This window comes from Lissotriton helveticus, chromosome 12 (assembly GCF_964261635.1).
Source record: "Lissotriton helveticus chromosome 12, aLisHel1.1, whole genome shotgun sequence".
NCBI lineage: Eukaryota > Metazoa > Chordata > Amphibia > Caudata > Salamandridae > Lissotriton > Lissotriton helveticus.
The window spans coordinates 53,216,335-53,360,513 of record NC_136073.1 but is presented as its reverse complement, the minus strand read 5'-3'; the positions used below and the strand labels follow the sequence as shown (position 1 = coordinate 53,360,513).

The 144,179-nt window shown below is 45.6% G+C and overlaps 1 protein-coding gene across 1 annotated transcript; it reads right to left on the bottom strand.

Moving 5' to 3' along the window:
* Positions 1-38,192: 38,192 nt before the first annotated feature.
* On the bottom strand, positions 38,193-99,130 carry LOC144799599 (cellular tumor antigen p53-like). The gene is given in 12 exon segments (XM_078670996.1): positions 38,193-38,577; positions 38,870-38,970; positions 57,283-57,368; positions 60,735-60,871; positions 60,981-61,090; positions 61,361-61,473; positions 61,635-61,821; positions 80,789-81,028; positions 87,881-87,923; positions 94,170-94,301; positions 99,038-99,087; positions 99,089-99,130. Coding segments are annotated over 12 exon segments (1,317 nt in total). The 5' UTR covers positions 99,116-99,130; the 3' UTR covers positions 38,193-38,486.
* Positions 99,131-144,179: the final 45,049 nt, after the last annotated feature.

The following is a 144,179-nucleotide window of genomic DNA, read 5'->3' as shown; positions in this document are numbered from 1 at the left end:
TCGAAGAGCAGCATAAGGTTCCAACCTCTGATCTACTCTGTCAACACCACCCATGTGCCTATTATAGTCTAAAATGCACACAGGTTTACGCACTTCAGCAGTCTCACCCCGAACTGGCAGAGCTTCAGTGCTTTCGTCATGGATAGTAGTCAGCATGTAAACATCTCTCCTGTCTGAAAACTTCACAGCTAGAAGCTTCCCACATCGCAATGCAGTAGACTGTCCCCGCACAAGCCTTTTGCAAACAAGTTCTATTGGAAAACCTTTCCGGTTTCTGCGCATCGTGCCACATGCAACAGTGCCCACTTTGGCCAACTCCTTGAACAAACGCACACTAGTGTAGAAGTTATCTACATATAAATGGTGGCCTTTGTTAAATAATCGTCTACCTAGTTCCCACACAATTTTCTCAGTCACTCCAAAAGTGGACGGACAAGCAGAAGTGTTAATGCTGGAATCCTTACCGGTGGACACCCTGAAATTATAAACATATCCAGTCTCACTGTCACACAGCATATACAGTTTGATGCCATAGCGTGCCCTCTTACTAGGAATGTATTGCCTAAAAACCAAGCGGCCCTTGAACAATACCAAAGACTCGTCCACAGCTATTTCTCTTCCAGGTGCAAACATCTCAGGAAAACGATCAACAAAGTGATCAAGGACAGGCCGAATCTTAAAAAGACGGTCACAATCAGGGTGATCGCGTGGCAACGCTAAATCATTATCAACAAAATGCATCATGCGAAGAAGAAGCATATATCGATCACGAGTCATAACTGCTGGAAATATAGATGTTGCCATCAAGGGACTAGTGGACCAATAAGAAGACATTGATGGCTTCCTTAGCAAGCCCATCAAAAAAGTTAATCCCAAAAACTTCTTCATCTCTTCAACATATGTGGGAGACCAATGGGTAGCTCTGGAATGGGGCTTAAGGCTGGCACTGTGGTCCCTCAAATACTGCTCTGCATACAAATTAGTTTGCTCCACAATCTCCTGCAAAAACTCATCGTCAAAAAACAACTGAAAATATTGAATTGGCAAAAAATTGTCAGTATCCACTCTACACCCTGGAACACCAGTGAAGTCTGGCAATTCCGGCTGCACCATGCCAGGGGCAACCCAGACGTCATCACTAACATGAGGAGAAGAAGCCACCCTAGCCTGCAGGCCAGATGCCTCTTGCTGCACTACATCAACGGGAACACTAGCATCCCCAGATGCCTCTTGCCTCACTACACCAACAGGAATACTAGCATCCCCAGATACATTTTGCATCTCTTCACCAACAGGAGAACTCACATCCCCAGCTGCCTCTTGCATCTCAACATCAACAGAAGAACTCGCATCCCCAGATGCCACTTGCTGCTCAACAACAACAGAAAGACTAGCAGCACCAGATGCCTCATGCTGCTCTACAACAGGAAGACTAGCAGCACCAGATAACCTTTGGCGCACCACAGCAATGTGAAACCTTTTGGGCGCAGCCTTTACCACACTTGCCTGTTCCTGACGTGAAAAAAAGGGAAACCTAGAGGACCTAGGCTGCCGCTCACATGGCTCTTGCCTCTCTACCGGCACATCAATGTCCCTCTCTACCACAGGCACTTCATCAGCACTAGAAGAAGAATCATCATCCGATGATACCATGCGAAGAGAAAACTCACTGCCTGAATCTTCTGCACCTAATTCATGCTCCGAATCGGAGTCAGTGTCTGGACCATGGTCAGAGGAAGACTCAAAAAGCAAACTAACAACCTGCTTAGCAGTAATCCTGCGAGCAGCCATTATCCTTACAAATCAAGAAGACTACACACACAAGTGAACAACAACCTACACTGTGCAAAGGAAGAAGTAAACAAGGTAGAGTCTTCACACAAAAATCAATACACTCAAAAACAATTCAAATCTAACCAAATATAAGAAGACTCACCAGCACCTACTCTGCTGAAACACAGCAAAAAGAAAGGAAATCCCACTGGAAAGAAAAAAAAAAGTATAGATTAGACAAAGTACACATCAAGCAGCAATACAAAATAAAAAGTTAAAAAATCAAGAAACACAAAGCCACACACACAGCAATAACTTCACTGTTCATAACAACACATTTATCTAGGAAAAATAGTACAAAAAACATTTACTTACCAAGCACATGCAACTACACAAGCTGCAAAACCAGCATGAACCGAACCACAACCTACACCAATACAAACAGCAAAAGCCTGGATCAAAAACAAAGAAGAAAAAAAATAATTTAATACTACATTTCACAAACAACATAACAAATGAATAAAAAATACACAAATTTACCCCCAAAATCACATCCACACAGATGGGCCATCAAAAAGGGCAAAACGGACAAAAGTACGGGTTGATTTGCCCACCGGGGGGGGAGGCCAGAAAATCTAAATTTAAAATCCGACCCACCTGAAAGCGACCCTTGCACAATGGGTCACTTCCTACAATCTAAAATAAAATCCCTGGTGCTAGTGGGGGCATTTCCACCGCACAATCGCAATGCTGTGCGCGACCGTGAGCCAGAAATGCCCTGCAAAGAGACATCAGAAGAGAGGAAAATCACTTACCTCTCCCCTGATGCCTCTTTGCAAACCCCCCCAAATATCTCAAAACCAACCTAACACCTCCAGGCGCAGGAAGCAAATGGCTTCCCGACCGCCTGGGAATCCCTGAAGATGTTGGCGCGTGCTGTGCGCGCTGACATCATCAGGGATTCTCATGGGGAGGGGGACAACAGAATTACTGTGGTTCACTGCGATGCTGGACAGAGGCACTTGCATCCTTGATTTTCACAAGCGCAATCCTAAAACAGTTCCTATAACCAGGAGCTTCTTTCTCCCCATCTGCTGCTCTCAACAGTCTCTGACCATTTATACACATAAGAGGCATGTGAACTCACACAGAAGATCCCCGTTTGGCAACGCCCACCAACTAGCGGAGTGCACCATCTTTCCTAAATTTACCCACTATGATGGACAGCTCACTCAAGGGACCTGTGCACACATTGGTGCGATGGCATAGTAACACACACGGACACTGGAGACAAAGCAAGCGCTCGAGTTGCAGCACAAATTCAGGAAAACATTCATCAGCCCAAAAACATTTGTGACCTTCCCACTATGATTCACAGCTCACACAAGGGATCCCTGCGCACATCTGTGCAATTGCATAGTAACGCACACATGGACACTGGAGACAAAGATGGGGCTCGAGTTGCAGCACAAACTCAGGAAAGCAATCATCAGCCCAAAAACATTTGTGAACTTCCCACTATGATGAACAAATGGTCTCTGCTTCCAGATACCTAAGAGCCTTGCTAGTTTATTCAGATAACAACCAACACACACTGGGGTCGATTGTGAAAATATGGTATTGTGTACAAAAAAGGGGAGAAATGCTCCTCTTTTAGGTGTCCCCTCACTCACCAGGGTTGCCCCACGGTGACATGCTTCATCATTGGGGCCATCCCAGTCCTCTACGGGCTGGGGCGTGCTGCGACTTGCGAAAGTTACGTAGGAGCACTTTATTAGACTATGTGTGGTGCATGTGTATTTGAGGAGTGGACTATGTGATGTGTGAAATACCTGCCCAGTAGGTTTACAATAAACTTTATTCTTGCCTCTAGGTGGTAATAAACGGGGTGCAAAGATAGGCTGCCCTAAACGTAATGTGTCCAGATGTACCTATCAACTCCTATCGTCGACATGTTTCGTGCATACCCCAAACACTATGATGGACAGCTCACACAAGGGACCCCTGCGCACATCTGTGCAATTGCATAGTAACGCACACATGGACACTGGAGACAAAGATGGCGCTCGAGTTGCGGCACAAACTCAGGAAAACAATCATCAACACAAAAAAATTTGTGAGCTTCCCACTATGATGGACAGCCCACTCAAGGGACCCCTGCGCACATTTGTGCAGTTGCATAGTAACGCACCCATGGTCAATGGAGACAAAGATGGCGCTAGAGTTGCAGCACAAATTCAGGTAACAATCAACAGCCCAAAAACATTTGTGAGCTTCCCACTATGATGGACAGCTCACTCAAGGGACCCCTTCGCACATGGCATAGTAACACACACATGGTCACTGGAGACAAAGCATGTGTTTGAAAAGCAGCACACAAAAAAAAACATTCATCAGGCCAAAAACACTAGTGAGCTTTGCCTAGGCAGCACAGGTGTGTTTTTTAGCCACTTCAGAAACACACATCAGTATAAGTAATGAAGGACAGAGGCACTTGCATCCTTCATTACAATGAGCACTATTATTTTACTTTATAAATGACCCCCATCGGCATTTTTGTAGAAAAAACGGCCTTTCAACAACATTGCAGCAAAGAGAAGACTTCATAGATGATGTTCCCCCAACAAGGGGAGCGACCCTTCCCCAAGGGGCCGCTCCCCGAACTACGAAATTGATCATCCATGAAAAAAAAAAAAAAAATCCCTAACATTCCTGCTGCACGATCGCACGATCGTGCAGCAGGAAACCTCTAAATGCCACCGAGGGAAAGGAAAAGCCTTTCCTTTCCCTCCTTAGAACCAATACTGAAATCTCCCCCGCCCCAGCCGCAAAACTAACCTGTTTACCATCCGACGCGCAGGAAGCAAATGGCTTCCCTGCGCGTCGGTAAACAAATGGAGCCTCCGGTGACGTCAGCGCGCCTCGCGCGCTGACGTCATTGATGACGCGGGCGGGGAGGGCGGGGGGAGGCAGGGGAAGGTCTTCCCCTGCCATCCCCGCAGAAACTAAAAAAATCGGGCTGACTCGGGGGGAGCGCTGGCGCTTCCCCCGAGGGTGGGGCTCATGACGAGCTGGGCTCGTCATGAGCGTGCGAGGAGGCTACGCCATGACGAGCCCAGCTCGTCATCAGCCCCGAAGGGGTTAAGGGAATCAGGGAACTTCCCCATAACCGCCGGTACGATGACGAGAGTCGTAATACGGAAGATAATGGACTGCCACTGCTAAATCTCCATCTATGATATACTACCACTATCCAGGCATCCCGACAAAGGAGATTACCTACTAAACATTGAAGAAACATAGTAATTAGGAGAAACACATAATGGGCCAGCAGCAACACACAGCTCTGAACTTTCATCCATACCACTATCTTGGACCAAAAGTACTTTTGTACTCATTACTCAAAGGTAACTTCTTTTTCCAGGTTGGATCGGAAAGGAAGAACTACCGAAAATAGCAATCCCGTATCCAACTAACCGTTCCAGGTGAGTGTTGTCCACAGTAGCGCAGAAGATAGCAGGCAAATCAGGACACAGGGAGCATTAACAATGATCCACGGTCTGTGACTGACAAAAAGTTTTGCCAGACAGTCAGGAAGGCTTCACCCTTCCATTTCTTGACAAAAATATTAAATGGTAAGTGGTTACAATGGGGCAAGATTTAACGAAATGCAAAAGTCTACAGGTGACAACTTCAACAATTATCTAGGGAAGACAAGGGGAGCATCCAGTGGGACGTCAATGGGCTAGGACTCCTTACTCAATGATCAGGCCCAAAACAAACACCCCCACCCACAACTGAAATACCAACACAGACTGCCGGCCCGAACAAAGCAGACATTTAAAATCACATGCTGAAAACTCCAATATTTAATTAAGACAAAAAAAGGCTGTGCACATTCAGTTACTACCATCTAAGAATAAATATATGTTCAAGAACAAGCCTTGTCAAACCGACCAAACACCAAGAAACTATGTATAATAATAGAACAAACCAGAGGAACTCTTCTATGGAACACCTCGATGAGAGATTTCCCATCCCCGTATTCGAAAGAAATACGATTTGATGCCCTTTTAAGACTCCACCATCATTCCCGCACATCATTTGTTATGCCCTGTAGCCCAATGAACATTGCTACGCATAGCTAGAATAAGGAATAAGGGGAAACCGGTCACAAAGCATGCATGGCGCATTCCAACATTCTAGAAGAGGAAAGTAGGAGATTTTAACAAAATAATAAAGAGATTGTATTTCCCCCACTCACTTCTCTTGAAACAAACGAAATTTGAGACAGGAAACAGTGACTATTATGCCATTTTTGGCTTCAAACATCGGGAGTCTCCCGTGTGGGTCGGGTCTTTGGCATGCACTTTTGTTTATAGATATGAGATAGAGCTAACGTAACGAAGAAGAATGAAAACGGGATACACATTTCCTTGACAGTGTCTTTGGGAGGTTGCCGGTTATTTCCCCTTGTGCTTAACATTCCCTTCAAGACAATAGTGCTCGTGTTCCTGTTGATACTATGAGGCACACTTAACAAAAGCCACGTGTAAACGGATAATGATGGGATCCTTCCGCTCCCCGCCCAGCGTGTGGCACAATAATTAATTCCCTGATATCTCAGGATAACAAAAATCTTTTCACCCTCAGTTTTAGACACTGGCGTCTTTCGCCCACAAAGCACAATGGCAATGCCTGCCGAGCCCTCCTTTGCAAACTACAGCTCCCAGAGCTCCGCTCGCTTCAGTAAAATCACACAACCCGCTTCTATGCCCCCCAAGGCTCACCTGCTTTCGGTGCCCACTCGAATACTCAGCCCCAGTTTCCCCTTTCAAATGAGAACCGGCCTTGACAGCAAGGCACCTGCCGGGAAACCGAGTCCTGGTCGTTTGGGGTCATTTGATCGACGAAGAAGCAACGCGAGCCCAAATACTACAACTCCCGACAGACTCTACGCCTCCGGCAAGCCCCGTGGGGCACCTGTGTCGAGCTTCCCGCACACGCTACGTTTAGTCACACCCTGACTGAGGCTTTCGCATAGGCTGATGGGATATGGTGTTTAATTTTATCATTTTATTCCAGGCAGTATAGGAGACAGAAAGCTTACAAACTACGACTCCATTATGGCTTCTAGAGGAGATACGTAAGGGGCACGCTCTGTACAGGCTTAGGACTAGCGGTTGCTAAGAAACGGTAACGCCTTGGTTGAACAAGAAGGCACGGACAACAACGGGACGGCGAGAGGGAGGGTGTGAGGGGCGGGACTCATCAAACACAGACAGTGGGCGGACGGGAGGGAGGAGGCACGGACAGTGGGCGGGCGGGAGGGAGAACTTTTAGAACACACGGACAACGGGACGGCGAGAGGGAGGGTGTGGGGGCGGGACTCATCAAACACAGACAGTGGGCAGACGGGGTGGACGGGAGGGAGGAGGCACGGACAGTGGGCGGGCGGGAGGGAGAACTTGTAGAACACACGGACAACGGGACGGCGAGAGGGAGGGTTTGGGGGGCGGGACTTAAAAAAAGAGTCAGAAACGCCCACGATTCGCGTTCTGACGTGGAAAGAGTGATGGACAACCTTGTCTTCCAATGGCTAGCCTCCATTTATGGAGCTAGCCAATGGAAGACAGAGGCGGAACCAAAGCCCCATATGTAGGATCATGAGATTTCGCCCTGGGCGGAGCAACTGCTATGCAGTTGCAACGGCCAGGGCGAAACGTAATGAAGACCTTGAAGCTGGCTCCAGGCGCAATAATCTCCGCATCTTAAGGGTACCAGAATCCACTGCAATCGACAAGATGGAGGACTACATGAAGCGCATGCAGTGGTCGCTATTCAGAGGCGCGCTGTCGGTGGTCTTCAATGTGGAGAGATCCCATCGCTCACTTGGCCCCCGCCCACCTGCAGGAGGGCCGGCAAGACAAATCATTACAAGACTGCTCAACTTTAAGGACCACAACACTGTGGCTGAGGAGCAAGTGACACACTGTCCAATATCAGGGAAACAATCTCTCCTTTTATCCCTACTTCACATTTATAGTGCAAGCGGCCCGGCGCAAGTTACTTCCTTTAGTACACCTGCTCCAGAAAGCGGACTTTCCTACGCGCTACTGTATCCGGCCAAGCTACGCATTCAGCACAACAGCAAACCTCATCTCTTTACTGACAGCAAGGTAGCACTAAAGTTCTCCTGCCATCTAAACAACACGAAGGCCAGCCTCCGTGCAAGAGCAGCCTCCCAAAATGATGAACACCTGAGCGATAATGACTATAGAGACCCCTGTGCACTGCTGCACGTTGATGCAGCTCCCACATAGAAGCTCCAGTCCAGTCTATGGCCCTCTGAGTTTCCCTGCTGCCAACTATCGAGAAGTTCCTTGCTAATACAACCTTCCAATGCGACAAATTGATGCTCTTCAGTTGCTACACATGTCTAGCGCTCCAGCACCGCCCCCCCCCCCCCCCATTGGGGGAGCTCTTCTGCAGTGTGTCCTCTACCCAGTTAACTAACTGGGCAGTTCGCTGGCTCTTTGTTGCCTCACTGGATGTTTCCCCTTGAATTTTGCAAATTAATGGGATTGTTTTCAGGAATGGTTGGGAACGTGTCTCTAAACGATTTTTGAGGGTTGAGGCGAGTGGCACAGTTGGGTTGTTTGCATTTCTCGGTCTTTTCCTTCCTTGACCCACAGAAGGCACAGCTACATACCTTTATTCTGCATCGACGCAATCCAGACTGCTTCACACCTTCCCTCACATGCCCAGCGCTCTCTCTTTCGATAAGGGCTAACTCACGTCGTATAACCTGGAGTATACACGGTCTATATGACCGGCGAAGGCCAGACTGGTACAAGCTGTTCTTTACCTTACAAAAGCTTTATTCGAGGATTAGACTCATAAAAGCACAAACATACATTTAAAATACATCATTAAAAATATTTCCTCATTAAATACAGTATTTTTTTAAAAGAAAATCATGCAGACAGACAACTAATCGAAGCAAAGAAGCAATATAGGACTTTGGTACATAATTGCACAGATGCCAGATAGAATACCCCAATCGGTGTACTCTAGAGAAGGGCCCTCCGTCTAATAGACCATGCCCACCCCAGGTACTTAGCTGTTGCTAGGACTACAGGCATATGGGTGGAAGTGCAAATGATTCGTAAGGCCTCGACACCCCTGGATGTCCCTACATTTTTACAAACAGGGACTAACCAAACTTTTCTCGGGGTGGCATAAGCTTTACAAGAGAATAAGAAGTGGCCTATACTTTCATTTGATGCACCACAAGCTGGACAGTGTAAGGTGGAGGAACTCCTCCACCTACCTGTCAGTGATCTCAATGGAAGAGCACCTGATCTTAACTGGAAAAAAAAGCTCCCTGTCCACAGGGTTAGTTATGCTGTCCCAATAGGGTTCCAAAACTGGATACAGTTTAGCTACCACAAAGCGCCCCGTCATGGAGTCGGATTTAGTTTTGTTCTAAACTCTTTCAGCAACCCGATCCCAATATAGATCTTTAATCGCTTTTTTGCTTGGAAAGAGTTCCCCGGTTGGATTGTCTCATAAATTTGAGAGACCAAGATCGCCTAAAGCAGACCTGAGACTTTTTAGCCAAACTATCTTGTGAAAGGTATCAGCATTTGTTATGGCCAAGAACCCCTCTGCATAGTGCCGGATCTCCGGGGTAGTCCAGAGGCGTCTCCAATAGAGAATCGGGCGCAACCTCGCTAGGTCACTAACTGCTCTTCTCCCCAGGTCAAGAGCAAGGGGAATCAGTGGGGTACTCTGCGGGAGTCCTGTAATTCCCCTTAGAAACCTGTTCTCAGAGATCTGCAAGGGGAGGAGCTTCCCAAAACCCCACAGCTCTGCCCCATAGAGGGCAGACCCAAGAGCCTTGGCATCATATACTGCCAAAGTGGGTTTTATTGGTTTAGACTTGGATTTTTTGTGTTCCACCCGAAGTGCCCCCGAAATCTGTTGGTGCCTCAAGACCGCCATTTCTATGTGCTGGGTCCATCTCGAGTCGTTTGTTATCTGTATCCCAAGATAGGTAAATACAGTAACCACCTCTAGCAGGCAGTTGTTCAAGATTATTTTTGGCCTGGGTCTACGTTTTGGTGCAAAGGCCATCAGCTAGGTCTTACCCACATTGACTTCCAGGCCGTGCTCCCCGCAAAAAGAGTCGAAAATATTCAAGGCTCGCTGCAGTCCGCCGGGAGTTTTGCATAGAATTAGCGTATCGTCGGCGAACATCAGGATCGGAACCCTGAGGCCCGCCAACGAAGGCGCATCTACACTGGCGTCTAACATTCGAGCCACTATCCCATTTATGAATAATGAGAAAAGCCGGGGAGCCATTGCGCACCCCTTGCGCACTCCGCAATGAACCGGGAAGTCAACAGAGGATTCACCATTCATGCCCCATTGGATTTTAGCGAAGTTGCTCTCATGCAACCTCATTATCAGGGTAAGTAGCTCTACCGGAAGACCCATTTCGCTCAGAACTGCCCAGAGCTTTCTCCTAGGGACCAGGTCGAAGGCAGCCCGCAGGTCGACAAAAGCAACATACAGGCTACCCTCGCCAAGCACCACCGTCCCCCACTGTAGCAGAACAAAACAAAACACCAGGTCAACTGTACAAGTGGCCCGCCGAAAACCGGCCTGGTAAGGGGACAAAGCGTTGTTCTCGTCGACCCAATCCATCAATTTATTGACCACCATCCTACCTACCACTTTTTGAACAGTGGCAATCAAGCTTATCGGCCTGTAGTTAACTGGAAGAGACCGGTCCCCTTTTTTATATATGGGTATAATGATCGCTCCCCTCCATAATTCCGGGACGGCCAATCCCTTCGCAATGGCATTTCCCAAAAGGAATATATATCTGGCCCACCTCGCCTTATCATTAATGAAAACATCAGCTGGTACGCCATCTAAACCCGGGGCCCTTCCCCCGGGGACAGTGCATAGAGCATCTTCAGTTTCTTTGAGGGTGAATAAATTCCCAGTAGAATATACAGCTGAGATTGCTTCCACATCCTTGTACTGTGCAGTCTCAGCATATTGGGGTTTAAAATAATCTACCTAGGCACCCTCTGGAACATTGTTACCGGGTTTGTCGGAGATTCCGCCTCTACCCCACTTAACAATATTCCAGAATAACCTAGAATCCTTAGCCCCCGAGGCCTCCTTAAATTCGGCCCAATGTTGTTCGTCCCATAATTTTTTAGCTAAGGATAGGCTGGCCTTATAGTGCTTTCTAGCGCCACTAATCACTACCCTATCCCTACTCTGAATTGCTCTACCCAAACTTATCCTAGCTTCCCTACACTGATGATTATACCACTTGGCTAGTCTAGGTGGTTGTTTGCTATTTATCTCACGGGGCCTCAGGAAGTGCGGTTTTGGAAGGGAAAAGAGTCTATCATGAATATCAGGTATTTCCCTGGACCCTGGGATTACTGGGGTTGCATCCTCCATAGCGGTGATTGCAGTATCCGCCTCAGAGATTATAAATGCCATGGATTCCACATTAGCCAGTACACTTGGCCAGTTCAATCTACACATGTCGTTAGTCATATCAGGCAGCGGACCTTCGTCAATTGAAGATTCCCTATTGTGCCCGGCCACCAGTTATGGGCCACGCAGAGAGGATTATGATCACTCTCCAATCTACCCTTTATTTCCATGTCGCAAACTAACTGCCACAAGTTCAGGCTACAAAGGACATAGTCTATCCGGCTTTGGCTACGACCATTGTCGAATGTACAGTTGCCTCCCCAGTCACTCTTCGTTCTCCCATTTAGGGCTCTCAGTCCCTGTTCCAGGCAGATGGCATTCAGTCGTATTATGTCGTTTGTCCACCGCCTAACCGGGGCCAGATCTAAAGTTGGGACGCCCCATTGCGTATCTTCCTCTCGCCCCAAAGGATCGTCAGAGATTTCTAGGGGTTCAAAAGTCCTGTTTAGAACTCCAGCAACTATAACTTTGTTGCCCAAGGACTGCTTTTCCAAAAGAGAGGACAGAGCCTCTAGGATAGGTGACTTCCCTCTATTACTGCCCCTAACATAGACATTATAAATGTCTAGTCCTTCCCAATGATCTGATACCATTCTTATCATTTGGATATCTTTGCAACCCGATTCCACCACTTTGATTGTTACGGGTAAGCCTTGACGTATCCAAATTGTTAGACCCCCCATAGGTCGACCCTTGTCGCCTTTACTAGCCAGAGTTGAGAAGTTTAAGTAGCCAGGAAGGAATATAGGATCGCAAGCCCATGTCTCTTGGAATAGGCATACACCAAAACCGTTGATGAAGTCTATCCAATTTTGGGATGCCAGCTTGCTTCTTAATCCCGCAATATTCCATGAGACCATCTTGCCTGAACTAGAACCATCTATGGGAGCTGATCCTACAGGCGGCGCCCCAGAATAACTAGTTAAGATTCCTACGTTCCCCTCCTCATCTAGGTTTTTGTCCTCATTATTATACACAACCTTCTGGATGCCAGCAATGCTAATTTCATTTAAATCCTCATTTTCCAGTACCCCAGGAGTTGTTACAGACTCCCCACACATTGCCTCTAAATTCATACTTTCCCAGTTAGTACTAGTTTCATTTAAATCCTCATTTTCTAGTACCCCAGGAGTTGATACAGACTCCCCACACATTGCCTCAAAATTCATACTTTCCCGATTAGTCATAGTATAATCTAAGTTGGGTTCTTCATAGCCCAATCCCTGGATATTGTTGCCATGTTGTCAATTAGCCCACCCCGGATCTGCCATCACTTCAAAACGGTTAAAGGTTGCTACATTATAATAACTCCCCTGCTGGTATGGTACAGTGAAAGGATCAAATCCCAGAGAGGGGAAGTTATGACAGCAACCTACTTCTGGGGTTATACCAAAATAAATACCTGGTGGTCTCGGGTAGAAAAAGGCTAGGTCGACTACACCAATTCCAGCACTGCTTATGCCCGAGTTCTGCCTCGTAATTAGATGTGCTACCCAGGGATCTTTAAAGTTAACAACTATACAATCCCCTTACAAGCACTTAGGGGTACAACCTATCCAACCTGTACTTCTTACACCAATAATAAGCCCATCCACTTCCCTGGGCAGTGGTCTGTTAGTCCTTAACCAGTGCATTGCCTTGTTTTTCAGCATCTGGAAGGATTCTCTCTGCCCAGCCAACAATGGTGGTACGTTGGTGAGGATAGCGACAAAGGGATAGGAGTCTGGAGGCAGATTCATGGGTGGTATCCTACGGGGCGCTCTAGTAGGAATTATGTCAGCCAGACTAGGGGCGGAAGCAGCAGGGCAAGTCGTTGGGATTTGAAGTGAGGCGTAGGGATTTTTGGGTCCAGGGTTTCCATTTTTAGATCTATCGTTAGTGCCCGTGACCACAGTATCTGAGCGCTTTTTTGGTTGGGAAGTATTATCCCGTGAGTGATCTGGTGGGTGGGAAATAATCTTCGGGATTTGCCCTGAAAGACAGTGGAAGAGGTGTGGCGCCGCGGCCAGGGCGACTGACTCCGGAATCTGGGGATCACGGTTCGATCCCCGGCGGCAGATTAGCCCAGCACCATGTGACTCTGGGCAATAGCTTGCTTAATCTTCCCGACGGCCCCCAGCGCCTAGAGACCCTTACGGGTGATTGTGCGCTTTACAAATGTGGATTTATTTATTTAAAGACGGGGCCCCGAATTTGTAGTGATAACAACAGGGGGAGGAGGCTCAGTAGCAGGTACACTGCTTGCCGGCCCGCTAATTTTAGTAGGATTATTACTGTCCCCCGTCCTAGGGTGGTTTTTAATTAGGGATTTAGTTGAGAAGAAGTTATCTAGGGTAGCCTGCTCAAAGCAATCTAATTGTTCAGCTAACCTTTTGACTCGTTCTTCGATGGGGGTCAGTAAAGACTTCATCAACTTCTCCAACTGTAGAAGCAGAGGTAAATCTAAGGATGAAATCTCAGCCGACCCGGACACCGGAGGATCACTAAGGTTAGATACAGAATTATCCGGGGTGACTCCGTCCTTAACAACCTGAACGCCACCGGCTTACAAGGAGTTCCCAAACCTATTGCAAGTTTCCTAATTTTCTTAGGATGTTTAGGAAAACAGCTCTTCCTCAGGGTGATGTGTCTTTTTCTTTTAGTGCGAAGTTTATTAAAAACCGCTTGGGGTGACACACCCAATTGGGCAGTATTTTCCTCACCAATAGAAGAATCAATTGAAATAGTAGGTGAAGTGGGAGGCAAGGTGGTCAAGACAGCAACCGATGGAATGTTGGTGGTCTGGAGGTCTGACCCTAGCTTGCCTTCCACCCCAGTCAAACTAGGTGTCTGGGAAGAAGCATGGGGCTTTTCTACTATCACTGGCAGGGTTATAGATGGTTAAGAGGGAACCAATGCCGGCAAAAGTGTCCGTTTCTCCAAAGGAAGTTTAAGGAGTTCAATAGATTGCCTACGCTCGGCACGTTTCTCAGCTAAAGCAATCTCTTTGTCAATATCTCGAGTTGCCCGGCTAAAATACTTATCTAGGGGACCAAAGATTGGTGGCCCTACCTTGGGCTGAAGGGGACTCTGTACAGGGCTAATTGGGGGGGAAGACATACTTAGCAGTCATTGATGCTTAAAAGGTGAATGAAAACGATGTAAACCAGGGCAGGACTTCTCGAGGCACAGGAGTAGACTAAAACAACGGACCGTAGATTATACAAAACTAGAAGATAAAATGACACGCTTATTAGAATGATGTCCGTGTGGCAAGGAACGATGACAGAGAGTGGGCCCAGCCCAGCCTCCTGCAGCCCCTGACGGCCACAGACGGCCCGCCCTTGTCCCGGGCTTCTCCCGGCGCGCTCCCGCGTCGTGGGTAGTAGTCTGGTTCTTGTAGGGTGGGGACCATACAGGGGGCGGGGCTAGCAGGGAGAGCGGGCCAGGTGGTTCCTATCGGCCAAGCAGGGACACCTGGGAGATGGAGTCCCCGCACACACGCTCGCAGCCTCGCCCTGCCCCTGATCTCCCCTGTGGCAGCAGTTGTTTCCTCCTCTACGAAGCGGGACCCGCGAAGCGGGTTCCGCGAGCAGTAGCCCAAGAACACAGCAACCAGCCCAGCAGGATAGTCCAGGTATGCAGCAAGCTTCCAGGGCACAAACGCGGTAATTAGAACTTCACTTATCCCTCACAACTTCCATCCACTTTCAGGCGGGGCGAATTGCTGAAACATGCACGTCCCTGTTTTCCAGCTATGCTCAGGGAACCGCTATTCTTATTCGCATGTGGTTACCCAGGCACATGCAACAGAATGTGCGGTAAGGAGGGGCACTTCGCAATCGTAGCTGGCACTCTGCATACACTCCCAGTCATACTTATTTCCATATATGGCCATAATACTGATGAACCAGAATTCTTTGCAGAGATTTGGGCCCGGCACCATCATCTGGGGGTGGCAAATTAAATGACGTCCTAGATCATCCTACAGATTCCTCTAGCACCTCCACAAGACCCCACCCCAACACAGCGCCTCAACTCCACATGCTCATGTGCGACAACTGCCTTGCTGACATATGGCGACTGAAGCTTGCAGACTGCTAAGAAGGCACCAGCATTGTATCATTACATGGAACGTGGTCCAGAATAGACTACTGGCTGCTCACCCAGGATGCCCTCACCTGGGTCATGGCTGTGGCGCATCCGACTGCACTCTCTCCAATCATGCCCCGGTTCTACTAGAGCTGACCCACCGATGGCCACCTCTCTACCTGACATGTCACGTAATGCTCTCGGTGACTCTATCTTTCAAGACAAAGGCCGAACAGTGATCATTGACTACTTAGCTCATAATGAAGGCTCAGTGGAATCTCAGTCGACTCTGTGGGAGGGGTTTAAAGTTGTAATTCGCGATGTCTGTGTAGTGATACAATTGGGCATCTCAAAGCGATACGAAAGTAACTCGCTTCCCAAGACGGGAAATCCGAGTCCTTGAGCTTGACTTCTACACGAAACAATACCTACAGGTACTTGCAGATATCAGGGCGAAATTCTCGGCTCATGATGAGGAGGCTCAAAGAGGAACCGGCTACCTCCATTGTGCAGAGATTGGGCAGCGCTATGGCGAAGGTGATCGACCTGGTGAGATATTGGCAACTTTGCTCCGTAAACCCTGGGCCTCTGCCTATGTAGAGGAGCTTGACCAACAGATTGGTCACATAAACCCCGAAACCCTACTGCAGAATGGCATCGTTCTACTCTCAGCGTTACAGCACCACAATCATGCCTGAGGCAGAGGCTCTTGCCACATATCTACACACGATACAACTATGGCTCAACCCTTCCCACCGATTATACTTAGACGCCCCTTTCACAATAGATTATCCAAATGATACAAAGCCTCCCTGGGGACAAGGCACAGGGCCTTGAGGCCCAGTACCTACACTATTGGCTCTCCCACTCGGTTCCAACCCCATACAGCGGTGGTCGCTGACCACGCAGCTCTCCTCCCATTATCCACTGTGCTATATAAACCCTACAATCCCCCACGAGCTGTGATGAACACGGTGGCCTGCGTTTGCTGGACGTAGGATGAACTGAGCCCAACAGTCTTGTATATATGACTCCACTGTGCCACTTGCACGGAACCCCATGTACCACCAATGCAGAAAGAGGGTGCTATGTGGTGAGCCCACCAGCGCAGCCTCTTCACATTTGGTGACCTTTACCCTGCAGATCAATATTTAAACAACTTGGGCCTCCTGGCCCTCAGCGCTAGATGTCCTCCCTTATCATTAACTTTGTGAAACATGTTGAGAACTGAACAACACATTTCCAGCTCCACCCACCCCCCCCCCCCCCCCCCCTCCACTGCAAGCCCTAGAACACCTCCTGAGACCCATCCCTCCCCCACAAATTAGTCACCTATTTATATGCTATCGTCTGAACGGTATGGAACTCGGGCCACAATCCTCCTGTTTCAGAAGCACAGTGGCTGTATTGCAGCAACCAGACTGTGGCCTTTTCTTCCAACTATGACTTAATCACTTCAAATTCCTGACTAGGCTCTACCGAACCCTAGTACAACAGCACCGCATGGATCTCATTGTGGAGGTGCGCTGCTTAAGATGCTGGGCCCCACAAGCCACAATCTTGTACCTTGCTTGAGATTGCCCGCAGGCCAGTAGTTATTGGGCTGAAGTGTTTGATGCCATTGCCCAGATAACTGATCTCTGGTATTTAGGGCATTGGGCCTGAAGAGGGTCCCCTGTGGACACCTCACCAAGGCCATGCACACTGCCACTGCAGCATGCAGGCATTGGTGCAGAGAAATAGTAAAAGTCAACATAGCACACTGCCGGAGAGCCACGCCAATTAGCACTGCCTAAGATATAGATAAGTCACCCCTCTAGCAGGCCTTACCAGCCCTAAGGCAGGGTGCACTATATCCCAGGTAGGGGCATATCTGCATGAGCAGAGAGCAGAGGTCTACAATATTGGGGTATATTCCTTAATGTTGTAAGTGCCGAGAAAGCCTTAGAGAGTACATGGGCTGGAAACTCGACAACTCTAATTCCACAGCCCCATGATGACTTCACTGAACACCAGAGTGTTTGGTACCAAAACTACTCCTCACAACAAACCCACACTGATGCCAGTGTGAGATTTATTGAGCCATGTATCCAGAGGGCACCTCAGAGGTGCCCCATGAAAACCCACCGGCCCTTGTGGAGTCTCTGATTGGCTTTAAGTAGCCTGCCACCACAAGACATGTTTCTGGACCCATAGGTCGAGAGCCTCTGCTCTCTGAGGCCAGAAACAAAGCCCATCCTGGGCGGAGATGTCAGACCTCCTCCCCCAGGATGAGCAGAGTGCTCGAGAGGAAAGCTTCAAAGGCCTTGCCGTCTTTGTAATGTGACCCCAGCCTCTGCTGCTAGAAGCAGTTGGCAGCCCTTGATTCAAACCTCCACTTTTGGGCGGAGAACCGGCAGGAAAACCTAGTGGGAAAAAGTGTGCCCCTCTTCGCCAACTCCACCCCTGAGGTGCCGTAGGCGAGGTGAAGCACATTTTTCAGTGCCCACCATCTTGAAGATTGAAAAACGTACGTAACTTTTAGATTACATCTTGGTCTTAAAATAAATCTTAAAATTGGTGTGGATCTCCTTTTTGAGTCACATGTCATTTATTAATCACTATGTGCATAACAAATGTCTTACATTCCTCTGTTTGGGCCTAAGGCTGCTCGACCACACTACCACAAAAAGTTCTTTGGGTTTACATTGAGCCCTATACACTTCTGGTGGAATCTCTGGACTCTAGGCACGTTATAAACACTTTGTGGTATTTCATATAAAAGACCAACTTCCTACAGACAGCTCACCTCGATGCTTTTGCTCCTGGCTAAAAAAAGGGTTGCCATCTATTGGGCAATGCAACCCACTCCAAAGCTTGTGTACTGGTTGCGCGATGCAGTGTACTTTCAGGAACAGCTATATCAATACTGTGGCTTATGCCACTGCGACAGTGCCCTAAAGACATTTGGGGCTTGATGGAATTATACCTGCAGTGTAGCGAGCGTGGGATAACTTTGGACAAGTGGGAGGGGGGAGGCAACAGCCAGACACCGGGCCGTCCCCCCTAGTCTGAGCGAATGGCTTCCGTCCCATCGTTCGCCCTCCATGCCACCTGTAGTTGGGACGACCTCTGTGAATTCTCTGCTGACTTGACCTGGATGTTACTCCTTTTCAGCCGATATCTTGCCAACGCCAATTGATGACATAATATGTATTGTTGTCTACTACATGTACCTTGTCTCCCCAACCCCCTCCTTTCCGCCCCCTTGTTTTGGTTAGGATGGCTTACTTTGTTCTGGTTCATTGCATGAATGCCAATAAATATAATGTAACATAAAAGATTTTTGGGGGATCAAGTCTAATGACTGGTGAACATTCGAAGGTGAAGATTTTCCAGATCCAGTCTGATGCCTTGGGAACATTCGAAAGTTAGGAATCAGCAGTTCGAATTCTCTCTCAGAATAAACATTACATAAATCTTGCCCCACAAAAATGTCGACATGCACCTAATACGTCCTTCATTCGCTGCTCTAAAAATAGAAGGAAGAGTTTCGCCCTGGATTTAGGAATTAAATACAGGACAACATTTCTATAGGGAAAAGGTCTTTACTGCATCAGATAGATCTGCCTTTTAAGGCCTTACGTAGAACCGTGACTAGGTTTAGCCCAACAGGTTAAGAATTAAAAACTCTTAGCATGCAAAAGCAGCATAAAGATAGTTGAATAAACTGGCCTTGACTAAGATGCTTGACGGAATATGGCTCTGCTCAAGTAGATGTTCTAAGGATTCAAAACCAGCCAGGGTTCCTATACTGTGTTGTGTAAATTACTGTCACTTAGGCTCGACTATCCAGGCTGCTAAATAGATAGTTCAGGTAGTCATTCTAATAGTCATTATATCCCTAGAAACACATTCATCCAGCCAGCTCTCCAAACAGTTAAATAAAAACATATAAAAAAAATACAGTCAAGCTGGGGGAAAAATCTGGTCTTCGCTGGTGGGTCTTCACTTTCATATCTCATGGTCTGTAGTCAGAGGGCAGAGAGAATATCTTGCATCTGTGATGCACGTACTGGATAACTAGGTATCAGCGATGCTTAGATTAAAGGTGAGAGGGGGACACAAACTGGAAAATGATAATGATACAAACTGACAAAAGGCATGCCATCCTACCCAAAAGATGAACACCCATACCAGATATAAATTCATACACTCAAGGATACTACATGGAAGTTTTGAGACCACTAATGTGCTAAATTAGCAAAGTGAACATCCCTCATCCCCCTGCCTGGTCTGAAGCTGTGAGGGAGCCGGGTACACGCACATGGACTTGCCATGTCCAGGAAACCAAGAAAACTGGATTCCAGCATATGATATTTGAGAGATGCTGGAGTAGTTGAGGTGATCTTAAAGGTAGTCTACTGGTCACACCCCAGAATAAAAAATGGGATACATTTCTTTAAATTTACAGTTGTAGCTCCCTGCTTACATAAACACGAATGAACAGGTAGGTATTGGCCGAGTAGCGGCCCCCTGATTAGGCTGAACAGGTAGGAAGCCAGAAAGTGAGCCATGGTTGTGCTGCTCTGGCGTCCCAAAGGGTAGCAGCAAATGGACAGTAATGGGGATTAAAAAAAACATTTTTTACACTATCGGACACTTGCAGCATAGCCAATCTACGTTGACTCATTCCAGACAGTAAATATGGATCGTACCTGGGTATCAAGGGTCCTACGTAACTTCCATTGGGTGGAAGGTAGGATTTGTGAAGTTCTTAATCAAGGGCTCCCTCATGCAGGTTCATTAGCAAACAGACACGCATGCAAAACGGGGTTATACGTACAATATCACAAGCATAGTTACTCATCACTTAGTTGATCACAGATCAGTGGTCCTACAACGCATAGAGTGACCATCATCATAGACCAATCAAGTAGCTTTTAGTATGGATTATTTTGAGACTCTAGGAAAAGGCTGGTAGGGCTTGATAGTCACTTAGTTAATGACTCGCTTCACAGTCTCGGCGGTTGCGATTACAGTCCTCCTAGAATCATTTACTGCCTTCAACATAGTCAGTCATGCACTCATAACCTCAAAGTACGCATGCGTGTGGATGGCGTTTTCTTTAACCGGTTTGAGTTTCCTTTAATTGATCGATCGCAACAGACCCACACTGGTGACTGTTACTTTAACTCTGTCAAAGTGCCTAAGGGAGTACCCCAAGGATTCATCGAGGCCCCAGCCCTCTTTATTCTGTACCTTGAACCTCAATGTCAATCCTAGGAAACGCAAGCATCTTATACCATCATTATGCTGAAGACGGACTTTGCTACTTAAAGTTTTTCTGCACCATGGCCTTTATACACCTCTCGGAAACCCTTCCATTGATAACAATATCCCATCACTTAAAACACAACCCAATAAAAACTACACTTCTCCTTAACCCACCTACACACACTACTATACCCCCCTCCAATCTTGGATCGACTCCTGCCAACCATTGTTAAGAGTCATCCAAAAGACTAAGTACCTGATTCAGTTTGACAGACAAGTTACAAACGTGATGGATGCTGCACCCTCTGTATTATAAGTGTCACAAGATATACAATGCAATTGTAATAAGGCAGATGAAATATCCATCATATCTGTGACATAGTAACTCATGACCAAACTCTAAATTAGGCTGTAGACCCCCCAAACACAATGGTTACGACTGCACGCTTCCAACTGTGTTTGCTGTGGCTCATCAGTTAGTTCACTCCTGAACGAGGATCTCATGAATATAGCTCAAGCCCTTGTTCTTCCAGGAACGGACTATGGCAACTGTCTTCTAACTAGTCTCCTACTTTACTGGGCAAGAAGCCGACATCGTCGGGAGGGCAAAGATTTCTTGCAAGAATAGGCTCTTTTTGAACCCTCAGGTTTTAAAACAAAAAAAAGAAAAATAACAGTCTCATGGATCAATTCTTTTCAGTCAGAGCTACTAGAATTTGTTTGAACTTATTCACTTCTGGGTTACACGCTACTAATTAATTTGCCAATTTCAAAATCTGAAATCTTTTCTCTTTCAGACACTTCAATTTTGGCTCCATCTAAAAGCTCGTTTATTTTTTATTTACCTTCTTGTACACTACATTTTTGTATCTTTGTTTTCCTGTGTCTGGTTTTTAACCCAACCGCTTTTAACTCTTGGCAGTTTATTTTAGCATCGTTTATTCCATTTTTAGTCTCCTGGAATCTTAAATGTATTGAATATACTGATTTCCTCACTTCAATTTCTATGGCCCCTGTCTCGTACGACTCTGGCTTGCCCTAGAATTCTTTTTTCCTTACCTCTTTCTGTAGTGTTCTTTACCTCTCCTCGATTACCACTACTACTTGATTTAACTGCTTGAAAGTAGGTAGAGATTTGCCAGGTCCTAATTCAATTCTCTCAACTGTACATTTTCATCTTTTTTTAAATATCCATTGCAATTCACAATAATGTTGTTTTTAACACACCTGTTATTTGGTTGGTTGTTTAGCTACATTTCTCTTTTAGATTATGCCTTTGGTTATGGGACAGGGTTCCTCTATTCATTTAGGAGGAAAGCAGGACACCGGAGACAAAATGATCCATGGATGGAGTTTAAGTAGGAAAACCTCAAACTGTTTTGCTTGCAGACATATGGATTGAGCATAAGTCCGCGCCGGGAGTGTGCTTGGGTGCAGGAAGCTCCAGCTGCATAAACCGCCAATACCTATAAGACTAGAAAAAATTCCGAAATCCAAAGGCTGATTGACAGAGGAGCTAATGTAAGCGGGTATCAAGTTCTGGCTGGGCCACCTCCCAATACCAGAGACTATTAAGATGTATCTATGGTTCTGGGAACCACAAAGGTACAAAGCTCAGCTCACCAGGAGCACAGGAGTACCCTGCACTAGCACTGGGCATACTGGACTACAAGCCTTAATGATTTCCTGTTTGGGCATCCACACAAAGGAGGGAGAGCCAGTCAAGCCCAGATAGGACATGGCCCACATCTTCAATGACCCCGTTCGATTGAAATGATGGGTATTCCAGATGGTTCATGGAACCGCCTACAGTTTCAGGTCTATAACTAACAATATAGCAAAACGAATAATATACAATACATCTTTTGTTCCTCTCTTGAGCTGCCCCGCAAGAACTTCTGCCAGGAGTTCAAGAGGCAATACAGGAGAGAAAGAGGAGAAAAGGAAAGTTCTGTCCACAGCTCACCATCAAAAGTATCCAGAGTATTGCATAATAGACTCAGCTAAATATGCACAGATTTTTGACCCATAACAGGGTTATGAATCCAGATAAGTCCCAGTAGGGAGTCCGATACATTTAATTTCCCTGCACAAGTACTCCCTTAGGTCAGTTGTCGCGCTTTCTGAATCTGCTAAATCCCTGAAACAAATGGGGCGCTTCTCAGCAGCGGCGGCTGCCTGGGAGCGTTGGGGCCTCACCCGCCACCTCTGTGGCCCTTTTACTTCAGGTATTCTGGTATAAGGTTAAACATTGTACATGCACCTCATGCCTGATTGCATCACTCAGAGACAGGTAGTCACTTGGTAGCTTCACTGCACATCTGAGTGTGCACACTGTGTGGTAGCTTAAGTAATGTTAATGTAAATACAGCCAATGTGTTGCCTCGGATCCCAAGTGACTGTTGTTCCCCATTCCCCTCCCCTTTCTGGCAGCACCGTAGAATTCGCCTCGGGCACTTCACTCTTCAGCTCAGACTGTAGGAGGATAAATGTCAGTCAAGAACAACTTCCCTGCACTTTCCCATTCTCAGGGAGGGGGGGAGATTAGGAATCGTAGTTAACCATGCCCCACCCAACCCGAGACCGAAAGGGAAGAATTAATAAGAGTGCAAACTACTGCTACTCCTTGTTCTCTGGTGGCAGGTCGTATCCATTTTCAGTTTTTCATTTAAGTATACCTGTTTTTCTCACACTACCGTTGCTTCTTGCTTTGTAAATTCTCTGTGGTAAAACAATCTGCTTTTGTTCTCCTACTTCAAGTGGTGCTTGGAAAGGCAGCCAGCTGAGATTGCTTTTGAAAAGTGGACGCTGTTTGTGTCCACTATAAAAATGGTTTGCCTATGGAGCATTGTATACAGAGTTTTCACATTGTTTTATGTCCTTGGGACACAGATTCCAGCACTGGTTTCCTTTATTAATAATAATAAAAAATCATCGCGAGCCTAAGTACACGTAGACTACAAATCCCAGCATGCACCATCTTGTTAAATCAGCCTACACTGTGTCCTGCTTGCATGAGTTAGGTTATAACCCTGAAATTGGGCAGCACACGTTTCCCAGGCTCATGTGTGGAAGCTCGTCCACTTCATTTTTTGTGGTTGCATTCTGGGAAATTTAATCCTGTTTTTATCAGGGGATAGAGTGGGCTGCTAGTCCCAGAGTGTAATGCAGCGAAGACCTGGACCTGATGGCCTATTCACACACGAAATGTGGAAAGTCCAAATGGTGCCCTGTTGAAATTCAATTTTGCAACAATGGTTCTGTTGCAGACTGGTTTGTTTTGCAATGACTTGGGGTTACATGGTTTAAGTCCATGTATAGACTTTAGCCCACCATTTTCTGCAATCACCAGCTGCCACTGCCTTATAGGAGGGAAGCGCCTGGGCTTTAGGCAGATTTATACAATAGGCTGGTTAGGAAAAAATCACAACAGGTTCAATAAGATCCAGGATTGCACTTTGTAAGCAGTTCACTAGCTGATTCAGAAAGCACCATCTTCCTATCACAGGAGAGGTCCAGAACGTTGTCCTGGCCTCCTGGGCACCGTACGATTAAACCAGGGCTGGAGTCTCACCCCGCCGAGAGGCTCATATTCCATGGATTGATATCAACACACCCATAGTCGTGCCCAGCAACACAATGGTGGTCTGTTTTCCTTTGTTCAGAGGAGACATGCAGTCTGTATGCCCTGGGCCTCCATATGTTGCTGCTGCAGCTACATGCCATAGAATGTGTGTAAGCCTAGCAGAGGTGCAGTGAAGAATCCTGGCACTCCAGCTCCCCGGTCCTTGGCCTGGCTTTGAAAGTGGCAAAGCGTGAGAATACCAGACTTTTACCTTAATTAAAGTTTGCAGCATCCACAAGGATGGAAGGTATGGAATGGATTGCCGCTGTCATGCACAGTCACCCTGTGCTTAGAGTCACTAGTACCGCTCGGTTAGGGGTGCCTTTCTGCAACCCTATGTAGATCATCAGCTCTGCCAAGATTTTGAGGTAGAACTTGGCCTCATCTCTTCTACAGCTTCTTCCTCCTTGGGGTCAGTGTCCATGTTTTGACAAAAGAACTGGAATGGGAGAATAGGAGGGGCGTGGTAGTAGATGGTGGTCCATGTACTTTGTTATGTTACAGGAGTTTGTTGAGCGCACATCTACCCTGAGGTGTCTTGGCACTGGCTACCAGGGAGCAGGAAAGGAGCCTCATTGTTAAAGAGACATGTTTTTAGCTTCTTTCTAAAGGAGAGCAGAGTGGGCATTGCTCTGATGTGAGGGGCAGATTGTTGCAGAGTTTTGTGGTTCCAACATAGCTTTGTGGATTCAGGGAGTCATCGTAAGATTCATCCACTAGCGAGCGCAACCATCTGCTGGGGATGGATCTCTGAAAAGAGTGCTTCAGGAACTCATGGCCATTCTATGCATTGCTTTATAGGCTATGCATAAGGCCTTACATTTAATAAGGCTTCTTAATGGAAGCCAATGCAATTGCCGAATTTCCTTGGCCACCGATTTGAATTTAGAAGCCCCAGAAAGGAGCCTTGCAGCAGCATTCTGTACCATCTGTACCTTGAGTTTTTTGTCCTGCATATTACCATAAAGACTTTTAGACCTGTCTGCTTCTGAGAGTCCCCTCACCACTGATTTCTTTTGTTCCCCTGTACCTCCCAAAATTTGTCGCTTTTCATTTGTCTACCAGGACTTTTTATGTGTTGTTTCATGGGGTTAGATGTTCCTTGACGCCCAGTTGCTCACAAGGTTTGTGGCACCTATTTACAAGGCGCCTGGCCCAAACCTGTGGCATTACAAGCTGGGGTTGTCAACCTGTGTAAATGAACTTAAAATGGTGGACACCCTTTTTCCTAATGTGAAGTGACTCCCATTGGAGCCCTCATGAACCCTGGCCTTTTGAGGTTTTGGCGTCCTTTGTTTGGCGCGCATTTCTGACAGGAATTCCTTTATTTTCCTCAGGTACACAAAATGGCTGCTCTAGAACCCCAGTACGGTGGCTGTGAGCGTCCTAAATACCCCTCAAGAGTGCCATGTCATTGTCACAGCCAGAGAAGGTTCTAGAACCTTCTGGCTCGTGCCAGTACCCCAGGGCACTGGCTATATAAGGCCAGTCCCTGGCGGCCATTTTAGATTAGACAGATGGAGATGAGATTGGATTAGAAGAGATTCCAGACTTGACACCAGATGGACACCTGCCCTGTTGACCCCTGAGGTGGCTGGTAGCGCAGGCAGTAGAGCAGCAAAGGGTTGCTGGCGTTGTGTCTGACTGGCGTTCCAGTCAGCTACGTGAGAAGTGACCTAGCGCCTACAGCGCCTGCCCAGCGAGTACCTCATTGCCCCCAAAGACTGTGGCCAGATTCGTGTGCCTCTCCGCCCCCCGGTGGTGAACTGTGATCGATTTATCAAGTCGCGAGGCGAGAGCAAGTTCGCCGTGACCGCGATCGTCAGCTGTGCCCCCTTCGCGACAGGTGCCTCTAGAGGGGAGCTCGGACGTCTCCGAGCCCCACCAGCGTAGAGCGCTTCCTGCGCAGATTGAAGGTGAGGTGGTGCGTCGGGGCGGGTAAAGGCCGGCCTTCGTTGGGCGGGACTAGCGTCTTCGCCACCCCCCAGTGACCCGGGAGCTGTAGCTGTGGGCGGGAACCACCCTGAATGCGGAAGTCGGAGGGAGGTCCGTGGAGCCCCTGAGAGCCCCGTCGCTAACGAGAAGAGTGCTGTGCCCGACTGAATCGTATCTTGATTGCAGCCGATGTGAGGTGGGCCCGTTTCCTCATAGTGAATGCAGCGTTGTGAAGGAACTGTGAACCGGCATTTACTTGACTGTGCGCGAAGGTTGTGTGACCTCTCCGGCAGCCCGTTCGTCAGTCTAATGACTTTGAACTGGTGCCGCCTGTGCTCAAGTGGTGCTAAAGCCCGTAGGCGCGCATAGACTTCACCGGCAAAGCAGAGATCCTATCCCGGTGACCGCCGAGTGCAAATGATGTATTTACTGGGTTTCCTTGCATACGCCTTGAGTGATTATTAAAGAGTCCCAAACCTTATTTTGTGCTCAGAGAAGCCGTATACCTGGTCATTGAAAACAGCATAAACTGTAAGAGTTATCTTTCCCATTTGAAACATATTGCAGATGTAATGATTCTAAAGTATTTAATTGGTGGCAGCGATACCAGAAGAAACATGTGGTTGTTTATTTAAATGAACCAATATTTATTCTGATATTTATTCTGATATTAACGGTGATATTATTTGTGATATTTATTGTGATACTCATTCCTGAAGTTATTCTATTTATTAATACTATTTATTACCAGAACTGTATGACCAAAAGAAATGTATATGTGCTTTCCCAGTCAACCCTATTTACAACAAAGAACTTTTATATAAAGGAATCGTATTTTTCTACAGCAGTGGTGTGGTGTCCTTCTTTTTGGTGTGGATGTACAAGGAGTTATTATTGGGTCAGAGCCGGCTTAACACTACAGCCTTCACTTGCCTTGTCACTTGAGCCAAGCTACCGCCTTTGTGCGGGGCTTGCCCATCGCAGGTCCAACAAAGACCATTGCAGTATTACAATTTTGAAAGGACTAACGCTGTGGTCACTGTCTTTCTAGACTGCACTGGGATACAAGGCAATAGTTCCTTAAACATTCTGAGCAGGTAGAGGCAGGAGGAGTTCAGAGAGTTGACCTATGGTCCAAAATGTAGCTTTTCCTCTATTAAACACACTTACATTGTTTGAAGTTGAAGTTGAGAGACTTATAAAGCGCTCGATCACCGTGCGGTTTCTAGGCACTAAGGACACAGACCCGGATGAGTGGAAGTGGTCAGCTAGGGCGAGAAGGCTTGTGAAAAAAGAAGGGTCTTGAGGGCTTTGCGAAAGTCAAGATAAGTAGGAATGGACCTAATGGTGAGTGGGAGAGTGTTCCAGAAGGTCGGAGCCAAGATGGAAAACTTCAAGCCCCCTGATTTCTTCTTTCTGGAACGGGGAACGGAAAGTAGAAATTGGGTGGAGGAGCGCAGGTCTCTGTTGGGGACATACGCTTTGATTTTGTAATTAATAAAAGCTGGTGCAGTACCTGCCAGGGCCTGGAAGGTCATGCAACCCATTTTGAAGAAGGCACGCTCACGGATGGGAAGCCAGTGCAGGGTTTTTAACAGAGGGGTAACGTGATGAGATTTGGGGAGTTTGTAGATGAGTCGAGCTGCATGGTTTTGAATGAGTTGAAGGCGTCGAAGGTCATAAGCAGGGGCGCCGGTGTACAAGATGTTGGCATAGTCAAGTCGCGACATGACCATGGCCAGGATAATAAGTTTAAGAGCTGGAACGGAAAAAAAACTAGAGATCTTGCGTATTGTACATAGTGTCAGGAAGCATGATGAGACCACGGTGCTGATCTGGGAATGCATTGTGAGATCGCTGTTGACTTTAATCCCTACAGTTTTAACAGAAGGGGAGGGCGAAGGGGGGGTACCAAGGGAGGGTGGCCAAAAGAGAGGGGTCCAGGGACTGGATCTACCACTCGTAAGTACCAATTCAGTCTTATCGGGGTTTAACTTGAGGTGATTGCAGTTCGTCCAGTCGCTGATGAAAGTCATTGTAGTTTGAAAATTGTGAATAGAAGCCGGGGAGGGGGAGAGGTTAAAGATCAGCTGGAGATCATCGGCATAATTAAATACCGTGACCTCCATCTGCTGCAAAGCAGATATAAAGAGGGAGAATGTAGATATTAAAAAGAAGGGGGGAAAGGAAGGAACCCTGTGGTACCCCGCTGTTGACATTGCGTGCAGGCGCAGAGAAGTCGGCCAATTGAACAGCCTGAGTACGATTCCCCAGAAAGGAGGAGATCCAGGCCAGGGCGGGTCCCCTGATGCCGGCGCCTCTGACACGGTCGAGAAGAATGGAATGGTCGACCGTGTCAAAGGCAGCGGACAAATCAAGGAGAACCAGCACCATTGGGCAGGTTCACATCCGCACCCCCTCTAAGCTCGTCCAGAACGGAAAGAACAACCGATTCGGTGGAATGAGACGGACGAAAGCCAGCCTGGTGGGGGGCTAAGAAGCGGCTTTCCTCAATAAAGGTACAGAGGGCTTTGGTGACATAACATTCTAGGATCTTTCCCAGGAAAGGAAGAAGGGAAATAGGGCGGTAGTTGGAGAGGGAAGTAGGGTCAGCACCTGGCTTCTTGAGAATAGGAATTATTGTGGCTGATTTATGCAAATCAGGGACAATACCCTGCATAAGGGAATCATTAAGGAAAGTTAAGGGGGGCAGGGGACAGGCGGAGAAAATCTCTCAATATGTGGGCAGGACAGATATCAGAAGGAGATCCTGATTTAACTTTAGCAAGCAAGGTAAGGAAGGTTTCCTTAGAAATCAGAGGGAGTTGATCTAAAAAAGAAAGGTTAAGAGGGGGTTGGGGACATTGAAAGGAAGGGGAGCGCAAGGGAATGTTAGACTTAATGGTTGCAATTTTCTCAATGAAGTAGTCATTGAGAGAATCGCAAAGGGATTGGGAAGGAACCAGCTTGAGTGTAACTATCTGAAGAAGCAAGTTCATGGACAATGGTGAAAATTTCCTTAGGTTTATTTTCGGCAAGGAGAATCTTGGAAGAGAAGTGTTCAGATTTAGCATGAAGGATGGCTCTTTTATATTCCTGGAGAAGGGTAGTGTACTGTAGTTTTAGTACGGGACAGTATCCGCGTCTCCAAGCGCACTCCGCCTGCCGTAGTGTGAGTTTTTTTGTTTTTAAGCTCAGTGTTAAACCATCTATTGGCATAGTGTGCGCGTCGGGTTCTGACGCGTCTGAGAGGGGCCACTCGATCGCACACAGTAGAGAGCCAGTTGTTGATGGCGAAGGCTTGGGAGGAGGGGGAGAGGCCCAAAAGGTTGGGAGGTGAGGCTGCGAGGGAGGAGCAGAGTGTGGCTAAATCCACGCGGTTCCAGTTACGCGCCCAGGTGTTTCTAGGGAGGGGGGGGGGTTTCCTAACAAGGTCTTGATCGAAAGAGAAGGAAACAAAGGGAGTGATCAGACCAGGGGCAAAGAGTAACCAAAAGGGGGGAAATAAGAGTGTTGATTGACCAAACCGGATCTAGGATATGGCCATGAATGTGAGTAGGGGTGTGAGAGTGTGCGATAAAGTTTAAATTAAGGAGCAGCTCTGTAAATTTTTTAGACGTAGAGTCCTCATGGGGGTCGGTAGGCCAAAAATTAAAATCGCCTAGTACCAAGACGGAAGAGTTGTTAACTACTAAGGTGGCCAGCAAATCCTGTACTGCGGAAATAAAATGCGGCATTTGCTGCGGTGGACGATAGAAGAGTACGCAGGTGAGGGGAACCGAAAAGGAGAGATCGGAATCGGACAACCAAGAAGTCGACCGCCATAATAGGAGGAAATGATAATGGGTTAAAGTGAAAATTGGAGCGAACAATCATGGCTACCCCGCCTCTGACCTTCCCCACGGGCCGGTCGGCACGTATAGCATAGTAGGAGGGGGGAAGAGCCGCTAGAACATCCGGCAAGGAGTCGGGGCAAAACCAGGTTTCTGTAAGGAACAAGAGGTCCGGTTTGAACGTGTCTAAAAAAGTAAAAAGCTCAAGATGGTGTTTGAATGCTGACCGGGTATTGAGAAGAAAGGCTGAGATTGAGGAGGTAGGGCAGGGGAGAGGAAGGAGCCCCGGCGTGATGGGAGTAGGGATGTTTGCCTTGGTGGCTGGGATAGGGGGTGAACTCAATTCTTCTGGCCACCAATTAGGAGACCAGACAGAAGGGAGATTACCGAAAATAATTATTTGAATTATGTTTAAGGCAGCGTCTGTTTATCCAGGAACTAATTGCTAACATGAAAAATGGCCGAAACCTCAGTACTATTTTTGAAGGCTGACAGGACAATTTGGGGATCATTAGCAAACAAGGTTAGCGCAAGGCCAAAAGATTTGACCAGAAAAGCCAGCTCTGTAACAAATGTTGGCATGGAAAGGAAAACTACAAAGAATCAAACCTAGCTGGACGCATGACTTCCAATGCCAGCACCATGTACCTTATCAAAACCTGACAACCACGCTTTTGAGCTCCCATGGCACAACTGTGACCAAAGAGCCAATCCAGCGAGTTCTCTATAGCCCAGCATCATATGTGGCGCAGGTCTAGGTGGGCAAGGTTAGGATACCAGGCAAGTACAAGTGAACATATTTCATATCAATAGCAGTGCACTGTAAGCAAAACTCTGAAGTAAACTGCTTCATATATGAAATGTGGCTATTAATTGAGTGAGGTAAGTACCCACCTCAAGTAAATCACAATCTTGATGAACCACTAAAGTCACTGAATAAACCAAAGCTCAACTCCCAGGAAGCTGTGGCACAGAGCAAGTTGGCTTAACTTGGAGACAATGTCTGAAGTATTTATGCAGTACAAAAACAGTAAGTTGAACAGCAAAACAAAATATCCACAACAAATTAGTAAAATAGAGTAAAATTTATTAAACAAAATGACACTAAAATGACAAAAATCCAATCAGTTGAACTGGATATATGAACCTTAAAAGTCTTAAGCAGAAATAGCACCAAGAAGCACAGAGCGCCAATGATGGTTAATAGTTGGGACCGAGGCATAATTTGACACCGACCACACCGGGAGAGCCGATTGAATACACAAACCAAGTTCTTCCTGGTCAAAGATTTTACCTTCTGAATTTAGTCTTTCAAGTCCCAATCCACCACAGAAATACATTTCTAAAGCCCCTCGCTGCCCCCCAACCCACCCTCCGAGACCTCAGGGTGGCACTTGAGACTCGAAGGCAGAGGCCAACAGGAGAGTCTAGTCCAGCTCCAGTTGCCACTGGTCGGCTGAGCAGTTGCAGGAAAAAGCCTTTTCTAGCTTGTTGTGTCCTTGCAGGTTTAACATTATGTCAACCTTATGATCCTTCGAGTTAATTTCTTTGTCCTGCGTACAAAAGAGATCAGGCCAAGTCCTCCAGGTCTCTTCTCAGGATGCAATGTATGTAAGGAAGAGGGGGTATCCCCGACTAGAGTTCCTAATGCGGGATAAATACAATATTTGGAAGAAAGAAATTAGGAACTAGTGTTTGAAACCCATGGACATAAAAGGACTAATGACAGGCACAGACTATAGTGAGACAAAGAACATGATACAAAATTATTTTATTATTCTTATTTCATTATGATAAAAAGCACATTTGTCATTTGGGAATACATAGTTATTATGTGCATGCCTTCATTGAATATGTGACTTATTGTCTACATATGTAGGCTACTGTTGTCAGATCCTATACAGTTTTGATAATGATATGACTGGAATAGGGATCTATACAAGATTAATTTTGAAGATATTTATACATTAAAACATGGCTGAAAATGTCAACTACGCGCGTTTCGGCTGGAGGCCTTCATCAGGGAGCCATGTAGATATCCAGGTTGACCTGTACATATTTAAAAGATAAAAACAATAGTGGTGCTTGTCAATGTCCGTGAGAAGTCCTAGATATATACATTTCGAAAAAATACAATACACATTTAGTGGTGATACATTTATACAGTTTTATGGCATAGAGATAATAAATGCCTTAGAGAGGGGAAACAACAGCAAGAACCTGGCCTAATATTTACAATTTATATACAATAGGTATTATAACCAATATTGGATTAATGCATTCGCTTGATAAAGTCAGACACAGTTATACTATTTATCTAACACAATGGGTTTGACATATTTAACAGAGAAGGAGGTGGGGAGAAGAACTTGACAGCGAGGGCTTTCAAAGTTGACATAATTTGAAGGGGGTAGGGATGAAGACTGAGAGGGGAAGGGCCCGTGGGATGTGTCAGAAAATGAACCAGTGGAACAGGGCAAACAAGACAAAGATAACAGGGGAATGGATAAAATTAGGGGAATGGATAAAATGAAATTGATACCTGAACATGTGAAGGATGTTGGTTCACATGAGTGGAGTAAGTGGGTACAGATAGAGGATGGTCTATCTTGGCGGTTTTAGCTATGGGTCAATGGTAAATTGAATTAGTGGACGAGAATGCAGACATAAGCAGTGGCAATGAGAACTATAAACAGATCGCCAAAAGAGATCCAGTACCTGTGCTGTGTATCGCTGGCCTGTATTCTGCACTTCAGATTACACATATGGCAGTGATCTCTGGTATTTAAACTATGAAGTAGAAAATGACCACTTTAGGGATTTAAATAACTTCTGCTATTAAAAGTCAGAGCTTATAGACAGGAGACTGATAAGGAAATAATTAAGATACCTGTGTGGATGCTCTTGGTAGACCAGAGACTGCACGCTGTGGGTTTTAGTTGGATGATGAATAGATAACCTATGTATCAGATTATACATGTATGTTAGATGTAACAAGTAGGTTTAAAACAGGGAGAAACAGACTCGAAAGTATGAAATCACCTAAGTACCTGATGATTTGGTTTCGTATTTATATGAAGAGGGGTCTGTTGGCGGCTCTGGTTGCAGCAGCAATCTATATGTTTGGGCAGAGCATGAGGAAATTAGGCTATTTCCTAAGGGTTATTATGATCAGAGCATCATTCATTTACACGTGATCAATAGTCTATTTCTTCTTTGTTACCTGCGAGGTGCGCCAACGGTGTATATTTGGGGGGGTCTAGGGGCTGCAGAACGAACCGCCGTCGGTTGCCGTCCCGTGTGTTGATAAAACGTCGTTGCGTTAACAATTGCAATTGCAATTGCAACGTTACTGCAGAGGGGCGCATAAATGGGAAAATATTCAATAAAGACTGTCCTTATTATGATAGAGAGGGGAAAAGGGACAACGATAAATAATCGTACCTATAGCAGACATTTAGAGAGTGATTTCCTTTACTTTACCACATTCGAACTCATGCAATTGAAAGCTATAGGTACGATTATTTATCGATCTCCTATTACCCTTGCATATATCTTTCACCACTCCAATATGGCCGCGAGTTCATCGCTAGGAATAAGGACTTTCAGAACCATAGTCCTTTCTCTACCTTTACATATCCCCCAACAACCGCATGAATTGACCACTCACAGTGACCGGCCCTGCTTAAATGCAATTGGCGCCATTGCCTCTATCCCTTCCGTGTAAGCCTGCAGACGAACGCCGATCAGACTCCACTATCGAATCACGCCGATACCAAACTATCAGGTAAGAGCCATGATACACACACGCAAGTTCCACGAACGGGTGTCTTGCCTGGTCTTGCCTGACACAGCCATTTACCAACCCCTGGCTCCGTTGTCCCTTTTCCCCTCTCCAGCCACACCTCGCATCCATGCATTGCGGTTAAGAGGACGGCAACCATCGGCCCAGTCCGTGAAGCCGACAGACCCCAGTTACAATTCTGCGCTGAGACGCAATGAAGGTAAACATGTATAATAAAACGAACGAATGTAGAGCAGGGAACAATATCATAATAAGGACAGTCTTTATTGAATATTTTCCCATTTATGCGCCCCTCTGCAGTAACGTTGCAATTGCAATTGTTAACGCAACGACGTTTTATCAACACACGGGACGGCAACCGACGGCGGTTCGTTCTGCAGCCCCTAGACCCCCCCAAATATACACCGTTGGCGCACCTCGCAGGTAACAAAGAAGAAATAGACTATTGATCACGTGTAAATGAATGATGCTCTGATCATAATAACCCTTAGGAAATAGCCTAATTTCCTCATGCTCTGCCCAAACATATAGATTGCTGCTGCAACCAGAGCCGCCAACAGACCCCTCTTCATATAAATACGAAACCAAATCATCAGGTACTTAGGTGATTTCATACTTTCGAGTCTGTTTCTCCCTGTTTTAAACCTACTTGTTACATCTAACATACATGTATAATCTGATACATAGGTTATCTATTCATCATCCAACTAAAACCCACAGCGTGCAGTCTCTGGTCTACCAAGAGCATCCACACAGGTATCTTAATTATTTCCTTATCAGTCTCCTGTCTATAAGCTCTGACTTTTAATAGCAGAAGTTATTTAAATCTCTAAAGTGGTCATTTTCTACTTCATAGTTTAAATACCAGAGATCACTGCCATATGTGTAATCTGAAGTGCAGAATACAGGCCAGCGATACACAGCACAGGTACTGGATCTCTTTTGGCGATCTGTTTATAGTTCTCATTGCCACTGCTTATGTCTGCATTCTCGTCCACTAATTCAATTTACCATTGACCCATAGCTAAAACCGCCAAGATAGACCATCCTCTATCTGTACCCACTTACTCCACTCATGTGAACCAACATCCTTCACATGTTCAGGTATCAATTTCATTTTATCCATTCCCCTAATTTTATCCATTCCCCTGTTATCTTTGTCTTGTTTGCCCTGTTCCACTGGTTCATTTTCTGACACATCCCACGGGCCCTTCCCCTCTCAGTCTTCATCCCTACCCCCTTCAAATTATGTCAACTTTGAAAGCCCTCGCTGTCAAGTTCTTCTCCCCACCTCCTTCTCTGTTAAATATGTCAAACCCATTGTGTTAGATAAATAGTATAACTGTGTCTGACTTTATCAAGCGAATGCATTAATCCAATATTGGTTATAATACCTATTGTATATAAATTGTAAATATTAGGCCAGGTTCTTGCTGTTGTTTCCCCTCTCTAAGGCATTTATTATCTCTATGCCATAAAACTGTATAAATGTATCACCACTAAATGTGTATTGTATTTTTTCGAAATGTATATATCTAGGACTTCTCACGGACATTGACAAGCACCACTATTGTTTTTATCTTTTAAATATGTACAGGTCAACCTGGATATCTACATGGCTCCCTGATGAAGGCCTCCAGCCGAAACGCGCGTAGTTGACATTTTCAGCCATGTTTTAATGTATAAATATCTTCAAAATTAATCTTGTATAGATCCCTATTCCAGTCATATCATTATCAAAACTGTATAGGATCTGACAACAGTAGCCTACATATGTAGACAATAAGTCACATATTCAATGAAGGCATGCACATAATAACTATGTATTCCCAAATGACAAATGTGCTTTTTATCATAATGAAATAAGAATAATAAAATAATTTTGTATCATGTTCTTTGTCTCACTATAGTCTGTGCCTGTCATTAGTCCTTTTATGTCCATGGGTTTCAAACACTAGTTCCTAATTTCTTTCTTCCAAATACTCTTCTCAGGATGCAGACAGCAGGTTCAGTAGTTTTCTTATCTTCCTCAGGTCCAAAAGTGTTCTAAAGTGGGTGCCTGAAGATGCCACATTATTGACTGCCACAAGCTGGGTGTGGGAATAACCCCTGGGCCCAAACTAACAAAGGACGCAAAAGGACTTGGGGTTAACCCTACCTATTTGATGCATTTTAAAGAGGACTAAAGTCTTTGGCAACTCTACACTAGGGTGGTAAGGCGGGGGAGGAGAGGGGGGGGGTTAAATTGTGTGTGTTTTTCCATGGCAATCCTGGTGTCCTCTCATCGAACACTAAAATCTACTTTTAGGCCATCCTTGTACCCACCACAAACTCAGCGGCAGAAGTCTAGTAAAATTAAAGAACAGCTTTCAGCAACCAGACTTTGGATTCACATATTTAGGGTTTCATTTTCCCTACTTTGCCCCAAATGTTCTATGTAAACCCAGCAGCCCTGTCAAGCAGGATTTGACAGTCAAGCAGAACATGACACTTAAACGTCATAAAGGATCCTCTCATCCTCCATTGCATATTCCATCAGGTCCAGATAGGCCACCTCTGTCCATTTAGGGCAACCTATTGTTTGCTCCTGGGAGCAATTCATATCTTAGAAAAAGAAGTGACAATTGAAATACACTAAAAGGCCTTAAAAGCTTTAGACAGGTAAAATTTAATTTTATTAAAGTACATTTTACTGTACTAGTTAGACAAAGTTATGAGTTTACCATTAAAATTAACTTTATTTTACTATTAAGATTCCTTCAAATGTTTTTATGGTTTTTTCCTGGACAGAGAGAACATTCATTGAATTAAATATTTTATCTGAAAGCCATCCTATGGAGCAGCTAACCTTGCTGCAGTGAAAATAGCCTTTTGAGCACTGTAAGGACAAGTTTAACATTAAGCATTTTTACATGTCCTACTCTTAAATACCATGCACCCTTCCTTGATGGGCAGAGGCCTACTTGGGGGCGACAATATTTAAAAGGAGGGTTTTGGCTCGTCAACAGGCCTTTTTCGGAGAGGTCAAATCTGTAGCTTAAACCTGTAGTCAGGTTACTCGTTGGCGGCCTACAGTCGAATTTGCATTGTCACTGAAGGGGGTGGCACAATGAGTGCTGCAGCCAGACCACGTGAACGACTGATACCAACAAATGCAACTAACTTTTAACACTTTATAATTCAGTACTGCATACTGTAGAAACAGGCAAAAGTTATTGGGTGGCTGCCCCTCTAGTTTAAACATAAAACATTTATTGCTACCACTGGCAGCAATCCCACTGAGTCCACACTAACCAAGAAACTAGACGGCTAGAGCAGTGGAACACACTGGTACCTGAGAATTTGCATTACGTACACAAGAATTGCTAAGGCTCCGTCAACATGAGAATCTGTTACGTGTAATAGGTTATTGAAAATGCAATAAATAAATTAGTGGAAAAAATTGAGTGCTGCAGCCCAAATGGAGACATTTAAATTTCAGGCCGCAAGTACCCCATGGAAACCATATACTTGCGAATTAAAGGGAAGTTAACCATGCCAATCGGGAATTTGCCATTTCATCATGTTGAAAGGAGGAGCACAAGCACTCTACTACTGGATAAAAGGAGTTAAGTAGACCGCGATCTATAGCTAGCAAAAAAATCAAGGTCAGCAAACAATTTAGAGTGTCCCTGCATAAAGGGGCCATTCCCACCAGTACACAAGCATGGGGTGGGAAATAAATGATGGACAAGGCTATACGAAGGGAACACGCAGGTCTTGTTTAACAATCAGATTATGGCAGCAATACCTCACTCATGAGCAGACCAGACACTCACAGGCCTATGCCTCTTCATAGACCTGCTGGCTTTCCACACAAGCGATGGAGCCCCATAGAGAGAGAAAGGTAAATGGCGGGGATATTTTAAGTTCATCTCATCTTCAATAACTCAAATGTTGAATAAAATGAGGCCAAATAATTACAGGACTATTGGCAAATACGAGGTCACTTTTTGACTGATTTCATAGACACAAGCAGGTCAAGGGGTGGTAGTTAGAAAGTCTCAGAAGGGAGTCCAAAGAATACTAGGGTTGAAAGCACAAGCTGTGAAGTTACATATCGAATCTCTAATGAAAGAAAAGGACCCTCCTGAACAGGCCTCTGAAGAAACAGGGGGTAAAAGCAAATAGTTTCTACTTCTGAGAAAACCTATATGTTTTGGGTACACCCATTAGAAGGCAGGCTGACACAAGGCATAGGTTGCTACAAGAGACTGGTGCTTCAAAATGAGTAATTAAGAGATAGGCCCGATTGAAGTCTACAGGGGTCTTCTAACCAAGTTTAGAAATTACTTGAGACCACTACAACATAAAACAGTCACCGAGACAGGTTTTCTGGCATTGTTTATTTAAAAAAATGTACAAAAGTTAAATTTCAGAAAAAAAAGTGATATAAATGGCAGTGAATTTTAGCTTCGGCCATATGGCTCTACTCAATTAATCCTGTGGAGAGTAGAACTGGTCCTAGTTCACCCCACCTGGGAGAGGGAAACACCACTTGCGGACAGCAGGCTTGAAGGGACGAGCCTGGGGAGAAGTCCTGAGGCATTAGGGACAGCAGACAAGCACTAGCGAAGGAAGACGGAGCACTGCGACCTTTGTAGTTCTAGGTCAGCGAGCTTTAGTCCGAGTCCTGAGTCTCATCCTTAACTAGCAGCTTTTTGCCATTTTTGGGGGCAGGGTTCTCACGCTCCTTTCGAGGTTTCTGGAACCTGTGCAAAACAAAAGTAAAATAATTCAAAAGTTACATTATGTAAGCTAGAAAGGTGAAAATGCAAGAAGGGTGGAACAAAGGCAGAGATAGTGGAAACGAGAGGGATGAGTCAAGAAGACATAAGTGATCAGAGGAGATCGATGAGGGCAACCACCGCAGATACCCTGTGTTGGTTGTGTGCAGCTCAACATCTAGTGTCGGCACCAAGATACCCTTCTGGGTGAACGTGCGCTTTACAAATACACGTTATGTTATTGTCTGCAGCACAGTGTCTTCCATGGAAAACTCACTTCTGTTTGATCTTCTCCTGGTCGCTCTGCGGAATCATGTCCTTCAACTCCAACGCATCATTGAGATTCTTCAACCACTCGTACCGCTCACGGCCGCGGATCTGTTGGTGCAGAAGAACACTCTGATCAAGATATCTCAGTGAACCCTCCACCTCGATTACTCCGGTAAATACCCTTTATTCTATGTAAGCCACCCGTCACCAAATTGACTCATTTAAAGGAGATTAAGAAAAAAGAAAACACAAATTCTAGTATTCTAAATACAAACGTCTAATTCTAAAGAGATTAATCACACCAACCACATACTCGAACCAAAAATGATTGATTTTTAAGAGCTAAATTACTCCAACTGACCCAAACCACCAATTCCAATGAGACCACAAAGTCAAATTAAGAATACCAAAACTACCGAACACTTATTCCAACCAAGGCCTCTTATTCTGTAAGAACTTATTTTGATCAAGACTGCTTATCAACTAGTCTACTTTTTTCAACCAAATTAAGGCCATGTTAAATAAGCTTAGTAAATCTATTTAGAGAAAAAATTGAACTGGAAGGTCTAAGCGATGAACTGAGAAGACTGCATGATCCATTCGACTACGAAACCACTAAGCTAACGCCTGTAAGGTCAAGGAGTGGGAGCTCGCAATAACGAATCTCTAGAATTACAGTTATTCAATTTAATCAGGTGTTTCAGCTTAAGGGCTAAACTGTCAAGCCTAACTGCACAAGAACAATATCTGAAGATTACATGAACTCCAATTCAAATAACTGATCTAAACAGGACAACTGTAACAAAACCCCAAGATGTCAAACATTTCACAAACGTTACTTACAAACAAGGTGGCAACTACCCATCTACTGCCCAACTTTATTATTTCAAAGCGGCAGTGCTCAGATAGCAGCATTTACACTGCCTTAACTATCATTTACAACGAAGCACAACGTGTGACTTTTGCTGTGGCATCTCAGCATCTTTTTTTTTTTTTTTTTTAAAGAGAGGGGGGAAAAAGAAGCAAGAAATAAATTATAAAATGATACACCAAATATAGACACATTTGCACCACCTGCAGACTTTTGGTCAGTGCCTAATAAAGTCTACAGCATTGGTGTTTAACCTGTGATCCGAGAGCCCTGGGGTTCTGTAACCGTTTTACAAAGTTAGATAATAAATTAAAACATTAAAATTAATAACGTTTTTACAAATAAAGGAGCAAAATTGAAAATGTGTAAACTTTGATTGGATTGAGAAATAAACATAATATTTTCATATTAGAGCTTTTCTTTGGCATATACTGGTTTCTGTATTTTTGGGTATTGTTTGGAGTTTCAAATCCTAGAAATCGATTAAGCAGGGGGACCCCGGCTTCCAATAATGAGGGGGCGAGAAACAGTGGGGGAGCCCAAAAATCAAAAGGTTTAAGAACCGCTGGTCTAGAGCAATTTGCTGCAGGTGTTCAGCCCTTCATGTTCTCTCAGAAAGTACCCCCAAGGTGCCTGCTCTTAGGAGATGCACGCTGTCCGGCTGATGAGAATTTAAAGGGCTCCTCTTTCCAATCCCATGAGTAATCACATCAACAGGACGATATGGCATTCTCAAAAATCGGAATTCTTTTTTCCATGGTGTTAAAATCCATGCACCCCACCGCCACAATAAAAAGAACCTTTCTTTCATAAGAGAGCAAGCTACATAGTTGTTTCAGGAATTGCAGGCAACCTCGTTAAAAGTTTACCAAAATGTGTTAGTTACTGAAACTCCATTCTAGAGAGATACTCCTGTGGACGACACCATTTCTCTTGCAACCTCAGCTAATGTACTTAATGACCACAGAAGAAGTTTCCAGGGTAAGGATTGTGCCTTGAATATACCTCCTTTGCAGCCCAAACCACTGGATCTCAGCCTGCCAATGCAAATGGGTCATGATAACGCTCTATTTTAAGCAGCTGGCTGCCTACATTTTAAATATGCTCCAATGACTTCTGACTTCAAAGCCTTGAACTGGCTGCCTCTGGAAGCCAGAATTCAGCTGAAAATTGCCTGCATGACGCACAAGGCTATACACTTGAAATCACCCAGCTACCTCACTCATAAGTTGACAATCTCAGGTGGGTCCAGAACCACCAGGAGCACGAACAATCTTCTGCTGAAACCGCGAAGATTCCGGAAGGAAAAAACCTACAAACGCTCCTTCTCTGGTATGGCGCCCAGGATCTGGAACGCACTTCCTCCTGAAACAAGACTCATCTCTTCCTCCCTTCTTTTTAAGAAAGAAGTTAAAAGTATCCTTATGGCTAAATACACTTGAACAATTTCGCGTGTTTTACATTAAGAACAGTATTACCAGTCTGGCGCTATGATATTGCCTATATATTCCTATGCACGTGTTTATTTACAGCGAGTGGATGGCCGACGCTCCAATTTTGCCTGCTACCTCGTACCTGTACTATACGTTATATGAGTACTATGTTATATACTATATTGGTGCTATGTACATGAACATGTTGATGACTTACGCTCCAACTATGCCTGCTACCTCATACCTGTACTATACGTTATATGGGTACTATGTTATATACTATACTGGTGCTATGTACATGAACCTGGTGATGACTTACGCTCCAACTATGCCTGCTACCTCATACCTGCACTATACGTTATATTGGTACTTTGTTATATACTATATTGGTGCTATGTACATGATCATGTTGAGCTACCTCCCCACTATGCCCCCTTGTTCCCCTGCCCTCCACCTGCCTTTGTAAAGCGCTCTGTTATCTGCAAAGATCTTGTTCGCGCTATATAAAACTCTCAAAATAAATAAATAAATGTAAAGTTAATACTTGTCACATTCTGCAAATAAGTCACAAACCAACTGCCGCAGCTTCCTTCATAAGATACAGGGTGCAGGATATCAGAGCCGTATGATGCCAGTTTTACTTGCCAAGAGTCTACCAGTTAATCGCCAACACCGACCCTCCCAGCGGAAGGAAGACTAGTATCCCAACCAGGACCATCCTTCCACTTACCACTACTAGAGCCAGTGGAGGACGCGGAACAAAAGTAGGGTCCAGCTACAGTAGAAAAATTAGGCCTTGCAGCAATATTGATGCTGTGCAGGTGAGTAGTGTGCTGTTGGGACCGTCTTATTACACATATAACATGTTTTTAATCAAACACCCAACCCCCACAGGAGAGAAGAGGTATATACTCAACTATGTCCTACTTCTATATATACACAAGTATCACACAACATACTTGTGTTATCCACTATGAAAATTTAGATGAAGTAGGGTAGGGTCATAAAAAGATATTCAAGAGGTTGTCTCACCCACAACGTATTTTGGCCTGCTTCGTCACCAGCGACCTCTCACGCTGTATTTTGTGTGATAATTCCAATCAGAGACACCTCCCGTCGCCTTGTTAGCTTTGAGCTAGTACCAGTCAAATCACACTGCTGCGCTTCAAGATGAGGAGGAAGAGGAAAAAAAATCCGACATCCATGGTGCATTTACTTAAAGTCCAGAAAGCAATAGTCTACAACTAGGAACTTTCTTACAACATTTGGGAAAAGAAAATTCTATTATCACCACCTATCCATCTTGCCCAAAAGCAACCAAGGACAGTAGCGGCCTGCATTTAAAGAATGTTCCAACCTTGATCAGCCAGGATTGATATTGGTGCGTTAGTGATCAAAGCCGCTAGTGGACAAAACCGTAATCACAAAGTCCAAAACATCCGCCTTACCAAAGAAATTCTTACACTACTTTTTGAACTACATATGACTTCTATACCAGTCAAGAAAGCAAACCCTACTGAGCTATCTTTTCAATTTCAATTCAATTCAATTAATTTATACAGCGCACTACATACCCAGAGGGTCTCAAGGCGCTTGAAGAAGGGTGGGGTTTTCCCAGGTACCGTGGTTTTCCCAGGTACGCTGTATGCCTGGACTGTAAATCAAGTGTAGTGATTTTCAAAAGACCCTTAGTCAGAGGGCTTCACACACACTACAATCAGAGTACAGCTGAAAGAATGCGGCACCTGCTCAGAGTAACATAGCACCATGCAAATTACAGGTAGAAGTGACCTTTTGTGCTACAGCAATATATTAAACATTTCTCAGAGTTAATTAGCCACTTAGTTTTCAGAACAGATCCTAATTTCAACTGTTCCTTTATTCAAAGGTGAATATTTAAGAGCAAATTTTAAAGAAAAGTAACAGCACTGGCTGTACAGCAATCATTCTGGTATGCACCTGAGAAGGACTAGTTCGACTATACTGGTTTCAACCTGCAAACCACCTTGAACGGGCTAGCCCTGAACTCCTGGACCCAAGAGCCATGACTGCTTGTAAGGACAATTTGTTACCTTATATCAAGTGTGGGACAGCGCCTCTTTTTGCATGGTTACCCCCCTCTTTTTGCATGAATTTAATGAGGTTTCAAGTGTAGTGCACATGGTTCCTGCCAACTAGGTCCCCTGTGCCAGTGCTTCTCTTTCAAAACATATCCACAATCGGTACATCAGTCTCCAGTAAGTCCCTAGTAAACAGTATCGAATAGTTTTCTTACCTGTCGGTGTAGTTTTGCAGCTTGAAGATCTTTCTGGATTCACTATGCTGTGCATTATTCCGCGGTCTTGTGGTTGGGTCCGGATTCGTAGTCTTTTCTTTGTTTTTTTTTTTTTTTTTTTTCTCTTTGCCCAGGTGGGCGTCGGCGTCACACCCCCTTTGGGTGTATTTCCGGTGACGTCGGCATGCTTCCTGCGGAAGCTCCCACTCTTGGGCGCCATCTTCGGGTTCTTTTTTTCCGTGTTTCTTTCGTTTCCGAAGTAATGGCAATGTTCTTCTTAGTTTGTATTTACCGCTTTGTATTTTCAAAGTCTATTCTTTAGTTAACCACCTCTTCTCTCTCCAGCCTCATCTTTCTGGCGGAGGTGGGTGGGTTCGCTAGTGAATCCAGAAAGATCTTCAAGCTGCAAAACTACACCGACAGGTAAGAAAACTATTCGTTTTGCAGCGTGAATCTTTCTGGATTCACTATGCTGTGCATAGATTTTGTAGCGGTTTCTCATCTCTGTGGCGGCTGGGTGGAAGATGAGCGTTGGGTGTTGAATATGTGCTGTAGCACCTTCTGTCCCACTTGAGCTTCCTTGTTCATTTGTATGTCCACACAGTAGTGCTTCGTGAACGTGTGCACCGAAGCCCATGTTGCCGCCAGGCATATGTCCTCTATGGGTGTGTTAGCCAGGAAGGCTATTGTAGCGCCCTTCTTCCTGGTGGAGTGGGCACGTGTCCCCTCAGCCAGTTCCTGTCCTGCCCGTTTGTGGCAGAGTTGGATTGTTTGTGCGATCCATCGTGCAATGGTCCTTTTGGTTACTGCTTTGCCCATGAAGCTGTTTGCGAAGGACACAAAAAACTGTTTCGTTTTCCTGTGCCCCTTTGTCCTTTCAATGTAGTGCATGACTGCCCTTCTGGCGTCCAGGGTGTGCAGAGCTCTCTCTGCGCTGGTTGTGGGTTTTTGGAAAAAACTCGGTATCTGTATAGACTGGTTCATGTGAAAATTGGATACCACCTTCGGCATGAAGTGTGGGTCAGTCCTCATCACAACTCTATCGTTGTGTATTTGTATGTATGGTTCTTGTAGCGTCAGCGCTTGAAGCTCGCTTACTCTGCGTAAGGACGTTATCGCAACCAGGAAGGCTGTTTTCATAGTTAGCATCTTTAGGGAGGCCTTGTGAAGTGGTTCAAAGGGCTCTTTCATGAGTTCCGTTAGGACTGTGTTCAAGTTCCATGCAGGTGGCGGCACCCGCTTGGGTGGTGCGATCCTTTTCGCTCCTTCTAGGAATCTCTTCACCACCTGTGATGTGAAGAAGCTCCTGCACGTTTCTCCCCTTGTGTAGGCTACTATCGCTGCCAAGTGAACTCTTAACGAGGATGAGCTAAGGTTCTTCTCCAGTAAGTGCGTCAGGTACCTTAGCACTGTGGAGTCCCTCTTCATCTTATTGTGGAGTCTTTCCTGTCTGCACCATATTGTGAATCTTTTCCATTTCGCAACGTAGCACTTTCGAGTGCTGGGCCTTCGTGCCTCCCGAAGTACCCTCAGGGTGCTTTCTGGTAGTCTCAAATGTGCGAACTCTATGTCCTCAGGAGCCACGCTACTAGGCTCATGCTCTCTGGCTCTGGATGCAGTACCTCTCCGTTCTGCATGGACAGTAGATCTTTCCTCCTGCTGAATCTGTGGGGTGCACACTGTGTCATCTCCATGATCTGCGAGTACCAGGTCTGCCTCGCCCACTGCGGTGCGACCAGTATCAGTGTCATGTTGCTCGCTCTGCACTTGCTCAGTACTCTGTGCATCAGTGGTATCGGGGGAAAGGCGTAGGCAAATGTCCTTGACCAATCTATCCATAGGGCATTCCCCAGTGTCCCCTCCTCGGGCTGCCTGGATGCGAAGTTTTGGCATTTTGCATTCTGGCGTGTGGCAAACAGGTCCACCGATGGTGTCCCCCACCTGTCGAACAGGTATCTTGTCTCCTGAGCATTGAGCTCCCACTCGTGGGATGCCGATGTCTGCCTGCTGAGCCAATCGGCTTGTATGTTGTCCTTCCCTGGTAGGTGTATGGCTAGCAGGTCTATCTTGAGAGGGATGGCCCATCTCCATATCTCCTGCGCCAGCGTTGAAAGCGGTGCGGACTGTGTGCCCCCCTGCTTGTTGATGTAGAACATCGCAGTGGTGTTGTCTGTTTGTATCAATACCCTGTGCTTGTACAGTCTTGTTTGAAAGGCCTTCAGTGCAAGGAAGATTGTCTTCAATTCTAAGTAATTGATGTGCTTTGTGGCATCCGTCGGTGTCCACAGTCCCCTCACCTTGAGCTCCTCCATGTGAGCGCCCCATCCCTTCAGGGATGCGTCTGTGGTGATGGTCACTGTTGGCGTTGGGGGCGTTAGAGGCTTTCCCCTTGCTATGTTCTCCATGGTCCACCATGTCATCTCCTTCTGCACTGCGTGCGTTACAACCACTAGATCCTCCCAACTGCCTGTAGCTTGTGACCATTGCTCCTGTAGCCATTCTTGAATGGGTCTCATGTGGAGTCGTACATTCGGTACCAGGTGGATGCATGATGCCATCATCCCCATGATCTTGCTCGCCGTCCTCACTGTCCGAGCTTGTCCCTTCCGGTAGAGGCGAGTTTCCTTCACCAGCGCCCTCGCCCTCTTCTCGCTGGGGAACACCTTGCCCTGTAAGGTGTTGATCTGTGCTCCCAGGAAGATCTTCACTTGTTCCGGCTCCATTGATGATTTCTTCCAATGGATGGAGAACCCCAGGTTTATGAGCGTGCTGGTCACTGTATGTGCGTGCAGCTTGCATTTCTGGTATGAGTTTGCTTTCACCAGCCAGTCGTCCAGGTAAGGGTATACATGTATTCCCTGCCTTCTTAGGTGCGCTGCGACTGCTGCGAGGCACTTTGTGAAAACTCTTGGTGCCCATTTTAGACCGAAGGCCAGTGTCGTGAACTGGTAGTGGCTTTCTCCGACGGTGAACCTGAGCATGTGCTTGTGCTTCCTGTTCATTGGGATGTGCAGGTATGCGTCTTTGAGGTCTATAGTGACCATGAAGTCCCCGGTCTGCAACTGTGGGAGCACCTCTTGCAGGGAGGTCATTTTGAATTTTTGCGTTCTTATGAATTTGTTCACGAACCGTAAATCGAGAATGGGCCTCATTGTCTCGTCTACTTTTGGTACCAGGAAGTATGTTGAGTATACTCCTGTGTTTCTTTCCTTGAAGGGTACCCTTTCTATGGCCTGCTTCTGCAGGAGTTCTTTTGCTTCTTCCTGAAGGCACTGCAGCTGCTTGCTTGCTAGCGGCTTTCTTCTTGGTTTTCTGTTTGTTGGCCTCGCCTCCAACTCTATGCAGTATCCGAATTGGATAATGTTGAGGATCCATTTGTCTGATGTGATTCCTCTCCACTCCTGGAGGTGGAATCTTAATCTTCCTCCCACTGGTGTCCTGTGGTCGTAGGTGTCTAGTTTGTCTTGACCCATCTGTACGTGCTGCCCCCTGGGATCTTTTTTGTGGGTGGGCACACGGATTTTTTTGAAGTCACTTGGAGGTGGGCTGCTGGCCCCCTCTTCTATTTTGTCCCCGTCCATTTCTCCCTCGAAAGGACTGGCCTCTTTGTTGGTACTGCCAGGGCTGTTTCTGATGGCCCTGCTGACCCTGCGAGTCTGCCTGGTGCGTTTGCTGGAAAGCCTGGTGTGATGTCCCTGGCTGGTTTCCGCCTCTTCCGCCGGGCCTCCGTGACGGGGTGCCCCTCTTGTTCCCTCTGAACTGCAATGCTCCCATGGATCTTGCTGTTTCGTTATCCTTCTTAAGTTGGCTGAGTTGCTCATCAACTGTTTGTCCGAAAAGCGTACTGCCGTTGAATGGTGTGTTCAGGATGCTGTGTTGCACCTCCGGTTTGAAACCGGATATCCTGAGCCAGGCGTGTCTCCTTTCCGTGACGCCCATCATCATGAGCCTGCTGGCGGTGTCTGCCCCATCCAGGGCCGTCTTAAGGCAAGAATTTGCAGCATTCTTCCCCTCTTCAATTAGCTTTTCGGCTTTCTGCTTGGCATCCTGGGGCAAGTCCTTCACCAACTGCCCCAGTCCCTCCATGATTTGGTACATGTGTCTGTTTACCAGGGCGTTGGAATTAGCCATGCGCCAGTGGGTCGCGGCATTCCGTTCGATCCTTCTGCCCACCAGATCCATCCTTTTGCTCTCTTTATCCGGTGGCGGGCCCGAGGTAGTGGGTACGTTAGCCCTCCTCCTTGCTGTGGCCGTGATAATGGAGTCTGCGGAGACCGTGCCCTGAATGTAGGCCGGGTCCTTTGCGGCATGCTTGTACTTCTTCTCAGTTCTGGGAGTTACTGCCTTGCATGTTGCGGGCTCCCTGAAAGCTTCCTTCCCCTGAGCCAAGACGCTCTCGAGCATCGGGAGGAACTGGCTCCTCGTTTGTGTTGGGAGCAATGTTTCCAGAAGGAAGTCTGCTTTCTGCTTCTCTTCGTCGAGCTTGAGCTTGAAAGCTGCTGCGGCAGATTGTATCACCGCGTTGTAGGCCCCGATGTCGTCCGGCGGCGAGGGCCTCGAGGGGTAGGTGTCGACCACCTCCTCCGGGCTGTCGGTGTCGACATCGATGTAATCTACCTCCTGAAGGTCATAGGGCGCCGACTCTGTGTCTGTCCTGCCCTCATCTTCCTCCCCATAGCTGTAGCTCTCGTGGGGATTCTCGTACTCCTCCTGGTCGTCGAACACCTCGACGTCCTGGTCTTGCTCGGTGACTTCGGCGACCTCTTCTTCTTCCTCCTCGACCGCCTCCAGCACTGGTGGCTTGGTCTTGTGAGGGATCGTGAAGGCCTTCATCCTTGCGTCGAAATCTTTTTTCCGCTGCATGAAGTTCTCCATTTCTGCCTCGAGGCGCCTTCTTTTCTTTTCCATCTCGGCCGCGTGTTCCGCGTCGGATGGTTCCGCCGCTCTCTTCGACGGATGGCTCGTCGCCGTGCCTCTCGGAGTCGAAGTTTTCGACGTCGAACCGGATATCGGGTCTCTGGTCGTCGTCGACAGTTTCGGGTCTTTCTCCCTCGTCGATCGATCCTTTTCGGGGACGATTTTCGACGTCTTCTGCTGATCAGCAGCTCTCGGCGCCGGGGACTCCTTCTCTGAGGATCCGCTGGGCCTGGGAGTAGTCGCGGACGCCGCCTTTTTTGGCGTCGGCGCTTTCGGGGTCTTGCCCTCGATTTTTCGAGACTCAGAGTCTCTCGGGTTCTTGGGGGCCGAAGAGTCTCCTACCTTGTCAGAAGTCTTCGTGTAATCGGTCTCTACGACCGTGTAGCTGTCGTCTTCGGCGGCAGCGTTGTCTTCTTCCTCGGAGGACATCCCCAGCTCGTAGAGCGACGGGGTCGGGGCCTTCCCCTGCAGGGCGGCGTGTGCTACCCTCTGCCTCTCTCTCACACGAAGGGTCTTCGGGGTGAAGGCGGAACAGGCGTTGCAGTCTCCGCTTTCGTGGTCCACCGGTAGGCAAAGGTTGCATACCGGGTGCTGGTCCTTCTGCGCGTACTTGTGGTGGCAGTTACGGCAGAACTTGAACGGCGTGTTGTCCATCCTCGAGCGTCCAGGGCCTCTCTGGTCGCGTGTTCGTCGACGGTCGTCGAAGATCTGGATGGAAAACGCCTTATCTTTGCTTGTCTTTCGTCGGTGAAGTCCCCTGGAGTCTTCAGATGACTTCTCCTCGTCTTTTCTGTATTTTCTTTCTTCTTTCTCCAAAAATGTCTGGAGCCCAAACGGGAACGATCCAGACCCGACCGCGGAAAAAAAGAATCTGAAGATGGCGCCCAAGAGTGGGAGCTTCCGCAGGAAGCATGCCGACGTCACCGGAAATACACCCAAAGGGGGTGTGACGCCGACGCCCACCTGGGCAAAGAGAAAAAAAAAAAAAAAAAAAACAAAGAAAAGACTACGAATCCGGACCCAACCACAAGACCGCGGAATAATGCACAGCATAGTGAATCCAGAAAGATTCACGCTGCAAAACCTGGGTACCTAGGGCCTGGGAGCTAAAGAGGGTCTCCTGGGATCACCCTCACTGGGACCATGCCCCTGCTCTAGCAGCTTGAATGCCCTAGTCAGGAAGAAGTCGACATAGCACCCTACATGGGTGCCATGCCAGCCAGCACTGCATGAAATAGGTGAGTCACTCCTCTAGCAGGCCTCATAGCCATAGGGCGAGGCGCACTATACCCCCGGTGAGGACAGATCTGCATGAGCATATATGCCCCTACAATATTAGGGTCCATTCCTTAATATTGTAGGTGCCAGTGAAGCCATAGAAAGTACATGGGCTGGAAACTCAACAACTCTTATTACACAGCACCACAACGACTTCAGTACCAAACTACTTGTCTCAATAAAACCACACTGATGCCAGTATGAGATTTAATGTACCATGTTCTCAGAGGACACCTCGGAAGTACCCCCTGAAAACCTACTAACCTTGGAATGGTCTCTGACCAGCTGGAGGCAGCCAGCCACAACCAGGCATGGTTCTGGACCCCGGGTGGAGAGCCCCTGCTCTCTGGGATCAGAAACAAAGAACATCCTGGGCAGAGGTGTGTCACCTCTTCCCCCATGGTGGGCCGGTGCTCGAAGGGGGGAGGGGGCTTGGGGGTGGAAGCTTCAAAGACCTGCCGCCCTTGTAATGCAGGCCCCAGGCTCTGCTGCCAGCAGTAGATGGCAGCTCCCGGTTTACACCCCTACTTTGGGTAGGACAACTTAGAATGATCGGGGTGTGCCCACCTCTACCAAATCGACCCCTAAGGTGGGGGAGGCAAAGCGACGCACAACTTTCAGTCCCTGCCATCTTGAAGATGGGGAGACCCCTCACCCCCTCCCACAGGAGGGTAGCATAATATAGGGTGTAGTCAGTCACCCCACGTAAGATGCCTGTTGTACCTACCTGCTACTCCCCTAAAAAACACCCCTAAATTTAGTTTTTAGGTGGCTCCCTCACACCTAAAAATAAGATCTGAGATAACCTAAGAAGAAAGAAGACATCCTTGCAGAGAAGTCTGAAGACTAGGACTACCTTGGCTCCAGCCATGCCGGCCTGTCTGCAGCTTCTGCGAACCTGCGACTTGTCTTGCAGCCAGCAACCTCTGAAACCCTGGGAGGACTGCTGCCTTCGAAAAGACTCGGATCTTCTGTGGACAGTGGACCTGTCCAGAAGGAGGTACCTCATAAGGACCCCGGATCCGCGCCTCCTGATCACTGCCACCGACATCCACGGCATGATTCAGAGTGGCTCATTTGCGCAGTTAAGTCGCCCAAACGATCCTGACCTAGAGTCCAGCGTTGGCTGATCTCCACAGCAGTACTTGCAGTGTGAATCCATAGAATACCCCTGATCGCACCTGGTTCCAGTAGGAAGACTCCAACGTCGAAAGGCACTCCTGCACACAAAGCCCCTGGGCCTTGGTGAGCTAAACCGACGGTGTCCCTACGACCCCCTACCTCTTCTGTCGTTGGTCTCCCTTGTGGAACCTCTGGTGCAATGCCAGAAACCGGTTTGCCAAAAGAAGAATCTCCATTCAACAGCAATGGGTGCCCGACGATAAAATAGCCCCCCTTGTGCTGGTCTTAAACCCCAGAGCTTGGCCCCTGCAACCGATACACTCACCTGCAAGCAGCATGGCTTCAGGCACCCCCAGTCTCCATTAAAACACCTTGGGACGAACTCAGATTTTGACTTTTGCACCCGGCTGCCACTGTGTCACAACTTTGGTACTCACCTGACCCTTGCAGATCTTTGGTCCAGAAGACTGGAATTGTAATAGCGTTACTTATCTGTTTAACCACAGTATTGTTTTCCCCATAGGATAACATTTACTGTTCTGAAAAGTTTTTAAGTGTCGCCTTTTTGAAGTGAAAATGTACTTTTATTTACAAAACGTACTTACCCAATTGCAAAGATCTTGGTCTTAAAATAAAATACAAGGTATATTTTTCTAAAATTGGTGTGGATCTCCTTCTTTAGTCGTGTGTCCCTTATTGGTCAATGTTGTGAAATAAAGGTCTTGCACTCCTCTGTGTTAGGCCCAAGGCTCCTCGCCCACGGTACCACTAATGGAGCACTTTGGGTTTTACATTGAGCCCTGTACAGTTTTGGGGAACCCCTGGACTCTGTGAACGGTATTACCATTTAGTTGGGATACCATATACATACAGTGCCAGCTACCTACATCAAGTACTCGTCATCAACCAGTTTACATGGCATCACAGCAATCAAAGTGGAGTTGCCTGCAAGCACATTTACAATTGGTTTATGAACAATGGAGAACAATAACTAAGTAACCTATTAAAATAATCTCCAGCGCCCATGTCCTTTCAGCAGAGGTTTGGATGCCATCAAACAACAAGGCTCTTAAACTGCTTCTTAGGAGCAAGGAGTTCCCCAAACATGGAACAAGAGATTAGTTTGGCTTATTTTATCTTCGATTCACCTTTGGACAGAAAAGAACGAACTTGGTTTTAACATAGCTAAGTGACATGTGGGGCACCTACCTTTTTAGCCACCAGCTCTTTAAAAAGGAGAGATTTTAAATGTATTCTAACAATAACGCAAGCCAAATTACAACACCCAGTCTGCAGTGCCTCACTTGGCAGCAGCGTTTTGAATTAATTTAACGTATTCATCAAGGCTTTAACAGCCTGAAGATAGCCTACTATGGCATAATACTTTTTTGCCATCTGGCCTACAACTTACCAAATACAGTGTCATCTATGTATGAGCGTCTGCAAACCCCCCCTCCCCTCCCCCCCGGAAGAGACCCAGAAGAGGAGTGAATGGTAGATTTCCCAAGACAGGCGAGAGCAGAGACTTAAGGAGTACCCCTTAAAAAAGCCATTATGCTCTAATCAAAAAGGCTTGAATACATTCTGTCTGAAATCACAGGTTCAATCAGCAGAAGGTGCGGACAGTCATCACACTGGATAGATATATCTAAACTAACACTAGTCTCCCATTTGAAAGGAAGCCGGCCACAGGACAGGTAATTGTCCATCCATTTAATTGCACCTAGAAACAGAAGGCCCAAGGATGGATAGATCAAGCAGCACTGTTCATTGCAGCATATTAGCAGTTCTGGTTTTCAAAGACGCGTTTCAGCTGATCAGATAGCCTATCTCAATTTGAGCAATCGACATTTTTTCTCTCTTTATATATTCTCCAAATCAGTAAAAGCAAACATACTTTGAATGCAGTAGTTCATCAAAATGATAATTCATTCGTTTTTTAGAGTCTCTTTGTGCACTTTCTTTTAATTTTAGCGCTTCAATAATGAAGCACAAAGGTACATCACTCCATTAATTTTGTAAACGTTTCTGCAGCAAACCTGTTGAGGGAGTTAAACAGCTGCATTAGCCCACACTCTGAAACCCCTCACCACTAAGCTAACATTACAATCTAGTACCTACAATGCGTCTCTAAATTCCATATTACATTGAGGGCAAAATTGTGGAACATGCAAACATAGCTTGTTGCACCACTAGCCGGAGCATACCGGCCAGTCCCCTTTTTAGATATTTGCTGTTTCCTACAGTACAAAAGCTTCTACTGTCAATCTCATCAAATCAATTTCATATACTCACTGATCATCTAAAACATACCACAACATTTGTAGGCCCATTACATCGTGGCAGTTTAATTTCACCCAGTTTTAAGAAGGTGGCCTGGAAAAAGTACTTGTCATCTCATGCAATACGATGTATAAACGCGGTCTACACTACTTCAGGTAGTCCTCCGCTGCCTCCAAGCATCCTGGGGACCACGCACCTGGATACCCTCTTGGGAGATTAGTGCGATACACAAATCAACATAAAGGAATCAACTGGACTTGTAATCTAGGAATATAACTCAAAAATGCAGGACTAGTCAATGATAGACTCAAAGATTATCACACTCAGAGTCACAGCCAGTGCCCCTCCCCCTTGTAAGCTTTCTTCCACTGTAACCTTCCTTGGTCTATGAAGCAGCAGGGTCTTGAGCAGACTCTTTAGTACACTGTGGAGCATGGACTGGATCAGGGAAATAAAATAAGCTAATGCGGCCTCAAAAACTTTATTCTTGCACATACTGAACTTGACAGGACTGGAGATTTGATGTAAAAATATGTATTTCGGTGGGGTACGGTTAGGAGGTTCTGGGTTAAGTTTTCCATCAAAATCCAAATTGATGCATTTATGCCTCTTTGGCTTTCTCGCCATCCGGGACTTCCTGGCTGGTGCCAAAGAGCAACTCCTATGACCACAGACTCAAACTTATTTACAATCTGAACCCAGTGCAGACACCATAGCATAAAATAACCAGAGTTTTTCTTTTGGGGGTTTCAAGGTTTTGGCCAGAAAGGCGTAAAGGCCTGACTATTCGTGGTCTATATGGACAGACAACTAACACATTGAGTGCAAGTCTACTAAACGATACTGGCTGTGAGAACTTAATACAGGTTTGATCCAAAACCATGAGTGCACAAGAAGAATGTATATTATATATATATATATATATATATATATATATATATATATATATATATATATATATATATATATATATATATATATATATATATATATATATATATATATTGCTGCACACTTTTCGTATCCCATAAAGTCTCCGAAAAAGAAAGGCCGGCACGCTGGTATCCAGTTGCAGAATTTTTAATCACCAAACCCCCCTTACAGACGCGTTTCGCCTTCACAGGCTTCGTCAGTGTAACATTACTGTGTAGTAAAAATCACCATTTTAAAGACATTGGTTGTCTACCCTCTTCATTAACATAAACGAAGGACATCTTTTTTTAAATACATTGTAGTCGCCATATTGTAGTGGGCAAATAGCATTGCTTTGCTTACTTTATCATGGTGATTAGTGTGAAAGTGCATAGTGCTCAGTTTAAAAACAAGTAACATTATTCAAATAATTCAATACTTTTTTCACATTCATTCAGTTAATGCAGTAACTTAGATTGGGATACACTTTGGGTGTTTCTGAACCATTTCTTTCCCAAGTTATCCTCTTTATGTTATTTCGCCCTGAATGGGCGTTCAGTTAAGCAGTGCAAAATCAACAATACAAACCAAAAACACAAGGCATTGGATGTCAAAAGGGAAATAAAGCTGTTACTCAGTTCTAATCCTTTGATTATGGTTTCTTTCCCATTATTGACCCCCTCGTGATTACAAGTGAACCCAAAGTTCGTCGTTATTGTTCAAACCCCAAGGAGCTATCGTTTTTAAATTAATGATGTGTTTTGATTCTAAGATGCGCAGGGCCTTTTCCCTATCGCCTCCCCGTTCTGATTTGGGGACCTGATCCATGCAATAGTAGCTTAATTTTTCCCACTTGCTCTGATGGTGTAAAGCAAAGTGGCGGGCTACCGGATATGCTTTGTCATTATTGGTAATGGCCCGCATATGTTCAAGGACCCTAAGTTTCGCGGGTTTGATGGTATTACCAATATATCGTAGTTTGCATGGACAGGTTAGACAGTACACCGTATACTCCGAGTTGCAATTGAGCAGCTGTTTTATTTTCAAATTGGGTTTGTTATCGCCTGTGCGATTTGGGTATTCAGATGTTTTTTCACTGAATTTACAAGCCTTGCATTTCGAACAAGGAAAGAACCCCACCGATTTAGAAATTTTGACAGGTTTGATCACTGGTTTAAAGTGGCTGTGGACCAGATGATCCGCCAAAGACGGACATCTTTTGTATGTGATTAATGGTTTTGGCGGCAGATTTCCCTTGAGGATTCTGTCAGAAGTTAGTAAATGCCAGTGTTTACGAAAAATGTTCGTTATTTCGCCTGATTTTGTGTTGAATTCCGTAATCATACGGATCTCATCAGGTGCCTCAGTTTTCAATTTAGGAACTAGGAGATCCCTCCTGTTAGCTATAGAGGCTTTTTCACTGGCCTGGGACAGGATATTCCTATTGTACCCCCTATCCTCAAATCTGTTTTTTGCCTCAGCAGCAGCAAGAGTATAGTCTTGAGTAAGAGAACAATTTCTCTTAAGGCGTAAAAATTCGCCATATGGTACATTTTTTATTAAGCTTCTTGGATGGTATGATTTTGCATGCAAGACTGCATTCCCTGCAGTGGGCTTTCTGTACAATCTGGTGTGCAAGATGTTATTGTGTACAAATACCTCCAGATCTAAATAATTAATACAGTCAATGCTGATGGTACTAGTAAACTTTAAATTAAGCGTATTAGTATTTAGTTGGGAAATGTACTCTTCTGCTGATTGGCGGTCTCCCTGCCAGATTATAAAGAGGTCATCGATATACCTCGTCCACATAAGTATCTTATCCGTCCACTGCCGATTTGAGTCGTTCCAGGCTTCGTGCTTCTCCCACCATCCAACGAAAAGATTCGCATAGCTGGGGGAGAAGCACGAACCCATGGAAGTACCTCTTTTTTGATTATACAGTGTCCCGTCAAACAAGAAGATGTTATTATACAGGCAAAACCTGATCATGGACAATATCATTGCACTGTGGGTATTAAAATGCTCCGGTTTGGTGTCCAAAAACCATTTAACAGCACACAGACCTTGTTCGTGATTAATACAGGTATAAAGGTTAACCACATCCAGTGTGATCAACAGCATTCCTGAATCCCAAGTAACATTGTCCATGATATTTAAAAAGTCTTGAGTGTCTTTCAAATAAGAAGGAAGGTTTCTTACAAAGGGAGACAGATAGGAGTCCACAAATCTGGAAGTGTTTTCAAGCAGGCTTCCTATAGAGGACACTATTGGACGCCCTGGAGGCCTTTTGGCATGTTTGTGCACCTTTGGTAGGTGGTAAAACGTTGGTACTATAGGTGCATCACATTTTAAAAAGAGGTATTCGTCCATTGATAGCATTCCCTCTTTTTGCCAGTCATCTAACATCTTGTGGAACGTTACAATGCTCCTGTTGTATTCTGTTCTCGATATAGGAGTGTAACATTCTTTGTCCTTTAATTGTCTATGATATATATATATCTTCAGAACGATTCCTCCGTAAAAGAAACCCTGGGGACACAGCGGGGAACCATTGGGGCTTCTTTAATTACTTTGCTGCAAGGCACAATGCATTTCAGCGCAATGCCTTCGTCAGTTGGCGCTAGACAAAATGAAGTTCCTTCTCTACCCTCCTTTGTACTCCTTAGGCCCTCCCAGTAGTATATAGATCTCAAGAATAGAACATGTCCCGTGTCTTTTGATGGCCCTAGCAATTTGCTCGGAGACCAATGGATTACTGGATTGCCTTGAATCTTGACTGGTCTTGAAATGTTTAGTATCCCAGCCATGCACCCGCTTTAATAAACCAGATGGGGTTCACACAGAATGTAAGATGGCTGATGCACCATCGAGCATAATAAACTCAGGGTCAAAGTCAATATGAATGGTAATAACTCAAAGCAACAATATGCTTTCGACAGCCTAAACACCAGATAGAGGGAAAAGGCAAAGTATACAAATTGAATACAGGTTCAAGTTACAATAATACCTCTTTAAACCCCGGCTTGTTTTAACCAAGTCGTAAGGGGAAAACATGCACGCCTGTAACAATAGTTTTAAAATGGTTTTACCGCGTGAACCTTAAATAGGATCCGCCCTCACCGGATCAGTTTGTTTGTTCTCAGACATCCTGCGACCCACTTCAAGACTCCAGTCTACAGAAGGTACTGTTTACAGGATCTTATTGTATGCAAGAGTAAATTACCGCAAATACTCTTCAGATACAGTCAGCAGACGTGTTAACTAACCAAAAGCTTCTCCCTCAGATGACTCAAAATCTCAACATATACAAACTTCAAGACGCAAACCTGCAGCGTATAGATCTCATCCTCCCCAGTAGCCTTCCTCTTAGGATGTTCTGCATCGGTTTCAGTCAAAGTGGTATCCTTGATGGCTGTGGAGCAAAGAAACCAAATTAAAGTACAGGCCTCAAAAGACGGCTTGCTAAAAAGCTAGATACTAATTGTGGGAGACAATGGGAGATGCTACTGGGTTGAATTAGGACAACTGATTCAGAGAGGGGGTCTTAAGAGTTCAAGAATCTCAGTCAAGCTTCCATGAGGTCATTGCTTACTACTGTAAAACTTGACATCCCTTTGAGTTAAGCATTTTCAATATCCCAGGTACAGAGTGGATGAAACTTAATACTGAATTAAAAGGAGCTGGTGCTTAATGGCAAATTTCTTATCCAAGAGGGGTTGGCCTAACGGCTAAGGCGCTCGACCTCGGAATCTGGGTTCGAGTCTCGGTAACGACGCCAAAAAAAACCCCTGTGATTCTGGGCAAATTACTTAATCTCCCCGTGCCTAAAATGAAAGTGTGTCCTCATGTAACGTAACTGGTACTATGTAAAGCGCTCTGATAACTGATTCGGTTCTAGTTTGCGCTATATAAAACTCTACAAAAAAAAAAAATGTAATCCCGTGGAAGTCGACATTTCAGTCAACACAGAAAAAAATGGGTGTACACCGGTCATTTGTTTCTTGATCATGGTGTTTAAGGCATGAGAAATGTTTCCCGCCCTCCAAGATATTTTCACCACTAGCGCTCTGTCAAAGAGGTGAAGCCAAAAGCATTAGGCAACTTATACACTTTCATCAGTTCGCTCTTCAATCTATTTAAAGCTATCTGACAAGTCAAAGCAAGCCAATCTGTACATAGATTTTTTCAGATTTGTAATGACTTCTCATCCAAACATCATTTCAGCAGTCATAATCTCAATGGTAAAGCCCTGGTAATGAAAGAAAGAACAGCAGCCAGTTCTGAACTTAACGACCCTCTGATCTGTCTCACGGGCCGTGGAAGAAGCCACTGAAAAGGTTTAATGTGATATCATGGCCCCATTATATTGCATAATTATTTGCACCAATTAGTGATAGATCCAAGTTTGGTTAAATATTTCAATCTTTAGTAGAGAAACTCTCAGTATAAGAGTGGTTGCTTTCTTATGCCTTCTTGTGTCAGGGTATTGCTTGTGTTCATTTAGCACAGTGATACTCCCAAGTACGGCCCGGGGGCCACATGTAGCCCTCCTGACCGTTACATGCAGCCCCCTGCTCAAAAGCAGCACTGGGCTGGTGTATACTTTACGGAGCACCACCATTCAGAAAGATGTTAAATAAATAGGCAAGCATTTATTTACATGTTACCTGAAGTTTAACACCTTGCCTGTGTTGAACGTTCAGCTCCAGTGCTGAACGTTCGAAAAACGGGTGGGGCCCCGTCGGCCAACGGACGTTTACAGCACTACCAAGGTAGTGCACGTGAAGACCGTTGGCCGACGGCAGCAGCCAAGGGGTTAAGAAAGGAGTGACTAGAATCGCTTAACTTTAGAAACTCCTTCATTTTTTTATGCGAGTGCATCACAGAAGCTAGTGACTCAAACAGATGAAGTGTACGTAGTTTATGTGGCCCCGGGATCTCACATTGTGCAGCAAACTTGCAGTCCAAGTGCATCACACTGCTTCTGCAGGAGGAAGAGTTACTCTTTTTCTAAAACTTGGGATAAGGTGCTCAGAAAGTACAGGGACCCGATGAATCAGGAATCGAACCAACCCTCCTGCTTTCCACACTCTTCCAAGGTTGTGCATGCAGACAAGGGAGAAACAATCTGACCCACATATGGGAGCACAGGGTTAAACTTATACCACATTCATCTGGCCAGAAAAGGAACTTGGGATGGACCATGGGTAAACTGAAACCAATGAGAACAAGCCTCTTCAGCGACAACCATGAAAGTGAGAAGAAAAGAGCGAAGAAAGACATACAGAAGAGAACAGAGGCAAAAGTAGCAAAACTTTGTCAATTCAACATGGTATACATCTGAGTAGCGTCACTCCTTAAGGAATATGTGTCACAGAGTGTCCAACACATGCCAAGAAAAACTAGACTGGCACATACAAAAAGAACATGTACCCAAAGTGAAAGAAAATACTTTACCCAGCCAGTGTTTATCCTGCTAATATGGTGCAGATCTCAATTTTCTGGCTCTACAAGGGGACAGTCCTGTCTTCGGGACTTCCCTACACCTAACCTGTATAAAAGGTATGGCTCCTGATGTTTTCCATTGAAAGTAGCTGCTGACTCAGGACAGGGACCCTCACGCTTGCTTCGTTCTTGCCTGGGACGTAACTCTTGCCAAGGTTAAACCATATTACGAATGAATGTGCACCTATGGAGTCAGGACTGTCAAGTAATGGAAGGACTGGTCATTCTACATATGCACATGGCGTTGGAGGAACACGTTGGAAAAACTGCACCTGCAGAAGCGGTTTGTGGAGGGGGCACTTCCTGTCCTGGCAAGATGGTGACTATGGTCAGGCTGCCATTCTGTAAAACCGATCAGAGAATTAACCATACCGTCAAGGAGGTTGAGGCCACAAAAAGGGAGGGGGGATCCAATATGGCTCCTTTATGACCTACCTCTTCTAGCAGGTCTTTCCTCCGGTTTGGTTCTTTCTATACTCCGGTCTCCATTGCTCGCTTTCCAGTGTGTCTCGATACTTCACTGCAGCCCTGGCTACTTCTGACTGGCTTGTTTGCGAGTTGCCAGCTACTAGATATCAGCAAGGTTAGGCCTGAAGGTGCTGATCCAACTTCACTAATCCGGTCTAGTGAAGCAAACAAGAAAAGACCGTAAAAGAGACTGGTCCTACGAAACAAATAAGCACCCAGAAGGTATTCTGTGCCTTTTTCCCTCTTGTGCTTTTGATTAAAAAAAATCCTCAAGGACTTTACCTGGAACCTGGCTTCTGGATGGGAGGGCGGGGGAGAGGGAGAGGTCATCTTCTCTGTGCTAGGGTATAAAGAATTGACATTCTGATCCCACAATCACCTCAAACTACTGAAAAGAGGAATACAAGCTGAGAGAGCAAAAGGGTGGAAGAGGTGAACTAGAGAAGGGAGCAATGGAAGTGAACAAATGGAGAAGGAAGCGAGAAAGAGGGGAAGGAAGAGGGATAGGAGTAAAGAGACAAATGGAGAGAGAAACAAGATGAAAGCAGGGGAGAAAGAGCAAGACAGAGGCCAAAAGAAGGGGTGAGAGTAGAGAAGCTGAGAGACTGATAGAAAGAAGGACTGAAAGAAAAACCAATAGATATGTTGACAGACCAAAACAATAAGAGCCAAGATAAAAGAAGGGCTACACTTTCCATGGAGAATCTGCTGTGCCGAAACAGGAAACCCCACAACCTTCACTTATCACTCAGTTTTTGCATGTCTACACGCATGCTTCTTTGAACCCCCAAAGCCCTTCACATACTGCGCTTGGTCCCAGTGGTGACTGCATTCTTCGATGGCTTCTTCTTATTGTGAAAGTTTTCCTCCTCAGTCTTGCGGTCTCGGCCAGGGCAAGCGCAGACCCGCACCTCGAAGCAGCATCGGCCCAACAGCTGACCACTGTGAAGAAAGAAGAGTGTGAACAGGAGCCTTACCCATGAAAGGTAAATACTAGACAGCACGCTCAAGTTAAAAATATACCTTATCTGCAACAACAAGGGACACTTACTCAATGGTCTCCAGTGTAATGATGGTCAGGATTGGTCGGCGGTTCATGCCCCCCATGCAAGAGCTATTGCACATATAATTGTACAGCACTGTGGTACAGTCGGACCCGACCTGGAGGTAAAAATAGTCACAAATCAACATATGTTGCACATCTTGCATGAAGCAGACTTCCATGGGCAGTTCAGAAAAACAGGTGCGGAAATGTGTACAAAAGTATCATCTTGCAGAACACGTGGCCATGAAATCCTGTGAAAAATCCCACACTTACAAAAAGCAAATTAGGGGAGCTATTCTAGAAACACCATACAATCAAGAAGGACCACAAACTGCAGAGTAAAATATTTCACCCCTGTAGCCGGTGCATTTGGAAAAACCACTTACCTGCGGAGTCTCGTATGGCACCCACACGCTGTGGCGATGGGTTGCCCCATCCACTTTATACTCTGCCTTGTAATTCCCTTCCACACGGATCAGGTGATTGGGGGGTGCATTACCTGGGGACACATGAGAAAGCTGCTCAGGGCATAGGACATGTCAAGTGGACCGGGTGGTGGATCCTGTTAGAAGGGCGCGCATCGGTGTACAGTAAAAGATCAAGTCAGGAAAGGATGTGTGTGGGAAGAGTATTACTGGCAGTCTACTTCGATCTACTTACCATCACTAGGATCTCCGCTTCGTTCATGGTGAGGGCAGCGTTTCACCACTTCGGCTATATGTTGGGACTTCTTGTAGACAGCAGTGGCCCGAACAATGGCGCCTGGGGGAGGAGGGGCACAGACTGTCATCTTAACTGGGCAAGTCTTGGCAAGCTGGCAGAAGAGTTTGTTCAAGTCTGGCGAGTACTAGAAGAGAAAGGGAGACATGGATTCCTTAATTAGCCAACACAAGAAATCTGGATTGTACTGCCAAAAATTCTACTTGTTCCAGGATGCTTACCAGCGGTTTGCTATTGATAATTGGTGCAAGTATAGGGCACACTTTCATTTGACACTGGAATCATATTCTGTTTTCCGGAGACGTCCAGTCAGTAACAAGATTTAGTCAGTTTGAACGAGAGAATATGGTTGGTGAAACCAGAAGACTGACCAACATTGCCTGGCAAATGACTGATATGTAGTTGACTGTAGCAATTGCCTTAACCAGTTAACTGTTTATTCAGCTGGTGTCGGTGCAGGTTCAGTATGTTGCTGCTTTGTTACATTGTACAGTTTGAAAGATAGCGGACTACAAAAGGCACATTACTTCTCAGAGGCACTCAACGCTTCTAGCTGGGTGGGATTACTGCTTGTAAAATCTGATTGATCGAGGACGACCAAAGAAGAAGTCCTACGGAGCAGTACATGGACCTTGCATGCTGGGCTCAAAGTTCCTCCCAAAGCGTCTCCTAGTGCATCAAACTCTTAATTTGATCTGCCCAAGTCTGTGCCCCCCCAACTATCAAGTGTCCCTCTCAAGCCCCAAGCCCTCTCCATGAGCACATTCCCCATGCCTCTTAAGCTGGCCATGTGAACCCTAAGCTACCGATCCTTTAATACAACTGGACATTGCACGGCGGCTCAAGAACGTTGGCTCCGCTCAGACAGAAACAGAAACCAACAGCCCAGTTCCATGGGGCATACCCATCCCACAGAATTTTTAAATGCATTAAACTCTAGCCACCATGGGGTAAAGGCTCAAATACCCACCCCTGCTCCAATGGAAGCTCATAGCAGAAGTGCTAAAAAACGACTGACCCGCCAGCAAGAGGGCATCCAAATACCCCAACCCTGCTCCTTCTGTGGAGGTAGACTTCCACTTATCCTCTCGGGGGGGGGGGGGGGCTTAAAGTCCTGCCAGATATCTTCCATGTGGGCTTACAGCACAGCCTCATTCTCACGGAAAAATTTCATCCCCCCCAACTTAACCTTAACCTTCACTAATAAATAAACATGCAGATCTTCTGCATTGCCTGCATACCTGATGTGGTTACTATGCACATTAATTTGTTACAGCAGGTCTTTAAACTGTAAGGCGTGCCCCTGAGAAGATGTGGCTAAAAAGAGTAAAATTTTTTAGTAAATATATAAATATATATTTAAGCTATTAAAAGAGCACACTAAATAAAATAAAAAATTAAACTCTATGCAAGTTAAACCTATCTGTGGGAAACGTACTGGTTTTACATTAAGAAACCTCCGTTTGCTATTACAAATCACTGAAGAGGTCTGTGTGTGACCACAGAGTCACAAAATTGATACATGGTTATAGTAGTTGGGAATTAAGGGCCAGATGTAGGAGCCCAAATACCGGTCGGTAACGGCCGAATTCGGCCGTTACTGACCGGTATTTGGGTTTTCAGATGTAGGGGCATATATTTTACAGAATCGGCAGATTTACCGAATCGGTAAATTTACCGATTCTGTAAAATACCGAATCGGTATGTTTACCGATTCGGTATATCCAAATGTAGGTGGCACTCCTGAGAGTGCCACAGGCCTTACAGATTCGGTATTTTACCACCCAATCCAATTGGGTGGTAAAATACCGAATCCAGGTGTGCATGCACATGTGTGCATGCACACCTATGCCATGTGACAGACAGACATGCCCTTAGGGCATGTCCGTGTGCCACATGGCACACATGCCTGTATTTGGGGTGCTAGACGGTGTCAAAGTGACACCCCCTGCACCCTTGCAGGAATCGGTATTTACCGATTCGGTAATTACCGAATCGGTATTTCCCATTGATTCCTATGGGCATCACAGCCCATAAGAATCAATAGGAAATACCGAATCGGTAAATACCGAATATTAACGAATCGGTATTTCTAATTTTGAAAATACCTACATCTCACACCTTCATGTTTACCGATTCGGTAAAATTCGGTATTTATGAATCGGTAAATACGAATTACCTACATCTGGCCCATAGACTTATATAGTTTATTTATTTATTTAAAGAGTTTTATATAGCGCTGGCTAGACCCATAGGTATCAGAGCGCTTTACATAAGGTCAGAAAAGTTACAACAATAATAACAATTACACGTTACATCAAATATATGAGACACATTAACGGGAGATAAGGAGATACCAGTAGAGAGGGATTGGGGAGTGGGGGAGTGATAAGGGAGAGGACGAGGGGGAAGACTGAATAAGAGACAGAGGTAAAGTCAGCCCAAAGACCGAATGGGTAGGTGACGGCCAGGGAGGTAGTCCAAGGCCAGTCTCCCGTATAGCTCTCAAGGAAGCTCCAACGGGTATTGGTCAGACAGGTGGATAGAAAGGAGACAAGGCAAAAGCAGAGCGGCAGAAATACGATGAGGGGGAGGGTGGGCGAGACAGGGAGAAGGAGAGAAACTCTGCCTAAGGTCTGGCTGGGCAGGTGATGGTCAGGGGGTGAACCAAGTCCGATCTCCTCATTAGCTGAACAGAGCAGCTCCACTGGGCGTCGGACATAATGCTCGGACTCCGCTGTCAGGAAAGAGGTCATGTGTACTCCGGGATTGTCAGAGTAGTGCCGGGGTGAGGATGAGGGGGGCGGAACCCTGGTCTGAAAGAATTCTAGAAGTCCTCTTGAGGTCAGGCACAGTACTGAAAGGGTTGAGTAACTAAAAGTTCAGCAAGGGGGAAGAAGTCACCATTGTCGGCCATGTTGGGGTCAGGCATCCTGGGACCCTTTTATACCGAGACTGCACAGAGTACGACAGAGCTTTGTAGGGAGGGAAGGGTCAGACTCCCATTACTTCTTAAAAGGAATCTTACACTTGAGTGTGTATATATATATATATATATATATATATATATATATATATGAAAGCTCCGAGTTACCCACAGGTTAAGGATGCACTCATCCAGCAGCCCTTGCTTCACACGAGTTCGCTCATCTGAGGGCGGTTAAATAGTGGGAGTGTCAAAGCGTCTAACTCAAGTCGAGTGTAGGCTCAGAAACGCGTCAGGCTTTTAATCGAGACATGAGAAGCTGCAGACTGGGGTGTGGAGATGTCTTTACCCGTTTGAAGCAAGGGCTGCTGGATGAGTGCATCCTTAACCTGTGGGTAACTCGGAGTGTTATATATATATATATATATATATATATATATATATATATATAGCGATGTCCAAGCCTGTGGTAAAAAGCACTGTGCATTTGTAAATTATATATTTTAGTATTAAGTAATCAGACTATACCTAGAAGCATTTTTATATGTGTACATTAGTAGTACACACTCCAGAACTCAACTGATCACACCCTTATATTACCTCTCAGGAAGAATAAATCCTTGTCATGGTGGAGCTCCAAGTGACTCCAGCAGTTAAAGCAAATACTAGCTGGCACACAGCCTTTAGGTTTGCTACTTAACCAGCTGCACAGGGCTGAGAGGAAGGAAGGGCAAACTAAACCCAGGATCACAGGAATTATGTGGCACTGGAGGACCAACTCCTGTGGCATGGTTGACTAAATTGAGGGAAGAAAAGTCAAATTATGTGGCATAACGCGGTACATTTTGAGATGGTATTACATCATTATTTTGGCATTTTTACATTTGGTAACACTGCCTGGCCATAGGTTTCACCTCATTAATACAGGTTTGACACTAATATAGCAAGAGGCAACAGAAAGGAGACCAGACACCCTTTGCAAAGGGCCTTTTACTGTGCATCAACATATGTCGCTGCGTTTTGATAACTTTTGAAAAGTTGGAGCTAGAAACGATTTTCTGGGTGAAAATATGGAGACTGTACAGCAAATGATTAATTTGGACGGCAAATATAGCAAATGCATACTTGTGAAAAAAACGATGGGGTAGTGAAAACGCATAATTTCAGTGGCCCGGACTGAAGCTCAATAGTGACTGTTTTGCGATCTTGCCTTGCAGGAGGAATAAGTTCACACTTGCGGTGCCATGTTGCATTGGAATACTGACCCACGCAGAGGAAAACTGAAGCAGATGGAGAGATCCAAGTTGGGACGAACGAGTCAGTAGCGAGGGGGAAAATGCATGATGGCAGCCCATGTCTTTAACAAGGGGCAGAAGAAAGAGCCCACCTTGCAAGGTAGTAGTTATTAGTGAAGCAGGTGCAGCAGCACTGGGGTCCAGGTGTTTGAGGAACCCACTGGATCACAATTATTGCTGCCGTTCTCCCAAAAATAAAGTAGTATGGGGGTTAATTTTCCTTGGCCGCTTAAGATCTGAAAGCACCTTTGCTGCAAAATGGTGGGTGCACATTGGGGCTCATTTTGATTCTACAAAGGAGGAGATGCAACTAGAGCGGCCAACCAGTTTCAAGTCCTGGTGTCAGCTCAGCATTCTGCGATTCTAGGCAAATCAATTATTCTCCCCATGCCTAGAAAATGGAATGTGGCCTAGTGTAATGTAACTGGTATTTGTGTAAACGTTTCCAGTGCCCTTGGGCCGAGTCCGGCTGCATACACCCCCCTCCACCCCCCAAAAAAAACAGTCAGCCTGTTTCAAGATTGGAGTGATGGCCAGGCATGGTGGGGAAGGGGTGAAAGATGCATGGTAAACAGACAGCCACTTAGAGCCACAGCTATCATTAGTGCAGTAGGTTCAGTTGCATTTGGCCCAGGAGTGCTAGGGGCTCAACTCCCAAATTACGGGTAGCACAATTTTTGGTTAAATATCTGTGTTGGTTTGCCGAATTTTGCCCTTTTTCCAAGTCTCACATTTAATGTGCATTATGAGCTGCAGACAAAACTTTCCATGAGTTGATCTTATAAGCTCCACGTCAGTGCTCAGCCCTACCTCTCCTGCTACTCCACTTCTTGCCATAATGTTTGGATGGAGGGGGGGTCTAAATTCTAAACATTTTGCTTTGGGGGCTCAGACCAACAAAGTTTGAAGACCTCCGCTTGATAGGTAGATCCGAGTACCTGGTGATGCCTCCTAGCAGGAAAGTCAGGCTTTAAAAAAAGAGAAGGATGTTTGCGGCGAGGTCTTGTATCGGCAGAGGTTACCATACCTCGCGTCTATGCATGCAATCCTGGCAGGAGCAGAGGTGGAAGATGATCAGCAATCCAACAACTCTCCAGTCGGCCCTGATCTGCCCGGTTCAGGAGGACAACTGCAATATTGTGCCAATTCTTAGATCCCAGGGTGCCACCGGTCATCGTGCGACACCTGCTAGAGCAGGGGTCTTCCACCTTTTCTATGGTAAGAGCTACTCATGTTTAATAAGAATCTTACAGAGCTTCTAATATTATTAGCGTTGAATAGACAGCATTACATTAGAGGCCACCGTGTTTATGCAAGACTCTGCTTATGGTGATTTCCGCAGTGCATCAGGCAGAGTTGCCAGTAGTAATGCAGGAAAGCTTTTATCAACTCCGAATGCAAATATAATTTGGAAATTCAATGAAATTCAATATTTTTCTCCAAACTTCATCTTATGAGCTCGGAATGCACACCTTTTCATCTTGGCAACGCACTTCTCAATTATGGAATACATATACATGTTAATTCATGCAAGCAATCACCTCTAATTTTGCAGGCTGGGCTGCACATAAAGAGCAACTTACAAGTAGCTGGGGAGCTAACGAAGCTCACGAATTCAACATTGGGAGATGCCTGTCGTAGAATATTTATCTGCCTACAGCTTCATGCAACAGACTTTGTTCTCGCCATGCCACCACAGGGTACAAGAAGAAGAGTATGGCATCATTTGTTAAGCACACACCATATCAATTTTATTTGTTGGTCACAGAAAATTGTACTTACATCTAACTCCGTTACAGTGCACGAGGCAAACACTAAAATAAAAAAGGCAAACACTAAAATAAAAAGACAAACACTAAAATATTAAAATAACTGCAGAGAGCATTACAAAACGTATAATAACTGCAATTCCAAATCATAATGAAAGGAATGGCAACTCACTAAAACAGATTGTAAAGCGTGAATCACAACTGAGAATTAGAATTAAGAGCAGATTCTGTGTAGAGCGCACAAAGCGATATACAAGTAAGTGAAATAGAACGTCTCAGAAGCACCATATAGTGAAATGTCCCCTAAAGATGTGCAAGTTGGGGACTTGCTGGATATTATCAGATACATAATGTAAAAATTTTAGGAAACGGAATAAGAATGGCCGTCACTACAGCAAACAACCAGATGAGATCCAAGGATGCTTGCAATACGCCTGCCAGCAGCATTCAAACTTGTTTATGCCTTTTAATTCGAGATTCTGGCAGTGCGGAAGGAAGGAAGACCTTGATTTAGGCAAGAACTTGGTTTTCAATAGGAGGGGGGGAGCTGGAGGTAGGTCCATGGGGCTCCCCATCCAGATTGAGGGGCAGTTAAGGAAGGAATCTGGGATCCACTCACTGGTCTTCTGCTATGAAGTGGGCTAAAGAATCACGAAGCGCGCTTGATCTAGATGCAACACCTCTATCCAAGCAATGCAGGACGCGCTGCGTCGTTTCAGCCTACATCCCCCGACTTGGATACCACATCCTCAAGAGATTCAATGCAGCACATCATTTTGACACTTGACTGGAATTAAGATTGAAATGAAGAAAAAAAGTCTATACTGGTGTATAACTGATTAGGTTCAATCCTAAAAATGTAAAATAGCTCAATTTATTTATTTATATTTATTTATTCAAAGTTTTATATATCGCGAACAAGATCTTGACAGATATCAGAGCGCTTCACAGAGTGGGCAACAGGAGGGTGAGTCCACATTTCACATTTGTAAAGCGCACAATCACCCGTTAGGGTCTCTAGGCGCTGGGGGGCCGTCGGGAAGATTAAGCGAGCTATTGCCCAGAGTCACATGGTGCTGGGCTAATCTGCCGCCGGAGCCGGGGATCGAACCGTGATCCCCAGATTCCAGCGTCAGTCGCCCTGGCCGCAGCGCCACACCTCTTCCACTCGCCCTGGCCGCAGCGCCACACCTCTTCCAGTGAGTCGACATAATAATTGGGTACAGTATAGTAAACGGTAGCATAATAGGATAACAGTCATGTGCTAATAAGATACAGGTAAACACACAGATAGACAGTAAAATAAGGCGGTGCAGAGTCTTTGATCTAACTACAATAGAGATCATGATTATAACAGAGAACACTCAAATAGACAATAATATAAGACGGTGCTGAGTCTGAGCTAGCTACAATACAGATCAAGAGATAACAATAAACATTCAAATAGACATTAAAATAAGGCGGTGCAGAGACTCTGATCCAGCTACCATAGTGATCAATAGATACCAGTAACCACTCAAAATAGACAATACTATAGGACGGTGCAGAGTCTTTGATCCAACAGCAAACGAGGTCAGGAGGTCATGAATAAAAAGTTATTGGACCATTAAGTATCCAACGTTACCAAATCGGTGCAAAGTCTCTGAGCAGCAACAGTAAGGATCAGGTGAACTTGGCCATAAGGATGGCTTTCACTTCTTTCTTGAAGAGTGCAGTGGAGGAGATAATCCTCGTTTCAGGAGGGAGTGCATTCCAGATCCTGGGTGCCATTCCTGAGAAGGAGCGTTTGTAAGTTTTTTCCTTACGGAATCTGCGAGGTTTCAGGAGCAGACTTTTTGTACTTCTATTGGATCTCGAGCCTCCTGATATAGTCAACTTTTGAGTGAGGTAGTTGGGAGCCTTGTGGTGTATGGCTGAGTGTGTCATAACAGCAATTTTCAGTTGTATTCTGGCTTCGAAGGGAAGCCATTTCAGGGATTTCAAGTAGAGGGTTATATGAGAGTGTTTCCTTGAGCCCGAAATGAGTCTCGCGGCAGCATTTAAGGAGGCTCTTAGGGGTGCTGTTGTTGCTTGAGGGAGACCACTGAGGGCCACAATTCCACAGTCTATGCGGGGGATGACTAGGGCTTGTACAGTAGTTAGGAAATCTTTGGCTAGGAGGAAGGGTTTGAGTTTCCTCAGAGTGTTGATTTGGAAGTTAGCTCCTTTCGTTGCTTTGCAAATGTGCTGTTGCATATTGAGATTTGCGTCAAGTGTGATACCTAAGGATTTCGCAGAGTCCACGATGGTGGGTCGGACATAGAGTGCTGTTAGGTGATTGAGCCATATTTGGGTGGAGGTAATTTTCGCAGGGGGTGATATCAGGAGGAACTCAGTTTTCAACGCATTTAGTTTGAGGTGATTGTCGGCCAACCAAGATTGGGTGTTCCTAAGTGTGCAGTTCAGACGTTTGATATCTTCCGGGGATTGTACCTTTAGGTAAAGTTGAGTGTCATCGGCATACATATGGAAGAATACATTGGATGCTTGGAGCAATGAAGCGAGTGGTTCCATGATGAGGTTGAACAGCGTGGGTGAGAGGGAAGATCCTTGTGGGACGCCTAAATCTACTGGCACTGGAGAGGACAGCACGTTGTTGATCTTGAACTTCTGGGATCGGTTGTGTAGGAAGGAAGTGAACCATTTGAGCACAGTCCCGGATAAGCCCATTCTGGTATTTAGGAGCTCCAATAGGTTCTCATGTTTGACCGTGTCAAATGCTGAGGAGAGGTCCAGGAGGATGAGGAGGCAGGAGTCGTTGCGATCAAGGATTTGGAGGGCGTCAATTATGTGTGTCATGGCCGTTTCTGTGCTGTGTTTCGCTCGGAAGCCTGATTGATGAGGATTGAGGAGGTCGAACTGGTCGATGTGTTTTGTTAGTTGGAGTTGCACACATTTTTCCAACAGCTTGGCCAGAGTGGGGATATTGGTGATAGGGCGGTAGTTGTTTAAGTCAGCCGGGTCAGCTGTAGGTTTCTTGAGTATGGGCGTGACTTGCCCCACTTTGAGGGAGTCTGGGATGAGACCTTGCTGAAGGGAGCTATTATTGATTTTAGTCCAGAGTGGGAGAAGAACGGGGATGAAGTCTCTAACAGCATTGGCAGGTAGTGGGTCTGTGAGGTGATTAGAAGGCTTCAAGGTGCCGAGCAGTTTGTGTATTGCTTCTTCAGGGTAGGTGTCGAAAGACGACCACGAAGCGTTATTTTTAGGTTGGGTGTCGGGCCTTTTGATGATGCTCGGGTATCGACTTACATCATTAAGGAGGTCACTCCTTATGTTGTCGGTCTTTAGCTTAAAGAAAGCAGAAAAGTCTTCACAGTGTGGGATATCGCTTGTTGTGCTGTTAGATTGTAAGGGTTGCGTCTTGGTTTGAGTTTTGACTAGTTTGAACAGCTTTCTTGGTCTGTTTTTTGCTTGGTCCAGCTGAAGTCTGAAGAAATCAGATTTTGCGCGCTTTATTTTCCTAAAGTAGGCATTTCTCTTGCTCTTAAGTATTTTGCGATGCCGTGATGAGGTGACAGATCTCCATGTGCGTTCTGCCATTCGCATAGCACGCCTCTCTTCATTGAGTCTGCCATCATACCAAGGGTTTGAGATCTTGGTGGAGACTCTCTTTAGTTGCAGTGGGGCGGCTTCATTGATTATTGAATTCATAGAGTCGAGGTAGTGGTCAGTCAGTGATTGAACATCAGAGGTGCCAGGAGGGGGAAGGAGGCTATTGGTGAGGTGGGGAGGCAGGGAGTTGGGGTTAAGGTTCTTCATGTCCCTTTTCCAGAGCTTAGATTTGGTGGGTTGAGCCGTGATAGGTTTAACCTTTTCATTGATGAAGAAGGTGATAATGTGGTGGTCTGACCAATCACAAGGTTGGATTGCCCCTAATTGGGTGGAGTCTTCGTTGGCGATGATGAGATCAAGTATGGAGCCTTTGTCGTGTGTTGGGCTGTTGCATATTTGGGTGAGGTTAAACGCGTCAAGGAAAGTTTTGTGACTATTCACCACTGCATCTTTCTGATCGTTCCAGTGGAGATTGAAGTCACCCAGGTAGATTTGCGGGATCTGCCGACCAGCGTTGGATGAGATCGTGTCCATGAGTTGTTGGGTGAAGGTGAGGTTGTCCCCAGGCGGGTGATAGATGAGATGTAGAGCACATACTGGTTTGCCCTCGCTGGAGATATCAAGACCGATGAGTTCGCAAGACGCGAGGGAGGGGGAAGTGATTTTAGCAACGGAGAGGTTGCTCCTGAAAATGCATGCGATTCCCCCGCCCGTCTTGTCGGTCCTGTCGAGTCTAATGATGTGGTAATTGGGGGGGGGGGGGGACTAATATGTCCATGATAGGTGTAGAGGCTTCAGTTAACCACGTTTCAGTCAAAATGGCTAGGTCAAGATCCATTGATGTGACGAGATCTGCAATGTTGGAGGAGTGCCTCTGGGCCGATCTGCAGTTGAGCAGGATGCATTTGAGTCTGGGGGTGAGAGGGGTGGTCGAGTGTTCTAGCGCGAGGGGTATTTTTCTGAGATTGTTGGGGATGGAGCATCTGCTGCTTAGAGTTGGGTGCCTAATGGGATTTGTGAGAATTGTGGGAATGGGGAGTTGTGAGGGCGATGTGTGTTTTACTGGGCCAGGGTCAAATGAGCGGAGGAGGGTGTCTAAGTCATGAACCGACAGAGTTATGAGCGCGACGGGGGCGGTGTATGTTGTTGCGGTCGGGGATAGTGGGCCAACGCGGAGAGTGAGAGCCCACCCATCTCACCCCTGGAGCGTGATGAATGCGAGGGTATGTGCGGAGGGTGTGGCCTTTGTTAGATACGGAGGTGTTGGTTGTAGGTCGGTGTTGTCTGGGGTGTGTGTGGAGAAGTTCTTTGATGGTGTGGAGCTCGTCTTTGACTTTTAGGAGCGTTGTTAAAATCAGGTCGAGCTGTGAGTTGGGGCTAGCGTTGGAGATGAGGGCCGTGGGCGGGTTGTTGAATAGGGAGCTGGAATGCGAGCTGGGGACAGGGGGGAGGTGTGTGCAAGTGTCAGTGGAGTGTTCTGCGGTAATAGGGAGTGGGGTGGTATTCGATGGATGAGAGAGAATGTGGGTGAGGGGTGTGGGTGAGGAAGGGGTAGGCTGGGACGTAAGGGCGGTGATGTCGTTGGGAGGCGACGCCGGTGAATTGTGGGATGAGTGAAGACTGAAGACAATAGGGGTGGCAGGAAGGTAGTGGGGGCTGAGTATGGGAGGGTAGATAGGGGGGGATGTTGAGGAGCGAGGGGTGGTGAGCTCTGTGTGTCTGGTTGGGGGGGGTGGGGAAGTGAGGAGTGAGAATGGGGGGGGGGGGGGGGAGATAGGGTGGGAGAGACAACTGCCATGTAGGAGGGGAGATATGCTCCGGGTCGTTGTGGGTACAGCGAGAATCGTAGGAGGTGTGGAGTGGGTGGGAGGGTGGGGGTATGTGTGATGTGGGAATCAATGATTAATTATGATGCAAGTTTATGGAAAGACAGTAAAAAAATGAACATCAAGCTCATAGCAACGCTGGGTGCTCAAGCAGACTTCTACAACGTTTGAAAAATCTTTAAAAGCACAGCAAAACACCATTCCAAAGCCAGACAGTCTTTCGGCCTCTCTGTTGAGAGGTCAAAAAAGGTGATGGCAAGATTTTTCTTGTTTTAAACATTGGGCACTTCCGCGCATGTCACAACAAAAGATCACGAGGGAAAAATAAACCAAAAAGATCACCCTCTTTAGCAAAACACATCAAATAGATCTCTGCATTAGATTCAGCACAATCCGCCACAAATTATTATATTTTAGGAACATTTTACAACGGGTCCTTTAGCTTCTACAATATTTACCAACATTCTCTAGAACCAAAAAGCAACTTGAAGGGCATTTGTGCCAAACATGAAAAAATAATTTATAATATAAAATAACCATACCAAGTTTGGAGGCAAGGGAGAAACAAAATGTACTTTACTTCACTATCGTCCCCCAAAAACGCACGCAGGGAGACCAGTTTTTTAAAATGCAACAAGCTAGCAATTAGCAGGAAAGAACACAGATGGGAGTTTATACTGCCGAGGAGCAGCAATTGTTTAAAAAAAAAAAAAAAAAAAAAAAACTCACTCACCCGGCTATACCAAACGCTGTTGGTAAACGGACATACAATTTACTAATAATTAGCCCCACATCATCCTGCCACAAAAATATGTTTTATATCTACAGAAGGAGTCTTATTGTGTCGTCTGCAAACTGTTAGGTGGCTTCAGCGAGGGGTATTGTAAAAAGACAACAAACGATACAAATGAAAAATAAAGAACCTTCAATTCTTGCTAAGGGGAAAAAGGTTTAACCAAACGTTAAGAAAACAAAGAGAAGATGATAGCAGAATTGCCTATTTGGAGAAAGGAGGATAGTCTGAGTGACTAAACATACAAGCAGGGCTCTCGGTTTCATGATATTATATTTTTTGCCATTTCCATCTGGAATTACCGATATTAAATGTTTGATAATTGTATCTGTTTATCCATATTTACTTGGAGTTTTGTGAACAAATGAAACTCCACCTACTACAGTTAAGCATGTTTTGTTTTTTTAAACCAAAAAAAGGTATGAATTCATGATTGAATGTTGTTTAGGTGTGAATGCTAAAAGTGCCCTTTCTTGGTGTGTGTGGGGCCATGCATTGTTTTCCAGAACGCTTTTCTGAGCGGTGTGTGCAACTGAGACATAAGTCAGTATGCGAGCAAGCGGTTTCCCTACAGGATTGTGCGGAAACATTTATATTGCACTTACTAAACAAACGGGATTAAATGTAAATTCTGGAATTTCATTTTTCCACCTATGCGATATGAATTATTACAACCAGTAACTAGAGGGTATCGAATGCCCAAAACCACCCAGTTCACCTGAATGTCTTACATGTTGAGAAGAAACTGGGATATCTGTGTAGAACCATGACGAAGGTGGCTGCACCTCGATCATTTGAGAAACACTGGAGCAATTTATCTTGAAATAGGAATTGTGAGAGTTGCCAACGCCCCGTGGATCACACTGCATCCAATGCGCGCACACACAATATATAATCCTAATTTGTGCCACACGTGTTTTGTACTAGGCACACAATTGTTATACTGACATATATAATTTTTATAAGTCTGTGCTGAACATGCACGGTGTTGTCCTATTTTTCCCAAAACAAGAGAGTTTCCCAAGGACCAGAAAGGACTGGGTCAATAGATAAAAACAAAGAAAAATTCCTTTCTGGGTAATTATTTCACCAGGTGACCATGAGGCCTATCCGTAGCATTTAGCTATATTTAACATTTGAAATTGACAAATTTAAAAAGTCAAGATTTAAGTCTCCACACTAGGTTATTTATACTTTTTTCTCAAAGTTTATTTTATAGAAATTCATATTAAGGCATACGTTTTAAATACACATTATAATTTAGCACTGTGGTGGTACTCTGGTACAAATATATGTCTAATGACTAACAGTTCCGTGTTACGGTTATCTAACACAGAGTCACCACTGTTATAGTATACATTCGATGTTTAAAATACAATGATACAATGAATCAAATAAAAAACATTTTTCCACAATTTAAAATGGTCCAAAAAGTCGACGCGTTTCGGTGCGTATGTTATACTTGGTGCACCTTCATCAGGACAAAATAACTTAAAAACAGGATTAACATCTTCTTTTTTCAAATTAAGAAAATGGTGTCCTTCTAGTGGTTTTCTCGGACGTGTTGTTCTTTAGTTTATCTGGTAGCACGTGTTTATCAATTCACGGCCGTCAGTGATTTGTATAGTTTATTAAAAACATATAATCAATAATGATGTCATCTCCAAGTGCCGAACTTTTCACAAGGTCTGTGCTCCTCTATGTAGTCACATGACAATACTCAATCTTGTAAATCGTGTCAGTTTTCAAGGCTTTTTGCTCATTTAGTTGGTAGTCCTGACGTTTCTAGAGTATTTTCACTGTGCTTGTTTGCCTGAAAACAGCCTCGCTCCTTATTTTTGATTGTTGAGACCTCTATTCCGGCTCGTAGTCCCTTCGTGTGGTTGGCGTCCGCTTTACTGGAAAATCAGGCAAACAAGCACAGTGAAAATACTCTAGAAACGTCAGGACTACCAACTAAATGAGCAAAAAGCCTTGAAAACTGACACGATTTACAAGATTGAGTATTGTCATGTGACTACATAGAGGAGCACAGACCTTGTGAAAAGTTCGGCACTTGGAGATGACATCATTATTGATTATATGTTTTTAATAAACTATACAAATCACTGACGGCCGTGAATTGATAAACACGTGCTACCAGATAAACTAAAGAACAACACGTCCGAGAAAACCACTAGAAGGACACCATTTTCTTAATTTGAAAAAAGAAGACGTTAATCCTGTTTTTAAGTTATTTTGTCCTGATGAAGGTGCACCAAGTATAACATACGCACCGAAACGCGTCGACTTTTTGGACCATTTTAAATTGTGAAAAAATGTTTTTTATTTGATTCATTGTATCATTGTATTTTAAACATCGAATGTATACTATAACAGTGGTGACTGTGTTAGATAACCGTAACACGGAACTGTTAGTCATTAGACATATATTTGTACCAGAGTACCACCACAGTGCTAAATTATAATGTGTATTTAAAACGTATGCCTTAATATGAATTTCTATAAAATAAACTTTGAGAAAAAAGTATAAATAACCTAGTGTGGAGACTTAAATCTTGACTTTTTAAATTTGTCAATTTCAAATGTTAAATATAGCTAAATGCTACGGATAGGCCTCATGGTCACCTGGTGAAATAATTACCCAGAAAGGAATTTTTCTTTGTTTTTGTCCTATTTTTCCCTACACTTCCTGGGAAGAGACCCTTTTATCCCCTTTAATGACCTTGAGTTTGAGAATGTCAGGCTTGCTCACTGTGTTAAGCTGTTGCATTTTGTTTTGAGTTCCCTGCCCATCTCCGAGTACATTAGATCATAGGGAGGTACTAAATTACATTTAATAAAGAGAATAGTTTTTAAACCTGAAACATTCAGAAAGCCCATCACGCCTTCCTGATGGCACCATTAGTTTAACAAAGAGACATGTCAATTTGGAATGCCCACATACGACTAAATAATTAGAATAATTTTATTATATGGCAGTAATATTATGGTCTAGTAAATCTTTTTAGCGCTCGCCCTCAGCTGAATGACTTCAACTGCTCTCAATTGCGATGGTACTGAAAATTGCACCCTGGTAAAGCGATTTGCCCAAAATCACACAATCTGATCAAACCATAAAGCTGGGATTTTGACCTCCACTTCTCGAATCAAACATTGCATTGTGTGGATGTCCACTTCTCTAATATTTCACACCAAAGACAAAGCTCTGGGCTTTTATATTCCTGCGAGTAACTTTGCACAGAGTTTTCAGTAAATTCCAAGTTGCATCAATCTCACGAAATAAAAATTATCTTAGGAAAAGGACAAAGTTAAGGGTAATAGCAATCAAACAGAACTTTTTGGGAACTGTCAACACATTAGTGGAAGCAACTATAAACATTAGCATAACAAGGAGGTATAAAAGATCCCACAGAGCTCTGACGAGCATTCACGGGGACAGGCAAAGCACCGCCTGGCTGTACAAAAACGACCTCTGCTGCAGACAAACACGAAGGCACACTTTCTGCATTTAAACTCCCAGAGCAAGTACAAGCAGTAAAGTGTACGTGGGGGCAGAGAGGAGTGTGGCCCTGCACAGGAACAGACTGCAGGCGGCCAGCACTGCCTGGCACTGGTTTCAAGAGCTGCTTTCCATGTGTCTGCTGCCTCGAAGTCTGCTGATTTCCACCTGCCAAGCAGCAGGAAGGGGGGACTGAGCCCACGGTCCTGGATTTGGGGCCTCGGTTTCACCTACACTAACTTCCCTCACCTGACCCCTGTATTAATGCAGAAAGGAAGACACCTCCTGCATGTGGTGGGGCGCACTACCGAGCATGAAAATAACCGCACTTCATAAAGAAAACAACCTGTTGTAGGCCGACACGAAACTGGAAAAGCGCGGCCCTGAGCACTCCCTGCAGGTCTGTGTGCAATCTATAAATCTCCAGCATTACCTCGTTCCTAATTTAATGCAATGTCCCTTTTGGGTTACGGAAATGTTATTTAGGTACAAGATGACTATTCATTCGGCTGTCACTTTTTGCAATAGATGGCTGAACACGTGGAGGGGCCTCTACGCCACCCCCATGGACACCAACACAACCTACAACAATGACAAACATTCTACCGCAAAAATAAAAACGTGTTTTTGGTGCGATGGTCAAAAATATCAAACTCGCAAACGTTTGTGGTCGGTCATTCCTCAAAATAAACCTCTCTCAACTACCAATACGCAAAAAATTAAAAAGCAGCTTAATTGAAAGTGCAGACAACACAAATATACACAGCACTGAATACACTGGGTGCATCACGGAACACGGCCGCAGCAGCCTTGAGGCACTTGACTTTTTATTTTCAGCAAAATCCTTCTGTCATGCTTTCCCAAAATTTAACAGAAGCGCAAGCCAAAGCATAACTCAACTGCCACATTTTCTTAATTAACTAAATATAAAAATCGCACCCCTTATATATTTGCTAAGCAGGAGTGAAATAAAAAGAACTTCCTTTGCCCATCCATCTCACCGAAAAATATATAACGCGAAAATGTTAATGTAATTATGAATATTGTTAAAACTACCACTGCTCAAGCAAGCTAAAAAGCACACAAATAGATCCAGGTGAGAAAAAAATATAAAAAAACGGCAGTTACAATTTTCTCCCGTTTAGCTAAAAAAAAAAATAACGAAATAAATTCAATGGAGCAAAATCCACAACTCTGCCTGTGCTTTATAAATAATAATTTACAGAGATGCAACTTAAAAGCAAATACTCATCCCCCCATTCTACTTTTTTTTCGTTTTTCATCCTGCCTGTACCGGGGTTCTCCTTTTGTCATACACACAACAGACCTTAAATACATCACATATTCAACGCCTGGGGAGGCAGACTCAACAAAGGAAGCCGGTGAAAATGGCGGGACTCTTTTTGATACACATACACTAAAAAAAAAACACATTACTGGTGTGCACTTATGAATTCGCCGACCCCGAGTAATTAACAAAAACTGAAGATTATAAAAAGATACGCTGATATAAGAAGGGGAGGGTTAAAGGCTATGTAGAGGGAAGTCTTTTACTTATCTTTCTATTGTGTTTTACCATTATATTCTGCAGTTTTCATAACTATTGCACTGAAGCAGAACAGTGTGTGTATACACACACATATATATATATATATATATATATATATATATATATATATATATATATATATATATGTATTCCCAATAGAATGTTGCGATTTCCCTATGGAAAACAATCCTAACTATAACTACCTACTGGCGACCGGCAGTAGGTAATACATATATATATATATATGTATGTATACACACACACACACACACACACAAACTCTCTCCTCTCAAACTATCAAAGCACCCCTTTAAATAGTTCCCCAACACACTACACTTCCACTACTTCTCCATTCCTTGATGGGACAGACTGCACCAGCCATGCACCCCTCACCAACTTTACGCCTCCAGTCCTACGACTGCTGTTCCACACACGGACCACCGCCTCCACTGAGTCTTTGGGACCCCAGAAAGAGCAGACAGCAGCAACTTTACACAAATCAAACACAATCCTTGTTTTGGGCCCGAAAAGTGGCACATCACTGATAACATCCCATATGGACTGGTAAGATTTGGTTAGGCATAAATAAACGACAAAAGTAAGTTCTCCACTAAAAAATATTATAAGTACTTTGTAAAATTCTGGAAACATACGCACCTCTCTCACCCACCCCATATCCTCGTTGCATTCAGGCACAAACCTGTGCAGCCCTCACGAGCTACCCCAAAGCAGGGCTGATCCACTTCTGACAGCATAGGGAGGCAGTAACGACCACCCCAAAAATAAATGACAATTTAAAGTACAAAAAGCATTCACCTCTGGCTGGATTCAAGTTCAGTGATGCGATGAGCCCAGACAGAAGAGGTAGAAGGAAGGCGGGAAAGAGGGAAACCACCACCCCCTCTCTAAGGACATGCCCAGGCCTGCCCCAGAGGTGCAGATGCCTAGCAATGGAGGGGGCGAGAGGCAGAAATAGGATACTGGGCATGTCCCAGCATGTCCTAAGCCCATGTGCACTCAAATCGGAAAACAATAGAGAAAGGGGAAACATCTCAGTGGGTTGAGGCGAATGCAACAGAGATTTGCCAAAACTGCAAGACCCAGGCTCAAAAGTTAGTAAAATAGCTCAGTCAACGAGCACCAGCTGCATAAGTGTAATCTACTGACTGCTTGTTCTAATCTCAGCAAAACTGACTCCATGTTGGTTTCTTACTGTGTAAACCGAATAAAGTTTATTGATTTGACTCCATGTTGATCTTCCAGAATTTTATGCAACATGTACTTTTTATAACACACAATCATACACCAAAATGTCTCGAGTGAGGTGATCTGGTTTATAAAGTATTTATTTTGCGAAAATTGTCTGGGAAGACTTTGGGGTTCCCCATTATGCTAAACCACCTCACAATCACCAACACAAACTGAAATAATCACCAAATTCACTGCAAGAAAAATCTAAACCCTACTCCAAAGATGTGTGTGTGGATGGGAGAGTATGAAACAGGCCAAAAGTTACACTATCCTAGCCATTTTTTACATGTCCTGAAAACGAGCTTCACTTCGCCGCTCGGCCTTCTCAGCGATCACTCGCTAGCACCCCTGGAACTCCCAAACAAACTTCAGAACCCAAAAAGCGAAGCAATCAGCAATGTAGATACATGTTATTCACCAGCGACTTTTGCCACAGGCACCCACCAGCAAAGTAAACCCAAAAGCATGCACAACTGCTTACAGAGCTATATGGCCAGAGTAACTACGCTATATAAAATTTATATAATTTCTGGCAGCGTACAAGCCAACAAGTTACTAGACAGCCCCCGCTTTAGCTGTGCGCACTCACCGTGCAAGTGACTGACTTAGCAGTGCCAGACTGCTGGAAGGCTAGTCTGAAGTTGTAGGCGCCGGGGTAGTCTTCAGTCGAGGGGACGGCAGAGGTGGCGGCTGGGCATTCATGTGGTAGGGCTTCAGGCAGTGCGACCTCATAGGCTCTAAGGACATCGTTGTTGAGAGTGCTACTGACGTCCTCCTGCTGCAACTGGTTGTGCGGGTCCATGCCAAGAGTGTAGTTAAAATCTTGATGCTGCAAGAGACGGTGAACAAAGAATGGGTGCGGGCTCGCGAGGCGCAAATTCCAAACTGTAACTTCATAACTGCAGCCAATCAGAGCACACAGCGCCGCATTCGGTGACCAATCAGACAGCCGCGGAAAGCATAGTCTCAAATGGATTCCATTACACAGGAACTACAGGTAGTGGTCGCATTAGATGGCTTAAGGATGCTATCTGGTTGACAGGAAAATGCAAAGACAGCCAGACCGACAGGAAGAGAACAAAGGAAAGGAGGTAGTGAAGGAAAGGAGGGCGGGAACCGAGGGAGGTAACCAAGTAAAGGAGGGAGGTATTCAAGAAAAGAGGAGGGGCATCCACTTAAGAACAAAAACAAAGCCCTCTCTTATCAGGAAGGACTCTTAAGAAAGTAAACTAGGTCGCAGAACTCACACGAGGGCAGCATACTGCGGTGAAGCAGCACACGTCTCATGTTACTGACAGGGTGACTTTAATCGTAGTATTCAATCCACAGGCCACATGGACCGCCCCTGTTCTTCCTCTCAAATGGGTTAAATGAACAAGCACAAAAGAAAGCCTTTAAGGGGAAAAGTCCCATCAGTGCCACAGGGGTTTACTAGAGGAAACCTAAGAGTTACAATAAATGGTCTTCTCTTAGGGGGATACATTCGCTAGGGCGCTCCTTGTCTCAGGGGTAACATTTGTAAATCCCTGGCGCTAAGGACTTAGTCAATGGCCCAACCAGAATTAAAATTAAAAATCAAGTTGGACTGCAATCCATAAACAACCCACAGAGCAACACCGCTTAGGAGGTGTTTCCTGGTAATAATCACATAAAAAGAGTTCAGGGAAACAAGCAGTGGAAATCCAAACCCTCTGTCGTTAACGAACAACACACTCCTATAGAACTACGAATCTGGATGTATATTTTAAAATGTTTAATCTAAAATCTCTAATCCCCAATACTGGGGATTTTATAAAATATAGTTGGAGGTCTTTTTGAAAAGCCTTTAATACAATGAAAACACTAGGAGGGAATAGTTATGTTGCTTTCCATAACAAAAAACATTGAAGTCGTAGACATGTTTGAAAAGAACAAGATATTAAAATCAATTTGGCGCATAGGATAACTAACATGGATGTGAATGTGTCAACGTGATTATCGTTTTGATCAGATACTTTTATCATATTAAACAATCCTGAAAAACAGATGCACTTTACTCTTTTCATAGAGGACTTAGAAACACCTGAAAGGAAAACGCAGTGTTTATGCAAGGCAATGGGTTACCCAGAACTTTGAGGGCAATGTCACCCACAATTTTTTTATCAATATTATCAAGGGCATTACATTAAAATATATTTATCTTGCATTCAGCTCGCTGGGAGTTAAACTGCTGTGCATGCAATCAGACACAAATATAAAATTAAATCATGCATCCCTGATAAAACTGAAAAAGTAATAATAATCCAGTTATCTTATTCTGCTTGAATAAACACTTGGCAGTAATTTTTAAGCCTGGTGGGTATTTTTTTTTTTTTAAATGGCCACTATATAGATAATTCTTGCTTACGGAACCCAGCAGCTCCGTTATCAAAAGGATATATTGCGCAGCGCCTGCTAACAAACTGAAAAGGGCAGCGGAGTAAGAAGAACTTCTCTCAGCGATGCCCTGAACCCACAGTACTTGTTGGACAATGATGGAAGCTTTGGACAAGAGGTGCAGAGAATGACCTTTGTGTATCTCGTAACTAGATTAACTAGGGGTGCTGCGTCTCAGTATTGAGACACTTCTGCAGAGCGGAAGCTCAACCCCGTAATGGATAAGAAGGTGCTGCACGGTTGGATGGAGGGGCAGAGCAGCGCAGATGTCCCGGGTATGAAATTGCAGGGTGCTCTGTAGAACAAGATCAAGACCCACAAGCAGACGACATGTACCCCGCTTACACTTCACCCGTTAACCTTTCTCCTGGAGTGAAAAAAATGATTGAAATCTCTGGTACCACACGTGGTCACCAGGAGTGAAATTTAAAGATCCACCCCTTACAATAAAACATTGCAAAATGCTTACTTCAAAGCAGGGACAAAGTAGCACTCTGTAAAAATAAGTAAAGCAAATTAAATGCAGTAAGTACTTCTATAGTCCCCGGGTATAGAGATCATAAATAAAAAAAAGTTTCAAATGAATTTGTGTTGAGTGCTGTAGAATAAATCCAGTTTGGCTCATGTATCGTCTATTGCTACCTATAAACAAGAAACGTTACAATATCCTAAGTTAAAATATGTACACAAGGCTGAACGTGAATACTCCACTAGTGGCTCATTTTATAGAACAGGGACATAAGGAAACTGACTTTGAATGGTACATTTTAGAAAAAGTAACCATGAACAGAAGAGGAGACAACATGGAGACCAAAAGGAAAGCGAGAGAACAATGGTACATTTCTATCCTTAATACCATCATACAGGGACTTAACTCACGAGAGGAATGGGAGAAATTATTAAAATAATATTCGGACAAAAGAATTTCTGTGAACTAAGATACAAAAGGGCATACATGTCACTAGTCACCTTTAAACTTATAACATGGAAGATGCTTAATAAAGACATGGCACTCAAAAAAACGTCATTTGGTTGCCATCATTATTTGAAGTAAAACTGTATGAAAGAACATACATTTCTGATTCTTTTTCAACCTAGGAATAGCAACCTGGGATTAAAATTAGAGTGCTAAGGCATTTATTTGTTTGTCAAATTAGTTTGATAATAATTAGCAAACTTACCAGTTGACAATCATGAGATGGATATTCTAATTGAAAAGTAAGGGAATAAAATGATGATACGATTTAAAACGGCCACTGACTCTTAAGTCCTTTCGTGCAGCTATGCATTCTCCCTCAATGAGAGGAAGACTATACATTTGGATTTAGTAACTGATTAAAACAAAGTTTTTTTTAAATAGATATGAATAGTGGAGAGATCTCCATTTAGGACAGGATGAGAACATTTTTTCATTTAGGGATGAATACAAATAAGTATTGACAAAGAAATAGTGGAGGGATTTCTAAATCCCATTTGATATAGTACCCCAATCATATGAACAAATATTTTCAATATCAACACTAAGAAGGCAGTTGTTTTCCATCTCTGCAGTCCGTTTTCTATATTTGGCATTTAGAATTACGGATCGACGACCGTAACAAAGGCATTTTGCATACAAAAATGTCTCGGAGACTTTAAAATCCCACATAAAAAGTATTAACCACAAATGTGGGAATCTATTTATATCCGGCTTAAGATGGCGGCTGTTTTTACTTTCCGAAGTTCGCTTTCTATTGTTGTTAACTTTAATCACTGAGCAACGCGACGGACATATTTAAAAGCTGAGCCATAACATATTCGGCTGTTATCGGTTTGTTAGCAGAAGAAAGGAGCACGCGAGGACACTATTAAGTCCTGGTAAGTGACCCGTGATGGGAAGGAGTAGTGGATAACCTTGCAGGCCTTGTTTTTCGGGGTAGATGTGAAGTTTTCTTAGATTCGTGTGAGCCCAAACGCTAAGGAGGACCCCGGGAGGTACTGGCTATATTACACTAGCTATATTACACTAGCAAATTGGTGGCAATTTGGGAGAGATGATAAAATAATTTATATGAGAAGGGTCCCCGGTTCGCTAGAAAAACACAGGACTCGGATGGATTAGTTATAGAATCTTGTGTGGTGTAATTTTACACGGATGGGATATTAGCGTTAACACAGTACCCCTAATATAGAATGGAAGGTACAGCCATTGATTTCTACGATTGTGTCAAGTAGGGAGATACATGTAGACCCCATAGTGATTGTTTGAGTGAGAGTCATCAGGACTAATGTGGGGTTCTCGTTATAGAGGCAGGTCAACCTGGAATCTTGAATGCACGAATTGACGGGGTGCAGTTTTATGAAAAACCCATATAAATTAGGACTTTTTATCGTTCTGAGGGCCATAGCTCCAGTGGCCAAGACAACACAGATTTACAACCAAGGTAGAATGCCTTTGTATTCCTTTTTTTCTAAATGACTTAATGGAAATGTGAGCACTTAAACATAGGAAAGTATAAAATGATTGTTTGCTCTCCTGTTATTTTTTTGGGGTCTATTTGCTGTGTAATCAGTGAGGTTGTGTCCCCTGATTTTCACATTTGAGTTGCCTTTCCTTATAAAATCAACGAGAGAAAGAGGCTATTAAGGTAGTGTTTGGATCTTTGGTACTTTATGAAGGAACAAGAGAACTATGAGGGCAAACCCTGGATATTAATGTACCCTCTTTCTTTGCCACTATTTATTATTATTTTTAGGGAAGACGTGTACGCCCCTATTTTCAGCATTAGTATTGCCGCCATTCCGAGAAGGAAGACGCCACTGGGGAAGAGATATACCTCCCTTCTGTATACCAATTATCTGGTGGGTGACACCCTTGATGTAATCACAATCAATAGTGTGTTTGAGGAGGAATGTGGTATGAATTGGTTTGTTTAATAGAAAGTGTGAATCACTGTGGATGGCACCAATAACGGACCCAGGACTGTAATATAAATGACTAGTATCATGTTTAATAAGATGTTTGGATTGTTTATTGTTTATAGAATGATGAAATGAAATATGAAATGTAATATAAATAGTATTGTATATTATAAATGAGTTTTTAAATATTTAATTGTATATTCAAGTTTTTTAGATGAATGTGTTGGGAGGCATTGAATAGTAGTTTTAAGCCTGAAGAATGTGGGGTGAACCAAATCATACCACCGAAATGCGTCGCTTTGGTTAAGAAAGCACCCAAGCAACATCTGGTCTGAGTAGGAGAAAAGGAACGCTATTAAACATAAAACCAAGGTTATTAATACTATTCCCTATGTACTTGGAGTGCTCTTTAAAATCATCGGGTTGTTGATGATTTTATAGCTTGATGTATTCTCCCATTTGTGTATGAAATGTTTTTAATATATGTGTATTGACGATGCATATGCTTTTTAATCTTTTTGTATACATGTTGAATCTATAAGGATTCTAACAATAAAAATATATGATAGAATTTATATTATGTTTTTGGTCTCTATTCGGTGCTGGTGATTGTAGTGGATGTCAGTAAGGTATTTTTGTATGCTTTAAAAAGAGTCCAATGGGATTTTGCTGTCGACAGTAGTGTCAAAAGTCTGAACGTAACATCATATGTCTACACACTCTCCCACATACAGGACATATAGGGATTCAGACAATTTGCATCAGATCAGGCTCCTCTAGAGAAGTGGACAGATAATTAGTACGTGTTTAAAAGTTCCGCTACTGAGCCCGCAATTAAGAACAATGGCTCCTTGAGTGGCTCCTTGAGTACTGTGGTATGACCAAGCTTCAATGAACACACATGCATATTGTATGACCAAGCTTCAATGCGCACACATACATATGGTATGACCAAGCTTCAACAAACACACATACATACATATGGTATGACCAAGCTTCAACGAACACACATACATTTGTGGTATGACCAAGCTTCAACAAGCACACATACATACAACAGTGGTGCAGAACATGTGCCAAAACACCTAGTCTCCACTGGCAAAATACGCTGTGAGCAAGTTTAGGCAACAAGGGCCATAGCCCAATCCATTCTCCAATCACTGTAGGGAACGTTTTCGATTGTGGCATTAACTATCTACCTCCTGATCGTTCGCACTAGCCACCAAGAACCAAAGCAGATCCATTTTCAGATTCCTCGTAAGATTACAAATCGTTACAGATGCCCCACTTTTAAGGCAAGCCTTTTTATAACTTGAAGATCTATTAATCTATACTTCGATCATCTTCAAAACTATTCAACAGTATCCAAAAGGGACAAAACTTTAAGAACTACCATGTAGTCTTCTGGTTTACATCTTAGGAAACAAATGAAAAAAGTCTGTATTTGAGATTGCACACTATCAAAAACTGTTCAGTTGGCTTTTTTAATGTCCTTTGCTCTGTATTTTTCGATACATTATATCCAGACGAAACAAATAAAAAAAAAATAGTGAATAGAAAATATTGCAGGCCTGGTTAGAGGAGGAACTTGGACGGCAGAACAGCAACGATGGAGCATGGGAAGCAGGAACTTGGCAAGTCGAATGGTCATGGAAGGGCAAGAGTTGAGGACAGGGAGGGAGTGGGAAGATTCAGTGGAATGGACGGGAATCTGCCTAATACTAAGAAAATAGACGAGAGAGGGAAGATATATGCGAAAGACGGGACAAAGTCAGAAACACTTTGGAAAAGGTCACAGAGATTCCCAAGTTGAGAGGTGGTAGCAGGAAAAGGAGAGGCACAGTGCAGTAGGTGTAGATTGACACTAGCATATGCATGTGCATGTGTTACTTAAACTTGTATATGCTCATGCTCTTCACGTGCACTGCGAACGGTGGGCATGGATTCCATCAGCAGTGTATTCATTCACTGTTGTGATCACAGCTGGCCATTCGCAAAGGGCTGCAGGCATTAGACTATGGAATACTCATTCTATACATCCTGGAGTACTGCCTCTTAATACACTCAGACACGCCTAGGTAGGGGTGGTGCACTCAGGTGTATGGAGTCTGACCTACACAACACTTATTACGTAAGTTTGAGACCAAATGATGTACAATTGGTGACTCCACGCCATGATACCCAACACTAATTATCACCGAACCATTATGTACTCAACACAGTGATGTATATTTTTTCATTGCCAACATGTATGTTCATTTCTAAGAGCTATATATAAAGTTAAATGGATACAATCTGCAGAAAGACAACTAAGCACCGGGTTCACACAAGATCCTTCCCCAAGCACCCCTCATTTGTCACTTACCCAGAAAGAGTCATCAGTAGTTTGCAGGAGAGTTTCGGGAAGCCTGAAAAGGAAAACAAGCATTAATCAAAGCAGACCTATCTGCAAAGGTAAACAACAACACCCACACCATTTAAAAAAAAAAAAAAAAACGACTGCCTACAACCCAACCCAGCCAGCTTACTCAAAAAAACAGATACCAACATGCACAGATCTGTTACAAAATCACATATCAGCCATTACCAGACAAAAATCAGTAACCTGCCAACATCTACGACAGGGCAAAGCAAAAAAATAAATAAAATAAAAACATTCCACAGTCTGTACCCCAACACTTTTGGATCTAGACACCACATCCTCTTCTAAAAACAGATGACAACTTGAACTACCCTCAATAGCACAACTCCTCTACCCCTGAAGAGTCAGGTGCCTAAAGAAATTTACATGATTATAAAATACAACTTCCCTCAAAAGCAGACACTAGAAGGAAAAACGACCTATACTAAAACCAGATTCCAACAGGCACCCATTATGCTTCACACCCTAACTCCAGATAGTAGTCAAGGTCCTTTTGTCTACAATAAGGTTTTCTTTAACATGGACTAGGTAACGGGAACATTTCTTAAGTAGAATAGGGCGAGACATAAACAAGACAAAGTTTTATTCCGAGGTTAGGAACTTCTATCAATTGTGAAGGAGCGAAGTGCTAGTAGTGGGGAGTAGAACCTGAACGAGGGCTTGCACCACCCATTAGTTACCAGAAGCTTAGAGGCAGACGTCTTAAGTTCTGCAAAAGACTAAGGAGTAGTCAGAAGTGTTACCAATTCGGTGGATATGGTATTTAAGATGCATAGGGATTTTCCAGTCTCCTTGCTGTAGGCAAGTGGGTCCTCAGAGAGAATGAAGATTATATACTTCATGTGGTTGCTTTCGCTTTTCTGACAGGTGCAAAGATTGTCAATGCTGAAATCTTCCAGGGCTGAAACAAACTTGCCATTTTGAAGGGGATTCAGGAGGTTGGAGGGGAGAGGAGGGCAAGGAATAAACTGGAACAGATCTCCGATATAGACAAGAATGCATGCAGCATATTCTGTGCAGAATTTAGTTCAAAGCAAGGGATTTTATAACTCAGCAGTCTGGATATACAAGCACTGGCAAATGAGCATGGTTGATTTAATGGTTGTGTTTTAGTCCAGGGGTGAGTGACCATCATAGGTGTGAAAGGGCTGGAACCATGCCACAATTTCAAAGTATACGCTGAAGATGAACTTTCCTTGAGTGAATCTAAATGAAGCGATGTGCACATTCAGTGATTATCCTGCAAATCTGGCAAAGGCGTAGTCGGAATTGGGGATTTTTATGTTACTCTTTAACCTGTGATGAAATGGGTCTGGACCTACTGCAAAGCTATGCGATTTGGAATGGAGTTGATGCTGATCAGTGGTTAGATATATTTTACACAAAACCCAGTTCGTACGGTAAAAGGAGGAGGAAAAAATGCAGAACTATATGCTGTTCACACCATTATGCTGGATAAGTGGTGCCTCTAATGTTAGATTTCACTTAAGGGGACTTTCAGACAGCCTCAAATGTCCTACGCGTATAAACTGACAGGAAAGGTCACCGTAGACAAGCAAACAGCAGAGGGTAGGTGGATTTGCAGGCCTACGGCTCCTCTGGCTAGTTTCGCCTGGGCAGGTATAAGATCCATTTAATCCACCCTCCAATCCCTTCCACATGCGGGTGAGCAGGAGATCTACTCGTATTTCCTGGTCCAATATTCTGTAATGCAAAGAAGAGATCTAACAAGCAAAGCAGCCTTCAAACAAGGGGCAGCAGGAGGGTGTCAGAATGCTGAAGGAAACATTTTCTCAAGAGGGCTGCAGTTTCAGCACTGCAGGATTCCAGTCTCCTGCCTCCTTAGAAGGGGGTGGACTTTTTGCGGGTTGAGAAATATGTAATATTTTATTAAAGATTTGTGAAATCACATACGGGAGAACAAAGACCTACTTGCCTTAGGCTTCCTCAACAGTATACAATGCAAACAATTTCCAAAACAGCACAGTAAATCCATTATTCTGGAAGGTGCAGCTCTAACGGCATAACACTGAACATACAGAGGCTGAAAATGGAGACTGTACTAAGCACCAATTACAGGATATGTACTGAAGGCCGGGATGATAATGGAGGCCACTCTGGGGTGCTCATATGCAGTTTTGGGGTGCTCGTAAACGCAGTAGGTAGTGTCTTAAGTGAGATACTGGTGGATTTAAAGAAGCTTGATGGGGTAAGAAAGGGTTACGCATAAGACGTATCCATCATCTCCTACAACATCAGACACTTCCTATCATTTAAGTCCCCAAAGCAGTGGTCTTCAAATAATTTAATGCCCCCCCCCCCCCCAATCCCCGGAAAAATGTTTTTAAAAAAAATCTTTCCCCACCCTCAGAATTTCACAATTATTCTATTAAATTGGCAATGTTGAAATATTTCTAGACTTATTTAAACATTGCAGTTAAGTTCCATTACAGTTTTAAGAAATGCAATCAAATACATGGTTGCCAAACATACTATTCTGGTCAGGCAGGCCTTACTAGTGTGTTAAAGTATCCACAGAGTGATTATTAGAAATGGAGGTGGAATTTATGGAGAATATTTGGAGTCCCTTCCCTTTTGACACATACTCCCAGCTAGGACTAAATGACAAAAGACGTTAGTGATGGCCCATTACAGAGCAGCTTACTGCTCCTCATGTTTTTCCGCTTAAAACAAAGCACTGTTATCAGCATAATGCTTCTTTTGGCCAGAGGCTGGCGCCCCTCCCTTCCCCCGGTTTCACTTGAGGGCCGCCCCCAGTCTGAAAACCTGTGCCCCAAAGGGACCACCTCCCTTAGATCAACAAAAACAGCACTCATCGACCCCTACCTCCCCCATAACAATAACCAGGCATCCTCACCACCCAACCATCAATTCTTATGGTAACATGCCAGCACAGAGCATGAGTGCCATTTTGTCCATGTCACATGCCAATCAAAACTCAAAAACCAGGCACTAGCCAGCACTTCGTCTTCTCAGACAGAAAGAACAGAAACCAGAAGCATTGCCCGCAAAAAAAACACCGGGAAGTATGGATTCCAAAACCAGAGACATAACAAATCCATAGACCCACAACCAATAAAGGCAGATATTGGGCATGTCCACTTTGCATCCTTCTCAAAAGCACCTGTGAACAGGATAAAGTCATCTAAAAATCAAAAGACCAAGGAGAACGCCCAAATAAATCTCAATAATCGGCCATCAAAAACGGACATACCATAAAAGGATGGACGCAGACTCCCTACCAAAAATCACCCTGGTCAGCATTCAATGCTATCCATAACCAGATTCCAGACAGAATGTGCCTACAACCTGGAACCAAGATGCATCACTTCAGCTCCTAACAAATTTGTTAGGATTTCATGACCTCTGTTGACACTTTCGAAGCAAACCTGTTATGGCCTTAATTGCAGGAATAACATGTATCTCAATTGGGCCGCAAACCCTTCTCTGCACCAGAACTGATGCTAACTGCACACCCAGAAATTAACTTCCTGTAATGATCATCATCATGAAAAACGTGGCCACATTTAGCAGGTAAACTGCAAAGAATCTGGGTTTATATGCCTTGGAACGGAGGAAGACGTGCTCTATTCTAGTGCCATATTATCTTGCATTTCAGGGTAACGAGGTAAATTGCACACTGTGGTGTCAGTATTTAGCAGGTGTTTAAATTGGGATGCAAATCACAGGCAATTCATGAGGCCTTTAGTCTGCACCTTGCATCAAAACATGCGGCAGCTGCATCTTTCAAGACAGGCAGGTCCATTTAGTAATAATAAAAAATAAAGAAATAAACACACAAGGCAAGTGACTTCCACTCCAAGTTCAACTATAAGTTCATTTGAGTGAACGTTATACCCACAAACAGGCAGTCACAACTGCTACAAAGCATCTCTGCAGATTCCTGTCCCACTTACCTTCCAGATCAACCACAACCTGTGTCCCAACGGGACAAACGAACCAGCTTCACCGACCCTGTTCCCAAAATGCGAGAGCAAGAAAACTAGAGCGCTCTGTAAATAGAACCACCATCTTGATTTCTGAATTCGGATGCCACTGCCATTGCTCCGGCTAGTGGCGAGAACCACAGCAGTATACTATTTCATTAGACAGCTATTCCTCGAATACGGAGACTAGAACCAATACATTTATTAAATGTGCATGTTCTGTGGCGTTAATTAAGTACGTTTCCAGTGTCTAAGAAGTAATTAAAAAAACATCTGAGGAGTACAAGAAGAAAAGCATGAAAAGCTGCCCCATCCCTTTCTTAGCTCATATTAAAGGCATGTGCTTTGCCACATTAAGATTGTGCATACATGGGCATCGAAACTGGGAAGCAGACACTGGGACACAGACCTCGGCCCTCACGCAGGCAGGATTGGAACATGTTACTCCAGAGCACAACTCAAATAGATTAAAGAAGGTGTTTAAAACAATCAGAAGTCTTAAGTATACTCTTTTCGACTTTTTTTTCCATATACAAAAAATACAGCACTGCCAAGAAGTTTTGTTTTATTAAACTTCTTCAGGACATAACTAATATCACTGCAAATGTATCCCAATGTTCACTCATGATCCATCATGGTACTTGACATTCAAAACTGATCCTTTTCACTAGTACTCATGAGGTGGACATTTTCTACAATTCCCGATCCTTAAATCGAGTTGCGACGGGCAGAAATCACCTAGACCATTTCTCACAACCATCAAAAAACAATAAGGGCACAAGAGGTCGTTTTCAACACCAGAATCCGTGTCTCACGTAACGTATGCCACCTATCATGTTGAAAGGGACTAGAACATGCCCTCTCTGCAATGGGAAACGGCCATTACAACGAGGCCGTTTCCACGAAAACATTTACCACGCATGCGTGGTTACAACGACAGCCTTTACCACGCATACCTTTACTACGAGATACGTAGTAAAGGCATGTGCGGTAAATGCAAACAAAAAAAGGGGGGGGTTGGGGGGTTGGGGGGTCTCCCCCCCCCCCCCCCAAAAAAAGCGTAGGATTAAAAAGACGGGGTTGGGGGGGATCCCCCCCCAAAAAAACGAACCTTAAATGCCGAAGCAATCAGCGCCATTAGAGAGGAAGCTGGAATAAACTTCCGCTTCCTCTTTACGACGTACAAGCGACGTGACCTACGTCGTAACGAAGATGAAGTGGAGACGAATTAAAAAGGTAAGGGGAATTTTAGTTAAAAAAAAGAAAAGATTAAGGGTTAAGGGCAGGGGTAATAATAAGGAGTGAGGGTCGGTGTCATGTAACGGGAGAGGTATAACCTTTAAAACGAGTATGCCCTCACCATGCATAAATTTACAACGAAAATCGTTGTAAATCTATGCGTGGTAAAGGAAAATTCGTGGTAAAGGTGATGCGTGGAAAACGAATTCCGTTGTAACGCATGCGTGGAAAAGGCATGCGTTGCAACGGAATTCGTAGTAACGACATACAACCCTCTGCAATACAATACGTCTAGTAGGCCTCTGCGCCAAGAGTCCATTGACGTTTTGATTTACATGCATCTACCAATAAAGCACAGGATTAGTTTCTTATAATGGACAATACAAAACATATTATACACACATACATACATACATACATATTTTTGCTTGCTGTAAAACCCCCAATGTTATTGTTAGCTAATTTAATGTCATCGAGGGCCTTTCCAGAATTCAACCTCATAACCTGCAGGTTAGAGCAGACGTTGTAGGCAAGTGATAAAGTCAGTAAGCCTACTAGTTGCCTGGGGCCGCAGTCCATTCTCTACCAAATAGCTTTATTTTATCCATTTTTGGGAGGGTCTTCTTTTAGGGTCAGAGCCCATGTCTGCTGTATTTGCCAGTGACACAGGTGGGGTGGGAGGTCTTCAAACTAGCAACAGTTGTGTGGCAGAGGAGGCCTTTGGCAGATGGAAAAAAATGCCTAAACAGCACATGCAAACCTTCTGCTCATTAGCCAAGGAAACATTAAAGCACATAGCCTGTCACATAAGTTGTCAGACGTTAATATGTGGACGATAAAGATGCTTCGGTGATCTGGTTCGAAAAAAGGGAAATTACAGTACAGGGTCGTGAAAATTAGATAGAAGAAAGGGCAGCTGTATCAAAAACAAAACTGACTTTATATTCTGAGACTCCTACCGACCAGAAATGCACTCCCAAACAGAGTAAAGGGAAAATCAGATTAATATATTCTTCAATACTCACGAGCCCCAAAGCTCCGAGAAAGTCTCTTGACTCATAGGAAGCGAATCCATGGCGGCTTCAGATTCGACCATGCCAGATTCAGGTGGGGGTCCAGCTGAGCCACAGAAGCAACTAGGAGTAGTGTCAACAGTGCTGGAAGAAAAGGGGGAGAGGGGTTAGAGCAAAAGAGTGCAATGGAAATCAGACAGAAGCACGCAGCACGACATGGGAGAAGACAATGCATCTGGGAAAATAAATTTACCAAAAAAGACAATGTTCAAAGATATGAAGTGCTTCCACCTCCCCCAAAAATAAAAAATAAACTTGTAATAACGTACTGTAAAGTTGTTTCGGGAACAATATACTTGCCCATACGCAAAAACAGAAAAGATGCTGAAATCACATGAAAATTAAAAGTTCGTTAAGTGCCCTATCCCACATTTGTACGCAAGAAATGGCTGGAGGCCAGAGATTCAAATTGTACACTGAACTGTTCCTCAAGAGGTAGTCATGAGGTACTGCAAGCAGTGCACATGTTCCTTTGTACCTTGTTTCTTGTATTAGCCATTGTTGGATTTGAGGATGACTTATGGGATGAACCTTGCAAGTAGATATTATGCAGGTGGTGTAGCCCCTGCCTGGTTTCCAAGAATGTTTATGAATATTCATTCATACTGTGTGAATCTATTGACGGAGTTATAGGACGCTATTGTTCAGGGAAAACCCTCCTTCTGCGCCCAGGACTAGAACTAGGTAAAGGTTCAATCCTAAAAGGCGTGTTACTGTGTAGAGGCGGGAATGTAGGGGAAGGTGTATGGAATTACTGGGGCCTATATTAGGGTACCTATATGGAACATAATGTCTGGAGTGATATATTCCACTGGAACATAAAGTGGTCATATTGGTTCGGGTTTAATATCGGAAATTACTACAGCTCTCTAATCAAAGCCTAAACAGTTATCCTTGTCTCACAAATCGTGCCAACAGTTTTCTGGACGATCAATACAACATTAGAATTACTCATTGTTATGCAACAGGCTCAATTTGCAGAAAAATATACAGTCACAGCATAGCTACTGTGTTCTCAATTAGCATAATATGGGTTACATTTGTGTTTGTTGAGTGCCGAAGCATGAACTTTACTGGGCGGAATGGAGTGACACAGGCAGTTATTTTGTGCATTGCAGCAAATGAAGTGTGCCATTATGGGCCTGGCAAAGCTAAAATTACCTTGATTAACATGGAAAAACAGAATTCAAATAAGTAGGGCCACCTTTAAAGAGGTGCACCTGACGCTCACCTCAAGGCAACAGTGTTCAAAAACAACTTATCGGTTAAAAGCACATGCTGCAGTTTTTTGTTTGTCCAGAAGTATTCAGGCAATAATAAGTCACAAGATAACTTGGTGATTAATGCTCTTACTGAAGAGAGCAGACTTGTGTCTGGTGACTGTTTTTACTCATCATAAAAGTAGCTCAGAGGGTTAATGTGCCTGTTGCAAAAAACATGTGCCATGCAGATGTGGAGTCCTGGTGCTCTCCTGATTGATTGCAGACAGGAGGCCAAAGGCTGGCAATCTGTTTTAATTTGTTTATCTACTGGCCCACCTGGCAACACTAGGCAGGCACCGGTGAGAAGAGTTACTTGGTTTAGGGCCTCACAACCTGTTTGGAATTGGCCCAGGTCCCATGTGAGTCACAGAGGCCCTGGTGTGATGCTCCAAGCAGCACATCCCAAGTCCAATGTTTTCCTGCCTCAGCCAGTCTGCCCCAGCCTGGGCCACTTCCTCAACATGTGCCTAAGAACACTGCTCTTTGCCCATGACAAAGCTTAGCAGGTGGTGCTTAAGCCATATTTGCATCACAGAGCAACAAGTTCTGCAACAGAGCACTCCCCTATTCAGCACTGTGACTCGTCACCCATATTAGAGATATATTGTGAACACAGTCGGGCCACATCGTAAGTTCATCCCGGCTGACAACAGAGTTTTTCCACGGTCACCTTTTGCTACTCTTTTTATACTCTCCTCCAACGGCTATTGAGATTTGTGCTCCCGGACATCAGTATTGTTCGGGTCTGGGACGATTTATATTTTTGTGCCTATCGTCAATCTTCTACTTACAGTGTTCCATTCACCCATCGAGCCTTGAGAAAGTCTTGGTACGGACTGTGTACCGACGAAAAATGTGTTGGCCGTTTCTTCTGATGTTTATGAATAAATGGAATAACATATACAAAAGGACTTTGGCTTGATTATCCCGTCTCATGGAGAACATTGTTGATGAAATGTGCAATGTTATGATTACTTTGGATATGAAATCACTATGACTAATAGGTCACTTTTGACACAGCTTATAGGATAGTGCTTAACTGACCCCTTTTCTGGAATTTTGTTCTTGCAAATCTCTTGGATTTGCTCTAGTCACCCTTGGTAGTGAGTGATGGTGGTCTCCTGAGCACTCCGACTAGATTCCTAATATCTCTAATAATGGTGTGTGTCCCAAATTACTATTCCATCTAACACGTATGTGAAGGTCCGTTTATTCCCTTTTAGGAAACACCACTACCAAATTTTTGTTGTCACTCGTATTAAAACTGTGTGTAGCCACCACGTTTCAGTAGCATGTCTCTTTTTCCTACTTTTCACTGTTGTGGCATAAGCGTGCAACTATTTATATTATTACCTTAAACCATCACATCTGCTGCCACAGCCAGCCCTACTGGCTTTGCAACACTTGTTATGCAAATAGCAGTCCTGCCATTTGACGAATTCCAAAAGAGTAAGAACATCCCAATACAGGCGAGATGGTGATAACAAGAACCATTCAACAAAACCAAGATACACACACGATGCCCAAAATATATATATATTACTAAACGAATAACCTCTAATCTCGGATTCCGGAGAGACATGCCACTCGCTGCAAAAGCGAGTCAAAATGTGGGCGGGTAGTAGCGCCATATAAATAGCGTTAACAAGAAGACTGAACGCGCAGTAGCATCCCGCTTATTTAGACTGGCACGGTGTCAGTGGCGCAGACCGTTGCTACAGCATTTATTTTATTTAATGCATTTTTATATGGCGATGACTTTACCCGAAGGTGTCAGAGCGCTGTACAATAGAACCAATTACGTTACGTGAGAGAAAGGGTACAAAATAGAACGTTACAAAAATAAACAGGAGAGGTAGGTTAAAACCATATAGGCAATAACACAATATCAGACACAGCAATCAAGGGTGGGGAATGAACAAGCAAATATTACAAATTTACAGTAACAATACAATAACCCGTTTCAAGATGTCAAACATCATAACGTCAATGGGTGTTATAGTTTGAAGAACGGCTCCGGCCTTCATTGCGGGCCTGTGAAGGATATGCAAAATACCGACGCCATGTTGAATGTAAACACGGTGAAGGGCGCAAGACTGGAGGGCTGTGCGTTGCCATAGCCGCCAAAAAGGCGCGAAAGGGTCACGTGACGAAAGGAGGGGTGGGGTTTCCCCAGGACACCGAGTTACTTCCAGCAACACGGAAGCCGCAACAGCTTCTACGTGTTCTGCGCATGCGCAGCACCTCTCTACCAACCAAAAACAAAGCATTTTTAGAAACGGAAGCATGGGCCTGAGCCCAGCGCAGAGCAAGGACCAAAACAACAACAATGGCCTGTCAGCGGGCACCGCCCCCTCCAGGACCAACTAATAATGAAACGATGGAGCTCTACACAACAGAAATAGTGACGTTGATCACCCGGGAGAGGGAGCAAGGAGTGGAAAACCTGGCGGGGGTCTAACTGGGGTGTAGGGTTGACTGGGGGTTGTGCGGGCCAGGACGAGTTGACTGGGGGGGAACAAGATATTGGGGGGGGGGATGAGGGAAAAGACAAGGAGGAGATGGGGGAAAGACAAGGAGGAGATGGGGGAAAGACAAGGAGGAGATGGGGGAAAGACAAGCACGAGATGGGGGGAGCTTTAGACGAGGAGGAAATGAGGAGGGGGAGACGAGGAGATGGGACGGAGGGGGAGACGAGGAGATGGGACGGAGGGGGAGACGAGGAGATGGGACGGGGGGGGAGACGAGGAGGAGATGGGAGATATGCAGGCAGAGATGGATGTGAATGGGAGACAGGAGGAGATGGTTAATGGAGGGGACGGGAAGAGATGGCTTGGGGAGACGGGAGAAGAGAGATACCTCAGGGATCACGATGCAATGTCTAGAGAAATGGGAGGCAACATGTACCTAAAGTGGTAATGAAAGCAGACGCCTGGTGAGATTGGCAAAGGGAACAACAATAAAGGGATAGCTAGAGACTGGGCAAACCCAAATGTCCTGGGAAGAGGACATTTATAGGCAGAGCCAAGATGTCTGATAGGACACAAAAGGAGTATATTTTGCGACGGGGACAAGTCGGGAAAATAGGAGATACGGGAGTTAAAGAAGAGTAATGGACTCGAAATCCTGAGGGGGTGAGTACCAAAGGACTGTGAAAGGATGGTAACAAGTGCGGGTAAAGAAGAGGGGGTGAGTACCAAAGGACTGTGAAAGGATTGTAACAAGTGCGGAGAAAGAAGAGGGTTTGTCTACATGTGGAAGTATAGTCGTTGTTTTTCAGAGGGTAGATTTCGGTAAAGGGGTTTCAGGAGATCTCCGATTCCATGCAATGAAAACCATTTTAAAGGTCACTGGAAAGGCTTAAAAAGCGAGTGACTGTCATGTGCTGGAAGACAGACGGTCTTGGCTAAAAGGGTGGGTTTTGGCACAAATCCTGATAAATGCATGAGTAGCTGAGGCAGCAATGTGAGTCATTCATTTGCATGCACTCCTGTTCCAAACTGAGGCTGCAAGATGAGTCACTGCATGCATCCCTCTCCCCCCTTCAGCCCTCCATACCTCTGCCTGCCCAGCTCCTCGTCAGCCGCCGCTCTTCTGTACCCCGACCGGGTCTACCTCTGCTGCAGCGTTAACCATGCGTTGGGGAATCCCCAGCTCAGTGTACCGCCCTGCTGTCACGTGATCCAGCCGCCATATTTAATGAGGGCAGCGTTCGGCGCTGACAGTAATCATCTGCCTCGGTGAGCCTTATCCCATGTGCCTCTTTTTCCTGGATCAGGTTCATGTCGCGCTAATGATTAGAGCGAGCTACAGTGTAAATGGTCGCATTAAACGTTTAACCAGAAAAACTATTGGGTTTGTTATGCCCATGACATCGATGGCGGAGCGGAAACGTAGCATAGACACAGAAAAGAGACGAAAACCCGGTCGCTTATACGAGAAACTGTAGAAGGACTATAGTTTATTTCAACCTTTGGACAGAAGAAAGACGAGTCCAAAACATACCAAACGGGGGGGGGGGCAGCACATTTACATTGCTTAAATCCGTGCACTCAGACAGTCACAGGCGGCCCTTGCTCGGATAGTGCCTGGGTGGACAGATATGTGGCGCCCTCGCTGCTGAATAAAATGAGTCCGCAGGGCCCCCCCTCTGTGTGCTAAATACAGCACTGTCTGGCCTCTGAACACAAACACCTTCACCCCCACCCTAACTCACCCTTAATCAACCACAGATCAGTTTCATCATGCCCACTTCATGGTGTTTGTTCAGGGAAGCGGTGGGGGGGCTACATAATGGGTAATCAGCAAGAACACGCAGGCGGTGATCGCTTTACATTACCACTAAGCGTCGATCCATTCAGAAGGCAATGATGCAATTAACTAATGAAAAGCCTAAATATGCTTTCATGAGCAGTGGGGGACTGTTTGTAGATAACAGGAATCAGAGGTCCAACTCTCTCCCTCTGTAGTGAGACCTAAAAAAAGATTTTATCTGAATAATAAATTCTTGCTAAATTATAAGAATCTACAAGTACACTGAATAATCCAGGCAAATGCAACAAGGTAGTCTGCTTAACGAAAGGTTAAATCATGTAAACACGACCTTTAAAATAACCGAGGGAACAAAATTAATAAAAGACAATCACGTGGTCTGCTTAACAAAAGCCTGGAGCTCAGGGTTCTCAACTTTCATATGCTGCATACAATGGCAAACAGAGGAACATGATGGAACAGAACTCATTACTCTACGTGACTAATACGTAATCGAGAAGCATACCTGGCACTTGATGAACAATCTCACCGTGTGAGGAGTGGGGGGCCTTGAAGGGCCTCATGCCAGAAATACCTAAGGGGAACTTTTGAACCCCACTCCAAGCCCCCTCCTCCCAATAACAGGCATTTGCAATGCAATGGGTCTCGCTTTAATTAAGTTGGAGCTATTGGCATTGCTAAATAATACAACACCAATTGCAACAAATGTCTTTAAATTGTAGGCCAAAAAAATGTGTATTTATTTTTGTAGCATTGGCGGCATGCTGCGCTTTAGATGAATATGTTTAAAAGTAAAGTGTGCCATACTGCGATTGCTACAATAGTTAATTGTGGATGCGTTAACAATTGATGTGTGCACTGATGGCTGGTGGTGTGTGTGCCTGCAGAAATTCTGCACCGATGGCTGGTGGTGTGTGTGCCTGGTGGAAGCGTGCACTGACGGCTGGTTGTGTGAGTGCCTGGTGAAAGCGTACACTGACGGCTTTTGGTGTGTGTGTGTCTGGTGAAAGCGTGCACTAACATCTGGTGGTGTGTGCCTGGTGGAAGCGTGCACTGACGGCTGGTGGTGTTTGTTCCCGGTGAAAACGTGCACTGACGGCTAGTGGTGTTTGTGCCCGGTGAAAGCGCGCACTGACGACTGATGGTGTCTGTGTCTAGTGAAAGTGTGCACTGATGGTGTGGGTGTGGTTGTGTGTGTTGTGTTTGTGGTTGTGTGTGTGGTTGTGGATGTGTGTGGCTGTGTGTATGTGTGGTTGTGTGTGTAGTTGTGTGTGTGTGGTTGTGAGAGGGATTGTGGTTGGTTGTGTGTGTGTGGTTGGGTGTGGTTGTGTGTGTGTGCATGTGTGTCTGTGTGGCTGTGTGTGCTTGGTTGTGTGTGTTGTGTGTGTGGATGTGGTTGTGTGTGTGGTTGGGTGAGTTTGTAGGTGTGGGTGTGGTTGTGAGCGTGTGAGTGGTTGTGTGTGTCTGGTTGTGAGTGGGGTTGTGTGTGGTTGTGTGCATGTGTGTGTGTGGAAAAGAACCACGGACGGGATAAACAAGCTTTTTTAAATTTGTTTTTGAGAGAGAGGAAGAGAAATCGAGAAGTTTACACTGGAGTGATCGGACAATGTGAGAGGGGAAATGTAAATATATGTTATGCTATTGAAATTAGGAAATAGCAAGTCTAAGGTATGACCCACAGAGTGTGTAAGGCAGCTAATTTTTGTAGTAATTTGCATGGTTAGCATATCAATTTCTAGTTGTTTGGAAAGTGAGTCTTCACATTTTTTTCTAATGTAAATTAAATTCACCAATTACCATGTACATGTCATGTTTTAACATGAGTGGTGTAAGCAAAACAGCTTGGTAGCGCAGTGAGTGTTATAGCCCGGTGGTCTATAGACAACAGTATCATTCATCAGCCTCTGTTCCGTGAGGGATAGTTGAAATACTAACATTCCCCATCAGCAGATGATGAACAGCATTCTTTTGAACAGATGCTCATATCTTTAAAGGTAATGCCATGCACCAGCTCTGGCATCCTACTCTGTCGCAGTTTAATTTATTATAGTTCGGGGGCAGAGAGACAACGATGTCAGGGGAAATTCTCATTGAACCAAGTCTCTGTGATACAAACTGGATTTGCAGTCTCATCCCTGATCAGGTCCCAGATTCCGATGGAGTGTTTGGGTAATGATCTTGCATTAAAATATATGCATTTAAGAGTGTGGTAGCTGGGTGGTTAGTAGTGTTTGGGGAGCTGATGGAATGTCTGTTTACTGGCCAAGCTTCCCACTTACAGTTACGACATGATCATGGACCTTCAATCGAACCGGACTGCTTTTGAGCATAGCTACCAGAGGGATAAGGACTGGTTAATTTTGTGATTTTTTTTGCATCACCCAGACAAGGATTCTGGATGTTTCTTGATTAGGGTTTCACCCAATAACCCATTTTCTCACATGGTTTGTGTCCTTGAGCCAGGTTTGTAGTGTATCCTGTTTGCTGTTCTTGGCAAATATTATTCATTCTGTCTAGGTTGTGTTGAGCTTCAGGAAAGTGATGGGCAGTCAGATCTGGGTGATGTGCAGGCAGAGTCTGAGGCACTGGATGTGGTAAGCAGAGGAGACCTTCAAATACAGTTGTGCATCATCGGCATTGGTGGGTCTTAATGCTGTTATCTGTCAGTAGAGCACCAAACGACTCCATGTAAATGTTGAAAATGACAAATGACAGTATGGAGCCCTAAGGCATTCTATGTGTGATAGGGAAAAAGGGTATGTCCCCTTTATCCACTGGTTTGTTCTTTCAGCCACAGCTTTGGAAAACAAGCGTCATTTTGATTTTGGATCTGCCCAGAGGAGTATTTCTTCTTCACTACCCAATTGCCTATTTCATTGGTGCTTGAGGTGTATGAGTCTGATAATAGAGAGCGTCAATTGATCATTTGGTAAGCTTTGTCACTCTCTACATGCCACAGAGTAGCCCCTGCAGTGGTGCCTGGATATAGTGTTTATGAATGGCATTTCTATTGGAAAAACAGGGTATTCGAAAACGCAACCCAGGCGCTGCATAACATACTGTTTTTAAGGATCTATGATTAGCAAATCATAATGTAGTGGAGAGATAAGAGTTAATTGCGAAGGAGAAAAACGAGTTAATTTTAAAGGATGACGCTAGATAGAGAGTAGTGACTGCTCTGGGTACCAGCGATGCTGATAGAGAAAACTGTGCCCGGAGCAGGTGCCAGGACAAGTAGGGACGATGTAGCATAAGAGTATTTTCCTCACATCAGATTGACCCGTGTTTAAATGTAAAAGTGTGGCGATGTGCGAGTCAGGTGTTTTATAAATTTTTAATTATTAACTTGAAGATAGTCATGGGGAGCCTTGGAAAGAGCATTCAGGTCGACCACAGAGGGAGACAATATATTCCCATAGCAACAGGTGAAAATAAAGTGGAATTTGGAGGCTGCGAGAATACTGCACCCAACCTGCTCCACACCTAAAGGGTTGGTGGGCAAGATAAGGGACGCAGTAGTGACCCCTGTTAAAGAGAAATAAATGTGGACATGTTCCTTCATAGAGGCTCACAGCAGGCCACAAAGAAAAAAGCACAGAACTTGAAGACAAGATCCTAACGAGGACAGACCCCAGAACAGTGCATCATGTGGCAGCGTTGCATTACTCCAAGGGTTGGTCTCAGTCAATGGGAACCTGCATGTGGAGGAGGAAAAGGTTCTACTCTGACTATAATGGGAGATGTAACAACAGGTGTGAACTGTAGCTGGCTGGCCAAGTAAGTCCGGGCTTCTCCTGTATGCAACAAGTTGCCCAGAGGAAAGGATTATTGCAATGAGATGCAAGAGGCCATTCCTTTCCTCAAGTGGGGTGTTTCTCTGCTAGGACACCTCAGTTTCCAGCTGCCCATGGCTGTATAATTGGGTTCTGCTTGTGCGGAAACGTGGAAATGAAAGGAGAAAATTAAAAATGCATACATGACTATCAGTTGTGCAGCACATAGAGAACAAATACAAATGTTAATGACTCTGAGGCAAATATGTCAAATTGATAACAATGCAGCTATTTTTCATGAAAGGTAATGGAACCCACTGATCCTCCCACTTTTCTGTGGAAGTGTGATGGGTGATCCTCTGCCACATGAGGCAAACCTGAACTTGATCGAGGGTGCCATGTCTCCTCCACCGATGCTGCAGGGAGGCATTGATTGAACAGTGCACATTTATCAATCAAATTGTATCTGGTTCTGAATGTTTCGTATGCCAATCTCACATATGCGGTACATTTTAGAATTTAACAGTGTATGGCACCACGCTCTACAATCACTTACTAAAATGTGGTTTTCTGAAGGGGTAATTCTTACCAAAACAATTGCATTTGCATTTATTATAACAAGGTTCATGAGAGGGAAGCTGCAAGGTCTGGCTCAGCTAAAATATCACCTTGGAGAAGTCCAAAGATGCCATATTTGTTGATGGGTGGGTGCAAGATGTAGCCATGCTAATGAAGGCTGGATATGGTATTGCTCAAACTGCATAAGAGAGTGCTTGTGTGGCTACATGCTCATGCTGAATGTGAGAGATTGGCGAATGAGTCATTGCTTATGTTTGGATCATTGTGTGCATGTGTTTGGTGTGCCTGCTCTTGCGAGGTGGTAGTGTTGGGCTTGGCTTCAAAATTTTGATGTGAGACTGCGTTGTGACTGAAAGGGTAGTTTTTGACAATATTCTCCTGATGGGTATGGGCATGAGTGCTGGTGGTTTCAATGCGAAGGTGCTGGTTTTAAGCGAGTAGTGGGCAGCAACACTTGGGAAGGAAGCAGTACAGGGTGTGTGTGATCACTTTTGCGGCCACGTTGATGTTCTCAGTTGTCGCACGGCTCACTGAGAACATCAAAGCGGCCGCGAGAGTGATCACGCAGGCTGACAAATGGTGCGCGCACCCGGCGCACATGCACTGTTCGGTAAACTGCAGCGCTTGTAGCGGACTTACAGAATCCTTCGGATGGCAAATGGTGATCACTTTCGCGGCCGCTTTGATGTTCTCAGTGGCCGCGCGGCTCACTGAGAACATCAAAGTGGCCGCAAAAGTGATCACGCAGGCTGACAAATGGTGCGTGCACCCGGCGCACATGCACTGTACCCGATCCGCCTGCAGCCTTTGGGAGCATTTTCAAAAGCCCTTTACTAAATATCTCCCAGAGCATAGCTTACGCGGTAGCTAGGCAAGACCTAAAAAAGCTTGATGTGGCTGATGCCGACGTCCTAGGGTGTTTTCGCACCCCTTAATGGACAACGGCAGTTCAAAGCCTCGGAAAACGAGCTGGAAAACCACTATTCACAATGGTTTTCAGCTTGTTTTCCCTGTTACCGTGTGATATCGGCTCCTCACTGGATAGTGTGTAACAGTGGCACCGTGTGAGTTGGCTGGTATGGAGAAGGCTCTGCAACAAAACCTGCTATTGTGCCTTCATTTCACACCTACCCCTCCACATGGAAGGATGAAACACCGCAGTCCATTTAAATAATTGATATTTTCATGATCTCTAACAGCGCACAGGTACATAGCTGTAAATCTACAAAGTTTCCTGACCCATGCTCTACTCCATGCCGCATCCATTCACATAAAAACATGTTTAAAAGAATAGCTGGTTCTGACGTTAAGCTCCATTGTAATGCAAGAAGTAGAAAAAGTAGTGCTAAACTGCAAAGGGCATCTTACCTGTAGTGAACATGGAAGCCATGGTGTAAAAACAGTTTCAATCGGGTCGGGGACAATCGATATTTGCCCGGCGGTATTGCCTCTGTGACCCTCTAGTTATTTAAATCAATGAAGAGGCAGGCGCTGGAGACTAGAAAGCAGGAAACAAGGTTTTTTATTCTCTCCGGAGGAGAACACAACGAAACGGACAGAAGGTATCGTTCTGAGGTGCTCTAACTTACGTTTGAGGCCTGGCCCCTTATATACAGTGTTTATGGTTTTTATTGCAGTTTACATACATGTGACAAAGCTTTGATATACGGAAAGACCTACCCGGAATCCCCCTTTGGGGCCCTTTCCCACACACATTTACAGTTGAAGTCCCCACCCTAATCACAACAGGTGATGAGCATCGCGCAGCTGGATAATCCGCCGATTCACGGAATGAGGGGAGTCTGATTGGATCTCATGGGGTGGGGGCTTTGATCAACCCGGGGATTTCCTTGATGGGGGAAGCTTTCTATTGTACGGGGAGGGGCGAGGGTGGTATCGGCAGAGCTGGGTGTCGGCTCGGGAACGGGGAGGACAAAACGGGCACACGGGGAAAAAGGGGGTTTGCATCTAAGGGCCGGAGATCATGAAAGGAAAGCAGGGAGGTGTCGCGTTGGGAACAGGATGAGGGCCGGGGGCAGAGCAGCGCCGAAGAGGGGTTTATGACTCCAGGCAGGTGCAAGCAGGGGGGTGGTCAGCGGGCAGGCTAAGCGAAGGCAAAGGGCTATGTCAGGGGCCAGCGGCATGCAAAAGGGTTTGTTCTGATCGGGGCATCTTAAAATGGCGGGCGCGCACGACAAAAGTGTGGCATCAGGGGAAGAGGCAAGATGGCGCAGATAATGTTCACCAAAACGCACTAATTTTCCAAAGTCCCTCCTTTAACATATTCAAGACATCTTGTTGGTTCATTTTCTACTCGGGTCTATTGTGGTGAGCATGAGAGAGAGAACGGTAGGAAACCCACGATAAAGAGTTGTAAACAATACACTTTGAGGTTTTTAGTTTTTAGGAGGTGCACCTATTTGATGAACTTTGATAAATTTGTTCAGCAGGAAAGTCATAGGAATGAAATACAAAAACGGCGAGCAGCAAGTACATATCATAACGTAAACTGGCAGGTTAATACATATTTCGGATTCGGATTGGAGCAGGATCAATACAATGGTGGCTGGGAGAGAAATGAGGCGTAGAAAAAACGGTGGTTTGAGGATGTCAAATGTTCGAAGTTTACGAGTTCTCATTGTTCTTTGTGGTCTTTCGTTGGCGCTGTTGAGCACCGGCGGTGGAGCTACAAGTCCGGCTCTGTTCTAAGTTCTGCGTTGCAGGGCACGACCCTTTCCTCGCGTTTCTGGTCGGAAAAGGTCCTTTTCGCCCCGTGTCCTTTGAGGTGATTGTCAGAAAGTTCCGATGGAAGAAGAGCGTCCAAAACAGTCTATAGGGTAGGTCAGAGGAAAAAGAGGGGGATGGAGCAAGGCCAAATTAGGAACAAACTAGGGGAACGAGAGACTTCAAATAGGCGGGCGTGTGACGGAATTCAGAGAGCGGGGACTTGTCGACAGGCACTGGACGTCGAGCAGGGGCATCAGGTCGACCCTTTCTTTTCATGCTGTCGAAAACAGTGCCTCGTCCTGCAGCTCTTTTCAGTCGTGGTCTCGCCTTGGCCAATGTCGTAGGTGTCCCTTAGTCTGCAGTCGGGCCTCGTGCTCCCACATCCGGTCCTTCTCTCCTCCAACAGCAGTACCCTTAAACAAGTTTGAAAAGACAGTCTTTTAGAAAATTTTCGGATGAAGATAATCAAAAAAGTCTATTTCTCTCCCAGCTCCAGGCAAAGAATGAAAATGTCCGTCATTTTTAACGTTCACAACTGGCATATGAATGACCGGTGGCGGACCTGCTGGATTTACTATGACTTTCCTTCATAATCATTTATTACAGGCATGACAGTTCATCTGATGGTAACCCACCTTCGGGAGATAAATCTGGCAAAGATATGCCGTTCTCTAGAGTTTCACATTTACAAAAGGGTACAGTGAGTTGTCAACATGGTACTACACAGGTATTTCGCTGAGAGACGAACATGGCTAAACATTTCCTTTCTATCGGTGCATCCTGTTTTTCAGCCACTGCGAGGTTCATTTTGACGATTTCTTTACCTTGGTCTAGTCTGTTAACCTTGTAAAACATCATTCTGGGTCCTACGTAACCTTTTACAGCCCGGTTACTTAACTAGGAAGGACAGGGGATTTATGGGAAACAACCAGGGACATAGACAGGGGAGGCAACGGGGGTGATCGTTTTTCTGGTTTGGGTATTGCGACGATTCGGGGAGGGGAGGGTCGCGTATTCTGAGGTCCTTGTTTTATACTATAGGAGCCGTTGACATGTAGTTCCCTTATTTCGGGCCAGATTAGGGAACCTTTGTCGTCTTACCTGTCCTTTCCCTTACGGCCCAACCTGGGTTCATTGACTTCTAGCGGAAAAGGAGAGGTAATGACGCGGCCTCAGGGTGATTGCATTAAAGACAAATGTTTGTGCAAATACTGACGGTATTTGAAGCCAATTAGGTGGTGTGCTAGGGGTGGCAATCTGCCAATTTCGGGGCTAACCACTCGGAAGAGTGGTAGTGAAAAATAGAGAGAGAGTGAGAGAGAGAGAGAGAGAGAGAGAGAGAGAGAGAGAGAGAGAGAGAGAGTGCAACGGCAGGCTAAATAGTACACGTGCAACGGAGAGGGCGGCAGTGCGTTCGAGAAAGGCTATTTAGTGCATTACACAGTAAAGGGTATTCACGAGTCCACGTTAGCTTGTAATCATGCAGTTTGAGCATTAGACAGGGTAGAGGGGACGTGCTTTGGGAAAAGGAAAGAAGAAAAAGGAGGTACCATTTTGTCGTACTTTCTCGCATTCTCGGTCCTTCGACCAGTTGGGTCAACGCCTCAGCCACACACACACACACATTCCCTCACAGTTTCGCATCATACGTAACGTGGGTTCATTCGTCCGGTCTGGTTTAAGGGTGGTCACTTTTTATCAGGTTGTGCTAATTTTTCGGGCTTGTTCGATACGTGAGTAGTTTGCAGGCGTGCTTGGGTACCACCCTGCGGCGCTAGTCCGTTTCGTGTATTTAGACATGGCAAGGTCTCAGATCTTCGCCACACTTCGGCTGTAATTTCTGACGTAACCTGCAGGGGGAGGAAAAAGAGGGGGGGGGTGGGGGAGACAGCATTCGCGCGCATTCAAATACATGGATTCATAAGTCCTTTACTTACCTCTTACTCGTCTTTTCCTCCTTGGGGCAGGGTCCCCGGGGATATGGTTTTCGGAGTCGGGGGGGGGGGGGTAGTGTGTTCATGTAGGGCGTGTGCGGGGAAACATAAAAAGGAAACCAGAGGTGCCTAGTGCGAGGTATCTAGTCAAAGGATATATCTCACTATCGGGATCCTTAAACCTCTTTCGACGCCGTGGCGTTCTAAAGTTCTTCGGCTCTTGGGTCCCTGCTACTTCGGAACGTTGTACTTTACAATATTTACATTATTTCATTTCACCCTCCTTTTACATTCCCTCATTTACACCATTCGTTTTACCCATCCTTGGAAGTCACGGTCTTCCTCTACGCGAGAGTTCATGAGTCAGTCGCGTACTTTTAATGCGGAGCGTCGGGTTGTCGATCCGATTCGTCCTCCAAGGCCGGGCAACCATCTTCCTTTAACCTTAAAGAGAGAGCAGAGTAGGGTGCACAGAAAAAGAACTTTCCTACCCATCCCATATTGTTTTAAAATAAAACATGCAATACCCGTCCATAGTTTCAAAGACTTTAATTTGCAAATTCATTTCAGCATATGGGTTAGGAGGGTGTGGTCGTGTTTGGTCGGTCGTGGCAATGGCTAAAGTGCGTACAGTGGGGGGTGTCGTTTGCAACAGTAAAAAAACATCGGAAAGTTTTACTCATTCATTTGTAAGAGACTAAAACGTCTATTAATTGGCCGGGGGTTCGGGGGCATATATTTTCATAATTTAGAAACATAAGCATAACAGTTGTAATCAGATTCCCTATATGCATACCGTACGTACGCATCGTAAATGAGGTTTACATCAGTTATAAAAATATAATACATTGTATATTCGTAATCAACATTTGTAACGGGGATCCTTTCATACTGTTCGTCGAGTGAGCTCTCCTTGTCTTTTCTAGCCAAGTGTACAAAGGATCACAAAAATCTCAGAACATCAAGTTTATATTAGTGCGAAGGAACACCACGAGGTGTTCGTAAGTTCCGATTGATACCAGCGCCATTTTGGGCGGGGCCGGCACAGTCCGGAAGCAGCATCAGGGGGAAAATGTTTCCATTACTGGCAGTTTGGACCAGAGTCCTTTTCGGCAGTTCTAGAATTCACGCTAACAGAAGGTGTGGCAATGTCATGTTTGTTTCGTTGGCGATCGAAGCAGCCGTCCCTTACCGGAAACCTGCTAAGGCCGAAGGCTCCGCCGGGGACCTTTGCATGATCTTCAAGGCTGCGGAGATGCTGTCGGAGATGGGGGCTCGTGCTCCATGGGACAAATGTTCGAGTTGTATGGCTGGCCAAAGTTACTCTAGTGGCCGGGGCCCGCCTTCCAGCGGATCCAGACGCCATTTTGAGGCCCTACAGGGGCCACTCTCGTCGAGTTTGCAAGAATGGAAGAGACCCTTTGGAGTGAAGGGAAGAGGTCCCTGTTTAGTGAGAGCGGGACGTTCAGCTGGGGTGCAGCTGTGATGCCCCCACCTGGGGGGGGGCGAGGGAGACTCGTTCACATCGTCTCCTTCTCCCGGTGCACTCTATGCCGCTTCCTTTTCATCGCCCTGCATGAAGACCTCTCCACATCCGGTGTTCCCCAAGCGTCACCATTGTACGTTCGGTGCTGCGCAAATACTGGGGTGCCACCATTGTGTGTTCGGTGCTGCGCAAGTACTGGGGTGCCACCATGGTGTGTCCGGTGCTGTGGAAGTATGGGCACCATCGCCTGACTGGGGGTGTTCGGCGCCGGGCTGGGGGCTGGGAAACCTCCTACCGGTGGAGGTGGGAGAGGCTCGTCCGCGTCGCCTCTCCCTCCCAGCCCAACTTGGACAAGTTGTTGTGGAGGTACGTGCAGGACATCCCGCCGTCCAGGACTGCTGCGGCTGTGACAGAAGAGAAAAGGAAGAGATGCCTCGCTCTCCTCTTGACATGTGGCGGGACTACCTTAGTCTTTCCAGGCCCGTTGCGGCCGGCCAAGGAGACATGTGGCGGGACTACCTGCAAATGCCCAGGTTGCGGGCTCCTGCCTCTCCTCCGGCTCCCCCATACGTTAAGATTTCCTGACCAAGAGTTGGCGGCGGGGCTCGCCTTATATGGGTTGCCGTTGGTTGGGCGTAGCCGTAACCCTGCCCTATTTTGGAAGGTTCCAGAATGGGGGGGGGCGAATGTTCTGTTTGACTTTCATTTTCTACAGTTTATCGTTATTATTCCTTGTTTGTTGTGTTAAATTAAAAGTTCAAGTTTATTAATGTTCTACGGATTTTGTTTTATCATTTCTTTCTTTCCAGGTTGCTTTTATGCTAAGTTTCTGCTAACAGGGGTCGAGTAACACGGAAACACGTGTAAAAGGGATGACGCAGATTTGTACATTACATACACACGAACTCAGACGGGGGACAGTACAAGTACGACATACAAAGACCCAAGACAAATATAGGAAACAGTTATTGGTCATAATTATCCCTTTCCGTCTGTGAATTTTAAACGAGGCTGGGTTCCCGTCTTGACATTGCCTGACCTAGGAGAACTTGATCATGCCGCTGAGATTTTCCTGGCGAAATCTGTGCCATCGGGCATAATCAAACGTGGTGGTTCTGTCTGGCCTGTCTATGTAAGTCGGGTTCTTCTCTGTCTCGCGCCTTTTCTCGTACTGTCGGTCTGTCGTTCCTGTCGGCCCTTTGCTTCTACTCACGCTCAGTAGAGTCGGGCATTGGGCTTTCCAGTGTCCGACATACCTACAAAAAGCGCATTGGTTTGACCCTAAGTCTGGTCGTCCTTTGTATAGTGTCGGGGGATAAGTTGTGGGTAGCGGTGTCCTGGGGTTGTCCTGTCGGTATATTTCCCTACTTGGTTTATCCTCGTCTTTTCTCTGTCGTTTCGTAGCCTCTCTGCGCCACATACCGAGACTGTCGAGCATAATTGGCGTCGTCTTATTATTTCGAAGGGCTATTTCTAACGTTTCTATTTTATCAAGGTCGAAGGATCCTGCCAGTGGCCACTGTTTGTCTTGGCTATCTTCGGTATACCTGTGCCATAATTTATTATAAGCTATGGTAACTAACCCATAGTTTATGAACATGTCCTTATTAGGGGTGCCTTCTAGTGGAGCCATATGGTCCACCTCTAACACCCGGTCCGGGCTAAACAGGCTATTTATCAATGGGGAGAAGACAGACATGACGGCTCGTAACGAGGGACTAAAAAGTCAGCACTGCCTATCTTATCACTAGGTGCAAAGACTAGACAGAATATTTCTATTCTACGTTGTTTGCAGGCAGTGAATACCTCATGGATCCCAAAAAAAACCAATAGACCAACAAAATAACAATGGGGAGAATGAGTAGGACCGCAAAGATCTGCGTCACCTACCCTTTTCACTATCTGCAAAAAGGATGGTCTCTTCCCTGCTTGCAGACAGAGAATCTCCAGGAAACAATAGTTTGTGAACAACAGTTCAGTTTCAAGCAATTATTGAGTGGGGGAGAAAAAGAACAAGCACGGCTGCTACCCTACTTATCCTCCACTGCTTGCAAAGGGAGAGAGAGCCTGTTGCTTCTCCGTTTGCAGACAGTGAATCTCTAAATAAAAATAAACAAGGCAATACTAGTATTTTGAACAATCAAGCAATCAAGACAAATTTCGCAACTAGTCGTGGCAACACGACCTTACCCGGACCATGTGGACAGTTTCTTGTCTTCCGAATCCAGCGCCCGATCGTCCTCTTTTTCTCGTATTTCTCACGGCACTCCTGATGGTTCCCAGTCAGGACCGTAGATCACTCGAGAGAGGTCTGTTCGGAACTAGTGAAGTTCGGATGATCGGCTGCCAGACGAGGGTCTATTGGGCAAGAGCTCTCCCGATCGTTGCAGTCGTTCACTCTGTCGTCGGGACCTCTCCCACTGGATCCACGAGTCGCTGATGGGCCCCACGCTTGGGACGCCAATTGTAAAAACAGTTTCAATCGGGTCGGGGACAATCGATATTTGCCCGGCGGTATTGCCTCTGTGACCCTCTAGTTATTTAAATCAATGAAGAGGGAGGCGCTGGAGACTAGAAAGCAGGAAACAAGGTTTTTAATTCTCTCCGGAGGAGAACACAACGAAACGGACAGAAGGTATCGTTCTGAGGTGCTCTAACTTACGTTTGAGGCCTGGCCCCTTATATACAGTGCTTATGGTTTTTATTGCAGTTTACATACATGTGACAAAGCTTTGATATACGGAAAGACCTACCCGGAATCCCCCTTTGGGGCCCTTTCCCACACACATTTACAGTTGAAGTCCCCACCCTAATCACAACAGGTGATGAGCATCGCGCAGCTGGATAATCCGCCGATTCACGGAATGAGGGGAGTCTGATTGGATCTCATGGGGTGGGGGCTTTGATCAACCCGGGGATTTCCTTGATGGGGGAAGCTTTCTATTGTACGGGGAGGGGCGAGGGTGGTATCGGCAGAGCTGGGTGTCGGCTTGGGAACGGGGAGGACAAAACGGGCACACGGGGAAAAAGGGGGTTTGCATCTAAGGGCCGGAGATCATGAAAGGAAAGCAGGGAGGTGTCGCGTTGGGAACAGGATGAGGGCCGGGGGCAGAGCAGCGCCGAAGAGGGGTTTATGACTCCAGGCAGGTGCAAGCAGGGGGGTGGTCAGCGGGCAGGCTAAGCGAAGGCAAAGGGCTATGTCAGGGGCCAGCGGCATGCAAAAGGGTTTGTTCTGATCGGGGCATCTTAAAATGGCGGGCGCGCACGACAAAAGTGTGGCATCAGGGGAAGAGGCAAGATGGCGCAGATAATGTTCACCAAAACGCACTAATTTTCCACATGGTCTGTGCCACTGAACTTGCGAAATGAAAAATAAACTTTGAGGCTTTGCAGATGGCGGGGCTCTGAAAGCGAGGCTTGGAGCACGATGCTTTACAAGTCTCGTGTAATAATAAATGCTGATAATAGAAACAGCTGCAGAGAAAACACTAAAACTGCATATCAGATGAGTGAGGAGGACTGTTTTCTCAACATCATCCAAGTTAGTTTATTAGTGACCTTAATTTTAATATTTGTGGAGATTGGAGTGCCATCATACCTATAGCAAACATGAAAGCCATGGTCTGTGCCACTGAATGTGCAAAATTAAAATTCAAGTTTGAGGCTTTGGGGAGGGCGGGGCTCAGGGTTGAAACCAAGGCTTGGAGCACAATGCGTTCCAAGCCTCCTGCAATATTAGATGAAAGGAAAAAGAACTGGGCCGATATGCACGCTTAAAATGTGTGCAGCCAGTGGAGAATGATTATGTTAATGCGCTGTGCAGGGGAGATTAGTTAAACAAGCACAGCACAAGCGCTGTGCAGGGGAAACCTAAATAAAAGAGCCAAAAAAGCTGATTGAATCAGTATTTTGGCAGTGACAAACAGATAAGAGAAGCAAAGGAGAGGAACAATACGAGGAAACAGTGTGCTACAGCCAATAGAAATGGAGGAAAAGAAAGTGACAAAAACGGAAACCAATGAAAAGCAATACAAGCAAGGGGCATTATGTAAGCCCCTTTTTAAGAGATACTTAATACAAACAATTCACAAGCACAGCTTAAGCGAAACCTAAAAATGATAGCTCTGTGTTCCACTCTGAAGATCAGCGCCCTGGGTCTGGGTCCAGCTCCTCCGTGCCAAAAGCCAGCCATTTACTCAACACACATAAAATATTATATTCACAGTGACTACGTTGTCTTTGTTTGCTTTAATTTGTATTCAGAGTAAAGATTTCGAAGTATTTTAGACAACTAAAGTATCCTTGTAGATTGTCTTTTAATTGTATTACCTGTTTATAAGTAGGTTAATATTACAGGTAACAGAACATCCATCCCTGGGTTTTGTTTTCAAAATGCATTGTAATATTGCAGTTGTTATTAGTTCATGAGTCAGGCCAAAACATCTAAAGTACCACAATATAACGCTTTTTAAAAGTATAGCTGAGCCTTTAGACCAAAAGTTGTGATAATGGGTCTTCTCTTGTAGGTATTACATCAAAAGAAAACATGCTGGCTTTTGCTGATGGGACATACATGTCAACATTTGGAAATGCCTACGAGAGAGCTGAAGAGAAAAATAAATAAATCTAGGACATTTTATTTCTATATTTACTTGCTTTGGTGTGCATGAATTTCCAATTAACATTTTTTGCATATAATTTATAGCTTGAAAATTGAGTCTGCTGCGTTAATTGGGGAGTGTTGGCATGTACATAGGGTTGACACCTAGCAAGTTTTTACTTGTATGACCGTTATTTTAATGTCCCAGATGGGAAAAATTTCCCCTTATCAATACATACTTAAAACCGTTATTATAAGAAGAAATCATTTTAAAAAGTGTTATAGAGCTGCCTTAGTGACCCCTGACTGATGAAGTAAGTAAAGAAAGAAAGGCCATGTTAACAATGAAAACAGGTTATTTTTATTTAAAGTTCTAGTTAAATATCATGTCAGGGTCTTTGCAAAAACTTAAAACGTGAACAAATGGACATTATTTTTCCGTGGGAAAGGTGACAAACTTACACGTATGCATTTTGTGTACTATTTTTTTAAGATTATTACATTACAAGGCAAGTCTGTAAAGTACAGTTGAGGCACCAGCTCTGGCTGATAACCATACAGTGATTCAAATGTCAACTAATAAGCTCACCTGCAATTTTTCCCTCTCTCCTGTAGTTAATTGTTGCTGGTCATAACTGTGACAGAACAGAGTAATTTCTGGCACAGAGTACTACCACCTTAAAGCTTCTAAAAAGCAGTTCAATAAAGTTGCAGAATTTACAGTGGGAAATTACTTGTCATAATTATGTAAGTGCTGTTATTCCTTGCTTTTACATTGCAAATGACATATTTCCACAGTAATGTCTCATGGTAAGGCTATCATACCTGCAGGGCACTGCTTCAGTATTTAATGGCAAGTGTTAAATGAGAAGCTGGGTGCCCGCCATTATATGTGAAGATGAGGGATTCACAAATTCTCCAATATCATGCTAAGTCGCTCACCCAAATGCGAACATTCATTTAAACCACTAACTTCTTGCCACAGGCCTCAAGTCTTACTAGTGGAGACAAGGCACACATTAGGAAACATGAGGTCCCTTTAAGAATGGTCATGTACATCACAGAATAAAGTGAAGCATGCACCAGCAACACGACAAGTGACTACAGTGGCTTAATTACTGCTGGTCATGCCTGTGCTGCTAGTCACACACCATGGCCCATGCATATGTGTGTTCCAGTGTTCCCTGTTGAATACACTGATTAATCCCCATGAGCCCCATGTAGTGCTCCAATCCCTGCTCAGGCATTTGTACATCAAAATAACTGGCAATGAGGTAGGTCATGGACCTACCACATTCATGGTCTCATGGCCAGCGGAGCCTCTGTGAACACACGAGCATCAGTTTCTCCCATAACTTGTTGGGCTCTGGGGGATGAAGGTGGTGCAGAAAGCATCTAACCCAAGCGGGTGGGCACACTAATAAATGCATTCTCCCCCCTTCTTGCCCACGTCATGCTATCTTCCATTCACCTGAGCTGCTCTGAGCATTATTTTTAGGACTATAAGAGTGATTGATGATGACATAAAAATGTTCACTGTACATGACTATGTACACAAGGAAGTTCATAAGATCTTTCTCGTGACTGTGAGCAAGGACTGGGTGGGAAGGACGGAAGTGATTTCAGCCTTGCACTGACCATGCTCACAGTTATGTTAATGCTACTGATTAAGCAAACAATTTCTTGGCGCTTATGAATAACACACCTCTAGATGAGAAAATGATCCACAGTTACTAACTTCCGTAAACTTGTTTAGAGAGCCATGTCTTTACAAGATAAACTCAAATCATTTTCGTGGCATATCTTATCTGGAAGGGAGTTCCAAGGTACAGGGCCACTACTGAAAACCTCTGAGGGCCCGGCCTGCATTTGTAGAACTTTAGGACCATAAGTCAATTTGCATATGTTTAGCTCAAATTGTGTGTAGGAATCTACTTCTCTATCTTTTCAGCCATAAATTTGGGAGCTATCCTATTCATACTCTTGAACACTGTGCAGCACATTTTTGACTGTGTACGTTCCTTCACTGGTAACCAGTGGAGATTCCTTAATAGTGGCATGGTTTGGGTATATCCAGGAAGAAGAAATACCAGCATTGCAGCCTCATTTTGGATAATTTGTAACCAATGCCAAATGATATTAGGCAAACCAGCATAAGCCGAATTAATATAGTCAAGTCTAGAGGTGATGTTTGCCGTTCTATCAATTTCTGTCCCTCAACAAATAATAGTGGTGAGGTTTTCCGTCAGAATTTTAAAAAGAATAGCGCACTTAGACACAATAGAATCTACTTGACACTGCAATATAAGTTTCCATAAATCACAACGCCTAGGGTCTTTGCAAAGGTTGTAGGAGTCAGTAGGGCCCTGTTCACTTCGCCACTATAGACGGCTCTATTATTGGTTTCACTATTCAGTAAGACTGTCTCCATCTTGTCCGCATTCCGTTTTAGTTTATTGACACTCATCCAACCAGCAATAAATCTCATTGTATTTTGAAATTTTGCATATAATATGGAGGTGAGATCTAGATGAAATATAGCAGCTTCAAATTGTCTACTCTACAGCATGGGTACTCACTTTTTTTTGGGGGGGGGGGGGGTGGGGGGGGCATAAAGTACAGTTTGGGTTGTGCCCGAGGGCTGCTTCTATGCAGTGGCATGCCCCATCCCCAACTCAATCCTCCATTTTTTTTTTTAAGACACATTAGCCCTGTTTTAAAAAAGCACATTAGCACAATACCAAAAAAGTGCATGTCATGCAACTTTCATTTACTAATCCATATGGGATTGGTAAATAAAATGAAAAAAAATGCTCATCTCCTTTTGCTGGGGACACGATACATGTTAGCGTGTGCCTACAAAATGGTGCGACTGCCATGTCATAGTACCTTTTTAGGGCTCGCCCCTTTCCTATTCAGCAGGAATAGGAAAAGAGCCCTAATGCAGCCAAACCATTCTTTAAGCCAAGGGCTCTCCAGCGGATTTCGGGAAGTGCACGCCTCGTGCACAAGCTTGCCTGAGCCTTCTGCCTATCAGCCTGCCAGTTCTCCTCCCCTAATTATTCACTTCACTGACTCTGGCTCTTCAAAGGCTCTGCTCCCCGCCCCCCCCCCGCCTGCACTTCGCGGCCGCTTGCCTTCTGTCCCTTAATCTCCCCGTGACTCCCCCCTCAGCTCTCCCACTCCACTGCTTCAGGCCCCCACCATTTGCTCAGGACATTGCTTGTTTTTTCTTCCGTCACCCTATGTTTCGTGGGTCCTTTACATCCCAGTCTTTCATCTTGTGCCACTGTTTTATTATCTTTCTTTCCCCCTTTCTCTATTTAATGATTTCCTCTTTCCTGCTCAAGGTGAAAGTCTGATGACAAAAGGGCTGCTGGCTGAAAATGAGTGGCACTGGTGGCGCGCTCCACTTCCAGCCACAAATTAAGGACTAAGGCACAGATTACTAAATCTTTGTGCCGGCATAAAGCAACTGAAGTGATGCGTTTTATTTACTATCTAGCACAAAAGGTGTGTTGCAGGTTTTGTCCTGGAAGGGCATCCTTTTCGCAGCACAAAGACACTTTGCAGTATTTTATTTCCCGTGCTTTCCCCTCAGCCTCCGTCCGATCACTTTCACTTTCGCGGCTTGTTATAATAATATGGGTAAACAACGGAACATACACTGTGGAAGAAATAAACTATAATAACACACATTAAATGCTATTTAAAATAAAAACATCGTAACTTGTCAATGTATTTCTAATCCATACATACACGTTTCAGAGTGTTACATTGACATTTAAACTTAGTCTGGAAATATTTCTGGTTTGCCCACGTTTCTCTGCCTGGTTCACCAATGGAAGCTACACCTCGGGACCAAACGCGTCGCACACACGTGTGTTTCAGTCATGGTACCGCCACGCAGCTCACGATTGGCTCAGAGTCACACGCAGAGCACGTGTTTCACACACGTCGAGACAGGCACCGCCGCATCATGTGCAGCATGCATGTTTCAGGAGACAGGGGCCACACGCAGAGCATGTGTTTTAATCACATCGAGCGAGACACCGCCGCATGTGCAGCATGCATGTTTCAAGAGACAGGGTCGCCACGCAGAGCATATGTTTCACACACGGAGCAACCCTGTGCATGTACTTTTAGTTTTTAAAAGTTTTGTGATGGAGAGGTCTATTTTCTTTCCTGAAAATGTTTCACTTTTACAAATGTTTGAAATCGGTTTCTTCCAAATTGAGCAGTGCGTTTACATTTGTGTGTGCACGATTGGCCAAATGCACGATTTTTGGACACATGGCATTGTCCTTTCCACAGTACGTGACTATCCTGCTTTTATTTGATGTATTTACACCGTCCAACTACTTTTCTGTTTAATTCTATAAAAGCTACGGATCAGCGGGCGCGCACGCGAGCCACTCGAATGCTTCCCCCATCCTCCCCCCATCACTTTACCTGCTGGCCTTCCCCCCTCCCTTTCTCGCCCAGTCCTTCTTGTCACCTCGGCATGCACTCACCCCTCCTTTCTCCCCTTTCGGCCTCTTTGATGTTCTCGTCCCAGTGACCTGCGCGTGGGTATTGTGAGCAGCAGCAGCAGGACATGCTCTGCAATGATGTGCTGCCTGAGGGAGAAGAGGGAAATATACGTGCATCTGGGCCCCTTCAATCTCTGGCCTCTTTACTGAGGCTGCCAAGGAAGCAATATGAATGAATGTATTTTTTATATTTGTATTTAGTCATTTGAAAAGTGTCGACGCGATTTGCATCCTCAGTTTCTTGAAGAGTAACAACGTTCTAGTATGTAAAAAATAAAAACGCTGCATACAATATTAAAAGCGAAAACGTAAGTATTATTTTTGGCCCAGGATCTGTGACTGCGTTATCTTGCTGACGGGACTGCAAAACATGCAGTCTCTTGCGTCACTTCTTAGCCTCCATATGTCCAGGTCTTCTCGAGGAATCTCGTCCTACAAGCACACCAACTGCGAAACGTACTAAACATTAGGTTTGACAGTCCCACTTGTGAACTAGTGCTTCGAAAACCAGTCAAAGGAGCAGCTCGTCCCCATGTTGAAAATGGCAATGTGTATGTACATAAGCGGCGTTCATTTTGTGTTCACTGTACCCCTTGTTGTAAGCAGAACGGATATCGCTAAAACACTGACTGTGTCATCCCGCTAGCATAGACCCATGCACACACGTACACGACAGCCATTTTAGGTATCATGGTCTCCTAGCTCACGATCGATCATCGGCACAATTCCCTGACCCTGCAAGTTTCCCCATGCACCCCGACCGCCCCCGCTCTCACATGCACGAGTCATGAGCCCTCCCCTCCCGCATGACTCTGTCTCTGAGAATCGCACCCCGCGCCTGACCAACACCTCCTGTCCCTCCATGAATACTCCTCCTGTGATGACCTCTTCCTCTGAACCTAATTGTTTGCACGGACCGCTGGTCATCCCTTAGCCTGAGGATGCAGTTTATTGCCCACTACTGTATGCACTCGTCTCTCTTTAAAGAAGACACTATTGATCATGACCACCCCGCCCCCTGAGATTCGATCAGGCACACACATTCCAATGGAATCAGCAGAACTCTCAGCTGCGTGACAGCCCCCTCCCATTGCATGAAGGATAAGGGCCCCTACTGTAGCCACGTGTTGGAATACCTTCATACTACACAATGTATTGATTGTAATAAAAGGATGCCTGTGTTCCACGAACCTGTGTATAAAAGGCGAAGCCTCAGAGAAACTTGTTAGAGCACCTCCCGAAGACGCTATGCGAGTGTCCCAAATGACATGCTCTCCTCTGGAGTAATAAACTCTGTTCTTGTTTTCCTGCCTTCAGCGCCCGTCTCTTTATTTGGTAATTATTCAAGATGGAAACGAAGAGTCGCCCTGCACCAGCAGCCTGGGCATTGGGTGCGATATGGGCTGACTTTTCCACAATTGGCGTCCCAACGCGGGGTCCATCAGCGACATAAGGTCCGGTAAGAGAGGTCCAGACGATGGGGTGAACATCTAAATGATTGGAGTATACCTGCCTTGAGAGGGCCCTCGTCCGGCTGCCGATTGAATGAACTTCACCGATTCCGAACGGACCTCTCTCTCAAGTGACCTATTGTCCTGACTGGAAGCCCACAGGAATGCTGCGGTAAAAACATGGAGAAAGAGAACGATCGGGCGCTGGAAAAAGGAAGGCGAAGAACTGTCCACATGGTCCGGTCCGGGTAAGGTCGTGACACACGACGAGTTGCGAAATTGATTGATTGATTGTTTGAAAATACTAGTATTACTTATTGATTGCTTCTGAGAGATTCTCTATTTGCAAACAAGCACAGAGTCGCCATACTCTGTTTAGTCTTTGCAGATAGTGAAGGATAGGTAATGCAGACTTTTGTCCCCATTGTAATCCGTCATACCTATTTTTCTCCCCATTGATTGATTGATTGAATCGAGCATTAAATTGTTCGAAGTTGGTTCTCTTAAGGATCTTCTCTGCCTGCAAACGGGGAAGAATAGGAATATTCTCCCTCCTTTTGCCGGTAGTGAAGGGTAGGTAACGCAAGCCTTTAACACGTCGTACCTATTTCATTCCTCATTGATTGATTGATTGTCCGAACATTGACTGTTTGGAATTGGTTCTTTTTGGAGGTATTCTCTATTTGCAAACAAGCACAGAGTCGCCATGCTCTGTCTAGTCTTTGCAAATAGTGAAGGGTAGGTAATGCGGACCTTTGTCCCCCGTTGTAATCTGCCATGCCTATTTACTCCCCACTGATTGATGCACCAGTCTCACCCGGACCATTTACTAGAGGAAGGTCATCTGGCCCGACCAGAGAGCACCCCTAGTGAAAAGGACCTATGCAATAATAACGAAGTGATCACTATATCCTGTTAACAGAAACTTTAGCATGAAACAACCTGGAAAGAAAGGAATAGGAAAACGAAAATCAGTAGGCCACTGATGAACTTTTTATTAAATAACAAACAAAGAAACTATAACAATACTTAATGATAAAACCTATTATTGTCCTAGAAACAAGAAACGTTAGAAATAAGCCCGTAATAAGAAACCTGAAAACAGTAAGAGAAACCAAGCGTGACATTGCAACGGTCACAAGGCAACGAGGTTTCATTGCCCCTCACTGCCCCAAACATGTCTGTCCCACTGCCTGCCACGCCCAAATAACGGCAACTTGGGAAAGATACAAGTCAGCAGACATCCGCCCCCATTCTGGAAACTTCCAAAGTGCAACAGGGTTGCGGCTACGCCCAGCCGGAAACAACACATATAGGGCGGGTCCTGCTGCCAACCGTCGACCGGAGATCATCACGTAGGGTGTAGCCGGAGGAGAGGCCGAGGCCAACGGGACCCGGCCAGGGGGATTGCTACGACCACCCTGGAGAGTTGCAGGGGGGGAATGCCCGTGTCCTCGACCCTCCCCTCCCTCTCCCAGTCCGGCCACCATCAACCAGAGGCTGAGGCCGACGGGATCCGGCCGCGGTGGCGGTAACACTGGAGAGTTGCAGGTTGACCCTCTCTCTCCCAGTCTGGACCAGCATCCATGGAGGGCCTGGGAGTGGAGAGGCCACTGCACGAGGGGCCCAGGGGAGGCGTCACACGCCAAGGCTTACCCCACCGGATGAACCAAGGAACCCGTTCCTGGGGCCAGGGCGAAGAGCGTCCGGCCGCCATCCACCGAAGGCCCGGCCCGAAAACATGCCCGGCGCCACTTCTTTCTTCAATAATGGCTGCGACAACCCTGGGGGGGGGATGTCCTGCACATGCCTCCGACCCCCCCCTCGTCCTCATCGCCTGGTCCGGCCATAACAAATGTCAAGCGAGACGCTGTGGGGTGCACTGGGAGGGAGAGACGGTGCGAACAAGCCTCTCCCGCCTCCCCAGGTGGAGGCTTCCCAGCCGCACCCTCAGCGCTCCAGGCGCCCGGAAAAGGGTTCTTCCACTGTGGCGATGCTGCAACGCCTCGCCCGGCAGGGTAGAGCCCGTCCGCTCATTTGACCTCGCGATCGCCGGTAGCTGCCGAACTTTCAAAATGGCGATCGACCTGGCAAGAGCGGGCCCAGCATGAAGGAATGGCCCGGTCACTTGTTGACTCCACCATCATAGTTCTCCACAACCTTGAAGATTCTAGAGGAGCCGCGGGAGTCCCCGACCCCCGCAGATACCCCCGACGGGGAATGACTGCCATGATTGCCCACGGAACAATGGAAATATAGCCGCAGGACGTCGGCACTTCCATGCTGTCGCCAGCCTCAGTTTGAATGACTAGAATCCTGCAGACTACAGTTCAAATCAGTTCCGGTGGAAGCACAATATGACCCGGTAGGAACATCAACCCCTTTTGATTGATGGTTCAGACCACCGATCCCTTCCTTTACCCTTTAACGGAACTTTTGGACTGCCGAAAGAAGCTCTAGGCCAACCACGAGTTAGTAGACATTTAGACTATGCCTGGTTCTGCCTGACTGCACCCAAAATGGCGCCGATGCAAATGAAACTCTCAACTCCTTATTGTACCCCGATTGCTCAGCCTTGATGTCATAGGATATGTATGGAGTTTTTTAAACATATAGATTGATATAGGATGTGTACTGATTATGAGTTCGGACAATGGATTGATACAGGATGTATACTGTCAGCTCGGACAATGAATTGATATGAGATGGGTACGGGTTATATGTTCGGACAAAGAATTGATATTGGATGGGTACTGGTTATGTGTTCAGACGGTAAATGGACATCAGATGGGTATTAATTGAACATTCGGACAATGAATTGTTGTTAAGTTTGACGCATCATGATTATTGAAAGTTGGAAGCCCAACACTTATGACACTCGCTCACACTGAAGTCTCGACATGATTTTATTGCGCTTTTCGCACTTTTATTATGAAATAAACGACCACTGACTCCACTAAAGTTTTTACTAATAAAGTATCCCCGCATCTACAGTTCCAGCCTGCTCCGTGGCTGGCCCACGGGGTTGTAGGCCCATATTTATGCACCGACATTCTTATTAAAGATTTTTGGAAAAGGCAAACGTAGTTGTCACGTGTGAATTAGTAAGTTCGAATAAATGACCACTGTTTAAGGATTAAAAAGTATAGTACGCAGAGATACTGCCAAAAATTAATGGTACAGGTTTTGGTGTATGTACTTTGCACATTTTTGTACAGCCCAAAGCAACCGCTAAATAAAAGACCCTGGAATTCAGTCTATACTTTATATGCTACCGGTATCAGAAAAAATTGTGCTAAAAATGCCCCTAAGTCGCTCCAAAGGAGTGCCATCTGGCCTCCCTACATACGATCCGTAATACCACACTTGGGTGACCTATGCTATCCACCGGCTTCCGATAATCATCTCTCACACACTAAAAGGTTCATCTAGGCTTAAATGCCGAGTTGGCAAGAACTGCGTTCCGGGGAGATAGACTGAGTATGTAGTAAGTAAAAGCCTTTTCGGGTTTATGCGCGCTGATGTGTTCTTAAAATGCTGCCCCCGCCCCCCCCTTCTTTTTCCTTCTTTCTGCAGGTCACCTTGGAACATCGATTAAGAATACAAAGAAGGAAAATGGTGATCTAACGGACGAAGAAGACGGGAAAAAGGCGTTTGATTATGGTGCCCACGCATTCCGAATAATACCACCAAAAATAATGTGCACTCATGATTAAGCACTCCACACTTAACTGAATAGGGAAAAGTTTAGGGTATATTTCGAGGTAAGGTTTACACAAGTATCCTCCGCCGAGAGGACTAGGAATATTGCCAATGCATTCAAAATCTACTGCATCCTTTTTCACATCCTCATAGACATGTAACTAAAAGCTGCCTCATTGTTCTCCAATTGACACCAACTGTTGTCTCAGCCTAGAAACGCACTTGCTAAAAAATGACTCGAATACACCACCGTGAGCATTAGCCCGACCAGGTCAGTTCATGACCAATTGCCAACGGCGTAAGTGTGTACAATCAAAGCCACCAGTAAAAGGCAGCCAACGAATAAAAGAGAAGAAAGGGGTAAAAAGAGCTTAGGATGATAAGGGTGCGCGGCATACAGAAAAGGATAATTTTGGCCAATAGCTGTTTATGTTTTGTCTGGGATCTTTGTATGTAATACCTGTACTGTCTCCCCCATCTGAGTTTGTGTGTACGTGATGTATGGATCTACGTCATCCCTCCGTTTGTGTTTCCATATTACTTAACCCCTGTTGTTCTATGTTGTGCGCGCACTGAATGGTCCATTATTGTACACGTCTCTCTCTCTCTTCCCCCCCCTCTCTTTCTCTCTCCATGTCACACGTGTACTGAATGGACCACTTAGAGTGCGGTCACTCTCTCTCTCTCTCTCTCCCTCTCCCTCTCTCTCTCTCTCTCTCTCTCTCTCTCCCTCTCCCTCTCCCTCTCCCTCTCCCTCTCCCTCTCCCTCTCCCTCTCCCTCTCCCTCTCCTTCTCTCTCTCTCTCTCTCTCTCTCTCTCTCTCTCTCTCTCTCACTCTCTAAGCCCCCCCGTTCCCTCCTCCCTTGTATGGTAACGTTGTGCTCCGCCCGGCACAACACCTAATTGGGTCTCCTCGAACACAAAAGTGTTTTGGAAAAATTGACCGGAACTAAACGATTGTGACACGCCATATTACTACCTCCCCTTTCCTGTAAAGCGATAGAACCCGAGTTGGTAATGAAGGAAAGGATAGGTAAGACGACGGATGTCCCCTAATCTGGCCTTCTATGGGGGACTATAACGTCAATGGCCTTCTGTTTCTCAGTTCGCTAAAAATGCTATTCCCAATGCACAAATTACTTCGCTCCTCTGCCCTTGAGTACGAATGTCCAGAGTACCCCACTTCTCCCGATCGACCCCAGCTCCCTGTCCAAAGCACCCACGCGCCCCTGATCAATCCGATGTCAGCTACCCACGAAACGTAATTGATGACCTTGATTAACGGTCATTTCCCAGGAAAGCCATGTTTTACGTCCAACCCCTCCCCCTTCTTCATGACGATAACGTCCCACTTACAAGAGTTAGCCGACCCCGAAGGGAAATGTAAGAGTGTCGATACTTGGGTTAAAGGGAAGGGCGAGTCTCTACATAAGGACTCGATTTTGAGTTTGATATAATACACTGCGTATAAAGGTCCTATTTTTCTCCACGTACGTCACGAATGAGCACCGAACAGGGTTATGAATTCCATAGCAATGCACTCCTACAGACTCCATAAATGATGACTTCTGACTGTGACCGATGAACTTATCCCCCACCTACATAGGATTGGGGACGGAATTGAGATGTATAAATGTCTTCTCCTGCCAGTTTTTCTAAAAACTTGTTTTCTACTCATTTAAAGATATAATAACCGGAGGAGAGGAGCTGGACGTGACGCACAGCCTGGCCACAGATCATGAAGCACATGTGACCACAACCTAAGGTGGAGCCGCAGAGCAACGAGACGCGGGACGAGGCACAACTCTCAAACTCGGCAGATGAAAGAATGAAGGGCTACCTTGAAGCCCTCGACTTGCTGACCCACTCGTGCCTGAAGTCCCCTTCCCCTTTTGAGTCCGACTGATGAGCCTGCCTGCTCATTGTCCTTTGCTCCCTTGGTCTCTTGGTGTGTTCGAAGATCTGGCCCCACTCCGCCCTCTCTTCCCTCGATTATTCAACAAACTCTTTCATATAAACTTTTGACTATGGAATGGGATTTTGCCACGGAAAAAGAAAGACACGCAGGTGCCCAGCATGAGGCACCCCTAAGAAAATGAGTTAGGAAACAGGACTGTGATCTAACAGCAGAGGACTGATCGCACCCTGCAACGCGTAAGGATGATTCCGAGCTGGACTTATAGCTCCACCGCCGGTGCTCAAAAGCGCCAACGAAAAGAAAACGGACTACCAGAGTCTACCAGTGGTGGCTCGTCGTTGAAAAAGACATTTTCACTAAGACCCCCTCTTCCTGAACTTTCTACCCACCCCTTGACTAGCTGTTTACATTGAATTGCATTCCTCCCTCAATTTTATTGCTTACAAAAATGTTTCGTCGGTCACCCATGTATCTAGCTCTCCAAAGTACTGATAAGACCCAAAGGTATCAGATTACTCTTAATTAATGTCATCCGAGAAAAAGTCTGAACTTGATGCTGTAATGTTTCGGAACCTCTTTTCTTGACTCCAACTAAAAAATTATGCCGATCCCTAGGATTGTATGAAGAACCCAACAAATGTAAATTAACATGTAGTGCATTCTGCCTATCGCATTAACTATGTAGAAACTGAACTTGCTTATGTAAAAAAGCGGCGACTGTTGAAAATGGCAATGTGTATGTACATAAGCGGCGTTCATTTTGTGTTCACTGTACCCCTTGTTGTAAGCAGAACGGATATCGCTAAAACACTGACTGTGTCATCCCGCTAGCATAGACCCATGCACACACGTACACGACAGCCATTTTAGGTATCATGGTCTCCTGGCTCACGATCGATCATCGGCACAATTCCCTGACCCTGCAAGTTTCCCCATGCACCCCGACCGCCCCCGCTCTCACATGCACGAGTCATGAGCCCTCCCCTCCCGCATGACTCTGTCTCTGAGAATCGCACCCCGCGCCTGACCAACACCTCCTGTCCCTCCATGAATACTCCTCCTGTGATGACCTCTTCCTCTGAACCTAATTGTTTGCACGGACCGCTGGTCATCCCTTAGCCTGAGGATGCAGTTTATTGCCCACTACTGTATGCACTCGTCTCTCTTGAAAGAAGCCACTATTGATCATGACCACCCCGCCCCCTGAGATTCGATCAGGCACACACATTCCAATGGAATCAGCAGAACTCTCAGCTGCGTGACAGCCCCCTCCCATTGCATGAAGGATAAGGGCCCCTACTGTAGCCACGTGTTGGAATACCTTCATACTACACAATGTATTGATTGTAATAAAAGGATGCCTGTGTTCCACGAACCTGTGTATAAAAGGCGAAGCCTCAGAGAAACTTGTTAGAGCACCTCCCGAAGACGCTATGCGAGTGTCCCAAATGACATGCTCTCCTCTGGAGTAATAAACTCTGTTCTTGTTTTCCTGCCTTCAGCGCCCGTCTCTTTATTTGGTAATTATTCAAGATGGAAACGAAGAGTCGCCCTGCACCAGCAGCCTGGGCATTGGGTGCGATATGGGCTGACTTTTCCACACCCACCAGGGCAAAGACTGGTAGCCGGCGCAGGTCCACCCAAATGCACACAATATAGCCAGTCAGGGCTCCGAGTGCCACTGCCTTACCCACTACAAATTAACATGGAAGCCAAGCCGTTCCAAACGAACGCATACAAAAGCAGTATTTTCTTTCTGCCGCTCGCCAGTCAGACTGCAGGAGTACAGACCAGCCCCCTCCACCCACCCGAGAGGTACACATCTCATTAAGCGCCCGCGATCACTTTGGCGGCAACCCTTTGATGACCTCAGTGAGCCTCTTGGTGTATACATCCAGCCCCTCCATGAGCCCTCACAGAGTCCAGGTCTGCCCGCACATGCCTTTGAAATGTCTCTAAAGGACAGACAGGCTGCCTACTGGGGTGAGCCAACCCTTTCAATGCCTCTTTGATAAGCCCCGTCACCGCATCCTGCAGGGGCTCCTCGAGACCCCCTGACTTTCCGACACTCTTTTAAAGGCAGCTACACAGACTGTTTGGCTTCTGTGCTTGCTCACTTCCTCTGCTCTTTCCCACATTGCTTTCAACCCCGAATTAAACACAGCAAATTAAGCTTTCAACATCGCCATGCAGACCCTGCCCACAAACATGGCTTCTTCTGATCTATTTTTAATCACACACGTGCCCACTGCTATCTTTATGTGCGTATTGTGAGCAGCAGGACATGCTCTGCAATGATGTGCTGCCTGAGGGAGAAGAGGGGAATATCTGTGTGCATCTGTGCCCATTCAATCTCTGGCCTCTTTACTGAGGCTGCCAAGGAAGCAATATGAATGAATGTATGTCCATCTAATTTAAAGCTTCATCATTCGCCAGCAGTCTTTACATTTAAATATCTTGCGCATATCATTCAATTCCTTGATGTTCCTCCAGCGACTAGCACGCATGTAGTTAAACATTAACAAATGCCTCTTAACTCACACGCAGCTGGTCAGTGGACTTGGCAGCGCTAACTGCTTCAGATTGCACGCAGCGCCGATGGCTCTTACCCGATCTAACAAGGTTACTAACACAGTCTCAAGTGTGACCTTTCGATATCAGGCAGAATTTCATGTAGAAAGTCTTCCTTTTTTTTTAAAAAACAGAAAAAGGTCTCAGCGCTGCTCTCCTCGACGAGTTGGGTCCTTTATTTCCCACGTTTGGGTTAATCTACCCTCTTCACTGTATCACCTTTCCCATCTGGCAAGAGTACAAGCGTCGCCAAATTTGTTGTAGTTAAAAAAGCAGGAAGACACAAAAGGGTATCTTCAGGTGTGCTTATTATAAATGAATAAAGAGCCCAAACAGCCTCTTGCCAGACACAGCTGGGCCAACTGTCCCTAATACCACTGGGATGACATCAGGCTAGAATCCCACAACATCACCTGAATGAACATTCCAGGTTACATCTTAAAGAAACATAACAGGGGCCTCTCATACAATTCTTCAAGAAGAGCTTTGCTGTGGTATCTTGAACAGGTTCTCAGAGCACCCGTTTTTAGACCTGGGGAAAAGGGCGGCTCTTACAAGAGAACGCGTTTCATGGGCAACAAAGTAGTAACATCACACATTTTAGAAATACAAACATACGTATGTCCATGAAGAAGACAGTAAAATAAATGCTTTTTGTTTTGATGGAATACAAAATTTAAAAATAGAAATGTTTGCACGTGTGACCTTCCTAGGACTATTATGTGTTCCTTTCTCACTGTCACGGTCCCATTGCTTGTTTTTATTCCCACTTAAAGCCCTGCCTCACCCTGCATCTTTGACTGCCCATAGTAATCTTGGCCATCTAATTCACAAGAGCTTATGTTTTCTGTAGTGTTTCCATCCAACCCCCCCACTCCATTCATCCATCCATCCCCCCATTCCACCCTATCCACCACTCTAGCGCCCACACTCTAGCACCACAACTCTACCCGCCCACCACTCTACCCTCCAACTCCACCCTCAAAATCCACCATCCAAATCCACCATCCAAGCACTACTGCACCCTCCAAATACACCCTCCGACTACACCCTCCAACTCCACCCTCCAACTCCAACTCCACCCTCCAACTCAACACTCCAACTCCACCCTCCAACTCAACACTCCAACTCCTTCCTCCAACTACAAATCCACCCTCCAAAAACACCATCCAACTCCACACTCCAACTACAACTCCAACATCCAAATCCACCCTCCAAATCCACCCTCCAACTACAACTCCAGCCTCCAAATCCACCTTCCAAATCCACCCGCAAACTACAACTCCAGACTCCAAATCCACCCTCCAAATCCACCCGCAAACTACAACTCCAGCCTCCAAATCCACCCTCCAACTCCACCCTCCAAATCACCCTCCAACTCCACCCTCCAACTCCACCCTCCAACTCCACCATCAAACTACACCATCCAAATCAAAATCCTACATCCAAATCCACCCTCCACCCTCCAACTCAAACTCCACCCTCCAAATCATCCCCCCAACTTCACCCTCCTACTCCACCCTCCAACTCCACCCTCCAACACAACCCCTCAAGGCCACAGCATCACTCAACGCCACAGCACCACTCAGCGCACAGCATCCCTCAGCGCACAGCATCACTCAACGCCACAGCATCACTCAACGCCACATCATCACTCAACGCCACAGCATCACTCAACGCCACAGCATCACTCAAGCCACAGCATCACTCAAGCCACAGCATCAATCAACGCCACAGCATCACTCAACGCCACAGCATCACTGAATGCCACAGCATCACTCAGCACTACTTAACGCCACAGCACCACTCAACGTCACAGCACCACTCAACGTCACAGCACCACTCAACACCACAGCACCACTCAATACCACAGCATCCCTCAATGCCACAGCATCCCTCAATGCCACAGCATCACTCAGCGTCACAGCATTACTCAATGCAACAGCATCACTCAATGCCACAGCATCTCTTAACGCCACAGCATCACTTAACGCCACAGCATCACTCAGCACCACTCAACGCCACAGCACCACTGAATGCCACAGCATCACTCAGCACCACTGAATGCCACAGCATCACTCAGCACCACTGAAGGCCACAGCATCACTCAGCACCACTGAAGGCCACAGCATCACTCAAGCCACAGCATCACTCAACGCCACAGCATCACTCAACGCCACAGCATCACTGAATGCCACAGCATCACTCAGCACTACTTAACGCCACAGCACCACTCAACGTCACAGCACCACTCAACGTCACAGCACCACTCAACACCACAGCATCACTCAATACCACAGCATCCTTTAATGCCACAGCATCCCTCAACGCCACAGCATCACTCAGCGTCACAGCATTACTCAATGCAACAGCATCACTCAATGCCACAGCATCTCTTAACGCCACAGCATCACTTAACGCCACAGCATCACTCAGCACCACTCAACGCCACAGCACCACTGAATGCCACAGCATCACTCAGCACCACTGAAGGCCACCGCATCACTCAGTGCCACTGAACGCCACAGCATCACTCTGTGCAACCATTCAACAACAACTGGTTCTAATATGTTCTCTCAATGTTTCACAATTTATTACAAATGTCACAAAAAGATGTTAATATTTCACTTCTGTTCTTGGATTTTCATCACAATAAAATACACTGAACATAATCTTCCCAAAAGTTATTTACAAAAGTTTAAGCTATTACCATTATAAATTACAATAACTTTTATTTAAGTATTCATTATTAAAAAAAAATAAAAGCCATTGTTATTTGTAATATTAATACATCAAAGTCATGTAAATACAACACATATTGCATTACAAATGCTATAGGTGTCACGTTTGCGAAAGTTAAAACTATTGGCATTGTTAATGACAAAGCTATTAATTTAGCTATTTTCAAAACCAACACATAAATAAAAAAATTGTCATTTACAATACCAATACCTCAAACTTTCCTAATGCGAGACCAATTGCATTGCAAATGCTTGTTTTACATTAGTTTCAGCCATGCTGCCTATACACTTTGGCTAAAAATCATTGCCAATGCTAAAAGAGCTCATAAATGAGACCTATTGGCTTTGTCAATGTTTGTTCAGTTAAGGTGCCTGTATTATCGATGTAGCACAAAACATAATTTTTAGTTTCTGCCTTTATTTCTACTGTCATTTCAGCTTGTTTTATTAAGTCAACCCTGCTCATAAACCAAGTTTCGCTAACTAAATAAAGCAAGCCCAGAATTACAAAACTATGTTGCTTGGCTAACACCAGCAACAAAGAAAATGGCACTCAAGCAGAAGCTTTCTCTGCTGCAACTCTCAGCTTAACAGTTGGGTCGGCGGAAGACCTGTGGGCCGCAAGATAAGGTGTGCCAGGCCACCAGCAGCCTGCAGGCTGTACTTTGAGGATTACTGCTCTACAGCCACTAGGTACCAGCTCCACTATAAGAGGCTTGATACACAAGTTAACCCCTTCCATGCTGATGACGGCTGCTGTCCATCATGCATCACGGTGGGCGTGTGCTGATGACGGCTGGGGACCGCCATGAACCCGCCCACTCAATAAAACGGCCGCACAGGTGCAGAATCGCGGCCGCGCCCAAGGGGTTAAATAGATGCAGAGATAAAGATGACCCTTAGGGAACACCACATTCTGTCAGTGGTTCTCCTTCTCCTTTCCTTGAAGCAAAGTCACCACCATTTACAGCAACTTCAGCCCACAACCAGACAGACATTGCCAACACCTCCCAATCTTATTCAGAGAACCAATGCTAACCACATTGCCTGTCATCACACCAGAAGAAACTGCCACCGCCGTGAAGTCGCCTACTCAGGGGCTCCACTTAATACTTCAACGACCACCAATTCCTCAACGCCACTCAGTCTGGTTTCGAACGCAGCCACAGCCATGGATGACATATGCATGACTCTGGACAGAGAAGAAACAGTGCCCCTCATCCTCCTGGACCTCTCTGCAGCTTTTGACACAGTCCCACACTCCATTTTCATTCATCGTTTACATGACATCGGAATCCAAAAACAGGCACTCAGATTTGCTACATCTTGACTTGAAGGACCCAGTCAGTTAGCCTGGTATCATACACCTTGGATGCCTGTGACCTCATCTGCGGAATTTTGCAAGGTTTCCTCCCTTAGCCTGACCCATCTTCAACATATACATAAACCCTCTATCCAGGATCATCCTCTGTCACAACATCAATGTCCTCTTACGCTGCTGACACAAAGCTCATTCTCTCCCTCACAAATAAGGCTCTCACAGGCACATGCATCAAAAGAATCTGCCCCTTTGCGACCAGTATTTTTGCATTTGGGATGCATCATCCCAAATGCAAAAATCGTAATTTAAGTAATCTCTAAATTGTGATTACTTAAATTGCGATTGCATTTAAGGAATCGCAAATTGAGATTCCTTAAAAGCAATGCATTAAGGTAAAAAAATAGCGATTTCGCTAATAGGAGTCGCAAATTACCATCAATTTGTACTTGATGGTAATTTGCAAAAACTTAAGTGCATTTTTCAAAGTTCCATTTTACACACACACATGCCCTTGTGGCATGTGTGTGTGCAAGATGTACTCCTATGCAGATTTCAGGGGTGCAACAGGGTGTCCTTTTGACACCCTTGCACCCTTGAAATGGCATGCTCAATTTGCGAATACCTATTGGGTAATTGCGAATGCATTTCCCATTCATTCCTATGGGCATAAATGGGGAGACATTCCTTAATTGCGACTCGCAATTTGCGAGTCGCAATTAAGGAATGTTTAGAAATCGCAATTTTTTTAGCACTTTCTAAATGCATAGGCTTTTGCGATTCCTTAATTGCAATTCCTTAAAAATCGCAATTAAGGAATCGCAAAAGTCTACCTTGATGCATGTACCTGAATCAAGTTCAATGCCCGCATGACTAAAACCACCAACTAGATAACAACCAACTGTCTGAAGCTGAAGAGAGACAAGACCAAAATCATGATCTGCGGGAAGAGCTCTTCACTGTGGGATGCCAAGTGGTGGCCAGCATACGTAGAACTTGCACCCATCCCCACCACCCATGCCAAGAACCAGTGGCAGCTCCTCCGCTATGGTGGAGGAGCGTCGCCCTATTGCTTTTAAGCAGTGCAAAGTAAAGGAAACATAAAATGATAATAACTTTGTGGGCAGGGCTGCTCTGCTCTCGGAGCAGGGCAGGGCAGGAGTGGTTTGCCCACTTCCAAGTGCACACTAATATTTGGCTGGCCTGCTCGGGCCGCCCAAAACAATCATGCGCACTGTCCCTGTTCTCCATGCAGGCTGCATTACATCCTGCATAGAGAACATACCCTGGACCCCATTCCCTGGCGGCTGAGCGTTGAACCAGGATGCTCAGACCAATCACAATACTGCATCACAGCATTGTGATAGTGAAGGGAGCCTGGGTGCTTACCAATCACAGCACTGCATTGCAGCGTTCTAATTTGTCGGGGGAGCCTGGCTGTGCTTCCTGTTCCTCAAGTCTGATGAGGAGGGCAGGAGCAGAGACCGGGACCCTGTACGGCATGGTAAGTATTTATTTTATATTGTAATTTATTTTTACATTGCACACCCTGCCCCAACAACCTCCAGCCATGCCTGCCGCCACTACCAAGAACTTCAGGGTCATCATTGACAGCAAACTCAACATGAGCACCCAAGTCAATGCCATCACCTCCTCATGCTTCCATACCATGAAGATGCTGAGGACAATTTTCAAATGGCTTCCAATCAGGATCAGTAAAATTGTCACAAACCCTTGTTACAAGCAAGTTGGACTATGGGAACGCCCTCTATGCCGGGATCAACAAAAAACTCACCCGAAGACTGCAGACCATTCAAACCTCAGCGGCCAGAAACACTGTTAACCTTCCACTCCGCACTCACAGCACACCACACCTAAAGGAGGTCCACTGGCTCTACACAAACAAATGAGCACAATTCTAACTCCTCACCCACACTTTTGTGGCACTACATACCACTGGCCCAGCATACCTCACCAATCGCATCTGCTTTCACAAACCTTCCAGACACCTCTGCTCATCCAGACTCCTACTTGCACATATCCCACACGTATGGAAAACCAGATGCAGCGGTCAAGCCTTCATCGCTCCTAAAGCGTGGAACGACCTGCCACTATACAGAAGAGCCTCCTCCTCACTTCTTGAATTCCACAAGAAGCTACAGACCTGGCACTTCGAGTAGTACCACTATGCCACAGGTTTGGCTAGATTTGCCTGTTCAGCAACAGGATACCCTTCCGAGTGATAGTTCGCACTACAAATCTGCATAACATAAAATAACAAGTGTAGATGGAGGTGAAAAAGCTAGAGAAGATGGGTATCATCGAACAGGTAAATCCAGCACTATAGTCCCCCTCTTTCTGGTCTCCAAAAAGGCAAGCCGCCCTCCCAGGTATCCCTCTGCTTGGAGATGCACCTCCCCAATCCTGCAATCAAGTGGCTGAGACACACACCCCACCATTGATTTTGTTTTATTTAGGGTTTCATATATAGTGCTCACAAACCCTGAAAGGTATCAACATGCTTTACATTGAACAATAAAAAAATAGTATTGATTTACCAGGTTGTGAGAAGTTGGCCTGATGTGCAGTGTTCACTATTCTAGTGATCACTATATATCAGTCCAAACAACCCTTATTGATGATTGGTTGTAAGTCAACCTTATAGACCAGCTATCCTAGTAGCATGGATACGAGCAGTCTAAGGCTAAGACTCTAGAGGGCGTGTTAAGCCAGCTGTTTTACCATCACATTACCCCTTGAACACCCAGTGAAAGGACACCACACAAGTGTTATGAAAATAAACAATGTATTTATTAGAATCACAACAACCCTGTACTCTTTATGAGGACAGGGTGCTAAGCACACAACAAAACTCTTATGAAAATACTTAAGTTAGCACGTTATACACAAATGCCCGAGGGGCACGAAAAACCATATACTCTAAAAGTGGAATGCGAATTACTAGCAGGTAAGTAACGATTCTCAGAGGCTTTGGGATCGCTAGGACTGGACTACTGAACCTTTAGATTACTAGCAGGAGGCCTAGGGAACTCGGGTGCAGAGTGTGCACTCTCACAAGGGATGCGGGACAAAGTCTATGGAAGCTAGAATTCACAAAGTTAGTGTTCACGGGCGAACCCGACCTGGTAGGGAGAAAACGACAGTGGATCCTGACCCTTGGATAGTGAGGCTATGCTGGGGCACCGAAATGCCGAAGTTACCTAGCCCAGGGGCTGCAGCTGCATAGGTCTGAAAAGACGTCGGGAATCCTCGTGCCGGACCAGGAGCCTGGAAGAAGGAAGTTGCTGGCAGGCGACCAGTGAAGAAAAGTTCGATGGATCCAAGCCTGGATCAAGGAAGAAGAAAACCTGAAAGCAGAGGGGACCAAGTTCCTGAATCACTAGCCAGTGATTAAGTGGGCACCAGGATGGCACCGGGCGAAGTCACCGCAGTCAGGTGAGTGGGCGCTGCTGGGCTCTGCAGTCTCTCGGACCAGGAGGCGTTGTCGGCGACCAGGATGGAGGTGCGAGCTGTCCCACGAAGGTTCTTGCTGTCGACGTCGCTGGACCCAGGATTGGGCAACAAGTCTTGGCAAATGCAAGGCCCACGCGGTGGACCTAAAATGGCGTCTTAACCGGACCAGGAGGGTCCAGGGTACTTCTCCGATGGAGGGAAGCAAGGGCCAGTCTGGAGCAACCAGACTAGCAGCAGTATTGTCGTCGGGCGTCGTTTGGAAGGCCACAAGCCAGCGGGCTAGTAGCCAAACAACGCGGTGAGCAGCAACAAGCAGAAGGGCCCCACGCCGATCGTGGAGATGCTGGGGGGCTGCTCTTCGGTGCTGGAGCTGCTCAGGGTGGGGGCTTCTCGGACCCCAAAGCACTCACCAGGAAATTACTCGGTGGGCTTGCTGTGCAGAAGTCGTGCAGTCTTGGCGATGGCCGGTCCCTCGAGGTCTCGTCGCACCCACGGTTCTCAGCTGTGCTGTAGAGGTGGGTAGAGGTCAGAGGTGCCAGGGAAGCCGGGTCTCGTCGAGCTGGGCAGTCGGATTCCGGAGGAAGGACGTGCAGCAGACCGCAGTGTTCTTAGATGGTGCCTGCGGATGCAGGGTGACTACTCCTTAGCCACAAGGGAGAATCTTGAAGAAGAAATCGTGAAGTCCTTTCGTGGAAAGTGGTATCTTGATTCCAAAGATGATCTGATTTGGAAGGGGGCCCGTCCCTACCTTTATCTGGGAAAAGGGGGCTGGCACGCGACTAAGTCCTGCCCTAGGGGTGGGACCAGGAGGGGGGTGGTTACACCCACTTCCTTGGCGGGCTTTTCCCCAGCACAGGGTCTGGAGTGTCCCTGGAACTGGTTCAAGCCAGCCTATGCACAGTGAGCACCGGGGTGCCACGTGCAGTCACCTTCCTCTGAAGCCCTGCCTACCTACAATACACAAAATCCTGTCTGGGACGGTGCTGGCACCGCCCCTGGCAGGAAACCCTTTGTCCTTGCCTCCTGCTCTGGGAGGACTCCGAGGCAGCAGGAGGGCAGACTTGTGTCTCGGTGGCAGCATCCATTTTGTGGATGCTAAGGCTCTGTCTGACTTTAACCGGGGTTAGGGGTTACATACATGTCGTGTCCCTCTAGAAGGGTGGAATGCTAACCCCGTCGCCAGAATTGGCGAGGGGTTAGTATTCCAATTCGTATGACACCTTACTCGACATGTTTTGATATAGCGATACCAGAGTTGGCATATAACCGCGAGGATTATAATGCACTTAAGAGTATATGGTATGCGATATCATGGAAACGGCTAAGGGATAGATCCCGAAAGCCGCAGACAGGCTCAGCTCATGCCAGAGCACCATCTCACACGATTCCAAGCACTCTGCCTTCAGGATTGTTAAGGCCTGCCATAGGAGTGACTGATAGGAGATCTGTGTGTCCATTTTTAGGGTTAGATATAGGTATACTATATCTAAAGCAAAGGGTGATTACACCACCTTGCCCCAGCTGTCAAGCAGCCAGTTGTGTCAGATTTGGATGGCCAGCCAGGGGTGGCATAATACATGCTGCAGCCCCTGGTAGGCCCTGGGTACACCTATGCCCTGGGTACCTAAGGTACACTGTACAGGGACTGGTAAGGTGACTCAGTAGCCAATTTAGATATGTACCTAAGGTACATGGAATCCATTTTACAGAGAGAGCAGTAGGCCTGGGGTCCTGAATAGCAGGGCCCCAGGTCAACTAAGTCAGAAAACCAGCAAAACACCAGGCAAAAAGTTGGGGGCAACCATAGTCAGGGATCTACCTTCCTACATAACCCCCCCCCCCAAACGAAAGGAGATAAGGCTAGCCTTGCCAGGTAAGCCTATATTGCCTGAGTGGCCATATAAGGAAGTACCAGCACTGGCATGGTTACCCCCTATCTCATGGTCCACTAAGCAATCCCTCACCCTAAGGGTGTCTGAGGGTCTCCACCATAGGGAATCTCTACCTGTGGTGTGTTTTGGCAAAGTAAAAGGCTGGTGCTGAAATGGAGTACTGAAGTGAGGCTCCACTAATTTTGGGCTCAGCTTCCTCCAATCACTTTCCACCATAGAGGCCTTTCTTTCCAAGACTGAGTTGTTTTGGGCTCTCAGGGTCAACCTCTGGCTACCTACAGCTGGAGGTTGGGTCCCTCTGTTTGGCTTACTGGAGGGACAGGTCAGGTTTGGGGCCCTCGGGTCCCAAGTTTGGCTGTGCCCAACAGTGTCCATCTGTGGGAGGTCCCTAACTAATTTTAAGGGGGATCCCTCAGGAGTATGTTTTATTTTCACTTGGCTAGGATTACTAGCTTCAGTGCCCTTAATCTGCCAATTGGGGAATTCTTTTGGACAGGGGGCCCTTTGGGGTCCAACACTGGCCTCCCTGACCTCTACAGCCCTGGGCTGACTGAGGCAGGGTAGAGAGGGGCAGGTTACCTGCTCCAGACTGGGTCCCACCTTGGAAGGGTCCACTGACATCAGGGGGTCTGCCAGGCTAGGCCTGACTACCTCTGTGGCAGTTTCTTCACAAGGGGTCAGATCAGTTCCCTGAGGAGGCTGATCCTTTCCTAAAGTCTGGTGGGAGGGAGACTTCTCTTCCTCCTCAGTACTCTCTGTCTGAGTGGAGTGATCCATAGTTTCAGGCTTCACAACACTATCATCTGTCTGAGTTTGAGCTGTGGCCATCACAACTCTCCCAACCTTTTCAGGAGGGGGCTCAGTTTGGGTGTGGGCTGTTACCATTACAGCCTTGACAACCTGTTCTGGGAAGGAAGTTGTCTGAGATTGGGTTGTGACTGGCACAACCCTCCTGACCTGTTCAGGGAGGACATCTTGGACTGGGGCTGTGGCTATCACTGCCCCACTAACCTTACCATGGGTGTTTACCATTTTAGAATGGGTTTCTTGCTCAACTTCAGCCCAGGCTGAGAGCTCTAAATCATTCCCCAGTAGGCAATCTACAGGCAAGTTTGGTGACACTGCCACTCTCTTGTGGCCAGTGACACCTCCCCAGCTGAGATTGACCACTGCCATGGGATGATCTCTCTGTACTCCATCAATATTGGTCACCTGGTATGTGGCACCAGGTAAAAGTTGCCTTGAGGGGACTAGGCTCTCAGTCACCATAGTGATGCTAGCCCCTGTATCTCTATAGGCCTCAACTTTTATACCATTGATGAGGGGCTCCTGTCTGTACTTGCCCAAAGTGTTGGGACAAGTTGTGAAGTTGGCAAACCCCATGCCAGTCTCACAGACAAGAGTATCTAAGTCAGGGGACCTGGTTAGGCCAGAGTCCCCAGGAACTCCCAAAGTAAATGCACCCAAATTCTTGGGGGCACTCCCACCACCTGGGGGATTACTACTAGTAGTAACAGGAGGTTTGGGAATGTTACTTGGGGGTATGTTTTCCTTATTGTTATTCTTGGGGCAACTGCTGTCAGTTTTTAAATGACCCACCTGTTTACAGGGATAACAATAAGGTTTCTTCTGGTTGTTGGAAGGATTCTGGGACCCACCCCCCTCAGAGGATTTTTGGGGCCCTGATGTGGTTTGATCTGTAGATTTATTCCCACCCTTCTCTTGAGGCTTGGTTGATTCCTTTTTCTGGTCACCACCTTGGTTCTTGGGCCTAATCCTGGTTCTGACCCATTTGTCTGCCCTCTTACCCAATTCTTGTGGAGAGGTCAGATCAGAGTCTACCAGGTGCTGGTGTAATAACTGGTTCTGACAATTATTTAAGACTTGCTCTCTCATAATTAGATTATACAATCCTTTGAAATCAGTAACCTTACTACCCAGTAGCCAGCCTTCCAAAGCCTTAGTGGCACAATCAACAAAGTCAGACCAGTCCTGAGGCTGAGTTTTCTGGGTGTCTCTGAACAGCAACCTGTACTGCTCAGTGGTTAAGCCAAACCCATCAACCAGTGCATTTTTCAGGACCTGGTAATCATTAGCATCCTCCACTCTTGTAGTGAGGAGCTTATCTCTACCTTTACCATCAAAGGAGAGCCACAGTATAGCTGCCCACTGACTCTGGGGAATGCACTGCACAGTGCAGGCCCTCTCCAGAGCAGCCATCCATTTCTGGATGTCATCCCCTTGCTTAAAGGGGGGCACTATCTTGGTCAGGTGTTTAGTATCTAAACCCTTCTCTTTTTCTCTTGGGAGATTGCTGCCACCAGTGGGAGCTAACCCACTCATCTTCTGCTCTCTAGCAAATGCAAGCTTTTCTTTGGCCAGGGCAAGTTCTTCCCTTTCAATCCTCAGTCTAGCTTGTCTCATCCTTGCTTCATGCTCTCTTCTCTGAGGGGAAGTCAATCTCCTCTGGGGAGAGTTCCTTCTCCCCTGAGAAGAGGCATTAGAGTGCAGAGATCTAATGGAGTCCCTAGAAGGAGATCTATCTCTCCTAACTCCAAGGTTAGGCCTCATTAGGGTCAGTACTGGGGGTCCCCCAGATCCTTCCCCAAGTAGGTCTAAGTTGGCCCTAGTTAGCCTTCTGACTACCTCACGACCTTTGTCTACCTCATCCCCAGAGAGTTCCTCTTGATCCTCCTCCTCAACTGCAGTTGCAGTGTTGGGGAGGTCTGGATCCCCAGAGGTTCCCTCTAAGGCTGGCATATTCTCATGTAACTGAGAAATCTTTCTGGCATCATATGTCTCTAAGAGACCTATCAGAAAGGGAATGGTGGGGTTAGACCCCTGCTTCAGTTTCCTGGAGGTACAGACTTGTCTCATCTCCTGAAAACTGAGAGCTGCATATCTTGAAGTGACCTGTGGAGGGTCAACACTGACCAGGGGAGTCTCAGTAGATTCTCCCTGGGTAGACATGCTTTTCTAGTGAGGTGTAAGTGGTGCACTTACCTACACTATGTGTCTGCCTACTGATCCCTTGCTAGAGTTGTAGTTTAGGGTGTGCTAGGCCCTAGGAGCTACAACAGCTGGTTCAGTAGAACTCAGAGTATTCTAAGCTAAGTTATATGTACCTTTAGTACTTATGTGATCTTTCACAAGATATTCTTAGGATATGTGTGGTAAAACAACAGCAAGCTCAAATCCCACTGCTGCCACCAATGTGAGAAGTTGGCCTGATGTGCAGTGTTCACTATTCTAGTGATCACTATATATCAGTCCAAACAACCCTTATTGATGATTGGTTGTAAGTCAACCTTATAGACCAGCTATCCTAGTAGCATGGATACGAGCAGTCTAAGGCTAAGACTCTAGAGGGCGTGTTAAGCCAGCTGTTTTACCATCACATTACCCCTTGAACACCCAGTGAAAGGACACCACACAAGTGTTATGAAAATAAACAATGTATTTATTAGAATCACAACAACCCTGTACTCTTTATGAGGACAGGGTGCTAAGCACACAACAAAACTCTTATGAAAATACTTAAGTTAGCACGTTATACACAAATGCCCGAGGGGCACGAAAAACCATATACTCTAAAAGTGGAATGCGAATTACTAGCAGGTAAGTAACGATTCTCAGAGGCTTTGGGATCGCTAGGACTGGACTACTGAACCTTTAGATTACTAGCAGGAGGCCTAGGGAACTCGGGTGCAGAGTGTGCACTCTCACGCGGGATGCGGGACAAAGTCTATGGAAGCTAGAATTCACAAAGTTAGTGTTCACGGGCGAACCCGACCTGGTAGGGAGAAAACGACAGTGGATCCTGACCCTTGGATAGTGAGGCTATGCTGGGGCACCGAAATGCCGAAGTTACCTAGCCCAGGGGCTGCACCTGCATAGGTCTGAAAAGACGTCGGGAATCCTCGTGCCGGACCAGGAGCCTGGAAGAAGGAAGTTGCTGGCAGGCGACCAGTGAAGAAAAGTTCGATGGATCCAAGCCTGGATCAAGGAAGAAGAAAACCTGAAAGCTGAGGGGACCAAGTTCCTGAATCACTAGCCAGTGATTAAGTGGGCACCAGGATGGCACCGGGCGAAGTCACCGCAGTCAGGTGAGTGGGCGCTGCTGGGCTCTGCAGTCTCTCGGACCAGGAGGCGTTGTCGGCGACCAGGATGGAGGTGCGAGCTGTCCCACGAAGGTTCTTCCTGTCGACGTCGCTGGACCCAGGATTGGGCAACAAGTCTTGGCAAATGCAAGGCCCACGCGGTGGACCTAAAATGGCGTCTTAACCGGACCAGGAGGGTCCAGGGTACTTCTCCGATGGAGGGAAGCAAGGGCCAGTCTGGAGCAACCAGACTAGCAGCAGTATTGTCGTCGGGCGTCGTTTGGAAGGCCACAAGCCAGCGGGCTAGTAGCCAAACAACGCGGTGAGCAGCAACAAGCAGAAGGGCCCCACGCCGATCGTGGAGATGCTGGGGGGCTGCTCTTCGGTGCTGGAGCTGCTCAGGGTGGGGGCTTCTCGGACCCCAAAGCACTCACCAGGAAATTACTCGGTGGGCTTGCTGTGCAGAAGTCGTGCAGTCTTGGCGATGGCCGGTCCCTCGAGGTCTCGTCGCACCCACGGTTCTCAGCTGTGCTGTAGAGGTGGGTAGAGGTCAGAGGTGCCAGGGAAGCCGGGTCTCGTCGAGCTGGGCAGTCGGATTCCGGAGGAAGGACGTGCAGCAGACCGCAGTGTTCTTAGATGGTGCCTGCGGATGCAGGGTGACTACTCCTTAGCCACAAGGGAGAATCTTGAAGAAGAAATCGTGAAGTCCTTTCGTGGAAAGTGGTATCTTGATTCCAAAGATGATCTGATTTGGAAGGGGGCCCGTCCCTACCTTTATCTGGGAAAAGGGGGCTGGCACGCGACTAAGTCCTGCCCTAGGGGTGCGACCAGGAGGGGGGTGGTTACACCCACTTCCTTGGCGGGCTTTTCCCCAGCACAGGGTCTGGAGTGTCCCTGGAACTGGTTCAAGCCAGCCTATGCACAGTGAGCACCGGGGTGCCACGTGCAGTCACCTTCCTCTGAAGCCCTGCCTACCTACAATACACAAAATACTGTCTGGGACGGTGCTGGCACCGCCCCTGGCAGGAAACCCTTTGTCCTTGCCTCCTGCTCTGGGAGGACTCCCAGCAGCAGGAGGGCAGACTTGTGTCTCGGTGGCAGCATCCATTTTGTGGATGCTAAGGCTCTGTCTGACTTTAACCGGGGTTAGGGGTTACATACATGTCGTGTCCCTCTAGAAGGGTGGAATGCTAACCCCGTTGCCAGAATTGGCGAGGGGTTAGTATTCCAATTCGTATGACACCTTACTCGACATGTTTTGATAAAGCGATACCAGAGTTGGCATATAACCACGAGGATTATAATGCACTTAAGAGTATATGGTATGCGATATCATGGAAACGGCTAAGGGATGGATCCCGAAAGCCGCAGACAGGCCCAGCTCATGCCAGAGCACCATCTCACACGATTCCAAGCACTCTGCCTTCAGGATTGTTAAGGCCTGCCATAGGAGTGACTGATAGGAGATCTGTGTATCCATTTTTAGGGTTAGATATAGGTATACTATATCTAAAGCAAAGGGTGATTACACCACCTTGCCCCAGCTGTCAAGCAGCCAGTTGTGTCAGATTTGGATGGCCAGCCAGGGGTGGCATAATACATGCTGCAGCCCCTGGTAGACCCTGGGTAC